Consider the following 144,179-nt stretch of genomic DNA (forward strand, 5'->3'; position numbering starts at 1 on the left):
CTATGTTGTGGATGTACCTGTTTATTTAACCGTTCACCCACTGAAGGACATCTGGATTTCTTCCAGAGTTTGTTACATATAAAGCTGATATTTGGGGGGTAGGGGGGATGGCCGCTGGGAAGACTTCCACTTAGTGCATGCGCCTGTACTTACTGCCCTTCCTAGCAATTTTGACCTGCCTATACATGTCGAATAAATTTCTGAAGACTTTTTATAAGACCAGACTTTTAGAGTATAATATGGAACATAAATCTTAGTAAAGCCAGAAAAATGTTAGAAGTAGTAAGAATGACTCCAAATATTAAATACCTTTATTTTAAAGTTTCTGGAAAATAGCTCATTTGTATTCAGGCTCATTAAAAAAAAAAAAAAAAAAAAGTCAACTGCTAGACAAGTAAATTGGTTACAAGGAGTGAATGTGTTCTGGGCTGCATGCACCTTTGCAGACCATCACATTTCCTCCCAGAAAACTTTCTCCATAGCCATCTAATGTTTATATATTCTAGTGATCTAGTACCATTGTGTCCTTTAAATCTCCCGGCTTTTTTTTGAGTACTGGGGATTGAACTCAGGGGCACTCAACCAATGAGTCACATCCCCAGCCAGTTTTTGTATTTTATTTAGAGAGAGGTTCTCACTGAGTTGCTTAGTGCCTCGCTTTTGCTGAGGTTGGCTTTGAACTCACCATCCTCCTGCCTCAGCCTCCGGAGCCTCCAGGATTATAGGTGTGTACCATCATGCCCAGCTTAAATCCCTTTTTTTACCACTGAGCCATAACTCCAGCCCCCTTTTTTTTAATATTTATTTTTTGGTTTTGGTGGACATAATATCTTTATTTTTATATGGTGCTGAGGATTGAACCCTCCCTCATGCATGCTAGGCAAACACTCTACCACTAAGCCAGTCACAGCCCCTAAATCCCTCTTTTATACCTCATCATGGTACGAAAATTAGAAACACATAACATGCTGACATGTGCTCTCTTTGTGGGAAACTAGGTTTAATGCAATTAAATACTATCAAAAATCTTATATTTTTAACAGCTCTTTTGTGGCCCTTTCCACCACAAAACTGGCACAATCTCTTTAAATGTTATTTTTTACTGTTATACTAGAATACCAAATTTCAAGGGATCTCATTAGTTACAAAGCCAGTTATAAATGTGAGGTTCTTCATTCAGAGCCACTCTTGTGACAAATTCCCACCTAACTCATTTTTTATCTGTAAAATGGGAGAATAGTACCTACACCTCAGTTGAGAAAATTAAGTGAAAGGGGTACATGAAGCACCTGCCACATTGTTCTGCTACCACCGGCACAGTCTTACTGTTCTAACTCCTGGGGCAGGGCAGAGACAGTTCTACATGTAAGAATATTTCATGTAGAGGCATGAAATTAGAGGCACTTCCCTATCCTAACTGTAGAATAATTGATGTTGTCAGTTATTGAAATAACAACATCAGAGCATCCCAGCATCTATGGCTTGTACTTCTGTTTTTGACCTCTAAAAAGAATGGAAACTTTTAAAATGATCTTTTAATCAAACAACTTTTAGTATTTTTTTTCTCAGTAAATTTCTAGGACAAGCATTATGTACATGTGTTTTACTCTTATGGATTTTTTCCCACCTTCAAAGAAAACCAAAGTAATTACCCTGAACAAGAATATCAGTGGTCAGTCTTCTTCAAACACAGGAATCACAGCTGGAGGTTAACCACTAGACCTATTAATAAGCGCCATAAAGGCCTATTTCAAATGTACAAGACCTTGAGGCTCCCCTGTAGGAATACCTCCTGCCAACTCCTTTGTCCCAGAGGTGGAAAAGGAAAGATGAAGGTGAACCCAGATGGAAGTTATAGGAAGGAAGGTGGGGTAAATCTGGAAAGATACTTTGATGCTCTACCCAGAACCATATATAATAAGCTCCTAAGATGGCTCACCAAAATGGTTTTTGGGGCTATCAGGCCCCTTCCTGCATGGCAGGAGTTCAATCTCTTCCCTTCTGTGATTGTGTGACAGCGTCTACTTTATGCTTTGAATGTAGCCCTTGATGCTTTGCCACTGCAACTTATTTTTAAAATGGACAGGTTTCTCTTCCTTTCTCCCTACTCCTCCCTAATCTCAGAGGAAACAGGATTACATTTCTTCCCCATTTTAGGCAGTTATCTGTCCTCGAGTACACACCCACCATAGGAAGAAATAATCTAAACTTAAGGGATGATACCAGAGATCTCAGAAATGACTGTCTCCTTACTTGTCTCCCAAATTAACAAGTGAATTTCAACTCCAGAAAACACAAGGAATGTAGCCTTTGAATCACCTCTTTAAAAGCCCCATGATGCCTGGCAGAATCACAGCCTCTGGAACAAGAGTGTTTCTCGTTTGCTAGCAAAGCAATAAAACTTCTTTTCCTTTTTCTCAAAACTGTTTTCGTGTTATTGGATTGGCATCCTGGACAAGAACTGAGATTTCAGCAACAAAAGTCCAAGGATTTTATTCTTAAAACTTTGGCAAAGTGGGGAATCTAGTTGAAAGGACACTCGCAAAGTCCACAGACCACATCATTCACACCAAATCTCACACAAGAGATTTATTGTCAGTCTCATAGAGCAAACCAGCAAGACTGTCCCTCCAAGGAGAGCAGCAGTGTCAGCACTCACGAGGGCTTTATAGGCTGCAAGAGGAATTTCACATGCACGTGTAGGGGTTGCAACATGGGCTGGGGTGGAGCTGACCTTTTAGCAGTTACATATTTTACAAGAAGCTGATCAACATTGTCTCAGAATCAAAACTTAGGAGTTCCTAGATAAAATGGCTCCTGAGCTAAAATGGCAGATCTGATGCCAATATTCCTCCCTTTTTATTTTTACAGATACCAGGAGTGGGGACGAAGGTCTTTCTTCCTGCTGATTAGAGACGAAGAGTGTTATTCCTGTAACAGGGGTCAGGGAGGGCTTTAAGTGGGGGCAGAGTCTCTAGAGTCTGAGGATTTGACAAAGAGTTCTAGATCTCATCTTGGGTGTCAGGGGTGGGTAGTCTTGGAGAAGTAGTTGACTGACTGGTTGGTGAATTTGTGTATCTGATCTTGCATCGGAACTTCTGTAAGCAATTTAACAGGCATGGTCCTATTAGGAGAAACATAGAGGACTAATAGGGGTCCTGCAGGGCGAGGAAGCCAAGGCCATACTAGATTGAGCATTCCCAGGGGGACTGTTGGCCTAGTTGTTCTCTCCTCTTTTCTACCTGCTCTTCTTGTCCTTCACTACCCCCGACTGGTTGACTAAAAACACTCCTCTTGTAGCTATAGGCAGAGGCCTCCTTGTTCTGCTGTTAGTATGTCCAGTCCACAGCAGTTTTATAGGACCACAGCGACAAAGGAGTCCAGTTGATTCTGAAGATCTGTCTACATTGACTGTCCTGCAAGTCCCCACCTGATGTAATCCCTGATGAGTTAAAACACATTGGAGCACAAGGTTAGATGAAATGTCAGTGGAGTCTGGGAAGATCTCATTGAATACTAATGAGTTGTTTAGGTCTAAAGGAGTTGCTATTATATGGGAGAAGCTAGTCTTTAGGCACATCCAACATCCTTGAGCCAAAGAAGGATTAGCAAGATTTAGCAGATAGTGAGTAGCATTAATTATCTAAATTAAGACAGGGTCCTTAGGTATGGTTCCCCATCTGATTGGGTGTCCTTGTGGGAAAGAAAATATTATGGAGGTAGTACTTGGGGCAGCTCAGTAAAAATGTGTTTTTTGCGGCCCTGATCTTGCACCCCACCCCCATCCGACATTCCCATGTGGGTCTGGAAAGTCCAGCAGTAAGTCTTGAGAGTGGCTTGATCTGGCCAGGGACATTGATTTAGTCTAGCTTTGAAATTTGATTGACCTGTCCAATACCTAGTCTGACCCCGTTTGCAGAGGGTTGCTCGATCATAGCATTCTTCAGGGACATGGGTATAGGCCACAAAGTAACCCTGGGAAATGCAGGCCTTAGGACACTCCGGGACATCAGCTAAATTTGGTTTAGGAGAGGTTGGGTTTGGCAAGAGGGTAAGTATGAAGGTTAGTGCCATGGAGGTAAAAAGGGAATAGACATTCAGGTTACTCATTCTTTGGAGCAGCCTCCTCTGGCAGAGAAGAGTCTTCTTTCAGGAATCGGTGGGAGTTCCGTAGAGTTGAAAGTTGAAGTTTTGGAGATGCACAAAGACAGAGATCCTGTAACGAGATGATGTGAACAGTTTGAGATGGGAATTATGAATCCAGTGTGGAATGCCCTTGAGTTTGGCAGCAGAGGGGGTAGTTAAGATTACCCTAAATGGTTTCTTTCGTTTTGAGTTTAGTTAAGGAGGGGGTTGGGGAGAGACTAGGTCTCCCAGAGTCAGAGGACGGCATGAGGCCTTAGGATAGGCAACATTGGCCTATAGTTTATTTCTGAGATAGTGTAAGAGAGGGGTCATTAGTTGAGGCAGGAGTGTGGGAGGTTGGTAAGCTAGATAGAGTTGGAGGGAATGGCTCGACCATACATCAGCTCAAAGGGGAAAATGTTTATAGGCTTTCTTGGTAGGGCCCTAACCCTAAGTAGGGCTAGAGGAAGGAGTTTAAGTCAGTCTAACTGTAACTCTAAAGATAGTCAAGGTTGATTTTTAGGGCTCAATTGGTTCATAACACCTTTCCAGAGTGACTGAGGATGGTAGGGAATGTGAAAGTGCCAGGGGATGTTTGGGGCCTTTGGAATGATTTGGGAGATTTGAGTTGTAAACTCCGGCCATTATTAGTCTGTAGTGAGCAGAGCAACCCAAAGCAGGGAAGGATTCCTTTTATTAAGGTGTCAGCCACCATTTGAGCCCTTTTATTAGTTGTAGGGAAGGCCTCTGTCCAGCTGGTGAAGGTATCTACCAGGACCAGGAGATATTTACAGTGGGCATATGGGTGAAGTCCATCTGCCAATCAGATGCAGGCAAATGGCACCAGGCTTGACAGACTGGGAAGGCAGTTGAGTGAAGATTTGAGTTGTGATTGGAACTTTGGCAGATATTGCAAGAAGCAGAAAGGGTCTTTAGAAATTGAGTCCAGGGGAAGAGAGGTAATATAGGACTTTATGTATTATTGCAGGGCAGAGGTTATTAGGATGAAAGAGGATATGTAGATAAGTTAGTATGTCTTGAGTGGCTGGGGTTTGGGTCTGAGGTAAAGAAGAATGTCATGATGGGGGCCTCTTTTGGGGGATCCAAGGCTGCCTATCTTGCTGCCTCATCAGCTTTGTTATTTCCCTTGGAAATGGTAGAAGTTTCGGTTTGATGGGATCTGCAAGGAGTTATTCCTATTGCAGTGGGGAGGTGGGACACCCTAAGCAGGAGCACAATGTAGGGAAGCATTAACCACTAAGGTACCCTTGATGATGAGGAGTCCCCTCTCCTCCCACTGGCTGAGCATGACAAGAGGATGTGGAAAGCATATTTGGAGTCTATGTAAATGTTAAAGGTGTAACCCTGAGCTAGGGTAAAGGCCCTTATGAGAGGAATAAGTTCCATCTGTTGGGTGTAGTTGTTGGGAGGTAGAGGCTTGACCTCAGTGATTTATTTAAGGGATACTATGGCTATACAGCCCTGCAGATAAAGAAAAGAGCTCCCATCAGTAAACCATGTGTAGGCAGCCTGTGGCAGGGGCTCCTCTTGAATGTGGGTAGGGTGAGGTAGAAGGTCTTCTAGGGTCTCTCTACAGGAGTGGAGGAGGATGGGAGTGTTTAAGGGAGACGACTAGCCAGATTAGTAGGTGGACAGGGTTGAAAAGTCAGTATAGAATCCTCTTTATGAGCAACTTGAAGGGAAAGAATCCTGGAAAGAAGAAGGATCCAAAGGCCTTTGTAGGTGAGGAGTTCGGAGGTGATGTGGAAAGAGGACTGTGGTAAGAGATCCAAAGGTTAGCTTCTTTGATTCCTGTACTAGGAGAGCTGCCAAAGCTAAAGTTCTCAAGCAGGAGGTTGCCCAACCTTGGATGGTTCCAAGACTCCCAGAGCATATCCATCCTTTTCAAGGATATACAAAGAGAATGGGCAAGTAAGAGCAGGAAGACAGAGGGCAGGGGCCCGCAGGAGGGCTTGTTGAAGCCTGTGGAAATTTGGTGTGATAGGATTCAGCCGGGGGTTGGAGAGAGGACCACGTGCAGCCTCATAGAGAGGGCGAGCCAAAAGGGAATAGTTGGGAACTAAAATGGGATTGATGCCAATACTAGTCTTATCTCAAAACTCCCATTTCATCTGTACTTGAAAACATTATCTTGTATTCCCAGGAGTCTGAAAAGCATGCCTGAAGATTAGTTTAAATTGAAATGTATCACTTTTTTTTCTATTAATTGTAATAAAAACATCACAAAGATATTTAGATCTGTAACAAAATTTCTTCTAGTTCATCTGTAACTCCAGACAGGTTCCAAAGAAGAGTTTTTGCAGTCTCTTCTCTGGGTTTTTATGGAGGTTTCCTTTACCCTTCTGTGTTAGCCTCTTAAAGCACTACATCAACCTTAAAAGGGCACAGGAAAGGGCGATTTGGGAGAGTTTTTGTTTAACTCTGGGTACTGCCTTGTGGGTCTCAGTTATTTTTTTTAGCAAGTCTGAAAATCCATTAGAGGCAGTTGTTGAACTGGGTGAGCACGTGAATGTAAACTTCCTTTCGGTTAAGAGAAGGCCAGTTCCGGCCTCTGCCTGAGCACCCAGTTCGCCATTGGCCGCGTGCTCGTGGCCTGGGTCTTTACATTTCACTCAAGACACGGACGTACCTGCGCTTTAGAACTGAGATCGCTCTGTCTTCGAGACGTCAGAGACAACGTCCCACGGCCCAAGGTCAGCCCAGGTCGGGGTTCCTGCAGCGGCGGTTGAGGCCCTGCCCGCCACTCACTACAAAGTAGCAGCGGATCCGCCTGCGGAAGCAAAGCGCAAACTTGTTACCGCGTCGGGTCCTCGCAGGGGAACCTCCGCCTGGCTGCGCGCGGCGCCTGTGTCTCGCGCGGCCCCGGGACGGACAAGGTTGCCCGCCCCGCGGACCGCCGAGAGCTGCTCTACCCCTACATTCTGGCCGCCGGGAGCAGCGGAGCTCCGGGCGGGCAAAGCTTGAGGGGACGCGAGGCAAGCCCAACCCCTAACCCAGCCTGCAGGCCGGCAGAACGCACTTGCAGCTGGAGCCCGAAGACACAGACACTCACCGACCAACGCCGTGGGACAAAAAGGCCGGAGTTCCGCGCCAGGCACAGAGACCCGGAGGGCGGAGAGGGCGGAAAGGAGGGCGGCGGAGCAGACAACCAATCCTCAGAAAGACTCTGGGCCGGGGCGGGCGGAGAGGAGGGCCATGAGGGGGCGGCCAATCCCCAGGAAGTCTAGGCCCGGAGCGAGTAGGGGCGGCCTGGCCATTGGCTGCTTTGGAGCTTCAGCTTGCCGGGGTCGGGGGAGGGGGAGTTCTTCCAGCTCTTGCTATGGCTGTAAAAGGAGCAGACCCTGAATAGAGAGAGTATCCTTCTTTAAGTCTCAGGCATACCAGGCGAGAATGCCATGTTCATTTTCCCCACCAGTTCTTGGTAATGGGGAGATCTGGTTCTCTGGGACCCACGTGTCTTCCCCGAATACTTGGCTAGGGAGGCCTTCCTTGTTACTTCAGGGCTGGGACAGCCCAGCGCTTCATTTTCCTAAAAACTGCACAACCCAGAGTGTGTTCAGGGCTTCAATCATGTCTTGTTCAACAAGCTCACCCCTGGCCGCTCCTAAACCTGAAAGACCTCGTGCTCTCTGTTCATTTATTTACAATGCTCACCAAGTAGACTGTAATCAGCTGGGGGTGGCATGGTGGAGGTGAGGTAAGTATTACAAGCATTCTCAAGATGACAGATACGAATTTGGCCAACAATTAACAAATTTAAAATATCTTTTATCATCCCCAAATTGTAGGGATAGCAATGGATATATTGGGCAACTTACCCAAGTTCAGAGAGCAGCTAGCAATTTGTTTTTGTGGGATTTGAACCCAAGCAGTCTGAACACAGAACTCTTCAAACACTATACTACACCCCCCCCACACACACACACACTTTTTGTGGGAGTTGGGGCCCGAAGGGAAATAAAAAACTGGCCTTCTTCTAATTGACTGATCAAAATAGGCAACTATGGTGGCGTTGTCTGTCTTTAGGCTTGCCCAGAACTCTAAGGTAGAATAGGAAAGTGCTTGATCTGCTTAAGAATCCCAAAATACTTGAGCATATAGGAGAAATGTGGCCTGAGATAAGGGTGGCTTGGGGCCAGACCTGCAGGAAGCCCAGGTAGTTTGTTAATTGTGCCAAGAATGATGGAGCAAAATCCATTTATAGTGGCTTTTGAGATAAGTTCAGGATAGTCTGTATTTGGTACTAAAAGTGCTCATAATACAGTTTAAAGGGAGCTGAATCAATTGAGTTTATTATTGGGCCTGATTATTCAAGAGAGTTTAGTCTGTCCAAATTTAACCTGTCAGATGAAATGAATGAAACAGAGACCTAGAGGAATAGGACTCCAGATAGAAAGGCATAGACCTGTTGATAGTCCTGTTGGGGATGCATTGACTTCATATTCTCCCAAACTCTTAGTTCAATAAACGTGTACATTTCCCCTTGATGACTATTAATCCCTACCCCTGGGCTCTGGGCTCCATCCCTGCCAGCCTCTTCAGATTCCCCCAATTTATTCTCTCTGTCTCTTCTCTAATTTCTCTCTGGCTGAAAGCTCCTCTGTTTATATACATTCTGTCTTGGAAGTGAATACCTCCTACCTCCATCAAATGTCCCCAGTCCCCAGGTACCACAGATGCTCTTCTTCTTCCTAACCAACCTTCAGAAAATACAATATATTTTCCCATCACCTCAGCCCTGCTCACTCCTCAACCTTGCATAGTCCAACTCTCTTTCTCACTATTTCCCTGAAATTGCTTTAGTGATCAAATCCAATGGTCCTTCACTTACTCAGCTTTTCTGATATATGATCCGACTGTCCACTGCCTCTTTGGCTTCTCTTGCCTCTGGGTTGCTAGCTAGGTCCCTGTTCCCCATGGTGTTCCTCTAACATTTATCTGCAGCCATCCTTTCTTTTTTTGTGGCTGAGTTCTTTTTCAGTTCCCTTCTCTTTTCACCCTGTATACTCTAGCTGACCAACTTCCCAGGTGTGACAGTAATAAAAGTCATATACTGAGTGCCAGACATTTTATACACATTATCTCTAATTCTTAAAGCAGTTACACAAGAGAGATAAGAATGTTAGCAATACAGAATGAGCACTTATGAGCCATTCATAGTATTTAACTCTTTACATAAAAATTCCATTATCATCATTTTAATAGGCCTTGAGTGACTCTCTTTCACCACACAAGGGCAGTTCTGGAATTCCAATCCTGTATCTCAGCCCACCTGCCTCCTACCACCACACACTAGAGTCCCATATACTTAGAAGCTTTCCAGATATTGTAATCTAGATGTCTCAAAGAACCCACAAATCAGCTTGCCTCAAATATAATTCACTGTCTTCATCCAACCCTACATGTCCCTTTTGTGTCCTCTGTCTTGATGAATAACTTATTCTTTGAGGCAAAAGGATCATTTGCATCCTGGAGTTTAAAGCTATTCTGGGCAACAGAATGAGATGCTGTCTCAAAATAAATGAACAAATAAATCCAACAAAAACAATTCTTGGTCCCCATATTTTCCTCTTTCAGGCTCTTCCACATCTCTTGGCCTCCTTCTTCAACCTGTCTAGTCAGCCAATTTTGGATCTTCCTCTCCTCTTTATCCTCTGCCTGTTTCTTAGTTCTAACTCCATGATCTTTGTTCTGGCCACTGAAGCAGGCTCCACTCAGTCTTTCTGTCTCCAGTTTTCCCTCTTCTAATAATTATTCCACATTGTCATTATCTGCATTAGAAATTCTAGATGGTTCTTCACTGTCATCAGGAACAAGACCAACTCCCCTATCTGTCTTTCTATCATCTCCCCCTTTCCACACACCTCTTTATGATGCAATCATGCTGAGCTAATCACAGCTTACTGTCCTTTGAGGCAAAAGAATCATTTGCAGCTCTCCAGCACTGTCCAGAACAACTGTCTGTATGGAAATGTTCTATCCGTGCTGCACAATATGGTAGCCACTTGAGACTTTGAGTACTTGAAATATGACTAGCATAATACACAAATTCCTAATTATCATGTGGCAAAACAGTTCTCTGTCAGATCAGGTAACATTTGGAAAGAGAACTAGATTCTGATTATGAAGCAGATAGACCACACTCTACTGAAACCAGGGACTGAAAATAAATTGGATGATATCATAAGAAAGATATTAGTATAGGGCCAGGGGTATAGCTCAGTGGTAAAGCCTAGCATATGTGAGGCCCCAGGTCAATACAAAGCACTAAAAAAAAAGAAAAAAAAATGTAACTCAGTTTAACTCCCTGGCCAAAGATTAAGCATTGAATTGTAGATGAGTATAGACATGCATGCAACATATTTTTAAGGCAGTTCAGTCAAACAAGAGTTAGAGTAGGTTCTAGGAATAACATATCTCCATAGGAAGCCTTTCACAATAGACAATTAGATATAACATATCAAAATGCTTGCTTATCTTGATGATGAGAAATCAACTGGTTGCTCAGAATATCAACTATTTGGTTAATATAATTTTATCCTCACAGAATTTCAAGTGGCTTTTGAGGAGGGAGTTTGAATAATCTTTCCCTTTTTAAAAAATGACCAAGAGGGCTGGGGTTGTGGCTCAGCAGTAGAGCGCTCGCCTAGCACGGGTGGGACCTGGGTTCGATCCTCTGCACCACATAAAAAAATAAAATGCATTGTGTTTTGTCCATCTACACCAAAAACTAAATATTAAAAAAAATGACCAAGAAACTTATAGCTCAGTGCCTTTCCTATTTTGTACATTAATTTTCCCCAGTTAATGGAGGAATTCAAAATTTTCTCCTTGAGCTTTTTTCTGCTGAAAACTCAAAAGTAAAGACCTGCTTCTAATATTTGCTCTTCAACCTCATCCTTACACTACTGGTATTCAATGGTACAACTGAAATTCTTGGAATCAAAACAAATTAAGTTGGTTAAGAAACCCTGAGTTCCTTTATTCTTAATTTTTTTATTATGAAAATTTCCAAGCATGTACAAAAATAGAGTTCAACAAGTCCTTGTGTATCTATCTACCTGTCAATGATCATCAACCACATTTATTTTTTGTATACTTGCTCCATCTATCACTCAAAATATTTTAAACTAAATCTCAAATGTCATGTTACTTCACTCCTAAATATTTCAGCATTCATTTCAAAACAAAAGATACAGTTATACCTGGCAACAATGCGTGCATGATTACTAAGAAAATAAACAATAATTCCAAGTTTACATTCAAATTCTTCCATTGTCTTAAAATGTCATTTTACAGTTTGTTTGTTTCAGTTGGGATTCAAACAAGGTCTACTCATATTTAGTTATTATGTTTCCTAAGTTTCTTTTAAGCCTGTTTTAGTCCAGTAAAATGATGTTCTATTTTTTTATCTTTTTTGTACTGGGTACTGAACCCAGGAATGCTTTACCACTCAGCTAAATCCCCAGTTCTTTTTATATTTTATTTTGAGACAAGGTCTGCTAAGTTGCTGAAGCTAGCCTTGAACTTGCAGCCTGCTGAGTCACTAGAACTATAGGCATGCAGTACCACACCTGGCCCTTTATCTTTTTCAGGAATAATTTTTGAGATATAATTCAGGTACTCATTTTTTTGTTTGTCTTATAGTTTCTTTTATAAGCTAGGTACTATAAAAGTCACCTTTTTAGGTGCCCAAATTGGTGGTTTTTATTAGTTATCGAGTTTCACATAATCATTACCGTTATCTAATTCCAAAATATTTTCACATTCAACATTTTATTCCAAAAAAGAGACCCTAATTCTTGATAGCCACACTTTCTGTCTCCATGAATTGGCCTATTCTGGGCTTTTCATGTCAATGAAATCACTCAAAATGTGGCATATTGTGTCTGACTTTTTTCACTTGAGACTCATATTTTCAAGGGTTATCCACATTATATCATGTACCTACTCCTGTCCATTTTATGATTGCATCACATTGCAGAGATATGCAGCATTTTGTTTAATCATTCATCAGTTGATGGACAAGAAAGTCTTTGAAGAAACCAGGTAAGTTGTCCTAGAGTGTACCACATAGAGGATTTTGCTGATTGCTCAAGGAGGGAGTTTGAAAAATCTTTCTCTTTTTAAAAAATTACCAGCTGGTGATGTTATTGTTTTTATCTTCCCTGTTTTTTTTTTTCATAGACTTGGGAACTATTTCAGGGTTTTTGTTTGTTTTGTTTTGTTTTGGGAGTGGGAGTGGGGGAGGACATATCAGGGATTGAACCCAGTGGTGGTTACCACTGAGTCACATTCCCAGCCTGGACCTCACTAAAATCCTGAGGCTGCCTTAATGTGTGATCCACCTGCCTCGGCCTCCCAAGATACTGGGCTTATAGGTGTGCATTACCATGCTCTGCTGAAAACTCATGTTCTTGAAGACTTGACTGTGAAACTTTATTTTATGGAATAAATCCTCTGTCATGCTCACTAAAGGTCCAGAGTTCCAGGCCACATCACCAGAGTCTGATTTCAAAGGCATGAGAGCAGGCCTAGGAATCTGCATGTTTAACACACACCAATGGATTCTGATGCAAATTCTGAACATGGTTTAGAGAGGCATACCAGAACACAATTTTAAAAGCACTACCTAGGTATCCTTAAATATTGACTTTAATGACACTTGGCATTTCACAGAAAATGCCAGAGGAGCAACTGGTAGGGTTGGGGATACTACTTTTAGAGATACTAAAAAGGACCTAAATTAGTCCCTTGGCTAATATCTTGTGGGATGAAGATGGACATTTGAAGAAATGATGGCCAAGAAAATGTTTGTGTGTAGATGAAAATCAGCCATGACCATGCTTGAGTGAAGTAGCCAGATTTAGCTTTAAAGGAAATGAAAGCCAAATAGCCCCAAGAATTAGGTTACTGCATACAGCTCAAAGATATTGACCTCAAAATTTACCTATGCACTTAGATTAATGAGAATATGTAGGAACGGTGGGAAAAGCTCTGTAAACTCAACAAGCCAAAACAACCGTTTACCCGTCCAAGATTTTATTAGCAGGACCTTAGTGGCCAGTCACAGAGGAGAATGGGGGGCCGGGGGAGAGAGCGAGTGTGCACAGAAGGGGAGAGGGGAAGAGAGAGGAGAGGAGGGCAGAGGGGGAACAGGGTGCTGATATTTATGGGCTCAATGCAGGATGAGGAGGAGCAAGGCGAGTGGGCTGTTACTTCTTCATTGGCTGAGAGTTCATGCCCCTTCAGGGATTGGAGGTGCGCCATTCAAAGTTCGAGCCATTCACAGGGATTGGAGGTGATGGTTCGCAGCCATTCAGTGCGTCACGGACCTGAGCTCCTGGAAGAGAAGCGCTCTAGGCACCATCTTTACCAACAAATACTTCTTGATAGGGAAATATGAATTCCGAACCTGAAACCATTTTCTTTAATGTAAGCAAGAATAAGGTGTAACTTGCAAATATTCAAAGACAGCTATCTTTCGCTTTAAAAATACACCAAAACAAAGTACAATCATTCATTTCAACACATTTTCATTATTTAAGTAATGCATTTTGTATCACCAAAAACTCTTGAGAATGAAGAATTGTTTTTCCCTAATTTCATGTAAAGCATGTGTGTTCACTTAATAGATGAGCAATACTTTTAAAAGCTGAAAATGGAATTCCTACTCTATGCACCTTATTAAGCTATAATAGAAGAAGGTAATGTAGCATAGGGGAAAATATTGGCTTTTTTTTTTTTTTGGACTTCAAGGGAAAAATGGATTTCAGGTAAATAAAAGTGAATTTTGATTTTCTGGAAGGGTATTTACTTAGGAATCACTGAAAGGAAATGTTTAATTGTGAGTCATAACAGCTTCCACTTGCTCAGTCCTCTTGACCTTGTTAGCATGAGGTGAAGGGGTGGATGCCCAAACAAGCTATATTTTAAAAAGTATTTTATAATGGAAAATGTCAATACTTAAATGTAAGAAGAATATATAAGAAGATTCAACAATATAGAAATATTTTGCCAATTTCATTTCATCTATTTACCTTTCTTTTTACTCAAGTGTTTGCAAAATTACTTGACTTCCCTAATTGTCTCAAAGTTGTCTTTAATAGTCAGTTTCTTCTAATCAGGATCCAGAGAAGATCCACAGAGTTGGTTATGTTCTTAGGTCTCTTGTATTTTATAACACCCTCCTTCCCTTATACAACCACTGATTTGTTGTAGAAACTGGATTAATTGTCCTGTCAGGTGACTCATAGTCTGGATTTGCCTTAGTGCTTCTTCTTAGTGTACTTATTACCTTCATTTTTCTGTTTCCTAGCTTGATGAGATTTAGATTGAATTTTGGATCAGGAACTTTGTACTTCCTGGTACATCCCATTGTGAGGCTCTTTTTTGTTGTTTTTAAATAGTACTGAGGATTGAACCTAGGAATGTTCTACCTCTGAGCTACATCCCCAGCCCTTTTTATATTATTTTTGAGACAGGGACTAGCTAAATTGCCCAAATTGGCCTCAAACTTGCAAACTTCTGCCTCAGGCTCCCAAGGAGCTGGGTGGGATTCCCCAGATGGCAAGTACCTCACCAGGGTTCATGAGACTCTTGATTTGTTTTTCTAGGCTTCAACAATGGGTTCAGGTAGTGTCAATCTAATCCGTTCAGTATGAAGTTAGCCTTATCACCTTTGACTCAATGGCTTTAGTGTCCATTTATGTTCATTGTCTACCCCCTTTATTTCATTGGTAGTTGTAAAAACAGCATTTTTTAAAATTTTTATTTATTGTTTTCATTGCTGGGTATCAAAACTGGGACCTTGTACATGCTAGGTAAGTTCTCTACCACTGACTACACCTCTGACCAGAATTTAGAAAGACAATTCATCATTGTCTCTGCATTTCTTAGCTGGGCTTCTATAGAGAAGAATTGCCTTCATATATTATTTGACTACCCTGGAAAATAATTCATACGGGGAAGTCCCCATAAATTCTTTTTTTTTCCCTTCTTATCAAATTTCAAAAGAACACACTGTCCAATAATGAGGGGAAAAGTTTTGTATTATGAATTCAGAATTTTAATATATTTGGCATTTCATTTAAAAAAACTGTTTTTAAAATTGATGCTGGAGATGGTATCATGAAATGTTGGCATCAGCCTCCTGAGATGATGTTTCTGAAAATAATGCCACAGACCATCTATATCAGAATCTCCTGGGGGCACTGATTACTATGCAAATTCCTGGTCCCCACCAGGACCAACAGGGTCAGAGTCTTTGGAAGCAGAGCCCTGGAATCTGATTTTTTGTTTTGTTTGCTTGTGTTACCAGGGATTGAACCCGGAGGCACTTAACAACTGAGCCACCTCCACAGCCCATTTTCAGTTTTGATTTTGAGACAAGGTCTCCAGTTGCTTAGGGTCTCACTAAGTTGCTGAGGCTGGCTTTGAATTCACAATCCTCCTGCCTCAGCTTCCTTGAGCTGCTGGGATTACAGATATGGGCTACCACCCCCAGCTGGGATCTGAATTTCTGATACATCCCATTGTGAGGATTTCTAAAATCACTGTGGAATGGAGAGCTTATGAGGCAACCTTATCAGAAATCAGATATAAAGGACTGGGAGGATGCACACTAAGATAATTATTCCAAAATGACCTTAAAGATCAACCACCAATGATTCAGAAAAAAACAGGGTAGATAGTCTAGTTTAGGGCCTGCAAGAAAGACCCAACATACAGGAGTAATGCAATGCAGAGCTGATAGCCCACTGGATCCTGAACTCTCAGGAGCTTTTACCTGTAAATCCTGTAAAATATGGTTCTATATGGCAGTGAACTAATTTCCCCTGTGGGTTGACAGAAAAAGTGTTGCTTATATCCACAGCCTCAGATTTTGCATAACTGCTGTCTGCCTGGCCCCTGATCTGTGTCATGTCATCAGGTAACACAGTTCCTCTTCCATCAGGACATTGAGTGCCATCAGTATTTGAAATATCAATCATCAATGTTGTCATCCACTCTGTTTTTGCATTGCTCATCTTCTCTAGGGAACATACTTTCCATATTTTATTCAGGTTCCCTAATGCTTGACATTTAAACAAAACATTTGTTTAGTTGGTTTCCCCTAAAGTGATGATCCATTTTTATAATTTCATTTGTCTTTAGTTATTGAATTTTAAATAACATTGTTGAATGCACTGACTCACAGGGGGAAAATATAGATTTTTTTAAAAAAAAGATTTAAACTTGATCTCCTTGTCAATTGAATTTCTTGCAGATTAGAGAAAGCTAAACTACATCTCTCAGCATTTTTCTGCACATGTACTTGGGAAGGGGGAATGGGAATCAGGTTCATGGTTCATAACAGAAATCCCTGATCTCTCTGGATGAATGAAGCCCTGTTGAATGCCAGTGAAGCTTTGTGTTATGCCAACATTCAGCTCACAGAAAAGGCATGACAAAGGACAGGACTGGGCAATCCAGCAAGGCCCTGCAGGGGAGACAATTGTATGGAGCTTCTTGTGAGATTCTTCAAGTTGGTGCCTGTGTCGGCATTGCTGTCTTCAGCCAGAAACCTGACTTGAGACTCTTGGATTAGAGCAGAGGTTGTAAACTCAAATGACTATGGTGGCCAGGAAGGTAGCTTAGAGGAATGAAGAGGCCTGAACAGCAGCTAGGAAGACATCCCCACTGGAGGCCATTTCCAACTCAGCTACTCCTGGCCATACCAGGAATGTGGACAATCAGTGGCTAAAGCTTTTGATGGTTAAGAGAAGTTGATAACTCTGAATTTTTATGTGAACTTTCTGGATTTCAAATGTTGGCATTATTTCAAACATATTTTAAACACAGCAACAGTTAAACTAAACATGTCTGTGGGTCACTATTTTGGAGCTTTTGATGGAGGGGATATATGAAATAGAAGAGGACTTATTCTTGCCAAATCAAGATGAGAGATGAAAGTCAGAGTCATGGCTAGTTTGCAGAAGCTGTTAGTGGAGATTCAAATCATGAACATTATAGGGACAAATCAGCCTTATTCTGCTAAGTAGTCAAAGGCCAAGCTTGTGCAGTTGTGAGCCATTTGTCACCTCGCTGCTCTGGGCGGTTGTACATGGATCAGTGCAGAGCCATAACTCAAATTCCATGCTTATTGATTGTGGGCCAGTGTGACATCTTCCTACAAGAAAATGATTACATTACTGAGTTACCCCTCCTCCTGAGTCCTCAGTGGGAAAGAGACCTGAGTATTTACATGGATCGCTCTGTAAAACTCCAAACCCTGACTTGCTGGCAAAGAAAGTAGTGAGATTTAGTCAAATGCTTTGGTCTTTCTGAAGAGCAGTTGTCAGATAGCATGTCGTGTTAGGGTTGGGTTTCAGGGTCTAGTTGCCTCCTGATTAGTCAGGGAGAAGGAGTGTGGCTATATAACTACAACATAGGACAGAAGGGTCTTTTGTATGGTTAGCTAAGTGCATTTACAAAGTTAATCTGAACTTTTCGAAGTTAAATTGAATTTAAAGAGAAATTTTAGACTTCAGAAAAGTATGTGGCATAAAATTCTGGGATGCTATAAAAGATTATGGGTATTTAGACCAGACTTCTAGTTCTAAGTCTGTCTGTAACTGGTTAGGATCTTAATTATGTGATCTCTTTTGGCCCTAAGTTGATTGAATTAGATGAATCTGACTGATATATTTAATCATTATAGTTTACATTTAATTTTTTAAAAGCTGGCTGTTTCTCTGTTATTGCTTATAGTTTCTAACTATTCCTTTGCCAATTTTTCTTTTCTTTCTTTTTTTTGCATTGCTGGGGATCCAACCCAGAGTTTACTGAATGCTAAACAAGCACTCTACCACTGAATCATATTCCCAGCCCAGAACTGTAGCTTTTCCGACTAACATAGCTGAATCTCAAAAACATGATATTGATAAATAGAACACACACACAAAAGCATATGCTGCATGATTTTATTTATATAAAACCCCAGAAAGTTAAAAAAAAAAAAGGACTATCAACTGGGCATGGTGGCACATGCCTATAATCCTAGGAACTTGGGGAACTGAGGCATGAGGATCCTAAGTTTGAGGTCAGATTTAGCAATTTAGCAAGACCCTGTCTCAAAATAAAAATAAAAAAGGGCTGGAGATGTTGCTCAGTGGTAAATTGCCCCTGGGTTAAGTTCTCAGTACCATAACCAAAACAATTTTCAAAGCAAAACCAAACCAAACCAAACCAAAGTCAGGATGGGGTTGCCCCTTGTGAAAGGGATAGTGATTGGGAGGAGTGTGTGGGGATGAGAGGGGGTGAGGGGTTCCAGTGATGCTGGTCATGTTCTATGCCTTCATCAGGATGGTGATTACACAGGTTTGTTTGCTTTATCATAAATCACTTAGGTTTTCTGTATTTTTCAGTGCTTACATTTTAATTAAAAACATTAAAACAGAAAAATTATGATTTTAATATTTAGCCATAAGAAATCTTTAAAAGTTGTAGACCAAAGAAAAATATAGGTACTGTTCTTCTGAGGGCAGAAATCTTATTGCAGATGCCCCTGTAGGCCTTGTTATCCCAGGTAGTCCTAGGTTATCCTTAAAGCTTACACAGGATAGGCTATAATCTGGTGATATATATATATATATCACCAGATTTTTTATATATATATATATATATATATATATATATATATATATATATATATATAAATTTTAAATAATGTTTGTGGACCTGGAAGGAATATATAAAATGCCCCCAAAGAAAGCCCGTTCTAACTCTGTTCATGGTTTGGAACAATTATTCCACTTATCTATGGTCTTACTCTCTTTTAATCAAACCCTCATTCAACAAACACTTCTTGAGCACCTACTGTGTGCCTGCAGTTCTGTAGAACTGTCAAATATTTGGGGAGTAATGGAGGAGATGTATTCCCACCTGCTCTACTGAGAAGATGAGGACCTCTTATGTCGATTTCCACAACCTAACAGAAGGACTTTTATCTTTTCAAAGTTTCTGAGCCCTTGATCTGCCCGACTCCTCATGTCTCCCAATAAGTGCCCCCCCCCCATCAAGCTTTACCACTACTGGTCCCTCACTTTTTAATGACAAACTCAGAGCCTCCCACACTAATAATCTTGTTGAAAGGAACAAATAAATTGACAAATGCATTGATTTCCTCACCTCCTTCAAGCTTCTGTCTGAGATCTCTTCTTATTTTATGGCCAAATCTCTCTAGGAAATTTCATTGCTAGGGAAGCTCATTTGCTCCCATTTCCACAATGGGCCTTATTTATCAAACTCCACCCTCTCACGCTCCAAGGGCACCAGTTGTATCTAATTCAGACCAGAGCCTGAAGGAGAGAGAAAACCACCAGGAAAGCAACATGGTGAGTACGATGGTTTTGATCAAATGTTTCAGGTAAAGTAATGACTTGCTGAGTATCTGGGACATTCCTAGTAGGTGCCTGGCACAGTGCCAAGTGTTCAAGGTTTCTAAAGAAATATTAAAAAAAAAAAACACAAAACACCTTTGACTAGAACTTCACTGGAGAAGATGAGGCTGGGAAGAGTTCCCTATGGAAGTGAGCTCTGAGGAATGAGTGGGCTTGAGATAGGAGGAGAGGTGGGGGTGTTGTGAGCCTGCAGGCCTGGGGGCATGAAGTGAGAGTGACGTTTGACTTCAAAGGTGGAAGAGGTGGGCAGAAAGCCCCTCACTGGAGGTTCTTTTGAGCTCTTCCATTGTCTACTCTTCAAAGTCAAGCATCTTTAGGGTCTATCTCATCTCCTTTTCACTTACCGATCTACTCCCATAGGCATTCTATCTAACCTTCCACCTAGATTGCCAATAATAGGATTTAAATTTCTCTCCAGAGATGATGCTTACATGACTCTGGGCAACATACGTAAACCCTGAGTCTCAGCTTTCTCTCCTTTCAAAAGGGGAATTTAAAATAACCTCTCTCACAGAACTGTAAAGAGGATTAAATGCATCTTAAAACTTGGTTCAAGAGCTGACCATTGTTACTATTATTATTTACCATCCTCAATTTTGTAGCTGCAAAACATTTGACCACTTACTCTATCTTCAAATATTCTTTGCCTGGTATTATGTGTGTTTTTTTTCTTTTTAATGTTTGGTATTGTTTTGGGTGTGTGTGGGGTCTTACTACTTTGGAAGTCCTTTTAATTTTTTGGTGGCTCCTCTTCTTCCTGATCCTTGCATGGGGAGCGCTCTATGACCACCTCCTCCCACTCTATTCTCACTCTGTTCCCTCTCCCTGGACAACTTCATCCACAATTGCCTGTCCTCCATTATCTTACATATGTTAATTACTCTTATGTGTTCAGTTCAGACTTTTCTTCTAAGCCCTAGATTTGTATGGCCAAGGGTTTAATTGTATACAGCCAAGGGTTTATTTGATATAACTATTTAGGTGTTTTATGGTTATCTCAAAGTCATCACCTTTAAGCCAATCTCACTTCTCCCTAATCAGGTATGCCCAAGCCTCCTCTTACTGCATTCCATATCATAAAACTAAAAAACAAACAAACAAAATACATTGTCTTCATTCCAGTCAGAAACCTTGAACTTATCCTTGTCTCTCACTCCAGTCATCCACAAATTCAGCTGACTGCTTCCAAAAGCCAGTCTTCAGTCTGTATGCTTCTCTCTTTTTCCACAGCCTCTCCTGTAAATCCAGGCTGCCAACAGCTCTGGGACTCTTAGGTTTCTCAATGGCCTCACCTAGGGCACTTCTGCTGTCCTTCAACCTTCTTTCCTATAGTGTAGCCAACTAGAGTAAACTGTTCTTTCAGCTAATCAAAATGTATTACCACATAAAAATCTCATCATGTCCCAACCTAGTTTAAAAATCCTTCAGTGGCCTTTTCAATTAGTTCTTCAAAATCAGCCAATTGTTCCAAAGGCTTAGGGAATCTCGACTATTTATAAATACAACTAGGATTCTACACCATGATTTTAGATGTTATTTCTCCATGGGAGAGATCCTAATGTGACCATCACTCCAAAGTCATCTTATCCTTATTTAATATTAATAGCATATAAAAAGTAGCAAAAATACTTATAAACAATGTGGAAGAAAACTTCATTATAAAATCCAGCAGGGCAGAGTTGGAAGTGCCTGATTTTATCCAGGGATCCCCAATGCCTTTTGCAGGTTCAGCTCAAATCATGTCTTTAATATCTGTTGGATACATGGTGATTAAGGGAAAAGACTGAATGGAACTGAGATACAATTCACAGAAATCATTTTGGTAATTAAACTCAAGTCTACAGCCAGGAAAACATTTTTTTTTCCTCCACCAGAAAGCCACCATTTACTAACCATTTGCATATCAAATGAGCTGCAATAGCCTTTTTGGCAGTAAGGAAAATGGAAAGAGCTTACTGTGCCAGGCACAGTGTTTGAGACTGCATGAGGTTTTTAAAAAAAAATCAGTAAGATCAGCTTGCGCCCCTCCAGGAGCTTCCAGACAATTGGAAAAGAGACACTTGTCCAAATATTAATATTCAGTTTATTGGCTCCTGTTGTGGACAATGCCCTGGTTCTTTAGGTGTAGTATAGGGAGCAAAACCAGATCTGTTTCTTATTTCATGTCTGATGAAGAGTCAGAAACAGACATTCATTACATTCAGACATTCAACCCCATGCACGATATTAATGGCTCTCAAATAGTAGTTGTTAGTATATGCCATACCTATTCACTGTACTTTATAGAAAACAGTGAAATGAAACTCTGAGGGGTACTCTTATTGTCTTCACTTTATAGGGAAGGAGACTGAGGCATAGAGAGGGTTAGAAACTTACCCAGTCATACAGATGATCCAGAAAGCCTGAAACCAGCATCTACTGTTTAACTACCCCTTGCCTCCATTCTGTGCTATATGGCATAAGCATATTTACAGATATGAGTTCCACTTTGGGAGGATGGATGGTGCTATAAGAATATAAACAAAAGCATCTCACGTATCTTAGGAGACACTTAAAGACTGAGTAGGTGATAGCAAAGGGAAGGAAGGCAGATGCAAAACTGTTGACAACAGGAATGTATGGCACCAATGGTCATCAGGATGGAGAACTTCATTGGTGGGGGTGGGGAAAGCATGAGGAGTTACAGGGGCCATCTGGGAACACCTAATGGAGGAGGCAAAACTTGTAAGTTTGGTTTAGAGGATAGACAAGAGAGGAAAAGGGAAATCATGAGTTCAGAATGAATATCAGGGACAGGGAGACACTGTTGTCTTAGGATTCTTTTAGTCGCGAACAGCAGGTGCCTTGTTGAAGTTGGCCAAAGAAAACAAAGACTTTACCAGTTTGAGTTACTGAAAAGTTCAGGAGTTAGATCTGGCAGCAAGTGGGTAAATGATACTAGGATGTCTTTATCATCCCACGGTTCCTTTTTCCTGAGTTGGCTTTGTTTTCAGACAATGGAAAGAAGACAGCTCTAGATTTATATCTGATCAGTTCAGTGAATTCAGGAAGGGAGCAATTCTTACCCCCAAAGTCCCAGGGCTGACTCTTACTAGCTTAGCTTGTTATTACATCCTCTTTACCAAACCAATCACTGTGAATGGATCATGAAATGCTCTCATTGGCTGGGTCTAGTCATATGCCTTCCTCTGGAGCCAGGGACCAGGTCAGACAACACCTAAACCCTAAGGTCTGAGAACCAGGGAGGGAACATTCCCCAGAGTAGAATCCCCAAGCAATTCCTAGAAGAAGGGTAATGATTGCTGGGCCTGCAGAAGCAGAATTCCACACTTTTAAGCAAAAACTGGTTTGTTATTTAGGTCTGGGATGGAGAATGGAGTCTGTATATCTAACAACATCCCAGCCCATGCCAGTGCTGCTGGTTCAAGGACCACACTTGGTGTGTGCAGAGGCATGCATACTACCTGGAGTGAATGCCTCCCTCAAATGAGGCTACTTAGTTTCAGCCCATAACCTGTTCTTCCATTTGCCTTCTTTTCCCAGCCTTATATTCTACACCTTCATATCACTGCTCACTATATGTGGGACAGTTTTCCTCAAAGTTCTCTCATTGGTTTGTTAACATTTTCCCGGTTTTACCTCTTATCCCCGCTGAATAATGTTTCCTCACTGAGTGAAGCTACGGTTACAAACCTTCAACTCAGGCCTTTTTTTAAAAAAAATTATTTTTTATATACATGACAATAGTTGAATGTATTATACTCATTATTACCCATTTACAGCACAAGTTTTTGTAACTCTGTATATAAAGTATGTTCACGCCAAATTATGCCATTATACATGTACTCTTTTTTTTTGCATTACAATTCTTAATACACATATATACCACAATTTTTCATATCTCTGTTTGTATATAGATTTGAAGTGGTGTCAACTCAGGCCTTTTCTAGTTAAGACCTATGAATATCAACCCTGTGCAAGTGTAAGATGTATTTAATCATTCATGAGTTGGACAAGCTCTGTCATGTTCAATTGATTTGTTGTATATGTAACTTACAACCCCAGTTTCAATCTTGTTGTGTATATTGAACACTTCGGTTTAGGCTATAGGCTGTGAGAGGCATGTGAAAGTTCCCTTTAACTTGCTGAGGTAGCACTCAGTAATCAGATGCTGTTCAATTTTCATTGTGTCAGTGGTCATTTTAATCCTGTGGATTTTGCAATCCATATGCCAACGTTGGGAGAAAACCGAACTCTTATCATGGTGTAAAATTTTCATTTCATTTAAAGATTTGAATTAATGCCTTTATAGAGGACCTGTGAAACTGAGGCCTGACTTTTAGCCTTGAGGTTGCTCTTAAACTTGTTATGTGACATTTTAAAACTCTTTGAATTTTTCTGGGCCTCAGTACCCTGATGGATCATATTTGGGTGTTTTGCTGACTCCTCCTCAATCAATAGTGCCCAACCTGGGTTAGTACACCGGCTTCATCTGTAACATTTGGATAACACAGAACGGGGCAGAATAGTTGATCCTTTAAACCTCTGTTAGTGGGCTGGGGTTGTGGCCCAGCGGTAGAGTGCCTGCCTAGCAAGTTCAAGGCCCTAGGTTTAATCCTCACCACCACATAAAAATAAATAAAGTTTTTAAAAAAATAAATAAACCTCTGTTAGTGATCTGCACAATAATAGTGTAATAGTGTATACCACCTGATAAAGTCATGGTGGCAACTGAAGGAGATCATAAATGTCAAGCACAGCAAGACAGACAATGGTGGGCTGGGGATGTGGCTCAAGTGGTAGCGCGCTCGCCTGGCATGCGTGCGGCCCGGGTTGGATCCGCAGCACCACATACAGACAGAGATGTTGTGTCTGCTGAAAACTGAAAAAAAAAAAAAAAAAAAAAAAAAGACTGACAATGGTTACAAATGAAAGTTGGCTATCATTATCATCAGGACCTATTCAGAAATTAGATTTAGGTTGTATGGCTTAAGCAGGAATATTAATGCTTATATCCACTGAAAAATACAATGCTGACATGGCTCCCCAGATGTTCAGTCTGCAGTGTTTGTCTTCTATTTCCACAACAGGTCCTAGGAGTATTAGCAATTAACAACTCTTAAATCTTATGTGTGTAACACCACTTCCCACCCAAAACATTACCCTTGGCTAGACAGAAGCTGTCTTCAATTATTATTAATTTCCCTTCTAATTCGGTTTGCCATTAAACATTAGGAATTTATCATGTGTTTCACTTGTACAAACTTTCTTTATGGACAGCCCTGGTACAACCTTGCATTGTTTCTCACAGTTGGAAAAGGTTTCTTTAAGTTCACATGAACTTATCTGCCAAGTGATGTACAAATTTGCACTTGGAGCCTGCAGGCATGACATTCTATGTGGGAAATGCGTATAAGGGGAAACATCACCTATCTCAAAAACTAGAGATTAGGTGCCCCTGAGAGGGATGTTTTCTTGGAGGATGAGGAAAAGTTTTGTTCTTCTTTCCACTCCATCTTTATACTTGCCCAGAAGCATGACTTTCCCTTTATACCTGCTAATGTCACAAATTGCCTGAATGCACTGCTGCATCTGGCCTCTGCCCAGACTCGGATTCCTTTCCTTTCCCGGCACCCTCTACCAGGCAGCTGCCGGCCGGCTGCTGGCCAGGGCTTTCAGGCCACTCCCATGTCCTGACCCCATTTTACTTCTTGGATTCCCGCGGGTGCCATCTGGCCGGAACCCTGGGGGAAAACTAAAAGTTGGACGTAATCACTCCTACTTCTCATGTTCTCCACGCACTAAAAAAACATAAAAGCCAGGGGGTATTGGACAAGGTGGTGGTGAGGCCTCAGAGATAAGGCAGAGAGTCCTAAAGACGGGGCTCAGACTGAAAGCGGTGGGTGTCCCTGTCAGCCCTCTCCTTGGCGCGCGTGTCCTAGACTGGAGTCCCCCTTTCCTCAGCCCGGGTCGGTCAGTGGCCAACGTCTGGAGCGGTCATTGGCTTCCCGAGGACGCCACGGGCTCCGGAGGAAAGCAGAGGGCCACCGCTGTGTTGGGGTTGAGGTCCGCCCTGCGGGGAGCGTGGTGCTGCTGCCACAGCTGTGCGACCACCGGCCAGGCCCCGCGTTCCAGCCAGAGTGGAGCCGGGCATCCAAAGGAAAAGCCAAAGGCTGCGACCCCGCAGGGAGCGAGGCGCGGGCCGGCAGGGCGCGCGGCGGAGCGCTCGGAGCGGCCGGCGGACTCCCGCGGCGCGCTCGCCGCCCCTCCTCCCCGCGCGCCGGCCGCGGCCCAGGCTCCCTCGCTCCGCCACTCCCCGCCCCTCGGCCTGCCTCCCGGCCCTCCCCGCCCTCCCCGCCCTCCCGCCGCCGCCTCCTCCTCCCTCCCGGCCTCCCTCTCCCAGCCAAACTGAAAGCCGGACCCCAGGCCGCCTCGCCGCCGCCCGGCCTCCTGCGCGCTCCACCATGGACAGTCCTGTTTTCACCTTGTAAAGATGGCGGTGCGGGATCGCTGCAACCTTTAGACTAATGACTGTCCGAAACATCGCCTCCATCTGTAATATGGTGAGTGGCCGCCGCCTCGGGGGTCGCGCCCGAGGCGCTGCGAGGCAAAGAAAGGGAAACCCGAGCCGCACACAACGCCCGGCAGCCCGGCCGGGTGGGGACGAGGGGGCGGTGGGTCCGGTCAGCGCGGTCAGAAGTTCCCGGCCCCCAGGCTGGGCGGGCCGGCGGCTACACGAGCAGCGGGGGAGGCGCCCCGAGCCCCCTGCCCCGTCACCGAGTGCCCGCCCGCCGATTCCAGGGCCCGCCGTGCCCCCGCCCTCCCGTTGCGGTGGAAGCGGCTGGCGGGGAGGTGGCCGCGCTCGAAGGTCCCCGGGGAGGGGAGTGGGGCTGAGCTGGGAGTAGGGGTCACCCATCCTGTCTTTGCAGTCAATAAGCCGGTGTTGGACTCCCTGACTGCTCTCATCTCATTTTGAGTTTAGTCCTTCGATTGTATTTACAATTCATTTTGTAACGACAGTTGGTGTATCTGGAGAAATTTGAAATGTAATAAAGCTGTAAAAAAAAAAAAAAGTGCAAGATTGTGGTTAGAGAGCTGAAATTCAACCTGGTTTAGGAAAGCATGATGATTGATTCTGGATACCTCAGTTTCCCTCCCTGTGAAAGAGGGGCAAGGTTCTTTGGCAATAACATTTATGGGCCCTAAAGGTGGGGATGGCTGTGGGTGTGGAGGAGGTCTCCATGGTTCTTGTGTCCCATTCACTGTAGATCTAAAGGAAGCTGGTGGTCATGGACACAGTGAAGGGACATCACTGGACTCTAATGGGGTCTGGATCCATGACCTAGTGGTCACTTTAATTTGGGAATCTCCCATTGCTTTCCCTTCCTTTTCAGTTTCTGCAGTTTGGGTACCTCCAGTTTGGGTACCCAGGGTATACCCTCTTGACACTCTCCCTTGTCAGAGCCTTGGGAAGTTCAGCTTGGGATAAGATATTGCTCCCCTGTGCAGGGTTTGACTATTTTATTTTATTTTATTTATTTATTTATTTATTTTGGTGCTGGGAATGAAATCCAAGGCCTCCTGAACTCTAGGCACACACTCTGCCACTGAGCCAACCCCCAACCCCAGGGTGTGTGCTTTGCTCGCACTCTCTAGAATTCTGCCCAGCCCCATTCAAGTGGGAACTAGTGGCAGTTTAGGGACACTTCCCCTGAAGCTGGTCATATTGACCTCTAAAAGCATCTGAGGAGGCTTGATTGAGTAGCCTTGGGGTAAAGTGTCCTTCCTCCATCACATAGCTTTTTAAATCTTCTATCCCAAATTCTGTTATAAGATCGGCACATGGCAAAGGATCATTGAGGAACCATGTGTTAGCTCAGGGGTGGAAAAGTGAGACCCACTGGTTCTGGCTTCAGCTTTCAGGGCCACTGGGCAAGGCCACTGCCACAGCCAGTAGAGCAAAGGCTGGGGCTTCCCAGAGTGACAGCTGCCTGGGGTTGGTGCAGGGGGAGTTAGACAATGTGGGTGGCTCTTGGAGGCTTTTTCCATTTCCTCTTTTTCCTGCCTTTCTCCACAAGGAGACAGGTTTCCTGCTTCTTCCTGTCGAGTGGCATTAATGTTGCTTGGTGCAGTGAGAAGAGATGCTTTTCTTCTCAGTGTCTCTCTGTTGTGACCAGCACCTGAGGGGACTGTGAAACCACAGCAGCTTGAATGCTGTTCTTCACGCCTGCTGGGGTGGCCTCAGGCCTACAGGGTCTCTGCTCTTGGTAGTGTTCCTGTCCTGCTCCTTTGTGGTGACACCTCTCTGTATTAAAGCAGGCTGGAAACTTTGAGAGCCAGCATGTCCCAAGAGGAAGCCAGCCTCCCGATTTTTTTTCCCTTTTCAGTGTATCTGGGGCTCCTTGGCACACCTGGGCAGAATGTCACAACCTGTTTTCCTTGGAACTCAACCAGTGAGACAAGCTGCCTGGCAGGACGTGAGAGGAGCAGGCCAGTACTGTGGTCAGAGTGTTGACACCTCCGTCCTGTGGCCACCTAAAAAGCTATCAAGTTTAGGATCACTGGGTGAAGTGAGGGCCCAGTAATTGATAAACAAGGAATTTTATCTTCCTGTTTGGACGCTGTGTCCAAAGAAGTCAGACTTCTGGGTACAAGTCCTGTAAAAGCTTTGTGTCCTTGAGCAGGTTGTTCTCTGCCTTGTCCTTGAGCAGTTTGCTCTCTGTCTTGCCTTCTTAATCTATACAAAGAAGATGACAATGGTTATTATCTCACTGGACAGTTGCTTTAAGTGAGTTACTGGGGTTCAGGAGGGAGTCCACACAGCAAGTACTCAGTGCTAGCTGTCATTGTCCATAATCTTCTTTTTCATTGTGTTACCTTCCAGTTGTTAAAGGGACCATGGAGATTATGCCTCTTCCTACTGGATGGAAGCAACCACTAATATAAACAACCCACACATTATCTTTTGCAAGCTGAGTGGCACACAGAGGCCAGGATGGGAATTATTAGTCCCGCCCCTTATAAAAGGCTGTTCAGGTCACGTCTGGCCTTCCCAGACTCATTCCCAGAGCAGAAGGGTTGGGGATGAGACTGCTGTCTTTTCACCCAAGCAGACATAAATGTTCACTGGACCTCTCTTTTGTGTCTTCACTCAGAGATGAATTGTTTCCAGGTAGGTCTTTTCTGGATCTAGCCTCATTATTGGGCTTCTCTCTGGGGGGTGCTTACTGATCCTTTCCACTCCTAATTCCACTTGGTCCCAGCCATTTTGATGAGAAGTTGTAGTAAGAGTTGGTGGGACTGCATTTTTTTTAACTTAGTTTTTTTTTTTTTTTTTTTTTTAAGAGAGAGAGAGAGAGGAGAGAGAAAGAGAGAAAAATTTTAATATTTATTTTTTTTAGTTTTTCGGCGGACACAACATCTTTGTTTGTGTGTGGTGTTGAGGATCGAACCCGGGCTGCACGCATGCCAGGCGAGCGCGCTACCGCTTGAGCCACATCCCCAGCCCTGCTTTTTTTTTTTTAAGCAGGTCATTTGGCATATTTTAAACAGGCATATGATATGTGTGTCCCCAAAAGGGTGTTGGGATACTATCCTTCTGGGTGAGACAAACAGACCACTGAAAAGTGGACTTGTTTCCTCCACCAGAGAAGAAGGGGCTCAGCTGAGCAGAAACAAAACTTGTAGCAAATCCTCCCAGAGTTGAATATCACCTCTTGTCCCCATACTTCTTGTGCCAGTTTTAGATATAGAGAACATGGAAAATGTCCTCATTCCTGCTCTTGCCTCCCACCCCACTGAAGTTTTATTGTCCTTTGGGAGTTTAGTGCTGGTTCTCTTTACCTCTTCCATATGAATTCCCACCGTAGTAATTCTTGATCAACTTGCTTAGTGCAAATCAGCGTGGTCAGACAGCAGTGTCTGGTTTGGAGACAGTAAAGCTTGTTTGGCTGGTGTGTTGTAATTTTGAAAATGCTCTAGCTGCTCCCAAGCATGAGGAAATGTCCTCTGTTGATAATCCTCTGATTTTTGTCCAGACCAATGTACTTGATTTTCTGTGTATTTTTATGGCCCTAAAATGGAAGTGGGTTTTTTTTTTTTTTTGAGTTTTCTATTTGAATTGAGGAATTTTTCAAAGAGGAAGCATTTGTTAGGAGAAACCAAATGTGACTTGTACCAATGCAAATTGGCTTAAATCATCTCATCCTTATGTCATTCATTAATAGTGCTGTAACATGTACTTTGGAGGAAATGCCATGTATCAAATAGATCACAAGTTTTGTACCTTTATAAACAGCCATCTCTTGAGGACCTGCTGTGTTAGTGTTAGCTCATACTACCTGAAAGTGCTTAATAATTGAATGAGGGGAGTCCCTGTCTCCAAGGAGCTCAGCTGATCCTTATCTCATGGGCATAATATTGGTAAAGATAAAACAGTTTCAATACAGTGATGATATTTACACAGATAAAGCTGAACAAAGTCCCTAAAGCAGAACAATGGAAAGACCAATTTAAATAATGGGGCATTTCTTTAATATTGATACACTTTCTAGTTGTAGCTTTTATTTTATTTTATTTTATTTTATAGGAAGACACTACCTAACTGAGTTAGAACTGTAATCTGACATTGTCTTTCAAGTTAAGCATGAAATCTAATATTGGCTTCAGGTAAATTGTTTTTCTGGGGAACTTTGTTTTTCTCACCTTCTAAAGGTAAATATATATATATGTGTGTGTGTATACATATGTATATATATACACATATAAGTATATATATGGTTTCAAAAATCTTAATAGTATTTTTTCCAAAAAGTCTTTATAAAAATTCACCTCATAATTGGTTAGCAACCTCATGAGTACCTACCATACTTAAAACCTGTTGAACTTGTCAGCATTTTAACATCCGTGGAACAACCCTGGGATAATATTAACACCAGTTTGTGGGTTAGGTTTGATTTTTAAAAAAAATAAATTGTTACCTTAAAATAAGGGAAAAGTAAAATTAACGAAATTTTGAGCCAGTGTAGTGGCTCATGCCTGTCATCTCAGTGACTCCTGAGGCTGAGGCAGGAGTATCACAAGTTCAGGGACAGCTTCAGCAACTTAATGAGACCCTGTCTCAAAAAGAAAAATAGAAAAATGACCTGGGACTCAGCTCAGTGGTAAAGTGCCCCTGGGTTTCAATCCCTAGTTATATAAATAGCAAAAAATTGAAACAGAACTAGAGGATTTTTATAAATATAGTTTTTATCCTAGAAAGTCAACTACTTATCTGAGTCAAGCATTTTGCGTTTTTAGAGTGGCTAGAAAAGTTTTTAATAAAATATGTGTCAATTTCGTAGTTTGGAGAAAGGATAGCTTGCCTTTTGTTATTCATTTCCATTCTCAAGGGTAGCTGGCAACCATGAGTTTAGTGTAATGTATCTACTAGGAATTGTTATAATTGTTGGATTTTTAAAAATGCACCTTGCCTGAGGTGTGTTAATGTTTAAAGAAAAAAATTCTGCTCTTGTGGCCCCACAGGCCTAATATGCTAGAGTTTATGTTAGGTCAAGACCTGACAGTTAAGTCTGCAGATTTTTCTTTGTTTTTCTTGGAATCCCAGGGAAAAAACAAAGTCGAATGCCAGTATTTAGGGAGAATTAAAGATTGTATTGCCTTTTGTGGATGTCAACTTTGTGTTTTAGTTCACCCGTACAGTAAAACCTATTTATTTATTTTTCACCAGTGTGGCATTTTGGTATGTTTGGGTTGTGTTATTCTCCCCACCCCCAACTCAGCTTAGTCTTTCTAGTTATTAACGCTGGTCGAGGCTTTATGTTTTTATTAAGTTTGGTAGTATCATCAGAAATGTACCTCTTGGTGGTTTTATCTATAGCCTACCCACAAAGCCAGCCCAAAGCAAACTGATGGAAAAGTTGTAAAAGATGGTGTCTTTTAGTCTAGTTAACTTTTCTGGTCTACATATTTTAATGCAGCTCCTATAATAAACCTTCAGTTGTGGTGTAACCAAATGCTAGTCTACGAGCTTGAGAGCCCTTATTGGTCTTTTTGAGAGACAGGGCCACCCAACAGTGAACCAGCAAAAACTTTCTTGAGATAAATAAATTCTCCATCAGCCTCTAGCACTAGCACTAAAGGCTTTCTGGAATGTCTCTGTTGTGGGATTGTGGGTTAGAGTTTTGGGGATAGTATAACTCCCTTCATGGAATTTTACCACAGCTCAGAGAATGATTATTTGCTGTGCATAGTTTTAAGATCATGGGGGTTGGGAGTACGCTGTTGGTTCCCAAAGTTTCATTTCCCACATGGATCCAATATACAAAGGAGTCCCGATGCCACTTTCAGAACCTTCAAATGCTTTAAGGTAGCTCAGATGTGAGATTCCATATCTGGGTGGAGGTGCAATTGAGGCATCCAGAAAAGTAGATTAAAAGGGTGAACACTCCTATATTTCCCACCCGGTGAAGAAATAAAATATTACAAATATAATTAAAACTGCCTGTCCTTCCCCATTTCATTGCCTTTCTTCCAGAGGGACCACTATTCTGAAGTTGGTGTTTATCATGTGTTTTTATGTTTTACTAGATATGTGTGCATTCAGAAATCAGATACAGTATTATTTCTTTGTGTTTTAAGTGTGCTTTGTAGTATTGAACTAATCTTCTCAGTTTGCTTTTGTTGTTTAAACTATGATCTTGAGATTTATCCATCAGGATACACAGGATTATAGTTTATTTTAACTGCTACATAATATTTCTTCATATAAATGTGCTACAGTATATTCATTATATCCTTGATAATCACTTAGGCATACATATTTTCATTTGTGCTGTTTTTAGTGTTGTGAATGGTTGTGAACTCATTCTCCCTGTATGAAAGTTTAAAATTTCTCTGTGTTGTATTCTGTAGAGGGAATTGCCGGGTCAAAGGAAATGGGCATCTTTCACTTTACTAGGTTACCAGATTGCTCTCCCAGGTAGTTGGATCAATTTTCACTCCAACCAGCAACAGTTTGGAGGGTTGCAGTCATTCTAGGTGCTTGCAGATAATTGATATTTTAGACATTTTGCCAACCTGATAGGTGTGAAATGCATCTTTGAGATTTAAACTAGCCCTTTCCTTTGTACTAGTGAGGTGGAATGTGTTTTCATGTGTTTATTATGCTGGGCTGTTTTTAGCCCAAGGCCTGGGGAGCAGTTTTCCAGGGTTTGGGAGTCAGGATTGCGGTGTTGGTTCTGTCCAAAAACAGGTAATGGGACAATGAGGAAGAAGAACAGGGGACCAAAGCAAGAGTCAGGAAACGTAGGGAAGAATACGGAGACAGAGTTTGAAGGAATAATGGATGACAGAAGATCACCCTGGAGGGTTGAAAACCTGTAGCAAAAAGATGGCAGATGACATCCTGTGTGTTGGGAGTGATTTTGGGATAGGTTCTTGCATTCAAGCCACGTTGCTTTCATTGAAATTGGCTTTGGTGAAAATCGTGTCAGGGGCCTCTTCCGTTGAGCACAGCATCAAGGCTGGACTTGTGGAATTTTCCTGTTTATGCAGTTGCCTTTTGAAGTTCTTTTAGAAAATCCACATATGCTCTTCTTCCTAAAACACATTTTTCTTTGTCCTTTAGGTTAAGTACACTGTACAGGAAACATCTTCAATATTTGGAAAATATTCCCTGCACTTCATTTTAATTGTCAGAGTATGGTGAATGCTACCTTATCGAATACAGAAATACTTGGTTTTAAAAGTATGGTTTATGGCAGCTTTAAAAATGCTTTATACTGGGCTGGAGTGTGGCTCAGTTCTTGCCTTGCATGCATGAAGCCCTGGGTTTGATTCCTAGCAACACACACACACACACACACACACACACACACACAAAGTTTAGTGGTTCTTGGATGTACCAAAGAATGATGCCTACATGTGCATTTTTTTTTATTAAAAATTCAGACTCTGGAGTTCTATTCCTAGAGATTTTGATTAAGTAGGTCCAGTGGGATCCTGGAATCAGCATTTTAAATAACTAGTCCTTCCTGTTTCCCACTCCTTCTTCCGTACACTCTGCTACAGGGGTTGCGAGGACCACACTTTGAGAAATTTTGTTTTCTTTGCTTGCCTTGGCCTCTTAGAAAGCATTGCTTATAGAAGCTGCCTGCCACCTGAAAGTTTTTTTTTTTTTTAAATCAATGTAAAACTGTTTAAGGTAATAATTTAACTTCAAGAGCTATAGATTGAGGCCATTCTGTAGATTTATTTCTACAAGCTCTGACTATAGATCATATCACCAGAGAAGCTTCTAAAAGAAACTTTAAAAATTAATTAAATCGTAAAAACATCAACACTCAAAAGTATGGGGGGAAAAGTATGTAATATATATTATATGGCCAAATACCCACCCTTCAGATTTAACAGGTATTAAAATCTAGCCATAGCTAGTTGATTTTTTTTTTTATATACTGAGGATTAAACTCAAGGCTGCTTAACCACCCATCCACATTTTCAACCTGTTTTTTTAATATTTTTAGAGACAGGGTCTTGCTGAATTGCTTAAGACCTCACTAAGTTGCTGAGACTGGCTTTGAACTCACCATCTTACTGCCTCAATCTCCGGAGCCACTGGGATTACAGGCATGCGCCACTGCACCCAGCCATAGCTGGTTGATTTTTTAAAACCTTGTAGATGTGATACCTTACAAATACCACTCACTGCACTGTTTCCTCATTGCTTTTCCCAGAACGGACCATTTTCATGAGGTTGGCGTGGTGTCCACCATACATGTCTTACACTTTATGAATCCATAAGCAGTCAAAGCTTGTGTGTGTGTAAAAATATGTGGCCTTTTGCAACTCTTTCTTTGCTCCACAATTATGTTTGAGATTATATTGACATGGAGATCTAGTTTAGTCATTCTAACTCCTTTATGACTATGGTTTACTTATTCCCTTGTTTAGAGATAATTTGTTAGCTACTTAAGCATTCTCTTCTGGAAAGAATAGTGCAGTGAGTGTCCTTGTTCCTGACATTTTTGCTCATGTGACTTCCTTTCTCCAGGATATAGCTCTGGAAGTAGAAGTGCTGCTCTTAGGCTATATCCATCTGCAGCTTTACTAGGCATTGTGGCCTTCCGCAGAGCCTGTGTCATGCTCTTTGGACTTTCATCATCTACCACTGTGAGCTAAATAAACCTCTTTTCTATATAAGTTTCCCAGCCCTGGGCATTTTTTTTTTAAGAGAGAGAGAGAGAGAGAGAGAGAGAGAGAGAGAGAGAATTTTTAATATTTATTTTTTAGTTCTCGGCGGACACAGCATCTTTGTTGGTATGTGGTGCTGAGGATGGAACCCGGGCCGCACGCATGCCAGGCGAGCGCTACTGCTTGAGCCACATCCCCAGCCCCGGCATTTTGTTTTACCAATGGGAGATGAACTAATACATCAGATATTTTCAAGTTACTCTGCAAAGTGGTTCTGTCAGTGGAGGCTTATTTGATATACACTACCTAAAGGGCTGCAGTCTCAGTTTCTGATTATACATAGATGTAGGTAATTGGAGTAGGTTTTAGGGAGCTGAGTGTGTGTGTGTGTGTGTGTGTGTATGTGTTTGTGTGTTTTAGTACCACAGTTGATTCAAATGAGCACATCAGGTTGAGAAACTGCTATATGTGACTGGCAACTCCATGAAGACAGGAGCTGTCTTCATCTTATTTGTTGTTGATTTTCCAGCTGTCAGCATGGTGTCTATTACATATCTGGTAGATGCTCAATAAATAATTGCTGATAAGTGAATAAAGAGATGTAGTCTGGTATAATGGATATTGCCTTATAGTCAAGCAACACTCCTCCAGCTGTGTTGTGTATAAGAATTACTTAAAGATTTCGTGAACTTGTGTTTTCTGATCCAGGAGCAGCCCTGGGATGGGGCTGAGATCTGGCATTTGATGGATATGCTGCTGTTTTTGGAAGCACATTTGAGCAGCAGGATGGTGGCCGGGGAGGGGGACAAAGACAAAATGAAACAATTATTTTCTTCTGGATAGTTGTAAAGTAGAGGAGTTTGGAATTTGGGATCCTGCTTGGTAACTCTCAGAGCTCATCTCTTCATCACTTTACAACAAAAGCAAATGAAGTACCTTCCTCATAACTGTTTTTTGAAATCAAAGGAGCTCTTGTTCATGGAAGCACTCCGTGAGCTGTGAGGCCATCAGGCTTGTTACTTCTCATAATTATTGTCACTTTTGTAGTGGATGAATATTTTCCTTCACTTTGCTAAAAGCATAAAGCTGTTGCCATTACAGGATCCAAGGAAATCTCATTTTGACCTGCTATCTCTATTGAGTGGGGCACTTTATCTGCATTTGGGGAAGCAGAAGCAAAAATCTGCCACTTTTTTGGTTCTGACTGTAGGTGCTACAGAGCTGAAGAGGGTCTCCTTCTTATTGTTTTTGGGGTATTGGAGAAATAAGGCTAGAAAGGCCCATGGTTCTCTCCTAATCAGTACTACACTGTAGCAGGATCATAGGGAGATGAAATTTATTCCCCAAGTCAGGCACATCTTAAAGAGAAAAGGGGATGCTCAAAATAACAAGATATTAGATGTAATCTGAATTATTCATGGCAAACTGGAGCTAAGAGTCCCCATAATAATCCACCATAGGACACTATCATATAAATGCAAGTTTTCTGGATGCTTTGGTAATGGGGACACTGATCATTGATCTGAGAGAGGCAATGGAGTGTGGAGAAGAGAGAGCAAATGTAAATAGCCACAGGAGGTGTTATGTGTTGTGTAGTCCAAGTTACTGGGAGACTGAGGCAGGATTGCTTGAGACCAGGAGTTCGAGGCCAGCCTGAGCAACATAGTGTGACCCTTTTTATTAAAAATAAATAAAGTGACATTCAGAACTAGTTGCATTGCATGCTGGGGATGGGGTACCTATTATTCCCAGGCTTCTTTTTCTCTAGAGAGAGAACATGGGATGGATCCAATTCCTTAGGTCAGTGGCTGTCAAATACCAATTTTGTGCTTCACGGTTTTCACTATATCTGTAGTTCACCCGAACTTATTTACTTAGTAGTTGTCTTTAAATCTGTTTATCTTGGTTTAATTTGACCTCCTTCTATGCTGAAACTGTAAAACTATGGGTTCAATGAGCTAGATTTGTGCTTTTCTGGTACAGATCAAAGACATAAGTGCTGCGGGTCACGGTGGCAAATGCCTGTAATCCCAGCGGCTCAGGAGGCTGAGGCAGGAGGATTGCAAGTTCAAAGCCAGCCTCAGCAAAAGCAAGGCTCTAAGCAACTCAATGAGACCCTGTCTCCAAAATAGGGCTGGGGATGTGGCTCAGTGGCCAAGTGCCCCTGAGTTGAATCCCTAGTATCAAAAAAAAAAAAAAAAATTGCTAAGTTAAAAATGTTTATCCCTGTGACACGTAAGATTACCTTCCTCTTACCAGGATTTAGGGCCTGTAGTTCATAAGATGTTTACTTGGATAAGAGGTTCTTGATGGTGGTTCAGGTAACTGGCTGTTGAGCTACATTGCAGACTGCAGGTCTGGCTGGAGAACTTTTTGGAAGGCAGGTCAGCCCATGGATGGAGTCTGGCTGAGGTTTCCACATGCTGGTGGCAGGGTGTGAGCAGCTGTGTGAGATGCCTCTCAAAGACTCTCTTCTCGTCCATGCCTGTGGGTGATGAGAGAACATTCCTTCCTGGGTTGTTGTGGGTGGGCTCAGTGTAATCAGTTATGTCTAGTGCTCGGTTTGCAGCCTAGACATTTTATTACCACTTGCTTTGAAAGTCCAAACAGTGCAATGGTCAGAGCTCTGAGCTAGGAACTCCCAGCTCCAGTGGCTTTCTGGTTCCATGACATTGAGCAGGTCACCTTGGCCTCTCTGGGTCTATGAAATAGAACTGTTCCAATTGTCAACAGTGGTGAAACATGAAGGCTCCAATCGAGGAGGACTGGGGAAGGGGCTGGGGGGAAGGCAAAGAAGGAAGAAGCTGTGATTTCTGGCCTAAGTATCATTGGAGGTCACAGTGCAGATGGTGCATGGCTGAGCTTTTGTATTCACTAGTCAAGATATGATGTCTTTCCTTACCCCATCTGTGAGGGCACATGGTGTGGTGAAAGGCATTGAAACATCTAAGAGCTTATGCCATTCCTCTTGGTGTTATTTAGTGAACCCAGACATTCTTAACTGAGAAATACATGGAGTACTAACCTTGGCTTCTTTTTAAATTTTTTTTAAATTGTTAGTTGTAGATGGACATAATAACTTAGTTATTTATTATGTGGTGCTGAGGACTGAACTCAGTGCCTCACACGTGCTAGGCAACAAGCGCTCTACCACCAAGGCACAACTGCAACCCGTCTTAATAAGTTTTTAAAGTTTTTGATGAATGGGTAATATACATTCACATGGCAGAAACTTCACAATGTGCAAAATGATTTGTGTTGAAAATAGACCCATCATCTAATTCATGTCTCTGGCATCTACCAGTATTTACAGTGTCATACATTTCCATTTAGAGATATCTTATGCATATACAAGCAAATATGTTTATATTTTTCTCCTAGTTTTTGAAAACACGAATAGTATTTATAGTACATACGAATCTGTCCTCATTTGACCGTTGTTTTTGTTTCTTGGAGGTGAGCCTGTAAAGAGCATCTCATTCTTTTTTAATAGCTGCAAGATATTCAGACACTTGAATGTACTGAATTTACTTAACCAGGCTCCACGGATCGGACACGTAGTTGGTTTTCTGGTCTGGTTTTTATAAACAAGGCCTCAAGGAACGATTTTGTGCATCATGATGCATATGTGGGAGTGTATCTGTCCCCCAACTTTCTAGAGATAGGTTGGTGTTTGTGACTTTGAGGGGTTGTGCCAAATTGCCAGCCAACGGCAGCATGTGCAGTGTGTTGCCCATAGCCTGGTCAGTTGGGGGAAAGATGGTGTTCTGGTGTATTTTCAGTTTGTTTCTCATATTCAAAGTGAGCTTGAGCATCCATCATAGGCTTAAGAAATAAACTCAATATTTAAATGTTTTGCTCTTGGCAGTTATTTTCAGTCTATAGGGAAGGACCTGTATTTTTATTTCCAACCTACAACCAATACTTTTATAAAATGCAATAAAAAAGGATTGGTAGCAAAGTGGAATTAAAAAATCCAATGATAAATAAAACACAAACCTCAATTTTTTGTTACTAAACTTGACACAAACAAAATTGCTCTGTCCACTCATTATATACACATAGCAGTTTCTGAACTTAGCTCCAGGCAGAGTATTAATGTTTTGCTTAGGTAGCATTCCTGCTCCTGAGAAGGTCTCTACTCGCTTCCTCCCCCGTTGTCACCCTATTTGGGTAGGGGGAGAAAGCTTACAAGTTTATATTTCTATTTCACAATCAGTACATTTCAAGATGTTTTTGTTATATTGGATTAAAATATCTCTGAGGGTGTGATACTGATCCAGACAGGCGTGGCTCCCAGGACAGGGTTGCCATCCAACACATTCAGGCACAGTGAGTCTGTTAGTTCTCCCTATGCTATGGGGGCAGGGGGGAGCTCTATGAGGGGAAGCTGTGTGAGTGGGAGCTGGAGTTGGGGTTTTTATTGATGAAGACTTCAGCTTAGATGGCGGCCTGGAGTATGGGATGAGGAGGGTGAAACACTATAGGAAAATGCACAGCACTGTTTTTTGTTTTTTTTAACCTGGGGTTTTGTCAGGATCCCATGCCCTACACATGACCTCTCTAGAAAGTAAAGGGAAGAGAACCTCTGGGTAAAGCAGGAGCTTAAGGGACAAGCTTATGGAGAAGGCTTCTTGGTAACTTTGTGAAATGTTGGGCACAGAATGAGTTCTTGCTTCTGGCACACTGAGTCTTTCCTCCTTCTCCACCCTCAGCTAGAAAACAGACATGGGAGCTGGGGGCCGTGGCACAGACCTGTAATCCCAGCAACTCTAGTCAGGCTGAGGTGGGAGAATTGCAAGTTCAGTACCAGCCTCAGCAATTTTGCCAGACCCTCAAAATAAAAAATAAAAAAGGCTGGGCATGTGGCTCAGTGTTTAAATGTCCCTGGGTTCAATCCCTGGTATTAAAAGAAAGAAAGAAAGAAACCAGACATGGGCCGAGGGGAGTGAGTCTTTGTTCTGTTTTAAGTTGAAGTTGACCTCTCTAAGGACTTCATGGTACTATCTCTAAATGCGTGGAGAGGGGTCTCCATAGACAGAGCCTGTCGCAGGTCCACACCATTTCTTGCTATAATGATGTTGCACCATTATGTCGTCCGTATCCCTGGGTCAGCCTTCTTCATTAGCAGATGTTTAGCTTCCATGTTACAGTTATCAAATCGAGTCATGTGGAGGTTTTTTTCCTGAGTCATTTTTCTCCATCCAGTGTCATAAAGGGTGGAAATGCATGTTGTCATGGTGCAGAATGAAATACCCTTTACCATCTTGTGGAACTGGTCCCCTGTTAAAGCCTGGAGAAGAATTGCCATTCAGTCAGGAATTGGGGTTGTAGAGTCGCAGTGACTAGTAATCTCTGTCTCATGCTAACACTTGACCTTGGCAAATTACTTAACTCCGTTGACCTCCTTCCCCTCACCTGGGAAGTGGGGATGGTGAGTCCACATAAGTGACCTGGCAGGCAGGATGGGTTTTATTCAGGGTTGCTCTGTAGGACACTCTGAAGTGATCTGTCTGGTAACTCAGCAAGACGGCCATCCATAACTACACTGGGGTGTGCCAGTGGTTAGGTAATAGGTGGCCACCAGCTGCCAAAGGGTAAGTGCTCAGAACCAGTCCTGGCTCTCTGCCCGGGGCTCTGCACCTGCAGCTAAGGAAGGGCTAAAATTGTGAATGAAACCATCCTCTCTCCTGACGTGTGGTGGAGAGCTCAGAGTCTGGATCTGGGCCACCTGTGTTTGAATCCCAGCCCTGCCTGAAGTGGCTGAGTGGGCGGCTCCACAGCTTCCGTCCATTTTCCGTGTGTAGAGTGGGGAGATTAAGAGTTAATCTGCCTTGGGTTAGTGGGATTAAACGAATATATAGATGTGAAGTTCTCTGAATCATGACTGCTTATCTTCCCTGTTTCCCGAGTTTTTTCAGTCAGCAACTTCACCAAGTTCTTCTGCACTCAAGGCACTTAGGAGGGCGCTGGCAACTGAGTCAGACCAAATAGCCTGTGAGGACCCTGTAAGGATCATAGCGTCTATGGTCTACTGTGGGGGTGGCCAGCTTGGTCTACAAAAGGGCTGGAGAGTGAACATTTTGTGTTTCGTGGGCCATGACACCTCTGTCACAACCATGCCACTCTCCTGTTGTATTGTGAAAGCAGTTACAATGATAAATGAAGAATCATGGCCGGGTTCCAGTGACACTTGATGTCCAAAAACAGCGGGTCACATCTGACCTGTGGGCTGTCATTTGCAGATCTGTGGTTGAGTGAGAAGACAGATGTTAAATAATCACAAACAATTATGCTGTTACCAGTTGTGATATGTGCTGTGAAGGGGCAGGCCACATTCCGTGAGAGGGAAGGGTCAGGGAAGAAGTGACATTGAAGCCTCACGGTGAGAAAGAGACAGCTGGAGAGGGAGAGTCCTCCACACAGGGGACTGCTCTGAGGGGCAGGGACCCTGGCCTAGAGAGTTTGAACCAAGAGACTCAGCATTAGTGTCTGTATTTGTATCTTTTGAAGGCATTTCAGATACTTTGCAGCTTCCTTTGGATAAAAGAAGACAGTATGTTTTTCCTCTTATAACTTATGCCAGTTCTTTCCTTCTCTGCCCTCTGACCCCCAGTGATCCCAGTGATAGAGGTAAACTATATCGAAATGATAACATATTTTGTTCTGCCTACTAACCTCTCCCTCTCTCTGTTGTCCCATTGTTTTTATTTTATTATTGTCTGTTTCTCTACAAGAATTTAGAAGTTAGGTAACCAAGGCTGCTCTGAATTCCGTTACTAGATGTAGAATGGCTTACTCCTTAGAGTTATTTTTGCTTCTTAGCAAAAGACTCTTAAAACTTAACATTACTTTCTTTTCTTGTTTGCTTGATTAAAAACTCACAGCCTTTGAAATGATTATAAAAAAAAACAACCCAACTCCTCCTGATACAATGTCTCACCTACTGCCAGCTTTAGTTCTCATAGTTTTGTAGTCGCAAGGAGACACTTGACATCTTGACAGACAGTGTTGTGTGGTGGTCGGGGACAGACAGTGTTGTGTGGTGGTCGGGGGCACACTCTGCAGCCAGACTGTATGAGTTCCAGCGTGGTTCCACTATTTATTAGCTACATAAGCCAGAATAAGGTTGCCTATTTTCCCTGTCCTTTGTGTTCTTACCTTTAAAATAGGGACAATAATGGCATGTACCTCAGAGGATTGGTGTGAGGATTAAAATGAGTAAAATATGCAGAAATTACTTAGAAAAGTGATGGGACACAGCACCTGCTGTTTACGAGTCCTCTGTTGTTATTAATTACATCTGAGGCTCCAGGGCTCTTTCCTCCTTCCCTTCCTTGAGCCCCGGCAGGTGGCTCCTTGCTCATCCCCATACCTTGGGCTGCATCGCTTCCTTTGTGCTTCACATTCTCCATGAGGCTGTAGAGAGACTTTTGCCATGACGAGTCCAGGAACACATGTCCTTTTGCACTAGTCCTTTATGTATTGTTGTACTTTGAAAATGTAGTTGATGTTTTTTGAACATAGACCTAAAAACGTGGTTTGCCTTCACCATTCATGTCATCTGTTTGATTCCTGCTGTGTAACTAATGACTTGTTCTCTGTACATAGGTGTCATTTTTACATGTTGTCTTTGGCCTTTCTTGGGTCTCCTCTCTACTTGATGTAAATGTGACCAAGAGATTTAATGCCTTAAGAAGCAGATGCAGGAGGTGCCTAAGGGAGATCTTGGGCGGGAAAGGTTAGCTGTCTGGGCCTCCATTTGGTGAACTAGCTGATCTCCAGGGATCTTAGTGCTTCTTTGTTGTATTGTAGACCCCCTTGTGCTGTGGCTGTGATCTCTCTGGTTTTTACAGACCTTGACATGCCATTGTTCCTATTATTTTCTTCTCCTGGGCAAGACTCTTTCTTCATTTTGCCCCGCAAGGAAAAAAATTCTAACTTGTTTTCCTTATAAGTTGCTTTTAAAAATTGTTTTACGAAGAAATTGCTTTGAGTCCCCACTGGGTGCATTGTGACTCATCCTTCCTGGGTCTTTGTTGTTGTTTCTTTTGTGTGTTCGTAGCACCCTTGGCACACAGAATCGCTTTCAGAGGTGCTTTGAAAAGCTAACATTATAGTCGTCTTGTTGGAACTTGTCCCAGCTCAGATTCTATTTTTAATAAAGTTGGCTGCAATTGTTTTTCAAAGGTTACCACTTTTTTTTTTTTTTTAAACTGATGGAAATACAAATTTTGCTTCTTGTAATCCCAGACCCTATGATTTACCCCCACAGGTCTGTTCTTTGTTCAACATCTGATCACAGAACAATCACTTTTCAGGGCCTCCCATTGCCCTTCGGTGCCATTGTGCTAGGAGCGGCAATAGGATGCAGCTTCTGGGTTCCTAACGCACTGTGCAGTTTGTGTAGTGGGATGATATTCCCAGTTTCGCCTGATTCCCTCTGCTGCCCTTTGGAACAGGCAGGCTGGATATCAGCAACTTGAGCCGTGAGCCAGGAAACTAACTCCAAAGAGCCGTGAGGTGAGTGAAGTCAAAGGCAAATAAATACCAGCAAGAAACCGAAGAGCAAATGCAACCCTAGACACGGGCTGTGAGCCTTAGGTAACTGGTCTACAGGACACTGGTTTACTAAATTAAAAAGATAATCGGTACAAAAATAACACATGCTCACAGTAAAAAGTATAAAACATTGAGATGATAAAAAGGAAAGCCCCTTTGTGACCTGCTCATCTCCCTGCCTCACTCTCTGACTCTGAAGGCCATTGGTAGTCCTGTCTCAGGTGTAGTCCCAGCTGTAGTCCCATCTGCTCAGGAGGCTGAGGGAGGAGGATCACTTGAGATCAGGAGTTTTAAGGCAGCCTGGGCAATAGGAAGACCCTGTCTCCAAAACACGAAAACAAAAAAATACCTCTCACACACAAAAAGAATCACAAACAAAATGAAGAGTTTCTCAAGTGTTCTTTGGGGGAATTGTCATTAGATGCAGGTGTTGAATACAGTGGTCTGGTCTGTTGTGTTCACCTGTGTTCCACTTATAGAATAGTACTGGCACAAAGTGGGCTCAGAGCACTGCTGATTGAATGAATGACATTTCCAGGATTGTCCTATGTACATTGTTACTGTATACCATGGTCATCACTGCATCTTGGACAAATTTTCACAGCAGTACATAGAGAGCCACTTAACTTTTCAAAATACCTACATGGGATTCCATCACATGAATTACTATGATTATTTAACCAGTTCAAGTTACTTCTCATTTTTTCTGTTACAGACCTTTCTACAAGGACGGTCTGACATGTTGACTGCTGATCGTCCCCTCAACATCCATTTTTCATTTCTAGTATAACAGAGATTTAAAAAAAATTTTTTTTAGACATTGGTGGGCCTTCATTTTGTTCATTTATTTATATGTGGTGCTGAGAATCCAAGCCAGGGCCTCACACATGCTAGGCAAGCACTCTACCACCGAGCACGACCCCAGCTTGGGGTAATAGACATTTTAACTGGTCATAGGTCTTAAGTACAGACCACCTTTGCCAGGTTCCCTTGCCCTAGGTGCGGCCATGCCACTAGATTAGATTCTGGCCAGCGAGGTGTGAGCAAAGGTGATGTGTGCAGTGCCCAGGAGCATCCTTGAAAGGGAAGGAGAGGTCTGCTCCCTCCTGGAAGAGGTCGTCTGGTGGTAGGAGCTGGAGCAGCCTTCTTGGTTCCAAAGCTAGAAGCTGACTCCGGAGGATGTCAGAGCAACAAGATAAGAGGAACCCAGGTCCCCGGCACCACATTCTCTTAAACATTTGCATGAAAGAGACAGATACCTGTCTCACTGAAGCCACCCGTACATTATTTGGGTCTTTGTTACAGTCTGTGTCTCTTCCCACCTCTCTGAGTGTATATGCAGAATAAATAGAAGTAGAATTGAAGAGTTGAAGGACATGGTCATTTATGTATTTATTTTTTTAACCAAAATGAATGCAGTGTTTTTAAAACACGCTCTGACAAGTTTTATTAAAGAAAAATTTTACATGTTTTACTTTTCACCAGTCTGTTCTGGCATGCTTCTAATGATATCAGAATCACCTGGATCAATGATAGACAGTGTGCACTCTCTGTAGTATTTTCCACATGCTGTGCCCAATTCAATATTATTGCCACTGTAGTGATGGACACTAGTTTTGGCCAACATGGCATAGTACTCTATTTCAGATTACCTCAAAGCTGGACGTTGTTGGTGAGGATAACCAATTTCGCTTTGCCCTGTCTGATCATCTTCAGAGTTTGCTTATACCCCAGTACATACTTTCCACTTTTCATAACAAGCTGGAGCCAAGAGTTGATGGACTCCAGAGTCTTTTTTGCGGCCACCATCTTCCTGCCCCCAACCAAGAGTAGCCGTCAAGATGGCGGGAAAGCTCAAAAGGAAGGGGCCATGGTCAGTTAAAACTAATGGATACTGACTGCCTAATTACTCCTTAAGCACTGACCACCATCATCATCTCTTGAGATATTCCCCATCCAGTCATCGTATCATGAAGACATTCACATTTAACTTCTGAATATGTTAAAAATGTAAAAAGATTTAATTTACCAAAGAAAAATACTAGCAAGTAAGGCAAGAGTTTGATTCCAAATGTCAGTATCAGTCATATTCTGTATCCTGGAAACCAATTCCTGGAAAGGGAAGGGAGAATGGAGAAGTGATAGAGGATACCACTGATGCCTCATGGAATGGTGCAGAGGGAGAGCACACACACCTATGTCCAAGTTGTCATGCTCATGGTAACTGCTTAGCCTCAACCATCCCCACTGATGTGTTCATCCAACAGCTCATCTGCTCTTATTGTGGACCTACTATGTGCTTGCCGCTGGGAATGCAGTATTGGGCAGGTTAGAGACGGTCTTTGCTTCTTTGAGGTATAGCTTAGGGGACAGGGCAGATGTTAATAATTATACAAATAACAACTGGAATGTGTAAGGTAGTCACATAGGATGCTGTGAAGAGTGAGTAGAGATTGGGGAGGAGGTGATTAATTTTCTATTAATTACATAAACTTAGTAGCTTAAAAAGACACAACTTGGTTATCTTAGACTTCTGAAGGTCAGAAGTTGTAAAATCAGACGTGGCTGGGTTATGCATCTTCCTAGGATGGCTCTAGGGAGAATCTGCTTCCTTCTCTTTGCCGTTTTTGACTGGCCGCTTGCATTCCTTGGCTCATGGCCTCTTCTTCCATCTCTGAGGCCAGCAGTGTAACATCTTCAGTCTCTGTCTGACCTCTTGTTCCACAGTTACCTCTCCTCACTGACTCCTCATCTCCTCCTGCCTCCTTCCTACGAGGGTACTTGGGTTCATGCTGGGTCCAACTGGAAAATCCAGGGTAACATTTCCATCTCAAGATCCTTAATCATATCTGTAAAGTCCCTCTTGCCACATAAGGCAGGATTGTCCTAGGGCCTGGGGATGGGATGTGGATGTCTGAGGAAAGCATCATTTCTCTGATTGCATCAGAGGGACTGACAATGTAGGGGTGGACTGGGAAGAATTCCCCGAGGAGCTGGTCTTTAAACCAGAATGGTAGGATTTTGCAGGAGGTAGGGATCAGGCAGTGGAAGGGTACTTAAGTGATATGTGGGAAGGAACTAGAGGTATCCAGGAACTGAAAGGCAGCCACTGGACTAGATAGTGGATATGGGGGGGTGTGATGGCTCATGCCTGTGATCCCTTGGAGTCAGAGGCAGGAGGATGGCAAGTTCAAGCCTAGCCCCGGTAACTTGGCGAGACACCATCTCAAAATAAGAACTAAAAATAGAGCTGGAGATATAGCTCAGTGGTAGAGCATGCCTGAGTTCAATTCCCAGTGTGGGTGCGGGGGACAAGAACAAACATACAAATCCCCCTAAGTGTACCAGAGAATGAGTGGCAAGATGAGGTTGGTGAGTGCAGTGTAAGTTGCTGGAGGACTCCAAAGCAGATGTGCATTTAAAAAGAGCACTTTTGCCACAGTTTTGATAGAGGGGTTAGAGATGAATAAGGTGGAGATTGGAGGCTTTGTAGGAGGGGTTGTAATTCAGATGAGAGAACCTGGCAGCTTGGTCCAGCTGGTGAAGATTGAACCACGGGGCACTATGAAGGGGGGGTAGAGTGCAGCAAGCTATGCCCAGTGTGATCCTGTGGTTTCTGGCACGAGCCAAGAGGAGGAAAGTGCTGTCATTTACTAGGTGGGAAAACACCAGAAGGAGGAGAAATCCAGGTTGGGTAGAAGGATGTTGAGGCCTTATGGGCACATGGGAAGGCCTGTATTTGTCCATTCTGGAGCTCAGACATGAAGTTTCCAGGATGCAGAGAGAGTTGGAAATGGTGGTGTGCAGTTGCTGTTTGAATCCATGTATGTGATTACTGCCTGGGCCCTGGAGAGAGAGGCACAAAAGGAAGGAGGGCCTCAGACTGTCCCAGGGTGGAGCCAGCCATTTAAGTGCCCTATTGGTATCTGCAACCTTTGGAGCTCATCAGGGATGAAGCGGGGGTAGAATTGAGAAGGGGGTCTTTGGAGGGAAAGCTGAAGGTGAGGACATAGAGACAAGTCTTACAGAAGATTTTAAAACTCAAACTTGCCATATTAATTCCCTATGCTACTGTAGCCAATTACTTGATCTTAGTGGTTAAACAGTACACATGTACTATCTTATAGTTCTGGAGGTCAGAAATCCAAAATGGATCTCACTGGGCTAGAGTAAGGGGGTGCAGGGCGGCACTCTCCCTGGAGGCTCTAGTGGAGACTGTTTTTCTCACCTCTTCTAGGAGCTGTCTGCCTTCCTTGTCTCTGGCCCTTCCTCCATCTCCAAAGCTCACCAAGGTAAATTGAGCCCTCACACTTTATATCACTGATCTGTTCTGCTCAGCTTCCCACCTTGAAGGACAGTTGTGATCACACTGAGCCCACCTGGATGGTCCTGGGCATTCTACCTTTTTAAGGTTGGATGATTAGCACATTAATACCATATAAATTTTCCTTTGTCATGGAAAGCAATGTATTTCTCATTTATGGGGGGCCACTATTTTACCTGTATCTGTTCAGCCATGTCCTGCTTGACTACATGTCCTGCCTGTTGTTTAGGTAACAGTGGACTACAGATATGAAAGTGGTAGTAGATTGTAGTGGATCTGGAAAATCCCTACCGCCTGGTGATGTTGTGGTTGTTACAGTGGGATGGCATGCCACACACTCATGTTTGTGGTGGTGCAGATGGAAACAAACTTATTGCCAATCATATGACTGTATAGCACGTTTAGTTATATACAAAATACTTGACAATAAACAACTACATTACTGGTTGATGTATTTACTATATTATTTTTATTGTTATTTTAAAGTGCACTCATTATATATAAAAAACAAAGTTGACTGTTAAACAGTGTGCTGTGTTGCATAGGCAGCAGCCTCAGATGTTTCATGTTTACTGTTTCCCCCCCACCCTCCATGCTGGGAATCAGACCCAGGGCCTCATGCATACTAGGCAAGCACTCCTTACATTGAGCCACATCCTTAGCCCCTTACCATGTCTCTTGAATGCACCATTTTCTCTTGTGCTTGATTGACACTCATGGTGTTTTGCTCATCATGGCCCTTGGAGCAATAGGCTATTCCATGTGTATATACCACACGGCCAGGTGTGCAGTAGGTGGTACCATCTAGACTTGGGTGAGTGCACTCTGGTGTTGCCACAAGGAACTTGTGAAATGCTGTATTACTCGGGACATGTCCCCGTGTTTAAGCAAAGCATGGCAATACTATAAAAGTGGTGAACTCCCCCAAGACCCATCACAACACAACTTTATCCCCATCCCACCCCACCATCTCCCCACTCACAAATCTTAGCAACCCTCTGGTTTATCTCCTTGTACTTCAGAAGGGACAATTGTGTAGAGGTTGGGTGCTGAAGGAGGAGTGAGAATGAGGTGGTAACTGCAAAAGGCATTGATGTGGGAGATGATGAAGGGTGTTTAAATTCTGATGAGATAGACCTGAATGAAAAGGAGAGATCCGTGGACAAGAGAGACATCGCCACTGTCAATGAGAGGATGTGGGTTGGTGAGTCTCAAGGGAGCCCCTATCTGCTGGTTAAAAAATATATTGTTTCTTTTTTTTTTTTTCTGTTGAGAGGGGTCAAGGGGACGCTGAAGTTCTGAGGACCATGGGGAAAGTTGGAAATTGTCATTGTGGAGTGGAGGGAGAGAGCAGGAGGCAGTGTGGGGCCTGGGACGCGCTGGGGACCATGGGGTCTATGCGCTCTGGTGCGGCTGATCAGTTTAGAGGGGCGGATGATTAGATTCAGACTGGGTTGGTTTTCTGCTGGGTGGTGTGCCCAAAGGGTAGGGTACGGAGGATTTAGAAGGGCAGTTGAAATCATCACCCAAAGAGGAAGAAGCTGAATAAGAAAGTAGAGGAGTGAAAGTTCCGTGAGGTATAAATGTGGCCGTGATGGGACTTAAAGTCAGCATGCAGAGCTGTGCTTAGGTGGACGGTGGCAGCTAGAGATGAGGATTTCAGGATGGTGGCCAGGTCCAAGGTGTGTCTTTGGGAGACCCATCTAGGACCTATCTCCATGAGTTGGGGGTGGTCTTCCACAGTCAAGACAAAGACAAGGAGACATGCACCTCTAAAAAGGGGGTGTTTTGACAAGAGGGGGAGCATGTGGGGGTCTGGAGTCAGTATCAAGGGTCAGACCCTCCTCCTCACCTTTCCACACCCTTGCATGTTAGGCGAGAGTCCATGAGCTTGACTTGCGGGATGGTGAGGCAGTATTGCCCTCAGGGAAGAACCAGGCTTCACCCAACTGTCATTCACTTTCTTCCTGGGCTGGGCTGTGCTGTGCTGTGGGTGGTGCTCCAGCATACTGTCCCAGAGGAGCTGTCCCCTGGGACTCTTCCCTTAGGAGGAGTCACCATCCTCGCAGATGGGAAAATACCAAGGTAGGTAGAAAAGAGCAGAAGCAACCTAAGACTTAATAGCTAGCAAAAAAATCATACATTAACTTGAATATATTGCTTTTTTTCCTAAAGATTTGATGAGATTTATCTCCTTGTGCTATATTTTTGTATCTGACGTTTCTCCCGGGCTCTAAGCCATATATTCTAATTTTTCTTGAAAAATGGCTATGGGTATATTTAATGCACATTATTTACATTGAATTATGATCAAAAGGTAACTTTACTGAAACTTTAGTGATTTTTTTTTTTTGGTCTGCACCATAAAATCCTGCCATAATTTGATGTTATTCCAAAAATTTAGCCTTGTAAGTAGAGTTACATTGGTCTCTCTCTCTCTCTCTCTCTCTCTCTCTCTCTCTCTCTCACACACACACACACACACACACACACACAAAATAAAAAATATTGTAACTACCTTACCCACAAATGAACATTGAACTCATACCTCACTCAGTCTCAGATGATCGGTGAAGGAACTTAGATTGGTGGGGCAGTATTAAGGACCTAGAAACCAAGTGGAAACAGGATATTAGAGTGGGGGGATGCAGTTTGCCATTTCTGCTGCTATTTTCTTCCTTTTGTCTTCTTCTTCTTCTTCTTCTTTTTTTTTTTTTTTTTGCATTGAATGTTTTCTTGGTGACTAGTAGCCATCTTCACTAGGTCTCAGCCTCCATTTTGGCCATTTCTTCCTGTGAGAGGTGCTAATTTTGAGTTAGGACTAAGTAGTAGCAGCATGGCTTTTTAGCTGGGCACCGTAGTGCAGGCCTGTAATCCCAACAACTCTGGAGGCTGACGCAGGCAGATCACAAGTTCAAAGCCAACCTCAGCAACTTAGCAAGGCCCTAAGCAACTTAGCGAGACCCTGTCTCAAAATAAAAAATAAAAAGGGCGGGGGATGTGGCTCAGTGGTTAAGCGCCCTGAGTTCCATCACTAGTGTCAAACAACCACCACCACAACAAAAAACATGTCTTTTAACCAATCTGTCTATATCCCAAAGTTTCTGAGGGCTAAATCTTAAGTGATAGCCTGAGAATGTGAGAAGCCTACAGAGTTAAGGAAGAACAAATGGAGTTTGATCCAAACCATTCCTCAAACTCCATCCGGCCCTTCACATCCGTGGGCTCTTCATGCATGGATTCAGTCAGCCACGGGTCAACAATACCAAAAGAAAACTTCATCTGTACTGGACATGCACAGTCCTTTTTCTTTGCTGTTATTCTCTAAACAGTACAGTGTAGCAACTGTCTACATGGTATTTACGTTGTATTAGATATCATAAGTGGAGATGGTTTAAAGTATACAGGAGGATGTGTGTGGATTGTATGCCAATACTACATCATTTTACATAAGGGACCCAAGCATCTATGTAGGGGTTCCTGGGACCAGTCCTCCGCAGATAATGAGGGGCCCCTGCACTTACCTTATTGGGGTGAACCTAGTCACTTCCTAATCCCAGCAGACTCATTCAGGCCTGGGGGAGTAATGATTATCCATTGCCAGTGACTGCCCCTTAGTGGGGCTCAGTCAGTGTTTTAACAGGCAGGATCACTCTGTGCAGCATTTGTTTAAGGTCAGGGACTTCCGAGTCTGACTCCTGGTTTTATCCTGTGGCTTTACCACTTATTGACTGTGGACTTGGGAAAGATTCTTCAGCTCTTCTGAGCTTTAAGTTCCTTGTCTGTTAAATGCGATCTGTTGGATAACTGTAAGGATGAATAGCACAGTCCCTGGCACATGCTAGGAGTAACTGGTAGCTGTTTATTCCCATGCTGGAGTGTCTCGTGGCTTCCCAATTTGATGCATCTGAGAACTGTTAGGTGTCAAAGTGTATTTCTCCATTACTCACAATATTCTTTGGATGCATTACCTTCTAGGTAAGGCCTTCCCTGACCTCTCTTCTTAGAGGTGCAGGTATCCACCCTCTGCTGCCGTATGCCTCTCCTTCACCACTGCTTCCAGTCATCCCCATCCTGTCTTCCTACTTTCTTCCCTATTTCACTTGCCAGTGTTCTCCTCCAGTGCACCGCACTCCTAGTAAACTGTCCAACACGCTTGCTTTGTGTCTCAGGCCCTCTTCATCTACTAAAGTGGGCACTCCATGAAATCAGGCAACGCGTCCCTTTTGTTCACCACTCTCTTATCAACGTCTAGACGGAGACCAGGGTCTGGCTCAGTGGGTGCAGAGTAAATCCTTGTCAAATGAAGAAATTGACTTTGAAAGTGGTAATATATTTCTCCGTGCCATGTTTTTTTTAAAGCCTCTGCAGCTGTCTAGAATGATGATGTTTTATTCAGAAGTTCCTAGTGATAGTTTGCTCATTTGCCTATCTCACACTTCCTTTCCTGAGGGAGGATGATGGAAACCACAAAGAACAGGGCTGAATGGATGAAGAAGAATAGAGCTGGCATCACTACCAAATCTACCGACTTCTTCTGTGCGAACATCCCCAGATACCTGTTGACCAGGGGAGATGCTTGTCTCTGTAGTAGGCGGCTCAAGTATCCTCTTGTTTTCTTGTCTATTTTACATGCAACAGAGCTTTTGTTATTTTTTTTTTTCTTTTAGGGCACCAATGCCTCTGCTCTGGAAAAAGACATTGGTCCAGAGCAGTTTCCAATCAATGAACACTACTTCGGATTGGTCAATGTAAGTATTTAAAATGTACTATTTTTATCAAACGTTTTAGAGTATTTGATGCAACCTCTGCTGCCATCTTCATCATTACCAATTTTTAAATAATTGTCAGTGTGCATTAGTTCATAGAAGTGGCACATGTTGGAAATGGGGGGGGCATTTTAGTCTATTTTTTGAAAGTTTTAAATGAATTGTCCCAGAAAAAAAGGATTTAATTACAACAATATTGGGTCAGATTCACATCCCCACTTCCCTGTGCTTTGAGGGATTTCCTTTGCACACATAATCTCATGGTGATTTCATTAGCCTTTGTAGCCAAATCTGCTTTTGCATGTCCTCCTTTATCATGGGGTGAGCTCTCCAGGCAGGCTTTGTTTCTGTATGTATCAGTATAGCCAGAGTTCTGACACTGTCACCGGCTCATCAGTAGTGACTGGCTCATAATATAACCTGGTAGCGTGCCAGGAACAGGGACAGCTGTGGGGAAGAACCAGCACATGTTGTTCAGAATTGCTTGGCCTCACTTTCCTTTGCACTCTGCAGTAGCCCCTTGTATCTGGCTGGACTTCCAGGCTCTGCTTCCTAAGTAGGTTGATGATAATCAAGGAGCAGGGCAGTGTCACCCACCCCTCCTGAGCTACCTACCCCTTGTGAGTTTCCTTCCTCACCCAGTCCTTTCTCTCTGTGATGGAAGTTTGAAGTGATATCAAGTGTTAATTCATAAACACATGGTTTTCTGGAACAACTACTCTGTGCATAGACTGCCAATGCCCAGGTCTGGTCAGTATTGGGGTAAGCTGAAAATATTCTCTGCAAGTAAATACAGCCTAGGATATAATGGAAAGAACAGTGGTTCCAGTGCAGACCTGTGTTGGAATCCTGCCTGTGCTGTTCCCTAGCTGTGTGATCTGAACCTGCATTTTCCCATCTGTAAAATGGGGATCATAGTTTATACCCACTTGGGAAAAGGATGGATAAGTATAAGACCCTGAGATGAGACCGAGGCACATTGTGGACACTTGGCAAATTTTTGCCCCTTTTCTTTCCCAGGAGTTGTTCACTGGATCAGGGCCAAGCATTAAAGAATGTCTGGGTAAAAGTGAAACACTGAATAGAGAGGAAAGAAGAGAAGGTGGAAGGATTAATAAAGCACTAGAATATAGGGCATTGTGTGGGTGAAATACTGACTTCTAATTTTACTACAATTTTTTTAGCCATTGTGCCCGGGCCTCTGCTTAGCTCTGTGAAGATGATTATTGAAGTCATGGGAACTCTGCCCTGGCTAAGGAAAATATAAATGCAGACTATGAAGGAAAAAAAAAAGAATTAAGGCCCATTTCTAGTTTGTGGAAGAGTTGTGTCCTCTGTACTTGTTACTTTCTTCATTTATGATCCCTCAAGTGGTAATTTATGATGGTTCCAGCGTCTCTATAAAAGGTTCATCTTCTGTTACATAATTGTGGTAAAGCAGATTAAAATATGTAAAAATAGGGAACGTTCTATCTCAGCTCCCGTGGAGATGTCATGAAGGTGTGGTGGAGCCTCCATTCCGCTCTCAGACAGAGGACCTGAGCCCAGAGCCAGTTCCGAGAAGGTGTCTGTGCCCTAGTGAGTCCTCCACTGCAGTTTGCAATCTGGGCTGTTAATCTGGTTACTTCCTTAGGGTCTTTCTTCCTGCTTATTTCACTGTGTAGGAGCAATTCTGAAGTGATGGTCTCAGCCGTGCTCTCCCACGGAGTCGGACTTAGTCACTGGGAACCGAGTGAGATAATGACTGTCTCCTCTGTACGCATAAGCTCAGTGTCCATGATTTCAAGAGGTATTAACATATTACTGTGTGGGCCCTAATCTGGTTATAGGAGACCGGGACTTGGGTGATACTGTACTGGAACAACTGCCTCCTTGGAAGAAAGGAGGGAGGGTAATTTAGAAGGTAAGAGGTGGGAAGATGGGAGTTTGGCTTAAAGAGACATTTTTTTTGCCTCCTTTGCACTGAAGTGAGGCATTGTGGTCTGAGGCAATGGGCAGGGGCACTGGACTCTTGAAAGAAGAGAAAGAGCCCCCCTTCATTTCAGGCGGATTCAGCTGGGCAGGTGGTTCCTAGTTCCTCCATTTCTTTTTGCTTTGGGTTTAGTTTCCTTGTCATGAGAGTTTTGATGTGTTGTAAATGTGGCAACTTTTATCTGGCCAGCTGCTTTTCTTGGTCTGCATATTATGTAGATTTTTTTCTTCTCTTTTTCTAAGCACCAGAAGGTTTCATTAGACTCTTTATCTAAGCATAGGCAAGAGTGCTTATTATTATTTTAGAGATTTTTATGGGTTAGAGAAGCACCAGAATTATGTGTCTCCCCTTCTCCGTGGGGATTATGTTCCAGGACCCCCAGTAGATGCTGGAAACCATGGATAGTACTGGATATGTACTATGTTTTTTCTATACATATATACTTGCGATAAAGTTCAATTTATTACACAAACTTAACAACAACAACAATAATAATATCCTAATAAAACAGAACAGTTAAAACAATATATTCTAATAAAACCATCGGTATCATTGCTTTTCTTAAAAAAAAATGGCTTTGGAGCCATTATTAGTAAAATAAGGGTAACTTGAACACAAACACTGTGGTACTGTGACAGTTGATCTGATAACTGAGATGGCTACTAAATGATGTATGGACTGGTAGCATATACAGCATGGATACACTGGGCAGAGAGATGATTCATGGTCTTGGCAGAATGGCACAGGATGGTATGAGGTTTCATCACATGCTCCGGAATGGATCACCATTGAAAACTGACATGTCCTTTATTTCGGTAATTTTCCACTTAATATTTTTTGGTCTGTGATTGATTACAAGTAACTGAAACCATGAAAAGCAAATCACAGATAAGGCCCTTTCATTCCTCTTCCTATTGATCAGGTAGTCACTGGTGTTTAACTAACCAATTTTCTCATGTGGTGAGCTGGGCTCTGATACAGGGAAATCTGGGCAGGTTCATGGATCCTGGCCTTGTCCTTCTCTCCTCCTGTTCCAGAGCTGGCTTTCCTCAGGCAATGACTTGAACCACCCCTCTTGTCCTTTGGCAGTTTGGAAACACATGCTACTGTAACTCCGTGCTTCAGGCCTTGTATTTCTGCCGGCCGTTCCGTGAGAATGTGTTGGCATACAAGGCCCAGCAAAAAAAGAAGGAAAACCTGCTGACGTGCCTGGCAGACCTCTTCCACAGCATTGCCACGCAGAAGAAGAAGGTCGGCGTCATCCCACCAAAGAAGTTCATTTCGAGGCTGAGGAAAGAGAATGGTGAGTCAAGGTGGCGCATACTGGATTTCAAGCTCTAGAATAAGGGACGCTGACAGTTCTGTGCATCTTTACAATGAAAAGCCAACTTGGTTTCTAAAGGGAAAATAAGTGTGGTCAACTATTCAAGTGTCATTTTTTTAAGAAAAGTTATTTCTTCCTCTCTATCCATTATATGTAACACAAAATTGGTTTGACAATATGCTTAAGAACTTAGATCCATCTCATGATAGAATAATTTTTTTTTTTTTACTCTATACTGAGTGGGATCTTTGTAAGCGGAAAATGGTCCATGGCAGCCTTCTGAGTGGGACAGTCATCAGATTAAATAGGCTGATGTAATAACTGAATAAAATAGTACTGTTTTCTAAACTTGTCATAAGTGGTAAAGTAAGTGCATAGTTCCTAATCAGAGTCTCTGCCGTTTTGAAGATAATACCTCATTTTTATTTGCCTAAGACAGTTAAAGGATATCAAGTCGATATCTATATGATAAAAATGTGCTGCCGTCACCTGATTTTTCTGTCTTCTCTTTTGTGGGGGATATTTTTGCGCTGATAATATTTCTGACCAGGGAATTATTTGTCGGGGCAACTTGTGTTTTTTCTAGATTTTGCTTTCCTCCAACAGACTTGCACGGTGAATCAGATGTTTATTTTACAAAGTCTTATTTAATTTGATTGCTGTCTTTTGAAGCTGTTGTGGTTTCTATGTACTAGAGTACAAGTCACTCAGGGAGAGAAGGAAGCAAGCACTCCCAGTCCAGTGGTGAACATGATTAGTAGTGGAGTTTCACAGCTGCATTCGTCTCCCAGTGAATGGTCCTGATAACAGGGAGCAGCAGGAGGCTTCTGGAGTCATTTGTAATTTGGTTTTGGAATCGTATCAGATAATGTGCTCACACATATTCCTCATCTCCCTTGTGTATTATATTTAAGCTGCTTCCTGGCTGGTCCAGGGTTTAATATGCTTTTTGGGAAAAGGCTCCAGGGCCCTGAAGAAATTGGTCATTGCGATCACATCATGTTGATAATTGGTATTTTATCAGATATATTGTCAGGCAATTTATGTTTTTCTCTAGAACAAATAAAAATTCTGTCACTTTTTTCATACATGACTATAGGGAGACAGAGGAAATTGGTTCTTGATGGCAGCAGAAAATGGAAATGAACAAAACTTTAGAAACTTACCCATTGAAGCCACGTGATAGAGATGAATAGATTTGTATTCCATACTGTCCACCCTTTCAATGTAAAAATGGAAGTGTGGCATGTGAAACTAGGCATCTCTGTTTGCCTTTTAAGAACCAAAGATGGAAATAATGACTTTCTCTTTTCCAGATCTCTTTGATAACTACATGCAGCAGGATGCTCACGAATTTTTAAATTATTTGCTAAACACTATTGCGGACATCCTGCAGGAAGAAAAGAAACAGGAAAAACAAAATGGGAAATTAAAAAATGGCAACATGAATGAACCTGCAGAGAATAATAAACCAGAACTCACCTGGGTCCATGAGATTTTTCAGGGAACGCTCACCAATGAAACCCGATGCTTAAACTGTGAAACTGTAAGTATTGGGGTGCTCTCATGAAACCTGCCTATGCACATTTAGGTGGGCAGTGCTGTGCATGAGTGCAGCATATTGCTATAGAACTAGCAGTTCCCTTCAGCATATTTGGAGGAGCTTATTCATGAATATGAAACTGAAGTGCAGACTTTGAGAAGCATGAATCCATCCAAGATGTCTCAGCTGGCTAATGCAGTGATGAGGCAGATCTTTTGAAATGCTGGATTGCTTCGCGCCATGGACACTTTTAGGGTCTAAAAATTACACGACTGAATTGGATCATAACCATTTATCTTAAAAAGATTTCGGTCATGTGTGATTTGGAACAGATCGTTGCCCCAACTTAAAGTGAGTTAGCTGTGGTTCAGTGGACTTGAAGTCAAAAGATTGACTCCTATTTTTCCAAAATAGAAAATTTCTACCACAGAGAGCTGAGTGGATAAGGCGAGTCACTCACAGAGCTGTTTCGAGGTTTGGGTGAGCTTATGTGTTTGGAAGGGTCTGGCACATGAGAGGTACTTAATGCTGATTGAATCTGAAAACATGTTCTCCAGAGCATGATACAGAATGGCATATTTGCTTATTATATTTAAGCTTTGTGAGTGGCCTCATGTATTGATATTTAAGAGTCCAGCTCTGGATTCAGGCTGCCTGGGTTTGTATACTGGCTGTGGCACAAGGTAGTGCAAATTATTCCTCTTTTCTGTCTCCTTATCTCTAAGTTGGTGATTATGTGTGTGTGAGTGTGTGTGTGTGTGTGTGTGTGTGTGTGTGTGTGAGAGAGAGAGAGAGAGAGAGAGAGAGAGAGAGAGTGAGCCTGTTTCATAGGTTGTTGGGAGAATTAAATGAGTCAGTCCTAATAAAGCACTTAGCACCGTGTTAGCACGTAATATCCATGCAATAAATGTCAGCTATTTGTTACAACTACTCACAACATAGAAAGTCTATGGTTTCATTAAGGGTCTTAGAGTTTCTTGATAGTATCTAAAAAAAAATGTGTATGATTGTGCATTTTGTGGGACGGGAGACAGGTGCTTTTCAACAGATCTGCTAATGGCCCCTTAGTCTGGTCAGGCTGCTGTGACACAATGCTATAATGGGTGACTTAAGCAAATAAAATTAGTTTTTCACAGTTCTGGAGTCTGGAAATCTGAGATCAGGGCGTGGCGTGGTCTGGTTCTACTGAGGGCTCTCTTCCTGGCTTGGACATGGCTTCCTTCTTGCCATGCCCCCACATAGTAGAGAGAGGAAGGCAGTTCTCGTGTCTTTTTTTTATAATGACACCAATCCCATCACACCCTTATGACCCAAAGACCCCACTTCCAGATACCATCCCGTTAGGGGTTAGGATTTCAATATCCATCTTGAGAGGACACAAACATGTAGTCCTTTGCCAGTTGTGACCTCCCCAAAATGGTTAAGAAATGTGGATTTAAACATCAACTTATATCTGTGTAAGTAGAGAAGCCTTTAGTTTTTGGCAGTCTTTCTAATGTTCTTTTTAATGGTGTTTGAATCAATGTTCTGATTTCATTGTGGAAACAATTAGAAACCATAGCTAAGCAAATGGAGACTAAAAAATTACTAGTAATCTTCCCATGCAGAGATGATAAATTTGTAAGAATTTTCTAAAAATTCTGACATATTAGCCCCACTTGCACATTTAAAAATATATTCTGTCCAAACATTTTCTGCACATAATTATTTTTCTTGAGATCCTCCCATCCTCTTTTTTCATTTTCTCTCCCTTCCTCTGTCCCTTTATACCTTCTATTCTGATAAAATTGAAATGAATATGAAAGTAGAATAGCTTAATAAACCCCACATATTCAGGATCAGTGATTGCTAGCACTTTGGCCCATGTTGATCTCTCCTTCCACACGCCTCCTCCCTCATTAAACTGGTTTATTTTTAACCAAAGTGCAAATAATCTTTCATTTGTAATTTCTTTATTATTTGCATGTATCTATAAAAGGAAAGAAGTGTTTTTATTTTTAAAAATGTGCAATACTTGGGGATGGGGATGTGGCTCAAGCGGTAACGCGCTTGCCTGGCATGCGCAGGGCGCTGGGTTCCATCCTCAGCACCAAATAAAATAAAGATATTGTGTCCACCGAAAAACTGAAAAATAAATATTAAAAAATTCTCTCTCTCTCTCTCTTCTCTCTCTCTCTTTAAAAAAAATGTGCAATACTGTTACCATACCTAAAAAGAATCCCTTTCCATCATTTTTATCCATTCAGCATTCAAGTTTCTTTGATGATGTTATTTTTTTTTATCAGTTGGTTAATTCAAATCACAATTCAAACATGGCCCATACATTGCATTTGGTCAATATGCATTCTAATCTACAGCTTGCCTTTACTTTCCTCTTTTTTCCCCCCTTATAGTTAATTTGTTGACGAAATCAGGTTGTTTGTCCTATATCATATTCCATACTATAGACACATCCTTGTGGTGTTATTTAACTTGTATAATAAAATGGCACCAATCCCATCATGAGGGTTTTCTACCACATTTACCCAGAAATCCATTCCCAAAAGGATTACCCAGCAAGTCTTTTAACCATGTGCATAAGAAGACTTGTATGAAAAGGTTGTAGCAGCATTTTAAAGAATAAAGAAATATCCGCATACCTGACACTTGGAGTAAGAAATGGAACATTATCAATAACCCTGAAGCCGTCCAAGTGTTTCATTGCAATTTAATTATTTTCTTAAATAATTATTCTCTTAAGCCACTATTTTCAATTTTGTGTATTAGCACTTGTTTTTCTTGATGGTTTTACCCACATGCATGTTTATTGCTAGAAATTTAATTGTGCGTGTTTATGACTTTTATGTAGATGCCGTCATATTCTTCTACAATTGCTTTCATCATTGAAAGATCCAGCCATTTTTTGTGTGCAGAATGGTTCGTTCATTTTCATCATTGTGCAGTATACTGTTCTGGAATATACCACAGTTTATTTTTCCATTCTTTTATGTTGTGTCTAGTCTTTGACTTATTGACAGAGCTGCTACAGATCTTATACAAGTGTCTCCTGGTGCACATGGGTAAGTGTTTCTGGGGTAGTCCTGTGGGGCATGGAATTGCTGAGTTATAGAGCCCATTTGCCTTCCAGTTTAACTAGGTAATGCCAAATTGTTTCTAATGTGGTGATAAGTTTCTATAATAGATTTTCTGGTGTTGGCCCTGCCTTATATTTTTTTGATAAACTAAAATTAATTTTTATCTTTTTATATACATTGTTAGTTTTGAGATCTATTTTTTTTCTTTTTTAGGATTTTTGCAATGGAGTTTTTATTAGTGAGATGGATTTGAATTTTTCCTTTCTCATAGTGCATTGTCTATTTTTAGAGTCAACATCCTTATAAAATAAGTTTTCTTTGGAAAAGTTTGTATACAGTTTGATCTATCTGTCAGATGTTTGCTAGAACTCATTATCTACCTTACATCCTTTAAATATATAGTATGGCCTGTTTTAATGTTTTTTAATGAATGGCCATGTTGCCTCCCTCCCTTTTTTTTGTGGTGTTAGTGATTGAACCCAGGGCTCATGCCTGCTATGCAGTTGCTCTACCACTGAGCTACACGCCCAGTTTCCCCTCCCCAACCCCTCCCAGACTCTGTAGCCTTTGTCTCTTGGTTTCTTTTGCTTAGTATCTATCCCTCATGAGATTCATTTATGTTTTGCATGATGCTGTAATTCATTCATTATCATTGCATATAATATTCTGTTGAATGCATATACCACAGTTTACTAATCCACTTTAGTGTTGGATGGATATTTGGTTCTCTCCAGTTTTGGTCAATTATGAACAATGCTGCTATGAACATTGTAATACTATAAACCCTGGTGCACATAAACTCAGTTTCTTTAGGATGTACACATGGAAGTAGACTTACTTGTTTATATCATATGCTTATCATTTATATCATTTGAGAGTATCAGATTCTTAAAGCAGTTATACCAGTTTACACACCCAACGTGTGAGCACTCTCATTTTCCAACATTTTAGTTTCTCCTAATATTCTCAGATGTCCTCACTGTTGCTAATCTATAACTGTTTTTAATTAAGTAAAAAAAAAAAAACAAAACAACAAAAACATTTTTTTTTTCCACATCTGCTATGTAAAGGTAGGAGATGCTGAAGATACAATGAGAGGCTTGTCTTTCTGGAAGTTCCATTATGAAGACATATTAATGACAAAATGAATAATTGGTTATGTAGTTACAATCGCAAAATGCTGCGAAGGAGAAGCGCAGTCTACTCTGTGACCATATGATATAGATATGAGAACAATGGGGTATCACATGTCTACATTTGTAACTAGGAAGTCTGCACCACAGTGGTTGAATCCTTTTTGGTTGTCTTTGAAGTTAAAACTGCAGTTAAATCCATCTTGGCAATATTCCACGTATATTTTCAAGAAGACTCTGATGATTGGCTCAGTTTCTTTTTTGTCTATGAATAAGTGAGCCAGTCCCAACAAACACAAATATTGTATCCTCAAATGTTGGTACTGCAAAGCAATTACCTGGCTTGTGATTTCCTGAAGGGTTACCATGGACAGGAAGCCTTTTGCCAGAGGATTCCTCCAATAACTTTGAACCATACCATAATATTTTTTATAATGGCAACCCCACTGTTTGTAGTTGGTTTGTGAAAGTAGATGAGGGTGGGTGGCTGTGTTTTTCTGGAGAATGGGACGATCTTTAAAAATTATCTATTTTTTCCACCTCGAAATGTGTAGATGATTTCCCCCCCCTGAAGTTACTTGTAGAATTCTCTCCATTTTCTTAGATCTTTCAACTGGATGGGATCCTAGAGTCATCTAATCCTTCTTCTGCCAGTGTCCCAGTCCCTTCTATGATGTCCTAGCCAGTTAGTCACCAGCATTGGATGGACCCCATCCAGAGGCTGGAACTCAATCTCCCAAGGATGCATTCCATTTTTAGAAAGCTCTAGTTGTTGGAAAGCCTTCTGCTTTCTAAGAAAGCACATTGCCTGCAGGCTCTTCCTGTTGTAAAATGCAGAGGACTTAGTGTTGAGGAAAAGCCAATGGGAAAGTTTTCCTTCAGAGAGGAGAGACCTGGAGCCCTCTTTGAGGGAGGTCCCTTTGAGGACAGTCCTTGCCTGTGGCAGGCAGCTGCAGACAGAGCTTTCCTCAGAATTGCCAGGACCCACACTTGTGAAATCTCTCAGTGGGATTAAATTGCCCTAGATCCTGAGCAGCAAATTAGCCCCTGGGGACACTGTGCCTTTTGTCCCGCCTCAGCCTCTTGTTCCTCCAATTGTGGAAAACCCTTGTGCTACTCTTCAGGTTTTCAGAAAGCAATGATTTTGCCCCTAGGGTCTCACCCTTTGTAAGCATTGCTCATGATTGTAGTGCAAATGTCAGCTGTGGGATTTATGGAGACAAACTGTTTCTTTCTGCAATAGATTTCTCCAAACTATTTTAAGGGGCAATTCATTGCTGACTTTTCCAGATAACCTTGATAAAAGCACTTAAGAATTGGGGCTTGGGGATTTTCTACTCTAGCTAAGAGTTCTCTTGGTCTATCCTTTGTTTGCTTCCAAAGATTTATTAGGCTAGTTGGAGTTTTATTTTGTTGTTAATTTTAATTTTTCCTCTTTTATTTCAGCTGAGGTTTTTTTTCCTCTGCATATCTGTGGGTTTTCAGTGCTTTTCCATGGCTTTAAGACCCATTTACATTTGTTTCTGAAGCCAAAATGTTGTTTAAGGAACTGCTGTTCCAAGTACCAATTTGCAGCTTCTTATATTGCTTTGTTTGCAGAGGTTTAAATTGATCCTATAGAGCATCTGAGGCCTTCACAGATGCAAGCATGGACAGGTTGATGCATGGAGGTGCTCTAGTGGAGAGTCCCAGACTCGGGATTTCAGATGGGTGGAAGTGGCCTCTTTTCTCAGCCAACCCTTTGGTACTACCTCCAGCCAGTACACTGTCAGGTCATAGTTGAGCAGTGCAAAACCTTGTCACTTTTTCTACTAACTCAGGAAAGGAATATGGAGATTTAGAAGCACATTTGAATATAACTTCAATTATTCAAGAATTGAGCAAAACTCATGATTTGTATGTATGGTCTGTCTGTACATTCACTTGTTCTATTAACTGATATATAATTTAATTACCTTAAAATGAAGAGCAAGTAGGGTCTCTTCTGTTCCTTTTAAACCGGAATATTTGGGTTGTAGGGAGGTCTCCATGCCCAGAATAAGGGGAGAAAGGAGACTAAGATATAGCTTGTCTTACTGAGAGTATTGGGTCTCCTAGTGATATATGTTTCCTTGGGGACAAGCTGTATTTTCCCTTAGACCAAATCTCTGTGTGTAGGAAGAATATGTTATTTTTTTTTTTTTTTCTGGCAGCTTTCTTAGGAGAGAGAAGGACACCCCAGGACCCCCACCCCCAATTTTTGCTTGATCGCTCATTGCTTCGATTGACACTCTGGGGCAGGGAAAGGGAAAAGTCCATAGAGGAAGGCTATTTCCGCTGGGTAGATTGATCTGAGCATTACTTTCTCACATTCTAAATCTAGAAGTACTTTGCATTTGGAATTGAAAAAGGCACAGTGACTTTCTTTTGTTAGGTATTGAGATTTTTACCTTTTCTTCCTCTTCCTGAAATCATTATTAGAGAAAAAGATTGGCATCTAGTAGGACAAATTTTTATTTTTGGGATTTTTTTTTTCATTACAAAGTAATGCTAGTTATCCAACTTCTGTATGATTCCAGTTGGCTGTCATCCTTTGGTTTTCTCCCAGAGAAGGTCCATTTAGGTAAAAGTAAATAAATGAATAAATAAACAAATAAATTACTAATAAAAATAGAATAACTTGAGGTTTGTTAAAAACAAATAAGAATATATGAAATCATTCATATTACTACCACTCAGGTGCCACTGCTCATATTTAGACGTCTTTCTGTTTGTTCAGTTACTTTTTCACTTAGTGAGTATTTATTGGGCATTTACTAAAGACTGGAAGTTATTTAGGTACTAGATATAGCAGTTGAAATAGAAAAGATGGTTCTTGTTCTTTCATTTATTAATATACCTATATAAAACTGTAAATTTCCCTTTACTGTTTTAACTGAGTGCCATAGATTTTGATATTATATTTTCTTTGTCCATCAATTCAAGTATTTTCTAATTTCTCTTGTGTATTTTTTTCATTTACCCATGCATTAATTAGAAGTATGCTTTTTAATGCCTAAACATTGTGGATTTTCCTAGATGTCCTGATGGCATTGATTTCTAATTTTGTTGTGGTTAGAGAATGAATATATTTAGTATCATTTCAGTCATTTAAATTTACTGAGATATATTTTGTGTTGTACACATGGTCTTTCCTGGTAGGTGTACCATATGCACTTGAAAATGGGGTCTTCCAACCTCAAAACTATTGACATTTTGGCTCAGATAATTCTTTGTTCTTGGGGGGTTGCCCTAAACATTATAGGATGTTTAGCAGTATGTCTGTTTTCTACCCAGTAGATGCCAGTGGCATCTGCCAAGATGTGACAATGGAAAACGTCTCCAGGCATTGCTAAGTGTTCCCTGAAGGCAAATCAGTTCCCCTTGGCACCTGTCCCTGCCCCCACTTTCATTAAGGGGGGTTGGACCCAGGGGCACTTTACCACTGAGTTACAACCTCAGTCCTTTTTATTTTTTATTTTAAGACAAGTTTTTGCTGAGTTGCTGAGGGTCCCACTAATTTGGTAAGACTGGCCATGAACTTGAGATGCTCCTGCCTTAGCCTCTCCAGTTGCTAGGATTATAGGCATGTGTAGTTGTTGGGTGTAATATTCTTTGTCAGTCAGATGTGGTAGTTGATAAAGTTATTCAGATCTTTGATGTCTTTGACTACCCCCCACCCCAGCTTTTCTATCAGCTGCTAAGAAAGGGCTGTTAAAATACCTGTGTGGGATTGTCTTATTTCTCCTAATTCTGTCAATTCTTGCTTCATGAATTTTTAAACTTTTTAAAAATGACTTTTTTGTGGGACAATTTACATACCGTGAGATTCATCTCCTCAGTGATCTTTTAGTAATTTGCTGTATTGTGCAACTGTTAGCTTCACCTAGTGTCTGAACATTTCCACCAATAAGACGGATCTCTTGTACCTGGCTGTTAATCCCATTCCCTGCACCAGCCCACTATGAATCTCCTTTCTGTCTTAGAGATTCGCCTTTTCTGGATGTTTCATGTGAATGGAATCAGTCTTTTGGATCTTGACTTCTTTTATCTACATAACTTTTTGGAGGACCATGTTTCAGTGATTCTTTCCTTTTTATTGTTGAATACAGTTGAGCTTCATGTATTTTTTAGGCTCTGTTGTGAGGAGCCTTCATATTTGATTGGTATATTCTGATAATAAATTGACCCTTTTGTCATTAGGAAATGTTTTATTCTCATAATAATTTTGTCTTAATCTATTTTACTTGATAATAATATAACCCCTCTCCATACATATTCTAATTATTTGCATAGTATTTTTTTCCTAACCATTTATTTTCAATCTGTATTTTTATATTTAAAGTTTAGCTCTTGTAGTCAGCATATAATTGGTCTAGCTTTTTTTTGTTAAATCAATTTGTTAGGGTCTGTAAACAAGTCAAGATGGCGCCTGGCATTTTGCCAGAGGGAGTGGTTTGTGAAGTAACACCAGCGAGCCATTAATGTGGAGATTCCTTATTAGTTGACTGCTGTATCTAGTTTATGTTAATTAAGATAAGCTGTGTGGAATGTATATATACCCCTCCGATCCTACAATAAACGGCTCCCACTCCTGCTGTATCAATGTACACAAGTTGTTTGTCACCCCCCGGTTATTTTGCTGCAGCCGGACTGCGGCATCAATTCATCAGTTTATTTCTTTTATTTGGAATTTTTAGTTCATTAATATTTGCTATAATTATTGACATATTTAGGTGTGGAGCTATCATTTTATTGTTTTCTGTGTGTTCTCTCAGATTTTTTTTTCTCTTTATTTCTGGATTATTGGAATGTGTGTGTGTGTGTATACACATACATATATTTTACAATTCCTTATTAATTTTTCTCTTTGCCTTTGTTCTCAGTATTACCTGTGGGTGTGCACATGTGTAAGTTTAGTGGTTGTGTTAGAGATTACATTCCACATTTTTCACAGTCTGCAGTTCATAATGCTTCTATTCCACATAAAGTATAGAAGGTTTGTAAATGTGTAGTGTAGGTCATATTCCCTCTGCCCTCACCTTCCCTTGTTCTTTATGTTATGTAGTTATACGTATTATATTTGTGTATGGTATGAACCCCACAGGACAATAATTTTTTCTTTAGAAATTTTTATTAAAAAAGTGGAATAAGAGGAAAAAAGCCCCCAGAGTCCCCCCAAACAAACAAAAACAGAAAATTCATATCTTTTGTGTTCACACATGTTTTTACCATTTTGATGCTCTTTATCACCTCTTTCCATCCCCTACCCCCTATTGCTGGGAATTGAACCCTGGGCGCTTAACCACTGAGCCATGCCCCTACCCCTTTCTATTTTTTATTTTGATTCAGGATCTCTAAGTTTCTTAGATCCTTGCTAATTTGCTGAAGCTGGCCTTGAACTTGCAATCCTCCTGCCTTAGCCTCTGGGTTTGCTGGGATCATAGGTATGCACAGCTGCCCCTTGCCTCTTTGTTTCCTTTTGAGGATCTGAGTTTCTTTGGCTGAAAAACTTCCTTTAATTTTTCTTATAGTGCAGAAATTGTCAATAACGAGTTCTTTCTTTGTGCCTTCATTCTTGAAGAATTTGTTAGTGGGATATAGAAGATGGTATTAAAGATATCCTTCAAACTTTTCTGGCCGCCATGGTTCTGAGCAGTCAGCTGCTAACTGAATCACTCTCTTCTGTGAAGTTGCCCTTTTTTTCTTGATGGTTAAGATTTGCTTTTTATCTTTTGCCGCAGTCTGGCTGGGCAGAAAATCACGAGCCACTTAAGCAGGAACAAACTTTATTTTTGAAACTGCCGCCAATGCCCCGAACGCTCCCAGGAAAATTGCCCACCGACACACGTGGTGTTCTCTCCAACCCCAACAGGAAGTCCCTCCTCCGGAATTCCCTCCTACCGCACTTCCCCAACCAATGGGAACTCTCCAAGAGTCCCTTAGCAGGCCGAGATGGACAGCAGGAGTCTAATATCCATATGAATGCAGATCTTAACATAATCATATCATCTCAATGGCTTGTTGGCGGCACCTTTCAACCAAAAATGCCATGCATCATACTACTTGGCTATTCAACCAAAAATGCCATGCATCATACTACTTGGCTATGGCTCTTAGCAATCTTTGGATTTCAACAGTGTGCCTCTGATATTTCCTGGTGGCCTTCTTTGTATGTATCTTGTATATATTTTTGTATTTTTCTTGAATATGTTGAATCTAGTAATATATGTATTTCATCAAATTTGGGAAATGTATAGCCATTATTTTTTCAAATAGTTTTCCTGTATTATTCTCTTCTCTTCTAGGACTCTGTTTGTATGTACAATATTATAAAAAAGGCCCCGAGTATTTGCTAATTTTTACTGCAATTTTTTTTCTTTCTCTTAGTAGATAATTTCTATTGATCTTTTAGTTTACTTGCTCTTTCCTCTGTCATTTCCAATTTGCTCTTAAGTTGACCCATTGTTTTTTCCAGTTCTGGAATTTCCATTTGATTCTTTTTTTTTATTGTTTCTGGTTTTTTTTCCAGGATGTTATAGTTTTTGATTCATCATGCATGTATTTTCTTTTACTTTACCAAAGGTAGCTATAATAGTTTCTTTACAATACCAATCTACTAATTTCAACATCTGGGTCATTCTAGGATTGGTCTCAGTTGATTTTCTGTTAAGAATTTCTTCTGTTTTCTTGGTTCTTTGCATATTGTAAGTTTGGATCTTGTTTAGAACATTCAGACTGTTAAATTACAGAGACTCTGGGTTCTATTATTTTTCTTCAATGAGTATTGAGTGCCTTTAGTATTAAGTCCAGAAATTATCTTGACTCAACAAATGGACAACAAAGTCTACTTATTGGATGGCTCAGATCTTGGATCAGACTGTCCCCCAGCTGAGCTGCTTTGTACTCCATGCTGAGCCGCAGATGTGTAGCTCAGTGGTCAACCAGAGGTGGGCAAAGTTGGTGATACCATCTCAGACTCTTTCCCTTCTTTTCAGTGGATGTTATTTCTCAGATTTAGGCTCTGGATCCCAGATCAGAAAGACATTTCTCCCCACAAACCCCAGGTCCCAGGTGTGAAACCACAAACTCGGGCCATCCTTCTTCCTCCGAGCATGTGTCCCCATCCATTCTCCAACCCTTTCAGGTGCCTGCCTTGAGTTTATGGTTATCTGAGTGTGTCCTATCTGGAGGAGTCTTGGTGTGCTAAGGTCTTTGTATTACTGAAGCCAGTCTTTTGAACTTTTCATTTAAGTAAGGGAGAGACAGATAGTAATCAAACAAAAAAATACATATAACGTAAAGTGATCAAATCAGTTCTCTATTGCTTTCTCATAAACCACTCCCAAAACTCTGAAGCTTAAATGAAACTATATTTATTATTATAACACATACAGCTGTGGGTTGGCTAAGGGCTGCTCTAGGCTGGACTTGGCTGAATTTGTGTGTGTGAGGGTCAGTGGGCTCACTCATGACTCTGCAGTTCCCCAGGGTCTTGCTCTAGGTTGGGCTTGTCCTGGGTGCCTTAGCTGACTTTCTTCTTCATGGGTCTCCATCTCCTTGAGAACAGCAGGCTAGCCAAGACTTCTCTGTCCATCTTGTGGCCATGGTGTAAGTGCAAAAGAGCAGTTTCACACGTGCTCATTTCAGCCTCTGCTTTATAACACGTCTTCTAAAACCCCCACTGACCACAGCAAGTCACATGGCCGCACTCGCATCAAGAATGGGGCCACATAATCACCTCTCAATGAGTGATCTGTAGTCATGTGGCAATGAAGTCAACATGGGCACTGGTGAAGATTTGGGGCCATGAATTCTGCAACTGCAGGAATAAGTGCCTAAGAAAATTAAAGGATGATAGAGAGCCATAAGGGAATAGATGTGTGTGTATAAACATACACAGGTCCTTTTTAAAAAATTATTTTTAGTTGTGGATGGACACAATACCTTTATTTTGTTTTTAGTTTTTTTTTTTTTTTTTTTAAATGTGGTTGTGGGTTTCAAACCCAGTGCCTTATGCATGTTAGGCAAGCAATCTACCACTGAGCCACAACCCCAGCCCACACATGTCACTTTAATACAAAACTTGGAACTAACATGTAATTGTATAGCTTACTTTTTCATTCAGTATTGTAACCATCATGTAAGTCATTTTCAGCCTTTTGACCATTTTAGGCGATGTAAAATTTTTTACCCTCCTCCATTTATTGGGCACTTACCTCCCCATCCCAACCCTTGCCCCTGGTACTGGGGATTGAACCCAGCGCACTCTACCAGTGAACTATATCCCCAGCCCTTTTTATTTTTTATTTTGAGACTAGTTCCCACTAAGTTGCCTAAAATGGGCTTGAATTTGCACTCCTCCTGCCTCAGCCTCTCAGGTTGCTGGGATTGCAGATATACCCCACCAAGCCTGGCTTAAGTGCTTACTTTTTAGAGTACTTTACATGTATTATCTGATTTCATCCTTACAGTGACTTTATGAGGTATATATTGCTACTGTCCCCACTTTACAGATGAGGAAGCTGAGGCACAGAGAGGCTAAATAACTGGCCCAGAATCATATACACTTCATAAGAGGCAGGGGTAGGATGTGGATCTGGGCAGTCTGTCTCAATGTCCATTTTTGTGCATATTTACAAAAGTACCAAAGGGTGTGCCTCCAAATGTCAGTATTTCCTTAGATAAATTCCAGAATTTGTGGTAATAGTGGAGTTGCCTTTGAGGAAGTGTAATTTCCATTCTGTTGCCAGTTGACTGAGCACTGAAGGTTGTTTTGCTGAGCCCACTTGTCCCTCCCACTCCAAGAAAAGGACAGTAAAACCCCGGGGTTGTTGGCAAATGAGTGGAACATAAGCACTAAAGCTTCAATAAGAACGAGATCCAGAGCTGGTGTGGTGTGACCCGTGCAGGGCCGAGAAGCAGCTGGGGCCTGTGAGCTGGTTCAGCCCATGCAGGGCTCAGCATGGCGCTCCACGTGAGCCAGGGATCCAGGCCAGCTCCAGGGCTGAGCCTCACACAGACAGCACAGGGCTCTGTAGACAATGAGGACAGCTCGATGTGTGTGTGTGTGTGTGTGTGTGTGTGTGTGTGTGTGGTTACTGTGGCTCTCCACAACCTGAACAGTGAGGCACGGGAGGCAGGGCGTGAGTTCAAGAGACTGGCAAAAGGTGAAACAACTTAAAGAAGGGGTGATTCTCTGCGAAGTAAATTTTCCAGGTTTTGTCCTTTTTCCACTTGCGTCATTCTGCTGGGCAGGCTGTTCGGATGTTTGTCTGATACTTCCTATGTTGAAACAATGGGGCAGATGTCAGGAGAGGAAGAAATCTCGTTGAGATTTAATTATTGAAGATTTTGGATCAAAATTGTGATAGAGATGAGATTGACCTGAGAATCAAGTTTTCTCTAGATTGGGTGGTTTGGGAGGTAACTGCTTCCAGTGCATGTGTATAGCCACGGGCGGACTCTTACTGCAAGAGTGGTGCTGGATTATCTGTGCATGTTCAGAGTTTTAAGCTACAGTGTCTACAATGTATTTTGTGCCTAATGCATTTTTTCTTTTTTCTTTCTTTAGGTTAGTAGCAAAGATGAAGATTTTCTTGACCTTTCTGTTGATGTGGAGCAGAACACTTCCATTACCCACTGTCTGAGGTAACCTCATGACTTCTGCCTGTGTTTTGAGGCTAGTAAATAAATGGAGAAATATGACCCTGTATTTTTAGGACATAATCTTCTGTGCTCTTAAACCAGTGTAATCCTACTATTTTCTATTTCTTCTTTCCAAAGAGAGATTCAAAATAAATATATGTGTTCTGAGAAGAGTCTTACAAGCAGTGAGAGGATCGGGTAGAAGTCATCAGTCATTAAATTTATTTATTTATTTATTTTTGTTTCAAATATTTTAATTCAAAAAATTAAGTAGTACCTAAAAGATATATCAAATATAAAAAATTAAAAATTGTTCACTTTAGAACCTTTGGTATTAAACTTGAAAGAAGTATCAAGAATTTTAAAATTCCTTTTTTTTTACAGCTAAAAATACTTTTTTTATTAGTTGTTCAAAACATTACAAAGTTCTTGACATATCATATTTCATACATTTGATTCAAGCGGATTATGAACTCCCATTTTTACCCTATATACATAATGCAGATTCACGTCGGTTACACATCCACTTTTTTTACCTACTGCCATACTAGTGTATGTTGTATTCTGCTGCCTTTCCTAACCTCTACTATCCCCCCTCCCCTCCCCTTCCCTCCCCTCCCATCCCCTCCCTTCCTGTCTTCTCTCCCTACGCCATCTACTGTAGTTCATTTAGTCATTAAATTTAAAAAATAAAATTGTGATCTTTAAAATACAGAGGAACGCTTTTGGCTTTCTGCAGTCTCTTTCTTTGTCTTACACTCACTTATGTAAATAAGTTAATAAATATTACAGATGCCTATCATTGCTCTTTCTTTTTCTGAGAAAATCTCTTCTATTATTTAAAAAATTATGCACTTTGAGAACCAGTGAGGGAATTGCCTTCTCCTCCATCTTTTTAGTATTCTATGGAGCTCATTCATGGAGAGTACTTCCTCCTCATTAGTCCTGAGAGAAGGTAAGGAGCCCAGAGTGTGGGCATGCCTGTCCAGGAGTACTGTCCATACGTGTGTTGACTCGTCTGTTGAAATGTGCTCAGAGTCGTTATGTAGACAAGATTCTCACTCCCCACAGCCCTTACACAAGAGGACGTGTGTTCTTGCAGTTTGCCCCGGCCCTGTTGTGGACATGGGGGCAGAGGAGGGTCTACCACCTCAGCCCCCTGCTCCTGCAGCACTTACATTCTAGTGGGCAGACATGGTGACACAGCCCGTCCTGGCAGTGGCTCTGATGACAGAGTGCCAGTGTAGACTGAGTGGCCAGGGTGGGCCTCCCACACAGAGTGCCACAGCTTTTTATAGTGTCGTCACAGGGCACTGTCGATCTGTGTCAGTAACGCTCAGGTGACAGGACTGTTCTTTCAGATACTTGGGTTCCCTGGAACCTTTAGAATAGATTCCAGGGACTTGCTGTGCTGGTTGCCTGGTAGAAAACCATCTTTCAGAGCAGAGTTGCCACCCCCAGCTGAGAAGAGCTGTGGGAATGGGAGCGGTGTCTGATCACTTCCTGTTACCCAGGGCTCAGAGGCTCCTCACCCCCAGTGGACAGTTCCCTGTCAGTTTGGTGTTTGGCTCTTGTCTCCGTAGGTACAGGTGAGAAGGAGGAATTTGTTGTCTCTTTTGCGTGGTGTGCTGTGGGCTAGGACAGCCTCTTTTTCTTCTGCCTGGTTCTGTTCATGGCACATGTTCCCAGCATTCCTGTGGGAGAAAAGGCACTTTTGATATCCCCAAGGTTTCGTGATCACAGGATGTGGGAAATGTTAAGGTTGAATGGACGTTAGCAGATGAGGGGATGGAGGAAAGGCATTATCTGCCCATTCCTCTTCTTGGAGGAAGTTTGGGGTTGGGCAAGTCGACTCTTTCCCTTCCCTTTTGGGAAATCCTAAGGGAAGGAAGCAGTGGCTGTAACTCTGAGATCAGCCAGGTAAAGAACTAGGTGGCTTTGACCTTTGGGGAGCTGTGTTATGAAGAAATTAGTCCAGACTTGTTTCCATGCTTTCTTTTTCTGGAGAAAAGTATGTATTGGTCCTGTGTGCAGGACCAATGGAGAAGGCAGGGTAGAGGCATTTGGAAAGGTTAAAGTTGGGATGGGTGAGTGTGTAATAGCCACCGAATGCCTTTAAACATCATTAGATCCACATCTGAATGGGCCCTTTAGGCCAATATTCCTGACAGCACATTTAACCTTGACCTTCTCACTTTATCTACCCACATGTGGACATCTTAAGAGAAGCTCTCTGCTGTTGCCATTCACCATTGAGTTCTGTGGCAGCTTTCAGCCTGTCCCACCAGAAGGAATTCCCACTGGTGAATGAGCAATTCAAGCTGGCCCAGTAACTTTTTCTATCCCTGAGACCAATGAGAAGGAGTGATGTTGGTCTTTCTTGGCCTCTTTAATGATTTTATTTGGATTTTATTCTTTTTTTTCCCATTTGTTTTTAAAATCAGCCTATGAATTTTCTTGAACATTATCTCCACACATCTCTTTATTATTTTGGTCTTTCAAGTTATTTTAATTATTTTTTTAATAAATCAAACTAAAATTGTGGGATTTGCTGGGTGTGGGGTACACATCTGTAATCCCAGCAACTTGGGAGACTGAGGCATAAGAATGTCAAGTCCAAGGCCAGCCTCAGCAACATGGACCCTGTCTCAAAGGGGGGAAAAAAAAACAGAAAAAGAAAAGGGCTGGGGATGTAGTTTAGTCATGAAGTGTTCCTGGGTTCAATCTCCAGTGCCAAAAAGATAAATAAGTAAAAGTTTGGGAACCAAATGAAAGATTCCTGCCACCTCCCCCCAGAAGGGGTGTAGGTGAAGATTACAGTGTATTTTCACTGAACTTTAGTCCCAGAGAAATGGTGTAACAGTGGTTAAATTCAGGATACAGATCTAAAGAAACTTTAAATCCATACTGTGGCAGAGCTAGAATTCTGATGTTTCAAATCCCAGTTCTGTGTTTTAGACATGATAGGAAGATACTGAAAGAAGTTTCTTTTTTTTTTTTTTTTCCTTTTTGAAAAAGTTCAGGGATGTCCTCAGGCAAAAACTTAAAATATGTGCAGTTCATCTTAATTGTCCTTGCCATGCCTTTTTGGTAGCTTTTCTCTTCCCCTTGAGTGCCTTCTCCTTTCCCTGTGGCTCCTTCACAGAAATTCACTTTTCTCTTCAAAATGTTCAGTGCCCCCAAATCACCTTCCACTTCCTCTTGTGTTCCCCTTACTTAAAATCCCCAGCGTCAGGACATGGGCCATGTGTTAGAGGAAAGCAGCCTTTTAATTGTCCCAAAGCCCTTTCTATTTGAAAAATTAATATTCATTAAAAGAAATTCCTTTTCTACTGTTTTGAGAAACTTCTTTCACATACTAAGTTCGTGTGCACATGCATTCCTATTGCTTATCTATTGGTTTCTCCCTTCTGTTTCTCTGACCTGTGTCCATTCTGGTTATTATTGATACATAGTATCTGACACATAAGCCCTATTTATGGATTTCTTTCTTTAAAATTGCTATAATACTTGAATTAATACTTCTCAATGGTTAGTGTGTATCAGAATCAGCTGGGAAGTTAGTAAAACTAGAGACCCAGACCTTGTTCAAGAACTTCAGAGAGTCTGGGCCTGTCTTTAAAAATATTCTGGTGATTCTGATACTACCAAGTCAGCACCTCTGCTCTAGCTCCTTGCTACTAAGTGCTGGCACCTTGGATATCACCTGGCATCTCATTAGAAATGCAGAATCTCAGGTCCCCACTAAGACTCAATCAGAATCTGCATCTTGACAAGATTACCCAGGGGCTTCAGATGCCTGCTAACATTTGGGCCGCCTGGGGACCGCCATTCTGAACCCTGGCAGCACACTGAAACTGTGGGGGAGTTTGAACAGCAATGCCTAGGTTTTACCTGGAGAAATTCTTGTATATTTGGGGGTGTGCGTGGAAAGAGGCAGGGCGTAATGAGATTTGTAAACAATCCCCACGTGATCTAAAATTTAGAGCAAAGCTTCCTAGTGGCAGGGAACAGGGTAACCGGGGCATGTTGGTCCCCTCAACTCCTGGGTGAATGCGCAGAGGTTGGCACCAACAGAGCCCCATGGTGGGAGCAGCTGCATCAGTTTACCCAGTGTGCTTCTCAAACTGTGTCCATTTCCACGTGGATTCTGATGTGAAAATTATCAGAAAGCATTGATGGAGAATTTCTTTTATACAAAAAAGTTTTTGAACTATTATGTTGAATTAGTTTAGATTCTAATTGAAAATGTATTAAATATAGACATTAAAACTTGGACAGGGTAGCTGTCTGTACGATATATAATTGCCTTTCTGTGTGGGAACGTGGTCTTTGTCTATTTAATCCATCTTGTGTATGAGTTTCCATAAGATCAATAGTTTCCTGTATTAAGGTGGGCATTTCTTATTAGATTTGTTCCTAGAGTGTATCTTTAAATAATGTTTGCTACTATAACTCTTTTGAAAGAAATGCAAAGGCTTTGTGCCCCACCCCGCTCTCTGTACTCCTGTAATGTATCACAGAGCTCTGCCATCTCCCTCCCCTTTGACTCTCTCCTTGAAAATACCTTCCATCTCTGTTGCTCACTTTGCTTCTGGCAACCATCAGCCTATACCAATAGACATGTTCTGCCTTAGTTTGCTGCTGTTCAGCCCCTTTTCCTGACCGACCCTCATTTTGCATTTCTTAACTCAAATACCGAGAGAGCGTCACCATGTCTTTTGTGGCAGTGGGTTTCCAGCCAGCTGGAACTGGGCATGATGGTGATTGCTTGTAAACTGGGTCTTTAAATCAGTACAGGTTGAGCATCCCTTATCAGAAATGCTTGGGCCCAGAAGTGTTAAGGATATGGGGATTAGGGACGCTTTTCCTGTACTAACCTCTACTTATCTGGGCCTACAGAGAACATTTTTGGAGACATGAGGATAGAAAGTGTTTAATTCCTTATCTTTGCTGTGCTTTCCTTGGCTGTGCTGATATGGAGGCTTGTCTGTGGGAGGTGTTCCATGGACATGAATCTTCACTGAGGCCTGTCCTCACCTCCTGCTGTGCAGCTCTGCCATCCCACTCCAGCCAATCCTGTGCAACTAAAACACAGTTTCACAGTGCTGACTCAATTAAAGTTCTTCATTCAGCTAATTTTGAGTCTGTTTATGCACTAAGCACTTGAAATCTGAAAGTTGAGTATAATTGCCTTCTAAATGGTTTCCTTGGCTTACGAACCCCTCTGTCCTTCTCTTCAGTGCTGCCCAAAGTGGCATTTTTGCAAAGCATTGTCTGATGATGGCTTTTCCTTGATGAGAGCTGTTGGTGGGCTGCAGAGCCACAGGGTCCATGCCAGCCTCGAGGTAGCATCCTGGGGACTGTGCTACTCACTGCAGAGGCCATTCCTGCCACACCCTCACCCCATATTCTCACCTTAACCTCTGTGCCTTGTGTCCCTGCCTCTGCGCTGTGGCGTTCCTTTGCTGTTGTCCCCTGGGACACACTCCCTCTGTGAGAACCTAACTTGGATTTTGCCCATTGAGGAAACAGCCTGAATTTCTCCAGATCAAGTTCATCTCTCTTTTTTTCTGAACTATTTCCCTTTCTGTCTTTGGTTGTTCATTCATCTGGCCGCTAACTGTTGTCAAGCGCCATTATGGGTCAGGCTGGGCATATGGCAGTGAGTGAGACAAAGCCACTGCCTGCTTACAGGAGAGGAAGTGACCAGATGAACAGAAGGAAGGTTTCAGAGGGGCAAACAGGTGCTGAAGAAAGCCAGACAGCCACATGGTAGGGGCTGGGTGGTCAGGGAGGTCCTCTCCAAAGAGCATAGTTAGGCTGAGCTCTGGCTAGCCAGCCCAGCAGCCATGCAGGCCTCGGAGAAGAGCTCTGGGTGCTGAGGAAGTAGCAGGGCTAGAAGAGTATATATAGCCCGAGGCTCCAGCAGCTGAGGCAAAGAGGTCAGAGGAGTAATGGGCCCTCATGACCACAGCCTGTAGCTATGGCAGGGAGTTTGACTTACTCCTCAGTGCTGCGGGCAGAGGAACTATGTGTATAGCTTGTTGTGATTTTTTTTATGGTGAGTGGTTATTAGGAATTGAACACAGGGGCACTTTACCACTGAGCCATATCCCCAGCCTTTTTTATTTTTTTATTTTGAGAAAGGGTCTCACTCGGTTGCTTAGGGCCTCATTAAGTTACTGAGGCTGACCTTGAACTTGAGATACCCCTACCTCAACCTCCCACGTCACTGGAATCACATGCATGTGCCACCATGCCCGGCCCATGTCCATTGCTTTATGTCTTGGCCACACCAAGCATTTCATATGATCAGTGGCTCATTTGCTCATGGCTCTGTTAGTCTATGAGTTATATGAGGGCAGTTATTCTCTGTGAATCCCCAGGACCTAGTCCAGAAGACTGTTTGGGGATATAAGGAATGAGCAATTTGTGTTTTCTTTGATTTTTTTTTTTTCTGTGTAGAGCCATTAACACCCATTTAAATGCCATTTTCTATGTAATAAAATCTGATCATTCTGGTAATAGGACACTCTGAATAAGGAAATGTCACAAGTATTTTCAAAACCATAGAGTATTATTATATTCTCAATGTTCTTTTTCAGTCTTTTGAAACAGACCACAAAAATGTTAAGTAGAATCTTGACCAGAAAAGAAAGGCCGTGACATTTAAAAAATGAAAACCTTAAGTAGCAGAGTAAAACCTTGTGATAAGATGAATACACAGAGAACAGATACAATGCCTTTTGTTCTCTTAAGTAGGCAGGCTGAAGTTTTTCTCCTCTTGGGGGTGTGGGAGCCGTGGGGGATGGGGTGGGTAGAAGGCAGTCACCTCCTGGTAACTGGGGGTTTTCTTAGTTCAAAGTAAGGGAAGTTACATGTGGTTAATTAATTAATTTATTTATTTTGTACCAAGACTTGAACTCAGAGGTGCTTAACAGCTGAGCCACATCCTCAGCCCTTTTTTGTATTTTATTTTAAGACAGGGTCTCACTGAGTTGCTCAGAGCCTTGTTAAATTGCTGAGGCTGGTGATCTTCCTGCCTCAGCCTCCCTAGCCACTGGGGTTATAGGTGTGAGCTACTGCCCCCAGCTATATGTGGTTTAAATTCCACTGTCTTTACTATTGTGGTCTTTGAAAATGTTGACCCTCTGCAAGTCTTTAGTAACTGCACCTTCTATTTTATGTGGTTGCCTTTTTCAGACCTGATGAATATTAAGGAGGGCTTTTACTGCAGTAGTTTTCTGTTACAATTTTCAATTTCCAGCTTACAGGTATTCTCTGTTAAGTCCTGATGGTTTTTTTGTTTTTTGTTTTTCCCCCTGAATCTGTTGGCAAGCCTAGTTTATATCTGTGTTCCATTAAATAAAGTTGTATTTTAAAGTCTCTTGGTGAAGTGGTGAACTTGTTAACACAACCCAGTAGACATGCTCTAATGGCATAATGGCCCTGCTGTTACGAGGGATCTTCTCTGATTACTGTTTTCCCTACTTCCACTTGAAAGTCACTCTGCAGGTAATAGCGGGGTGTAAACCGTAGAATGCCAAGTACATTGGACTCCCCCCCCGTGCCGGGGCATGGAACCCAGGCCTTGCACATGCTAGGCCAGCACTCTACCACTGAGCTGCATCCCCAGCCCATTTGGACTTTTTAAAACATGAAAATATTTTTCTCTGCAGAGACTTCAGCAACACAGAAACGCTGTGCAGCGAGCAAAAATATTATTGTGAAACATGTTGCAGCAAACAGGAGGCCCAGAAAAGGTACGTAAAGGATTTGGCTCCAAAGTAGCTTTGTGACACGGGTGGCATAGGTGGGCACACAGCTCTGGCTGTGGATCTCAGCTTCACAGAGCTGTTCAGGTCCTTCCTCACTAGGGAAACGTGGACAGGAGTGCTGGCTTGGAGAGCTGTCTGTCCGATTGTTTGCTCACTTATTTAGTCACTCACTCAACCAGTACTGAGCGCCACGGTGTGCCAGATATTATGCTGGGTACACAAGTGGGGATCAAATATAATCCCTGTCCTCTTAATACATTAAAGATAAATGCATTTAGCACAGTACATAATGTAGTAGACACCCAATATTATTGTTGTTAGTATTATTTAGACATTGGGACTTCTTATTTACAGGGATTTAAAAAAAACCCATCATCTAATAAGAAGTTGTGAGGGAGTCAAGGACACATCAGTTACAGAGCTAGGCGGTAAGAAAGTTATTGTGTTCTTAATTGATATAGAACCCAGAGCTCCCCATCTTTTTGCTAGCACCTGACAGTTACAGTTTCTGGACACTCTGTGATAACCGTTTGTTCCTCCTTATCTGCCCCCAGAAGCCAAGATGCTCAGTGTTTTAGTCATCCCATGAAGCCTTACTGCAAGTTAAATTTTATTATTATTATTATTATTATTATTATTATTATTATTATTATTATTTCTTCCTGCTGGTTCTGGAGTTTCCAAGGTAGCTCACACATGCTCAATACTTCTGTTTAAAACCCTTGAGGGTCTGGATCAAGATTGAAATAATTTTTCTACCAGCCTCCTTAGCCCTCCACCCCAGATATGAACATCTTTCCACATTTCAACAAAACTTACAAAAGGCCCATCAGTGTCTCAGGCAGCAGTGGAGGTAGCAGGCAGATCTCTGTTAGTGGACAGGGAGCTTGTCTCTGCTTCCCATCTTCTTGGTCTTCTAAGGCAGACGGCATGAAGAAGATTGCTGTTCAGCCCTGCAGGGTTTTTTAAATTTGTTTTTTAATACTTATTTATTTTTTTTAGCTGTAGGTTGACCTTTATTTTATTTTTATGTGGTGCTGAGGATCGAACCCAGTGCCTCACGCCAGCTAGGCAAGCACTCTTCCTCTGAGCCACAACCCCAGCCCATCTTTATTTGTTTTACTAGTAATTGAACCCAGGGACTCTACCACTGAGCTACATCCCTAACCCTTTTTACTTAATTTTTTTTAATTTTGAGACTGGGCCTCATTAAGTTGCGTAGGACTTCACTAAGTTGCCGAGGCTGGCCTGGAACTTGCAATATTGCCTCTGCCTCCTGAGTTCCTGGGATTACATGCTTGTGCCACCATGCTCAGGAGCCCTGAAGGTTTGATGCATTAAAATGTCACATGTTCCTATAAAAGAGGGGGCTCCCCATAATTCTTTGACTGATGTTTTTATTTTGCTTCTTTTTATGAACAAGTTTTAACTTAACTGATTCCTCAGTTAGACTCAATCTCTTCTTTTCAAACAATATGCATTGAAAATGTGCAACGCTGAGCAGCACAGACACTGACTCAGCACACTCACGACATGGGGGACCTGGGAGGTAACCAAGCTCCTCCCTTCCAGCAGTGCTGTCTGTTAAGCTATTACTGCCGTGACCATTGAGGAATGATCATCCCATGAGAAAAGGCTTTCTGTGTTTATGTGAGTGTGGGACATGCTGCTTCAACAAACCAGAATAGTTCCTTTACTGCAATAAAAAAGTCAAAACTTCAGTGTGCTAATGCACATGGAGGACTTTGAAATAGGAAGCATCCCTGTCCAAACATAGCCTTCGGAAACTCTAGTGTTCTCTGGAGCCCAGTTTGGGAAATGTACCCCTGAGGCAACGCCTGCATTATAGGTGAGGAAACAGAGAACCACAAAAGGGGTCTGATTTGCCAGATGACAGGAGAAGGGGGTAGGTATAAGCCCAGCCCCCCTCGTGTCTGACACCAGGAGTGTGTGCCCGAGCATCTTCTGCAGGTTCTCTGGAGTTTGGTCTGCATCCTCCCACCTTGTCCTCTTCCCAACTTCCTTTTCTCAAAAGCTCTCAGCCCTCCTGTCCATATCTCAGGGATGGATTGTCCAAACATATTCTATTCTGGGAGGCAGAGGACAGTGACAGAGCAGTTGCACGTGTGTTTTTATTAGTACACAAATTCAGAAGCATCTACTTTGACCAAATAGAGACACACGTTTCGATGTTGCTCCAGTTAGCTGAGGATCAGCATTAGTCAGTCTCTATAAGCCGGAATCCTTTTCTTCCTGTGAGCTGTTTGGTTATTGGCCAGTTTGAAATGTGCTACTCAAGTTTGTTAGGCGACAGCGTGTTCTCGTTCCCTAAACAGTTATTGGGTGCAACTGATTTTTTGTTTCTTAGGATGAGGGTAAAAAAACTGCCCATGATTCTGGCCCTGCACCTGAAGCGATTCAAGTACATGGAGCAGCTCCATAGGTACACCAAGCTGTCTTACCGGGTGGTCTTCCCTCTGGAACTCCGGCTCTTTAACACCTCCAGCGATGCCGTGAACCTGGACCGCATGTATGACCTGGTGGCCGTGGTCGTTCACTGCGGCAGGTAAAGGTGGGCTAGGAAGCGGGTGCACATGATAACACAGGGGTTTGTCACCAAAACAGGCCCAGGCACCTCTGACTGGGCTGTAATACTCAGCATTTTTGGGAATGTCGTCCATACTCTCATTGATCACCTCATTAAAAAAAAAAAGAATACAGGTTTGTGTCATTTCACAGTGGGAATGTGTACTAAGAAATGGCTCATCATTGTGTGAACATCCTAGAGTGTATTCCTACAACTAAGCCTGTGACATTGCTTTACATTGTTACAGGCAATGTAATCTTCATTCTTCCCTATCCCCCCCCCACCCCGTCCCACTATGGATCAGAGAAAACATTTGGCTTTTGGTGTTTTGGGATTGGCTTATTTCACTTAGCTTGATATTCTCTAGTTCCATTCATTTACCTGCAAATGCCATAATTTCATTCTTCTTTAAGGCCAATTAATATTCCATTGTGTATGTATATACAATGTTTTCTTTATCCATTCCCCTGTTGAAGGGCATCTAGCTTGGTTCCATAGTTTAGCTATTGTGAATTGAGCTGCTATAATCATTGATATGGCTGTGTCAGTGTAATATGCCGATTTTAAGTCCTTTTGGTATAAACTTAGGAGTGGGATAGCTGGTCAAATGGAGGTTTCATTCCAAGTTTTCTGATGAATCTCCATACTGCTTTCCATGGTGATTGCACCAATTTGCAGTCCCACCAGCAATGTATGAATGTGCTTTTTCCCCCACATCCTCACCAACACTTATTATTGCTTGTATTCTTCATAATTCAGGCAATGTAATCTTAAGGGACTATTGTTGTATGTGTGGTGTGTCACTAGCTGACATATCACATGGTACCTGACTCTATAAACATCCTACAGGTATACATAAATAGGATCACAAAAATGATAATTCAGTTGTTCTATAATAAAGGACATAATAAATCTTCATTGGTAACAATGATACTTAAGATAAATTTAAAATAAAATGGAAAAATAAAATTTATGCTATGATTTTAAGATTTAAGAAGCTAGATTACATCTACTGCATGATCTCAAAAGTTCTTTAAGATGTAGAAATAAAGACTGGAAGCAAGAGGTCCGATTTAATAATTTTGTGGTATTTGGAGTGATTAAAATTCTATTCTTAAAAATGTTCTTTAGGCAATGTTAAGACTTTCCCCACATTCTGTAGTAAGGGTACAATCAGAGAATGGGGAGAGAAGGCTTCTAGAAATGGAGAAGTAAAGTGTTTAGATGAAGGTTTTTTAGGCAAATATTTTTTATCTTATAATTTGGCATAAGCACAGAAAAGTATATTGAAAGCCCCCCCCCACCCCGTTTGCCATCTCTTTATTTTGGGGAGTGTCCTAGAGCCAGTCTTCTCTCCATCCGCCTAGGTAGTAAGTCGTGAGCAAACCATTTCCAAGAGGAGACTGTTGCAGTGTGGGGAATGGGCTGGTCCATTTTTCACTCTGCTAGGGTGAGTGGGCTCAGAGAGTGTAGCTTTGCATATGATGTGTCCTGTTTTTTTTTTTTTTCTGAGTATATTAACTTCAAGTCACTGTCTATTTTTTCTTACGTCTTATGTGTCTTATGTAAGTTATATTTATTGACGGTTATGAACCAGCTTTGTGTTCTCCTGAAGAATAGCTCTAGCATCTGTTCTTCTAAAGAACAAAGACTCTATATTGTGGAGAGCTGAGGGAGGTCTTGGAGCAGGTGGAGCACGATGGGGGTGGACATTGTGGTGTCGACAGTTGGACCTTCAAGTTGTGCCAGGGAGGCTGGAGAAACGGGCATTCGGATGGCAGGGCACACGAGCACGTTCAGTTTGGATCTCTGTGGGTACCCAGTGCTGATCCCTGGGAGCATTGGTGAGAGCAAGTCAGAGGCCCATGGAGGGCTTGGGGGACCTGTGGGAAGTTGGGTTCTGGAATCATCCCTGTCTGTCATGGAGATACGAAGGTCATAGCAGCCCTGGCAGCAAGGGGAGTTGGTGCCAAGTTACACGTGCTACCCACTAGGATGCTTTAACCTCCTTCCCCGAGGCCAGCTCCTTCCCGCACACAGAGCAGGGCTGGCCTCACATGGGAAGTGGGTGACTTCCTGGGGTTTGAGCTGCTGCTGTGTGGGTTCCATGCCAGGATCTGAAGACTGCACAGGAGCCTGCCTTCGTGAAGCATGGGGTCCGGGGGAAAGACAGATAACACAGAAGTAAGCCCACGCCACCAAAATAAAACTTCTGCCAGATAAAGTACGGTTTTGATTGGTGCTCTGAGGAGTAAGTAGGGAGATGAGGGTGGGTATTGCAAGGCGCTCTTTAGGTAAGGTGGTGGGTGACATTGATCTAGGAAGGTAACATTCAAGCACAGCCAAGGAGGGAATGGGCCAGGAATGCAATTGCGAAGGCCCAGATGGGAGAATAGGAGCCCAATGCCTGCAGCTCAGAGGCAGAGGGAAGGAGTGTCCTGAGGAGGCTGAGAGAGACAGGAAGAATTGTTTGCAGAATTTTTGTGTTTCGAGAAGTGGAGGGATTCAGCTTTTCAACTTCAGTGGTGCATTAAAAAACAACTCTAGATTTAGAATGAAAATCCCCTTAGAATGCAAATCTCATGTAACAACCCAGTAGCAGTTGTTCTTTCTACTCCTTCCACAGTGCAAAACTCCAGCCTTTCTATCTTAGCACTCATTATCATGTATTATGGTTCCTCAGCATCTTTCTAAGACTTAAATCAGATCATCCTGCTCCTCAGAATTGCTGGGTGTCTTCCTGACTCCCACAGCCCGGAATCTGCACTCTTAGCCACGAGGCCCTGTGCTTTCTGCACCACTGCCCTTCTGCCCCTCTCTGGTTGTCTCCCTCTGTCCTCCTGGGCCTCACTTGGCTCCAGCTGCTAGGTCTCCAGGCTCTTCCTGAACATGCCATGGCTAACTCTGCCCCAGGGCTTTGCACTTGGTATTTCCCAGTCTTGAAACTTCCATCACTAGTTGCATGACTGCTCTCCCCCCATGTCCCCGTGTCCTTCAAGGAAATTTGCTTCTGCTCAAATCTCACATTATCAGAGAGACCTCCTTTCACTGCTCTTTATCAAGTTAACGCCTGCCCCTCGGTCCTCACTGTCCTGTTACCCCACTGACTCTTCCTCGTGGCACTTGTCACCACTTGACGTGTATTAACTGTTGGTTGGTTTATTGCCTACCCAGCCCACACCCAGTGCCTCAGTCCCTTTAGTGCTGCTCTAACAGCATCACAGCCTGGGGAGTTTATGTGAGTAGAGGTTTATTTGGCTCATGGCTCTGGAGGCTGGGGAGTCCAAGGCCCAGCGGCTTCATTCTGTGAGGGCCTTCTTGCCATCCTACATGGCAGAAGGCATCACCTAGAGAGGAGGGCAGGAGGGAGAGAAGGGGCTGATCTCGTTTTCATAGCAAACTGCTCTTGCGATAGCAGCACCAGTTACCTTTAAAGATCCCACCTCTCAACTCTTGATGCATTGGAGGTTAAGTGTCTATTAGGACCTTTAGGAGACACATTCAAACCCTAGCACCAAGTCCCAAGACAGTGGGACTTTGTGTCGATCACTGTTTTTCTCCCTGACAGCCAGCACAGGGCCTGGTACACAACAGGTAGACAGGAACTCTTTGTTAATATTGCAGATCTGAAAGCCTGTTTCCCACTGGAATCTAAGTCCTTAGAGCATATTCCCTTTGTGCATTTTGGTATTTCCCGACCAGGTGCTCCTCTATGAATTGTGGGTATAGACAAAGCTATACTTTGTTCTTTTTGTTACTATTATTATTTAAGGTGGGGTCTGGCTATATTACCCAGGCCAGCCTCAACTTCCTGGCCCCAAGCAGCCCTCCTATCTCAGCCTCCTGCATAGCTGGGGCTGTAGGTGCCTGCCGCTGAGCCTGGCTGTACCAAGTTCTTTATCCTGATGACCTTAGTTGTTTGTTTGTTTGTTTGTTTTTTCCCCTAAGACACTGCTCAAAAAGAGCAAAGTAGAGTTTTATAAAGAAATAAATGTTTACCTCGTGACTTTCTTTCATTTGTTCTTTTCCAGTGGACCTAATCGTGGGCATTATATTACTATTGTGAAAAGTCATGGCTTCTGGCTTTTGTTCGATGACGACATTGTAGAGGTTAGTATGCGGATTGTTCTCCAGTAGGCAAAGGGTACAGATGGGACTTTGGGGGGGATGTGCATGCGTGGGTGTTTTCTAAAATAGGCCCGTTTTCCCACAATCTGACCTGAAAACTTAAATTTCTTTTAAAACTAACTTTTGCTGATCCCCATGCTCCATGGAAAGGGAGGGGAATATGGACAGTGCACTTGTTACTATTGTGATCTTATTACCTGATGCCACAGACATGGCATCTCTCCCTGTGTGTGTCACCATTAGTCACAAGGATGTGTGCTTTTGTTTCCTACCATGTCTAAATTCCTTTCAGCTATAGAGCAAATAATAGACTACAGAGTTCTATTAAAATTCTTTTTTTTTAATAAAAAATTTTTCTTATTTTGATTATTGTTTAAAATATGTGTGATATTTTTCAGTCTGTTGGATCTGGAAATCACTATTACAGCAAAACATTTCATATATTGATTTTTGTTGATTTTTAACTCTACATTTAAGGACATGGTCTGTTTTAACCCACTAGGGTAACTTTTGAGTAAGTTACAGTGAAAGAAATTAACTCTGGTGGTCTGAATGAAATAAAGTTACTCTCAGATCCTTCAATTTACCAGCTGAAAGACAGAACCCCCTGGTTTCTCCAAAGGGTGTTTGTGTATATTTGCTGAAGAATGAATAGGTGACTTTCTTCTTTAGTCATTTGTAATTTGTGAATATGTCCTTCTCTCTGTGGAATTATCCATTGGTTATCAAAAGTTCCACACTGGATCACAAGTTTAAAGCCAGCCTTAGCAACTTAGCAAGGCCCTAAGCATCTTGGCGAGAACCTGTCTCAAAACTATGAAAAGAAACTGGGGATGTGGCTCAGTGGAACCTAAAGCACCTTTAGGTTCAATCCCTGGTACCAAAAAAAGTATCAAATTATGATCTTATAACAACTAGTGTCTCTTGCATTTTTCTGTATGTTCCATTAGTGTTTCTTTGCCCAGAAACCAGGGTAAATAATTGTATTGTTTTATTTTTCCTTTGTTGCAGAAAATAGATGCTCAAGCTATTGAAGAATTCTATGGCCTGACGTCAGATATATCAAAAAATTCAGAATCTGGATATATTTTATTCTATCAGTCAAGAGAATAAACTTAAAGAACTGTGGGACTAATTCAAGCAGGGGGAACTGTTCAAAGCACTATTACCCATTTCCCCTGCAGACCTCCTCCTTCCCCAGCAGCCCACTAATATCACCACTCAGTGATCTGGCTGTGTCAAACTTTCTCCTTTTTTTTTTTTTTTTTTTTTTACATGCAGCACTACTCTTGGTTTTTTTATTTTGGTCTGAGGTAGAGTTAACTGCAATCAGATTGAAGTAAGATTTATATGAATAACAGTCACTAATTTTAGGTTTGGGTGAGTGCTAAGCCACTCGGCTATGTCTGCTGAGTTACAGTGGCATTTCCTATGAATGCCATGGTCTATTTTCAGTGTTTGCTAAACTTCCTAAATGGCTTCTGGGGTTTCCTTCCAATGCATTCCTTTAACTTGTCCCTGGAAGCATTGCTACTACCCCTTTCTAGCTTATCTGCCTCTTTTCTGACAGAAGGACAGAAGAATTGGGTAGATGTTCACCTTTTAGGGCTGCAACTATAGCTTTAAGTTCGTACAAGTGGAATTGTTTAAATGTTTAAAAGTGAGTAACCTCGATACTAAAAATCATCCTCCCCGTGGCACAGGAGCTGTTCTTGGTGGCTAGTGTCTGCACCGGGCTGTGCTGACCTAGCTGTCAGAATTCCAGGGGCTAAGCAGTTCTGGAGCTCAGGGCAGGCAAAGCCAAGAGGAAGGAGTTTTTGTGGACAGTGAAAAGTTGCTTTTCTTAATCTTTCTACCAAAACCAAGTTTCAGGAAAATAACTCAATGCTGTTAATTTTTAGTGACACATTTCTTTTCTAAGGTCCTGTGAGTCGTATTTATCCTGTACCTGGCACTGCTAAGGTTTTCAAGCTCTCTTTCCAACCCTGCTGGTGTTTCGCAGTCTGTGATCGCAAGGCTGAGACACCCCGTTGACTGCCTCTGGCACATCTCTCTGTAGCCAGCCAGCTGATCAGCACCAACGTCCTTCCGTATCTGGAGTAACAACAGCGCTACACCTTCACAACCATCAGCCACACTGTACAGCTTAATTTTTTAAAAAACGTATTCTGTCTGTTTACTGAGGCACTGGCAGTCCCAGGGCAGAAACAGAGAACCCTCCCTGGAGGGAATGCTGGAGTTAGCTGAGGTATGAGGTGGATCCACGGACGTGTAAGTGGGCAGGTGGAGGAATGGACAAGATGGCGGCGGTTTCTTTGGCTCAGACTCCTAGAATGCTTGACAAGACAGAGATTTTTGGAAGAACCTCATCTCACTATAGTTACTTTTACTTTTCACTTGTTATGTATTTATTAGAGCATTTGAGTATTGGTACCTTTTATTAAAAGGGTCAATTTGGTGTTTTTGCTGTTGGACTGGTTTTTGGTTTCCTACAAATACCATGAGTCAGAAATCACGACTTCCTTTGGGAAGTCAGTTGACTTCCATACATTTTAATATACTGTGAACATGTTATTTTGTTACCTAATCCGTCTGAGAACAAACATGCAAACTCTTGGCATAATGTGAACTAAATCTGAAATTGAAAATGTTAGTGGCCATTTTGCAACAATGAAGAGGATAGCACTTTATCTAGATGAAAACTGGATTTCTTATTTTTGAAATATCTTGAACTGTTTATTGCTCAGAACTTAAGCATGCCAACACTTCATTTGTTCATGCTTGAAGTGAAATGTTTTACTCTTCACTGGAGAAGACAAAACAGGGTGATCTTCATGTTATTGTTTTATACAAGTGATGAAAATGTACCTTGCCTTGATTAGAGGCAAATTCATGTTTATAAATATTTTGTCTTTTCTTTTCCTCCATGAAACATTTGCGGTAATCACTTACCTGGGAGGTGAGGTGAGTCTTTATCTTTAAGAAGAGGCTCTTTCCAATTGAAGGTGATTGATATAGGGAAAAGTTTGTACTATAGATAGTCCATACACTTGATTGCAAGTTACAAAGTTTAAGAAAATGATGGTTGATCTCTAATATTTGGAAGTGATTTCGTAAGAAAAAAACTATTAAAATTACCTTTGAAACAACTCTCGAATCCACTTTATTAGACAAAAATGTTTCAATTGGAATTCTACAGGAGTAATAAATAGTATGACTATAGGCTCAGTTCATTTATCACTTTTTTAATCTGTAAAGAATTTTTCCCAGTGATTTAATTGGAATGATTGCTTTGAATAGACAAAGTCAGTTATAATTCAGTGTTCATGAGTACATTTTGGGAATTAAAGTATGGAAACTATTGCACAGACATTTGGATGGTTGTGTGATACTGAAAAGAGGATCGGAAGGAGACAAAACACACTTCTCTATCAACACTCCATCAGTTTCTCAAAATTTAGAGTTCTCTGGTAATTCCTCACCTTTTCCTCTTCAATAAACAAAACAAAAACTAGGCAGCTACATTCCCCCCCACACACCCCAATCATTTTTCTTTGTGTAAAGACAATAGCATGCAAACACTTTGTTATTTTTTATCCCCTCATTCCAGGCATAATGGAGAGAATGGTGTGGGATTCGTGAGACCGTTCCAAGGTCACAGTGATAGCACAAAGGCTCAGCAATATTCCCTCCATGGCCAGGGTTTTTGTGTGTCCCCTTTCAGCAGGAGTGAGTAGGCCTGCTGCATTTCTCTAGCTGCTGGGTGTCTAAACGAAAGTTACAGTGTTTTACACTTAAAAAAAAAAAAAAAAAAGAACTATTTGTTTTATTGGTTACTTACTAGTTTAGTGCGTAGATTTTGGTACAGTATGCTAAAGTCTTTTTTTTAAAAAACAAATTTTGGTAAAATGCTGACATCTAGTCCTGTTCTGTTGCTGCGTCTTCTGTTCCAAGACAATGAAAAGTGGACTGACGTGGAGTGCAAGGAACATGATCAGGGCGTTAGTTGAATAGGAAGCCAGTCATTTGGTTTTGTGGCCTGGTATATTTTGCTTTTAAGCTGAAATGGAAAAAATGATGGAAACGGTCCTATGCATTTATTTTCATGAATACCCTTCGTTTCATGGACAGCCTAACAGAGAACTGTGTTCTAACTGGCACTTAGGACTTATTTTAGATATTGGAGTGTAGCTTTATTACAGATGGATTTTATCTTTAAACATTGCATTTTGATCAACTTTGTATATTCATGTGTATTAAAATACTGTGCACAAAATGTTTTGCCCTCGTTTGCTATTATATGGTCAAGGCATTTTTCAGCACTATTGTGATTAACTCATGTAAATGGCATGGGTCAGAGAAAACTATTTCCTATTTTTCTGCCTAATTAAATTTCTGTTTTCTAGTATTACAATTAATTTATTTTTGGCTCCCATTTCTGTATAACCAAAATAGTTATTGTATTTGTGTGGCATTCACTTGATTTTGTTGCTTAAAAAGAAAAGAAAGTCTTGTCGTGTTTGTTTAAAATAATCTGTACCTTTGTTTTTTTTTTTTTTAATGTAACCAATTTAAGCACTTTAAGCAATAATGTCAATCTCGTGAGATTTCAATCAGTTTAACACCCTGCCTCTAAAACTGTTTGCAAAAGAATAAATAAATAAATAAAATAGGAATTCTCTTCCTAGAGAATGACATCTGGGTACTGTTACACACGTGGACCTGAAGTCCCTTTTACCAGGTGAGAATCAGTGACAGATCTTGGGTCCAGGGATTCATTCCAAACTTGATTTTTCAAACAGTGGAAATGTAAAGAAGAGTCTGGTCACTGTGGTAGATAAAGGCAGTGCTACTGTCAAGGCTGAGAAAAATCAATGTTCTGGAAATAATGCACCGTGTTTTGAGTGAGAAAGATCGGCAGAATTAATCTAGAAACTGACATCTGGGGGATGGCACATGGAGAAAAATCAGTGTATAGAATTCAGGCGTAGCTAATTAGACATCACAGTGGATTTTTGGAGATTTTATGTTATGAAATGAAAGAGCCATTCCTGAGATAAGAAAGTAGCTTCGGCCCTGGGGTTCTGTCAACCTCTGGTTTCTAGGCAGGAGTAGGGTGTGGTCCTGGGCCTGGGCTGCTTGGCCTGGGAGCTGGGAGAACCCTGAGCTGCATGAATACCACTGCCCACCCAGAAGGCCGAATGTTCAGGTCCCTGCCTGGTGGTCTCAGAGTGCAGCCTCGGGTGGGTTTCTATTCCCAGGGGTGCATGCATGGACTGGAGGTTGTTATCTGGATACCTGCTTGGACCCAATTATGGAGGTACAACCCCACAGGCCAAGAGCAGGGACTATGCCGTTAAGTGGTAGGTTCCCTGGTTCCTGCCTGTTCTCTTTACAGGTGACACAGTTGAACTTGACTGAGCAGCACCAGACACTTTGGGGAAAGTCTGCCAGAAAGGCCAAAGGAGAAGACCTTGGGACTGTACTTTTTTAGGCTTCATTTTCTCCACCGGTCAAATGGCATTTATAGAATAGGCCTGTCACCCCCAAGGCACCAAGGTAAAAGTGGTGTTCTTACACAGAACCTCTACCTTTCTTCCTTAGGGCCCCACTTTGTTCCCTGCCTGCTTTTTGTCTGTGCTAGCCTGCCTTCTAGCCCCTTCTATGGATGATGCAATTTTTAAATCAAGGGATAAATCCATTAGGTTGAAGCACTAGACAGAGCTTTGCTTAATTCATATGATAAAGGAACCAATATGTTGGCGACCTTAACCATAGATTTTATGAATCAAATATGTCATTTCTAACAAATTGTTTACTACCAAGTAATTAGAACATATTCAGACTTCTAAAATAAATCAGGGCCTGAGAGTCTTGAAGCTATGTGTCTGGTGATTTTACTGGCTTAACCACCTGTGTTTGCATTTTTAAGTGCCCATTTGATTTAAGGTGCTTTGAACCAAACATGAGGACCTTACAAGGAAATAAAAGATAACTTCTTTGTGGTTATAAGAGACCGGAGTCAGAAATGAGAAATGACATTGGATTTTGTAAAAAAAAAAAAAAAAAAAAGAAAAGAAAAAAAATGATTTCTAATTTTGTGTCCATTTCCCATGTGATTATAATAAAGTATTTAGTCACAACTTTGGGATGTCATATTCAAGTTATAAATTACACAGATACATCTTGCACTTTTTCCTCTCTCCACAGTGAGCATATAGGCTATATGGAAGGTGGCATGGAATTCCACAGAAGCTCTTCATTAGAAAGGAGGTTGGCAAATGTAGGTTGCAGTCCTGTTTTGTCCCCACCTCTTCATGACGGGGCTTGTGGATGAAAACTAAAACTTGGATCTGACTTGGCTGGAAGCAAAATAATTTGATGGTTGAAGTTTTGTAACCAAGTCCTGTGAGCCAACTCAACTGTAATCATATTTCAGAGTCTTTCTTAATGGAACTGGCCAGAGAGAACTTTGTGTGCTGAGACAACTAAAAATAAACAAGAAAAATTTCAGGGTGAGCCTTGATACCTCACAGCACACGAGGTCTCTGCACTTCAGAGTTCATCTCCAGGTTGAGAGTTGCTGTCTTTCCAATCTGAGGAGATTAGATTTTGTTTGTTTTTTCATGAGTTAGGAAACCTGAGGGAAAAAGAGACTATTGGCTTTGCCCTCTTTCATAGAATAAATTGTTTTGAAATGCCTTAAAAAGAAATTGCTTCTGCATATTTTTCTGTCTGGTAAGTCCAGAGAACAGTACAGCTATACCAGCAGCCTGTATTGTTGTCTGTGTCAACTGGGGCATAGGAGGCTATGTGGAAGGAAGGGTGAAGGCTATAAGTTCCAAGATGTTCATTAGTTGACCTGGATTTTAAGCCACATATCATCTGAAGAATCTAATTGGTTTATGAAATCTGAATTTGCTATAAAACCTGCTGTTAGATGGGAACTTGGACAGAATGTAGAAGAAAAAGGGGGCATGAATCTCAGAGGGACAAGTGGAAGACAATGACTTTAAGACTTCCCACTTAGCTTCTAGCCTTGGGTATCATTGCAACAGCTGGTCCTGTCTGTACCTTTGACCTTCAGGGCAAGATGGGACTTAGGCCAACCCCATAAGTATACCCTCAGCTGATAAAAAAAAACTACAGATTCTTTTAAAACTTTTTAAATTGGTGCATTATAATTATCTATACCAGTGGGATTTATTGTTATATATGCCTACGTGCGTGCAATATAATTTGGTCAGTTTTCATTTCCGGTCTCCATTGTCTTTCCTTGCCTTCTCCTTCCCTGATTTCCTTCCTCTATTCTACTGGTCTCCCTTCTATTTTGCAACCTGCAGATTCTGTGCCCTTTCTGTTGTTGCCCTGACCTTGATCTCTGATAGAATTTTAGACACCTTCAGTACAGGTGGACATAATGCTGGGGTAGGATGCTAACAGGTGGCATTTGGTGAAGGGGCCCTTCTTCCCAGGACCTCAAGGGAGATTCAGACACAACTGCAAAACAAAGATAAGCTTGCAATCGCTAGTTATTGGAATCATCCAGAACTCCTGGGGTACCACACTACACTGCTTTATCTGTTCCCATAACATCTCCCAGGCATGAAAGACAAGGCTGAAGAGAGGTGAGAAAAGGAAAAACTGCCTACAGCCTGAGCCAGCCGCTGTGACCTTGTTTTTGCCTATGTGTCAGGAACTTAGATGCTGTCAGGAACCGCCTGGCACTCAGAGCTGGGCCATGGGTTTTCTTGCTCGACATAATCTTACAAAACACCAGCCTCAGACAAGGTCATGCTGTGACCATGATGAAATGAGACAAAAAAACATGTCCACTCCATAATCTTATCGACACATAGGCAAAAACACGGTCACAGTATGAACCACAAGATCCAAACATGCCCCCACCCCGCCCCGCCCAGTTTGCAGTCTGAGTGACTGTTGCTGTTTGACCAATTGCCACTTTAGCTTCACCCTCATCTGGCAGGTGAATTCAGGAAGATCCCCAAGCAGAATTATCCCTGCTGCCTGACAGCTAGTCTTGGGCAGGGCCCTGCACCTGGACCGCTCCCTCCTCCAACCAAAATTCCAGTCCTCTAAGTTCTAAAACCCTGTCACTGAGATGCTCACTGTTGGTCATGTGTGGCCTCTGGTTGCAATGAATACATTAAACAGTCTGTTCACAGGAGGTGTGTTCCTGGTGGTTCCTGGGTAGAAGGGAAAAGGCCTTACACATAAAAACACTTTTTGTAATGAGTGTCTTGATGCCTAAAACTGATCGACAGCAACTCCTACCCAAGGTGTTGGTAGTGTTGGTCTGGAAGCCAAGAGAGGCTTCCAACTTTGGGGAAGTTGGACTTCTGTTTCCACTAACCTATTAAATAAGGTCTGTAATGTATGGAAGTTGTCAGGAAGCACAATGGGCAGGTCACGTGGTAACCATGGACGCAGCATGATGAGAATGATAGGTTTTGTTTGCTGCTGCAGACTCCTGGCACCTCCACACCTACCTGTAGAAACCTGTGACTCAAGTGTGTCTGTCTGCAGAGCCCTTGAATCCATCAAGGTGTTAGGACCCCCATTCAAGGCAGGTCGGAGCTCTATCCATGTGGAGAGTTCAGTCTATTTCAGAATTCTGAAGAAGTCCAAGTTCTTCTGGATCTTGCTATGTGTGCTGAAAAACTTCAGAATCCTCGGTCTAGGGGTGGAAAGAGGGACAGTGAGAGGTGGAGAAGACAGGTGGCTGCAGAGGTGACTGAGGACACAAGTTCAGGGTCTAGTGCCCTCTAGTGGAAATGACCTAAAAACACACCCTGATTTTTCTCTACAAATCTGCCACCTGCAACACCAAAAAGACCTCAAATAACTCAGTCAATAAATGAGCAAAGGAACTGAACAGACACTTCACAGAAGAAGAAATATGAATGGTCAATAAATATGTAACAAAATGTTTAACATCTCTAGCAATCAGAAATGAAAACTAAAACTGTACTGAGATTTCATCTCACTCCAGTCAGAATGGCAATTATCAAGAACACAAGGAACAACAAATGCTGGTGAGGATTCATTCATACGTTGCTGGTGGGACTGCAAAACTTGGAATGGAAGCACCATTTGACCTAGTTATCTCACTCCTTGATATATACTCAAAGGACTTAAAATCAATATACTACAGTGATGCAACCACAACAATTTTGGGGGTGGAGAGGGTGGTGTTGAGGGCCCCAGCCGAGTCGGGATGACGCATGGCATTTTTGCCAGAAGTAGTGGTTGAGAGGTGATGCCAGCGAGTTCTCGCGGAGTTCCCGTTGAGTTCCAGTTGAGCTCTCGCGGGGATTCCTGGAGAGTTCCCATTGGTTGGGGAAGTGCCGGAGGAGGAGGGATATTTCCGGCTACTGGTTGCTGGAGGAGCCGTGTGGCGTTCAGGAGAATTCCTGGGGAGCGTGTGTGGAGTGTGCTGGTGGAGTTCAGAAATAAAGTTTGTTCCTGCTTTAGTGGCTCGTGATTTGTGCCCAGCCAGACTGCGGCAGGGTGGGGTGGGGGAGTCCCAGGCATTGAACTCGGGGGGCACTCAGCCACTGAGCCACATCCCCAGCCCTATTTTGTATTTTATTTAGAGACAGGATCTCACTGAGTTGCTTAGTGCCTTGCTTTTGCTGAGTCTGGCTTTGAACTCATGATTCTCCTGTCTCAGCCTCCCTAGCCACTGGGATTACAGACGTGCACCACCACCCCCAGCCACATCAATGTTTTAATAGGTCAACTCACAATAGCTAAGCTATGGAACCAACCTAGGTATCCTTCAACAGATGAATGGATAAGGAAACTGTGGTATAGACTATCACTCAGCCATAAAAAGAATGACTTGATGACTTTTGCTAGATCCACTGATAGATCTGAGACTATTGTGCTAAGTGAAATAAGCCAACACCCCAAAACCAAAAGTCAAATGTACTCTCTGATATGTGGATGCTAACACACAAAAAGGTGTGTGTGTGTGGGGGGGGGGTGAAGAATAGAAGTTCATTGGATTAGACAAAGGGCAATGAAGGGAAGACGGGAATAGGAAAGACAGCAGAATGAATTGGACAGAACTTTCCTATGTACGTAGATGAATACACAACCAGTGAAACTCCACATCATGTACAACCACAAAAATGGGATCCTAAATAGAATGAGTTATACTCCATGTATATATATTATGTCAAAATCTACCCTATTGACATATATTTCTAAAAATAACAAAGTTTTAAAAATGGAAAAAACGGTTGTGCATATCTTGCTTTTATTTTATTTATATACAATTATTTACTCATGGTTTTTTCTAAGGGGACCTGGGGGGTCAGAGGAAAGTAGAACTGTATTTTTAAACTATTTTTCTTTTTTTTTTTATTAGAGCATTATAGTTATACATAGTTGGGTTCACCTCAACAAATTTGTACACCCATGGAATTCAGTTTCACTTCCTGTTCCCCCCTCCCTCCCCACCTCTCCCTCCTCCACTGACCTTCCTTTCCCTCTTCTATTGGTTCTTTCCACTTATACATAAAGGTGAAATTCCCTGTGGTATATTTTATGTGCACATAGCATGGTTTTTAAAAAATTCAATCTGCATTTCTTCCCCTTTACTATCTCTCCTCTCTCCCTCTCAACATCTTTCTACTCTACTGATCTTTCCGATGTCTTTATGATATCCAGTCCTCCCCCTCCTTCTTTCCTTTATTTGGCTTTAGTTCTACATATGAGAGAAAACATTTGACCCTTGAGTTTCTGAGACTGGTTTATTTCACTTAGCATGACATTCTCCATTTCCATTCATTTACCAGCAAATGCCATAATCTCATTTTTTCTTTACGGCTGAATAAAACTCCCTTGTGTATGTATACCACAATTTCTTAATCCATTCATCTGTTAACGGACATCTGTTGATTCCATGGGTTTTTGTAAAAATAAAACAAAAACCCAAAACTTGCCAATGATTATCTTGAATCCAAGCCAAGGCTGAAGTCAAATGGTCCTTCATCTTTTTGTAAAATGGGTCAGTGGAACAATGGATCTTCAAAGGGGGTGAAGGAAATCATCCCCATGAAGAGTGTCTTTTCACCTCTGAAGCTTTGTGCCCAGAAAGTGTTGTTGAGTGAATCAAATGCACGATACAGGCATAGGCTACAGTGCAGGAACTTACAACAGAAGACAGCTGACTCCAGCTTCTATTTAGCTTCTTAAGGTTGCAAAGTAGGATGGGGAAGAAAGAAAAAGAAGGAAGGAAAGAAAATGACATCTTTGAGAAATTGATGGGAGGGTCTAAATCAAAGATTTGAAAACCCTACTTTCTTATTCTGGGAGGCATAGAGAGAGAGAGAGTCCACAGCAAGTCAGCTAAGGTGACAAAGCATAATTTTAGTTCTCATACTCCTACCCAAGAGCAAATATCTGGTTTTGTTTCTGTTACTCAAGTCTTGGTTACAATTCTTTGCAAGCTGTTAATTTTTGTCAACAAAAACTCTAAGACATTTCCCAAAGTAGTACAGAATAGGGGCTTATTTACTGTTCTAAATTTTCTGGAAAATTAGTTTGCATTTTGGAGCAGTCCCACATTATCTTGGCTAAAGACATTTATTTCAAGTTGTTTCTGCTAACTCCATACTAGAGGCCATATAATAGAACTTTATATTAAGCTCAGAATTTTTCTCTTCTCCATTTGCATAGGTGGGGGAGCTAAGTATTGGACCAAAAATCTACAGAGACATTCTGAGAACAGGAGCTGTGAAGAAGTGAATGATGGAAGTGTGAGAATATTCAATAAAGAAAATTTGCAAAGCAGAGCTGGAGGGAACAGGGAGAAATGACGTGTTATTCTTCCCCGGCATGACTTGTTAGTGAGCGACTTCTGTCACACCAAGATTTAGATGAGGCTGCCTGATGGGATTTATTTTAAAAATAGATTTCAGGAAAGGCAGATATATTTTGTTTTTTTAAAAAATCTTTTTTATTACAGGGAATTTTAAAACATGTACAAGCGTGGAGAGAATATTGAGGAGTGACTCAGCTTCAGCATTAACTACGGCCCATCTTCTTTCAGGCTGATAGCATTTTCAGATGGAATTGGAAAGTTACACAAATAACAAGTCTTCTTTCAACTATTCAGGATCCCTAAACCTTGAAGGATAAAGTATGAGGTGCTAATACAGCCCAGACTGACAAGTAGCTTTGGGGGATTATCCACTTATTTTGTCCTTCCTCTTACTTGAAATAATACGCCATCCATGTAAATGCCGAAGTGTTTTGTGATTCAGAGATTTTATTTTTGAAATGGCCTTAACTTGTGTAATGGCCAAGTAGTATGAAATATAATGATAGTGAGTCTGCAGTGCATGGGAGTGACCACAGGCATTTTGAAAATTCTAATAAAGATAATGGCTCCTCATAACTAAGATAAATCATAGAATGTGATCTTGTATACATTTAAGCAAAAGTGAAAACTTGTACAGCTGTTTGTCTTTCTCTTCTAAGTTTTCACCTATCCATCTACCCCTTCCTTTTCTGGAATTGTCTCAAAGGGGCAGGGCCAGCTCAATGTTCTGTCTGTCTGCACCCCTACCCATGATATTTTCCCTCATGGCTCCTCATCAGCAGGTTTCACTGATCCATGGATTACAATAAAGAATCCCAGAGTGCAAAGGGGATAATGGGCTGAACTTTCCAAGCTAAGATAAGGGGAAGACGCCCTGACATCTTAGCAAGACTTGCTTGTGCCGCTTTCTAAGTGAGTACTGCCTAGAGGACAGGTGACAGTTGTGCTGGCACTGAAGCAGGGTCACTGTGTGGTGACCCTGGCAGAGGGAAGGAGATGAGGGCTCTGTTTTAGCTCTCTGAATCGTCACCTCTCCTGGGAGTCTGCAGACGGCATCTCAGAAAAGCACATGGGGCTGGGCTGCGGGGGTCTGGGCAGGAAAGAGAAAGGTGGTCTTAGCAGGCAAGGGAGGGACAGAATGAATTTCACCTTCCACACCCCATTGTTCAAATGATCAGGGAAACCTTAAGTAGGACTTACGGTACATATGTACGGTATTTATTTTAGTGGATGGTATTTTAATGGCATTTTATTACTGTACATTCCTTTTATATGGGATTTTATAAAGTTTCTTAATGAGAACATTGAGACTGTTCAATGAACCAGAAACTTTGAAATCGAGGCTTATATCATAGTAACAGTCTCAGCATTCAGTTTACGTTTGGAAATTTGTTTTCTTAATATGGGATTTAGAAAGTTTAAGCTTACACGAGAGCATGGTTTCAAATGGTTTTCTGCTTTCTCTTGGGTTTCTTTTTTTTTCTTTTTTTGTTTTGTTGTTGTTGTTAAACAGCTGCTTTGCCATATCCAGAGACCTTTTCAAAAAGCAAAAATAGTAGGGGAACTTTCATTTTTGAGATCTTCATAAAAATAGATTAATCTTCCAGTCTACCTCAGTTGAGGTTATCAATGAGTTAGAATTTGATTTATAACACACTTGAGTATGTTTCTTGATGATTAAGCCCAGTATATTTAAATGGTGAAATTATTAAATTTTTTTAAAAATTTATTTGTTCTAATCAGTTATACGTGATAGCAGAATGCTTTTTGATTCATATACAAAAATAGAGCACAATTTTTTGCTTCTCTGGTTGTACACGAAGTAGGGTCATACCATTTGTGCAATCATACATGTACCTAGGGTAATGATGTCTGTCTCATTCCACCATCTTTCCTATCCCCATGCCCCCTCTCCTTCCTCTCCTTTGCTCAATCCAAAGTTCCTCCATTCATCCCAGCCCTCTCTCCCCCTTATAGATCAGCATCCACGAATCAGAGAAAATATTCCATCTTTGTTTTTTTGGGATTGACTTACATTGCTTAGCATGATACTCTCCAACTCCATTCACTTACCTGCAAATGCCATAATTTCATTCTTTTTTATTGCTGAGTAATATTCCATTGTTTATATATACCACAGTTTCTTTATCCATTCATCTTTTTTAAGGGCATCTAAGTTGGTTCCACAGTTTGGCTATTGTGAATTGTATTAGACCAGAGACCCTATGCCTAATAGAAGAAAAAGTAGGCCCAAATCTTCTTCATGTTGAATTAGGCCCCGATTTCCTTAACAAGGCTCTTAAAACACAAGAAATAAAATAAAGAATCATTAATGGGATGGATTCAAACGAAAAAACTTCTTCTCAGCAAAAGAAACAATGAATAAGGTAAAGCGAGAGCCTACAGTATGGGAGCAAATTTTTGCCATGCACACCCCAGATAAAGCACTAATCTCCAGGATATATAAAGAACTCCAAAAACTTAGCACCAAAAAAAAATGAACAACCCAATCAATAACTGGGCTAAGGAACTGAAGAGACATTTCTCAGAAGAAGATATACAATCGATCAACAAATATATAAAAAAATGTTCAACATCTCTAGCAATTAGAGAAATGCAAATCAAAACTACTCCAAGATTTCATCTCACTCCAGTCAGAATGGAAATTCAAGAATACAAATAACAACAAATAAAAAAAAAGAATACAAGCAACAATAAGCGTTGGCGAGGATGTGGGGAGATTGCTGGCGGGACTGCAAATTGGTGCAGCCAATCTGTAAAGCTGTATGGAGATTCCCTGGAAAACTTGGAATGGAACCACCATTCAACCCAGCTATCCCACTCCTTGGTCTATACCCAAAGGACTTAAAATCAGCACACTATAGCAACACAGCCACATCAATGTTGATAAACAGTGAAATCCTAATGAAAAGATTTGTGGAACTCCTGAGGCAGGGTTCCGTGGAACAGAGTTTGACAACTGCCGAGTGGCATTTCAGGTCCCCGTGCTGCCCTTGAGTGGCTTATTTTTCCTCTTGAGAGATGGTGTCGAGCTCATTTTAACCTCATTTCACTAGGATAGCTCTGGAGGTTGGAGAAAAGGAGGGCAAAGTGGCCCTTCTGTCCCCTTCATTCCCTGGCATAGTGAGGATGGGTTCTGAGCTAATACCAAGAAAAATTGCCAAGTAGGAGAACTTTGTTCTCGTGGCTTCTCCAGTCCTAGAACTGGAATGTCTCTGCCATCTCTTCCTTTAGGAACTCGTGGCAGTGAGCTCCCGAGGGGCCATGATCCAGATGTTTTCTTCCGTCCTCTCTTTCATCAAGACTTCCCCATTCAGAGTCCTTACTGGCTGTGTTCAGTCTATACTGGTGTTATGGTTTAGATATGAGGGTCCCCCAAAAGCTCATGTGTGGATAAGGCAAATACATTCGGAGGCAAAGTGATTAGATTATAAGAGTTGTAACCTAACCAGTGGATTAATCCACTAGTAGGGATTCACTGAGTGGTAACAATAGGCAGGTAAGGTGTGGCTGGAGGAGGGTGCGCTTAGGGTTTACATTTTGTCCCTGTGAATGTGACTCTCTCTCTGCTTCTTTGTTGCCCTGTCCTGAGCTCCTTTCCTCTGCTGCACCCTTCTGCCATGATGTTCTGCCTCACCTTGGGCCCAGAGCAGTGGAGTTGGCTCCCTATGGACAAGACCTCTGAAACTGTGAGCACCAAGTAAAATTCTTGCCAGGTCTTTTGGTCAGAGTGGCAAAAAGGCTGAGAAAACAGCTGGTAAACTAATCTAGCAGATAGGTTGACTGGACTGCTTTGCAGATATTAGTTATTCTTATTTCACATATGCTAAGCAATTATTAGATGCCGGATGGTGAGCTAAGCACTTTGCATGAGTTATCTTGTTGGGTTCCTGCAACAATTCTGTGAGATAGGTTCTTTCATGACTTCCCCCATCTAGGACTGGAAAACAAGAACGATGGGTGCTAGGAGCCACAGCAAAAGTATTATGATACATGGCATCTTTGGTTTAGGTGACTGCCAGCTAGCCATTGAGATGATATGATTATGTTAAGCTTTACATTCATATGGAAATTGGACTCCTGCTGTTCACCTCGGCCTGTTATGGGACTCATGTTAAGGTACTCCCAGAGAGTTCCCATTGGTTGGGGAAGGATAGTAGGAGGGAATTTCCGGGGGAGGTTGGGAGGGGGGGGGCGGTTCCGGTGGAGATACACGTGTGTCGACCGGCTTGTTAGCAGGGCACACACGGGGACTGGCGGCCTTTTTAAAAATAAAGCTTTGTTTCCTGCTTGAGCGGCTTGTGTTTCTGTGCCCAGCCGGGTTGCAGCAGATGGGCCTTTCTGAGAATCCTTCTGGGGAGCTTTGTCGTGTGGCCACCCTGGCTACCTGGTGCAAAATCTAAACACAAACGATGAGCTGGTGTGGAACCAAGCTTTGTTCACCAGAAAGAATAGATCTCCCCCTGCCCCCCCCCCCCCCCCAAATAACACACAAGTTAAGAGCACAGGGTTTGGAATAAAAATGACATGAATTTAAATGTTGCCTCTGTCGCTGACCAGCTGTGTGTACCTGGTCAGTCTCAGCTTCCTCTTCTGCAGAATGGGGATAGTAACAGCACCTATGTCTAAGTGTTATGAGGATGAAACGAGGTAAGTGTGTCAAGTATATAAGATGACGCCTGTCACTCTGAACATTCAGTGCTGGAATGTAAGTGGTCAGAAAGTATTAGCTGTTATTTTTGTTAGTATTGACTTATTATTAGGGCTGGGCTAGCCGATCACAACACTGACAGCCCAATCTTCCACTTACTCACAATTAAAAACAGGAAAAAGTGAAGCTCCTGGATTAATGGAAGGAGAGAGAGAGAGAGAGAGAGAGAGAGAGAGAGAGAAATAGAGACTGTGCTAAGAGGAGATCAAATGGCCCAGAGAAGGGACCACCAAATTATTACATTTTTTGCATGAGTTTTCTTGTCGGGTTCCTGCAACAATTTGGTGAGATAGGTTCTATATATATATATATATATATATATATATATATACTATTATAATACAAAAACTCATGCAAAACTCATTGAGCTTAATTCTTTTACTCTTGGATGGTAAGCTTGCCTCTTTGCATCCTGTGAAGTCTGCTCTACAGCTCGATCTTAAAGGTAGCTATTCAGTATCTATTTTCTTTTAGAGCAATAAAATCTACCGGGTGGGTGGTGGGCATGGCTGGATGCTGCTGTGGCCAACTAAGGAAAGAGAACGGGAAGAGCTCATGTCTTCAGGCCCTCCTTCCTGCACTTTAGGCCTTGAGAGAAGTGTTGCCCCAGGAGATGATTAGGCTGCTGGCGTGTAATTAAGTCAGCATTTTCTCCACAAATGCTGCTTCTGCGCTCTGCGTAGACAGAGGGTCTCTCGTGACACAAGTCTTGCTCCCAAGCAAGTGTGGGGCTCAGCCAGGGGCATCGCTGCTTACAGAGGCCCACACTCACGGGCAATGGCATCTCTTTAGGGCCTGGCAGACACTGTAAGGGCCCACAGTGATGGCAGTCTTCTGTCCATCCACTGAAGGTGCCCCAGCAGCACAGGCTGCTCCAAGTTTGTAGTAATTTGGTGGTCCCTTCTCTGGGCCATTTGATCTTCTCCTCTTGGCCTTTTTTTATATGGAAAAACCCTGGTTTCCCCAGTTCCAGTCAACAAACATGTTGTGTAAAACACTTTTGTAATATTTTAATTTTTTTTTCTTGAGATGACGTCTTGCCATGTTGCCCAAGCTGACTTGAGCCTCGGCTCAAGCACACTCCTGCCTCAGCCTCCAGAGTAGCTGGGACTATAGGAGCATGCCGCTGCACCCAGATAAAACACTTTGGTATTATTGTTATTTTGGTACCAGGGATTGAACCCAGGGGTGCTTAACCATGGAGCTACATCCCTAGCCCTTTGTTATTTTTTATTTTGGGACAGGGTCTTGCTAAGTTGCTGAGGTTGACTTTGAACTTGCAATCTTCCTGCCTTAACCTTGCCGCTGGGACTACAGGCATGTGCCAACATGCCTGGTAATTTGTTTTTTGTTTTTTTTTTAAGTAATAAAATGCTCATTTGTCCATAGTTTACAAGACAATACAAAAAGAATCATTTTTTTTTGCCATTTTTCATATATTTGGTTTTCATACACATTAAAAAAGTTCACAGAACTGATACACAAATCATGATTATAGTTAAAATTTCAAAAGAAGGTAGAGTGAGCCACAGGCACTGACCCACACCTGTAATCCCAGCAGCTCGGGAGCCTGAGGCGGGAGGATCTCGAGTTTAAAGCCAGCCTCAGCAATTTAGCAAGGCCCTAAGCAACTCAGTGAGACCCTACATCTAAATACAATACAAAATAGGGCTGGGGATGTGGCTTAGTGGTCTAGTGCCCCTGAATTCAAACCCCATCACATCCCTTACCCCCCAAACTAGGTAGAATGAAAAACCAAAAATTCCCCTTTACTTCAATTACATTTTTCCCCAATCTTCCTGCCTTAGCCAAACATCAGGGACCAAACATCAGGGCCAGAGTACAGATCTAAATGCACGCTATGCCCGAAGCAGTGGTTCCCAGCCTGACTATGCTTCAGAACCAGGAGGAACCCCCACCCACCCCACACCCCAAAGTAACTACTCATGAAAGTTTGTAGAACTCCTTACAAAATTTTCTTGCATTGATACATGTATTTAAACTCAAAGATATATAAATATGTAGATATATATTTAGTTTTGATTTTGTAATAGACATCATTTTTATTCTGCAACTTGGCTCTTTATTTCAAAATTTTGAAAACTTTTCCATACTAGGGTTTACCCCATTTAAATAGTCACTGTGTGGACCAGGAGTGTGGCTTGGTGTTTGCTTAGCAAGCACAGGAGAGGCTCTGAGTTCAGTCTCTAGTACTTAAAACAAACAAACAAACAAACAAACAAAAAACCAAAAAAAAAAAAACCAAGTCTCTAGTACTTAAAACAAACAAACAAACAAAAAAAAAAACCCAAGCAAAACAAAGGTCTGTATATTACATAGGCATTATTCATTTCAGAGACATAAGAACATTTAGATTTGTTTTACTATTATAAAAAAAATCTTACAGTGAGTATCTTGGTACACATACCTTTGTGCACCCACATTTTTAAACTTAAAACTCTCCCCATAGCACAGGAAGGATCTAGACTGGTAGGCTCAGAAGGTTTAGCTGTATGCAGGTATGGAGTTAGTTCAGGGAAAGCATTTGGGAAATTGGAGGGACCCCTTAAATCTTTGGACCAAGAACTAACAATAAAACCCAGCACGACTTGGTTTTAGGAATGCCAAAAGAGATTTCTCTTTTTAAAGTTTCACACTTATTTAATGTGCACAGCTGGAACCACCATCTAAGAATAATAATCTGAGACACAATTTTAAGATCGCCAGAAGACAGCATAATGGGTTTAATATTTGTCATTAGCTGGCACGTGGGTCTTTCCTCTCAGGCATCCGGGACCCAAGAGAGGCTTGAAAGTTGATAATGTGTGTTTTTCCACTGTTGCTCTTTCAGCGGGCTCTAGAATTTCCAGTTGGTCCGTGTTGTGAAACTTGTCTTTCTTCTCACATGTTTTCCTTGGTGTGCAGTTGTTTTGCAATGGTTGCCAAAGTCACATGATATCAATTGTTAAGTGTCATGGCAGTTGTTTACTCATTCTTGAGATAAAAGATGGAAATCTGAAAGTGGAAGGGTAAGACTTGGAAAGGGGACTTAAGAAGCCACTGTTTCAAAGCCCTGGATGAAAGAGCTGTCGTCACCCCTTGCTTTGAGTTTAGGGTCCCTTGAATGATCTTGTTTGTCTGCAGGCGGTTCCTACATCAGTGATTTACAGGCTCTGTCCTGAGGGTGGGTTTGCACTGGAACACGGAGGGAAGGACCAAACATCAGGGCCAGAGTCCAGAACTAAATGCAGGCTATGCCCGAAGCAGTGGTTCCCAGCCTGACTATGCTTCAGAACCAGGAGGAACCCCCCGCCACCCCCCACACACCCTGAATAGCCACACAGCCTCTCCAGTCTTGCTCCACATTCCCTGATCTCAGACCCTGGCATCTGACTGTAGTTAATCTGTAACATTTATGACGTCAATGGAAACAAGTTAATAGTTCAGAGTTTGTATTAATCACATTAATCGTGGGACTTATGACATTCATGTTGACCCTTACCTTCATGGTTATGATACTATAATGGTAGAAAGGCAACATCATGTTAATGACCCGGTGGAAAGAAACTGACCCTGTAGGTGTGTGACAATGACTGGTCTTTCCCTCATTTCCTGGGATCCTTCCACCCCAAGATGTTAAGTCAGCCATGGAGCCACTCTCCACGTCCTTTTTCAGCCCTGAGCCCAGGCCAGCTTTCTGTCCTGCCGGGCCTCACCTTCTTTATGTTGCTCCCTTTAGTCTGTTCCTGGCTCAGCAGCCTGAGCGATTTCTTGTAGCCTTCTAATTTGAAAAATTGTAAACCTACAGGAAAGTTGCAAGAGTAGAATAATAAGAACCTGTCCACCTTCACCCAGACTTACTGATTTAATAATTTGTGAGACCTTGTTTATCTCTACATACGTAGACATTATTATGGGTGGCCCATTTGACAATACGTTGGCGACATCGTGACCTTTTACACCTAGACATTTCTGTCTGACCTCTAAGAATGAGGACATTTTCTCACAAAACCGCAGTGCAGTGATCAAATTCAGGAACGTGAACATGGATTCACTGCTATTATCTAATGTACAGTCCACATACAAATTTTACCCTTGGTCTCCCAAATGTCCCATATAACAATTCTTTTTTTTTCCTTCCAGAATCCAGATCCTGGGCAGGCAGTTAGTTATCATGTATCTTCAACCTGTTTAACTCTCAGGCTTTGTCTCTTGCGACATTAGGAGTTTTGAAGAATGGTATACCGAAGTCTTCTGCGTTCGGGTTCATCTGGGGTCTCCTCAGGAGCACATCCAGGTGATGGCTTTTTGATAGGGTCCTTCTTAGGACATGACGGCAGGCAGAGGGACCCTTGAGCCCTGGGGAGCAGGTTGTTCTTCTGTGACATGGGATAACTGCAAGGCTAATAGCTATACCTATTATGCAGGTACGCTTTTAACTACCTCAATTTTGAATAAAAGGAAGAATGCTTGAATTTGGCACACTCAAAAGAATGATCTTTCTCCCATGTGATAGGCTTATTTGGGGCGTGTGTGTGTGTGTGTGTGTGTGTGTGTGTGTGTGTTTAAAACTTTTGCAATAAGAGAATCTAAAAAGTAACAAAAAAACTTTTGAGAAAGATATTTTAGGCTTTTGTCTGAAGTATTTTTGGCACCTTAGGTATAAATAGTAAGCCTGCTAGTGTTTATAAAACTAGAATTTCTGGCTAAATCATTCCATTTAGAATTCTTGGTGAAATCATAAGCAAATATTCCTAATATGTGCTTTAAATTCTACTCCAAACAATCAGTCAGTTTGACAGAAGAGACATGTGTTATGTTGCTTTAAGCAATCTAGGGGTGTCACTGGGTGAAGGTGTTTATAACCATGTGCTTCTGGAGGCTGGGATGTCCATGTTCAAGGTGCGAGCACATTGGTGTCCTCAAAAGTGGCACCTTTGTGTGTCCTCACATAGTAGGAAGGGAATGATAAAATTTTAATTTTAGAATAATTTAGATTTTCAGAAAATTTGCAGTGATGCACAGAGCGTTCTTATACTTTCTTCGCCCAGTGTTTCCTAATGTCAACATCTTCCATTATGTTGGTATATTTGTCAAAAGTGAGAAACCATTACTATAATGTTATTAACTGAACTCCTGAATTTATTCAGACTGTACCAGTTTTTCAACCAATGATCTCTTTCTGTCTAAAGACCCAACCCAGGAGTGACAGTGCATTTAATTATCATGTCTCTACAGTTTTTTTCTGGTCTGGGCAGTTTTGTATTCTGGTATCTCATGACCTGACAGCTTTGTGGAGTATTAATCAGGCTCTTTGTAGACTGTCATTTAATTCGAGTTTGTCTGTTTTTCTCATGGTGAGACTGGGGATCATGAAGTTTAGGAAAGAATTCCACAGAGGTGAGGGGTCCTTCCTGCTGCATCAAGTGAGGGGTCTGAGAAGTTAGCGTGGCTGATATTGGGTGAGAGTGACCTTGGTCTCTTGGCTAAAGTGGTATGCAGGTTTTTGTAGTTATAGTTTTCTTATCCCATATTTTATTCTTTGGAAGCAAGTCACTAAGTTCAACCCATTCTCAGGATGTTAAAAAATAGCCTTAAAAGTTTTAGTGTACATGTTACTACTGTGATTGAGTTTATTACTATTTTTTCATTTTGATTACTCCTGGGAGGAGGGAGTATGTTCTTTTGAAATGTCTCAACACACCACTGAATCTCTTCCTAGGACTAATTGCGAACACCTTAGGATGGTGGTAGGTATTTCCTAAACTGGTTCATAGGTAGAACTAGCAAGAATTTGCCAAGGAGTTGTTTTTGTTTTTAATTAGTTATCAATGAACCTTTATTTATTTATTTGTTTATATGTGGTGCTGAGAATCGAACCCAGTGTCTCACACAGGCTAGGCGAGCGCTCTACCACTGAGCAGCAACACCAGCCCTAGGGAGATTTTTTTATGTTGAAAAAAAATTTAATTTGCTGAAGGCTTCCCTTTATTCATTTACTGATTTAATAAATAAATATTTACTGAGTGCATACTATATTCTAGGTAGTGCTGGGGACCCATGGACATATTTCTCCATCTCATGATTTGGTGTGGAAGAATAAATAAAATCACAAAGGCTTACTGAAAACTTACTGCAAGCTGGACACAAGGCTGGGTGCTCTATATTCATCATTAAATCCTGTTGACAGTCCTTGCAAGTAAGCTTTTACTAGCCCTAGTTTATTTAATTTTTAAAAATCAATTAATTTTTTAAATCAACATAGTATTTATATGTCATTGAAAACTCAAATAGCACCAAAAGATTTTACAAATGAAATACAGGAGTTCAGTATTCCTAATCAGTGCAATAACCCAGAAATAACCAACCCTGCCTGATCCAGCTCTCTCTTCTGGTGTTTACCTCTGAATTTGTAAATGATACAAATTATCTAATTTGTTCTAAATTACTTGAAAATTAAATTACTATTCAAAAAAATTTAAGGCAAAATAAAACACACATAATAGAACACCACTTAAGATCAGTGAATGATTTTGTGAGTTGAACACTTGTAACCACCACCCAAGGCAAGAATCAGCAGGACAGACCCCGGGAAGCCCCTCTGCACTCCTGCCCTAAGCAGGGGTCTCCACTCTGCTGACCTCTACAGCTTCACTTTCTTGTTTTTAAAAGTAGTTTTATTGTCCATTGTCCATTGTTGAACACTAGAGTTCATTTAGTTTCTTCTAATCTGTAGGTTTCTCTTCCATCCTTTCTTTTCCTTATCTTAATCTTTCTTTCTTATATATTTTTTTCTTTTACAAAATCCATAGTCTGGACTTCTGTAGCTCTAGTCTTGGAGGACATTCTTTTTTAAAAAGTATTTTTAGTTGTAGATGGACACAGTGCTTTTATTTTACTCATTTATTTTTATGTGGTGCTGAGGATCAAACCCCGTGCCTCACATGTGCTAGACAAGCACTCTGCCACTGAGCCACAGCCTCAGCCCTCGGAGGACATTCTTTTTGCATACCTGTCCCTTTCTGTCCAGGCTCGACAGACAAGTAGAAACTGCCTGCTCTAAGAAACATGTTTTCTCCTCCTCCTCCTCCTCCTCCTCCTCCTCCTCCTCTTCTTCTTTTAATATTTCGATTTTCTATTGTTCCTCTGAGAAAAGACATTAGAGCCAGATCATTCTGGAAGGTAGGAAGATGAAGGCTGAACAGAAGTGCATGGGTACTTGGTAGCATCTGATAGGATTTTACCCAATGTTTTTGTCTTTAGTGGAAACAAAGCCTACCATTCTACATGTAGTTTTTAAATAATTTTTTTTTTAAAGACTAAAAATGGCACACTGATTCAGAGTTGGTGCTCTGGGGCTCATTGGTAGAACACTTGTGTACCATTTGAGAGGTTCAATTCCCAGCACCACTACTTAAAAAAAAAAAAAAAAAAGTTGGTGCTCTGGTGTCTGCCTGAATGCAAATCCTGCTTCTCTACTTCCCAGTGGCTTTGTTACTTTGGGCAAGTTACTTAACCTCTTGTTGCCTCAGTATTCTCTTCTGTAATATGGGATGATAACTGCCATAGGGGCGATGTGAGGAGAAGTGAAATCATAAAGGTAACCTGCTTTGAACAGTAGTTGGCTAGCACCAAGCAAATGCTCAATACTTTAAGCCACTATTACTATTATTCTTTGCAACTCGAAATGGAGTAGATCAGCTTAAGCCTCGTGTACTTGCCTAGGATTTTCAGCTCCTTCACTTGCTTTCACTGCTGGTACATTTCCAGCTCTTGTTCATGAGATGGGGATAAAATTAATTCATCCGCAGCTGTTCTTTAATCTCTGGCTATTTTCTGACTCTTTGGCAAATAAATTATCAGTCTTTAAACTAAACAATTAGTTCTAGCTTGAAAGAATTTGTATACATCTCTGAGGCCATGCACTGTGGAACAAATCCTTTGTTTCCTCTGTTTATACGTAAACTTCAGGATGTAACTACTGAAATCTCTGCTCTCTTCTCAGGCATTTTGGGAAGGGGAACAAAAAAAGACTCTAGTAATTAATGTTTGGTAACAAAGGAAGCTGATGTATTTCTATGTGTGTCCTTTAAACTCAGAAACCGCTGTTTCCTGCAATTTTATTTTCTAATATGTAGTGGTTATACTCTTGTAGTGGGTTGAATTTTGTTCCCCAAAGCAATATGCTCAAATCCAAACCCCTGATGTCTGTGAAGGTGAACTTCTTTGGAAAGAGGGTCATAGCAGATGTAGTTAAGGATCTGAAATAAGATTATTGAGTTTAGGGCAGGCCCCAAGTCCAGTGGAGTCTCCTTGTAAGAGACAGGAAAGGAGAAATGGACAAAGGTGCAGGGGAAAGTCAGTGAGGATGCGCTTCAAGTGATATTGGCTCTAAGTCAGGACTTGGGACCAGGATGGCTGGTGACCACCAGGGCACACAGGGATACATGGAACAGTTCTCTCGGGATCTCCAAAAGGAACCCACCCTTCCAATGCCTTGATTTCTCACTTATGACTTCCAGAGCTGTGAGAGAGTAGATTTCTATTGTTTTAAGCTGCTGGATTTGTGGTAATTTGTTATGGAAGCTCTAGGATACCAGTATAACTCTCATGATAATAAAAGGCATTCTGAACATTTTTTAAAATTCAAAACTGAAGAAACTAGATCTAGACATTCTACTTTTGCCAATAAAAATAACACTTTCTCCTCCCTCATCTATCATTTATCTACCCCAAACTAAACTAGCTGATAAAAGGACAAGTTCTAGTTAACCACCCTCTCACACACTGGTGTCCTTGTTTTTAAGGAATGCAAATGTATAAACTCTGTTGCTCATAATTTAATCATTCTTAGATAAGTCAGAAGGTACTTCATATCATCAGAGACCTGGAACTTACCTGTTGTCTTATTCTGCTTGTTACTGTCCTAAAAATATACAGGGATGGCTAATTTATAAAGTAGAAGAATTTATTTTCTCATAGTTCTGGAGGCTTATGGTCTCATCACCTCTGAAGGCCCCAGCTCTTAATTCTCATGCTGGTAGCACCTGAAATTTGGAGGGGACACCTTCAAAACACAGTTCCTCTGATACCTCATCACCCCACCTGACATCCAACCAGTCACCACGTTCCATTAATACTGTCTTCTAAATATCTCTTGATATCCATTTCCTCTGTCCCCACTGTTATCTGTAATCCAAACCACCATCCCCTCTAACCCGGATAACTGCAGCAGCATCCCTCAACCCCATGGTCTCCCTACACCTCACAACACAGCAGGCAGCACAGTCTTTTAACAATGCAAGTCTTTTGTGTTATCTCCTTCAGTGAGTCTCCCTGGGATCTTTGAACAAAGGTTAAACTCCGAGACTTTGTTTTCTTTACTCTTTTAAGTAAGGTCTAAAACAACATGGAATACAGCAGGTGCTCAATAAGAACTGGAATGAATGACTTACATGTACAATGCAGAGTCCACCTCAGGATCTGGTGCAGTCCCTAGAGTCCTGGCTGGGTGACTTGGGAGTAGAATTTACATTCTCGGGTTTCTTCCAGGGTCTATCTTCTTCTAGTTCACATGGGGCTTCTCAGGTCCTTCTAATGTTCAGTTCCTTCTTTCTTCAAGAGTTTTTACTAGATGGTTCCCTCTTTCTTCTCCTATGTCTTGTCTACAACCCAAATGCCCCTTTCTCAGTGGTAGGATCTGAATGTTTGTGTCTTCTGGAAATTCATAGGCTGGAAACAGATCCTGAATGTGACGGTATTAGGAAGTGGGGCCCTTGGGAGGTGAATGGGTCTTAAGGGTGAAGTCACCATCGATCAGGTTAGAATCCTATAAAAGAGGCTCCCTGAATGTTGGCTTGCCTGTCCACCACGTGAGAACAGCAAGTAGACAGTCTATCAACCTTCCTGTGGACCCTCCCAGACATTGAATCTGCTGCCATCTTGATTTTGGACTTCTCAGCCTCCAGGACCATTGTTTCTCAGTCACCAGATCCAAGGTCTTTCCTTCCAACAGCCTTGAAAGACGAAGGTGACACTCAGTGAAACTTCTCCTTTGAGTTGATATCTCTCTGTTATAGGCTTTCATAGAGCTGTGTTCATTTCCTTCACCTCACATACAACTTTGTATATTTATCTGGTGAGTATTAGTTTATATGCCACCTTGCCCATTTGGCTTTGAGTTTCATGAAAGGAACTGCCTTATTCAGCACCATATTTCTAGAACTTGATATATAGTGGTTGTTTAATAAAATTTTGTGGAATGAATAAATTTCCCTGTGGTTTCTCAAGTTGCCATATGACTTGTGTGTGTGTGTGTGTGTGTGTATGTATGTATGTGTTGGGAATGTAACCCAGGGCCTCATGCATGTGAAGCATGTGCTGTGTCACTAAACCAAACACCTTAGTCCCACTATGCCTATTTATGTACAAAGCATATTTTGTAAAAAAAATAAAAAATAATAGACTCTTAGACATAGGCTTCATGGTTTGGGGGCTTAGGCATTCACAGTCACATTCACTGAGACCCAAGATGGGCAGAAGATTCTATGTGATGCACATTCTCCCAGGAGCACACTGCTTGCTAAGCAGAGGCGGCGCGTGGCAGGCAAGAGGCTGGGGGGGGGGGAGCTTTTGGTCTGGCCCTGCACTTTGCACTCAGCAGCCAGCAGGTAAGCTGCCAGTCACAGTGGGAGAAGAAACAGCAGGATGGGGGTGGGGGTGGGTCCGAATATGCATCACAGGCTGCAAGCTGGAGACACAATGCCTCTTTTGGGGGACACACTTTTCTAACTCTGCACTTCTTGGCATTTCCCTGGGAAATGAAGCAATACTTAGCAGTTCTTGAAGTTCCCATTTCCCCCCTGATTCAGCTATTATGACTCTGTAAAGTTTTATCACCAGGCCTAGAAAACACAAGGCAGGATGAGAACATCAGTTTCTTGAGAGCATTCCCTGGAGCTGAACTGTGCTAGGCAGGCTCACATTGCCATGACCTTGTCGTCTGTCCCGTCCTTCTCTCTGTCCCTCCCTACCTCTCTGTTTTCTACTCATTCTTCATGTTCCCAATCACTGTGATAAAAGACCTTTTGTGGTATCTATGGTCCCTAATCTGTAAGTGGGGAAAGAGGCTCTAGTTGGTTCAGGTGATTGACCCAGGGAAAGGGTGGAGTTGGATTTAATATGTAATCTCCATCCCCCTCGTTAGGTATTTCAAATTCTTTCCACTCAGGAAACCAGTGTGGCCCATGGGAAGGTCACAACCTCTGCTAATGGCCTCACCGTAGAGGAACTGCGAGAATAGGGCGAGGGAGGGAGGGAGGGGCGCTGGAAGGAGAGCCCTTTGGTCCAACCCAGGACCTGGAGGATGCTGTTGGTGCTCCAGCCATATCCCCTCATTCTCGTCATTTGGACACATGGCAGAAGAGTCCTCTTGTGAGCTCCAGGGACTCTTTACCCAGGGCTTGCTCTCAGCCTGGATCAAGTAGGCCAAATGGACCAGAGAGTTGGTGCTCCTGGTGTTACCGCTGTTGACCGGTGACGAGTCCTTGCTTCCCTGATGTTGAAGTATAACACCAGAGAGGCACACAGAGGCAAGGTCAGAGTGGAAATTAGAAGTTTATTAAAGGACAGCAGAAAAGCCTTCTCCCGGAGGAAGAAGGGGACCCAAGAGATGGAATCCATTGAAGGGCGAATGTGTTCCCCCTTTTATAGTTCTTTCAGTGATGGAATGTAGGTGGGAAGGCCCGAAGGGTGGGACACAGGTGGGCCAAAGAAGTAATCTGGGCAGGAAGAACTTTGGGGTCAGCATCTTCAAGTTTGCTGGGAGCTGTTTCATTAACATTTCTTTGGGATGGGCTCTGGGCCTTGGGGATATTAACATTCCATGAGTTGTCCTGCTTTTCCCGGGAATTCATTCTCAACATGGCCTCCATTTTGGATCTTACTCGATATTAGACCCGATTTACCTATCGACACTGACTACCTATCTTTAAATCTGGCTTCACTGGGAACAGCTGCCAGGTTGACCTTGGGGGCTGGAGGAGGATTACACTATCTCCCAGAGTCCCTGGCAGATGAGCTTCAGTTACCCAGGGACAAACTATCCAACAGGGTCTGCTTTTACTGACTCCCTTCCCTGTCTCCTCTCATTTCCTCAATTCCTGGAAGCGCCTCTAAAACTAGAACTGTCTCTTGTCTCTGTCTCAGGGTCTGTTTCTGGGAGACTCCAGCCTAAGAAAAGCAGTCACACTCTATACTCTAGCTTGTTCTAGTACTGACCTCACCATTTCAGAGCTGTGCAACCTTGGAAAAAGATTGTGTCCTTGAAGACTCTGTCTCCAGAGCTTTAGAAATAGGAAAGAATAATATCTTTCATGCCTCCTTTATGGGGTGAAAGTAGGCATAAGTATCAAATGAGAAAATGTCTTCAGACATTGTGGAGTTTGCAGAAATTTGGTGGGGTGTTGGGATAAGTAGAAATCCCCCAGGATGGGTCCCTGGGAAGGGGCCTTCTGCTCAAGATGCCCTGGGTTTTGTTGTCAACTGGTGGCAGAGCTTGGATTGCAGCCAATGCAGTCTGTGGTAGAGCTGGGTCCTTTAACCACCTCACCCACTGACTCTCTGGGGCGTACAGCAGTTGGAGTCCCAAGACATGGGTTCAAAACCCAGCTCTGCCCTCCACTGACTCTTGCCTTAGTTTGCTTATCTTTAAAGTGGGGATTAATGATTCTTGTCTCTCTGAGTGCTTGGGAGGATTAATTAAAATAATGGACACACACACACAAGGGTTTTATGAACCATAATTTTTTTTTCTTTTTTTTTATTGTTGGTTGTTCAAAACATTACATAGTTCTTGATATATCATATTTCACACTTTGATTCAAGTGGGTTATGAACTCCCATTTTTACCCTGTATACAGATTGCAGAATCACATCAGTTACACTTCCATTGATTTACATACTGCCATACTCATGTCTGTTGTATTCTGCTGCCTTTCCTATCTGAACCATAAAATTTTATGCAAATGCTGTAATTTTGATAAGGGATAGAAGGGAGAGAAGCCTATGTACTGACTTAAAATGATGGTCACAGCTGAGGTGATAGGGGACAGCAGGAGGCTCACCAAACCCTGTCCTCTTCTTTCTGGGAACAGAGTGGATGGCATTTCCTAGCCTCCTTTGCAGTTAGTAGGGACTCCAGGCTGGGTTCTGGAGTGATGTCCACTGCTTGTCGCCTGCCCCTGTGTCCTGCTCCTGTTCACTCTCCCTCCTTCCCTGTCTGCTGGCAGGTCTGCAGAGGTCCCAGTACCACCAGAACCAAGACCCAGCTAGAGGACAGTGGGCCCGCCTCCCAACAACCAGCTGAGCTTCCCAGGGACAAAAAAACAAAACTGATGGTCTTAGGTTAAGCTTTAACTAAGATTAGGTTTATTTGCTACAATCGTGCTTCCTAGTAGAACGGATAACAGTATTTACCTAGTTTTGTTCTCAATTATTTGACTTTTTCATTTAGACCAGATAGGGATCAGCCCTGGATCAGTTGGGTAGAAAACGCTTTTTAAAAAAAAAAAACAAAGCTGACCAAAGATGGAATTCTTGCTCCATATTGTTTTAATGAACAAACAAGCCAACAATTTGCTGTCCCTTTAATTTCATTTTCTAACAAAATGAAATACAGGATTTAAAGAATAATAATTCTTTGAAACTTTGGAGATACCTACTCTGGTATTAATCCCATTCCCCAAATCTCATTACCCCATGGAGAATCCCTGATAAAATTTACAGGGGCTTGAGCTCTGTTTGAAAAACAAAAAGTGCTATCATCTGTTTAGGATGGAGGTTTTCCTGGGGGTGCGTGATTTGTGGAATGTGGTTTAAGTTAAGCTTTCGCAGCAGGGGTCTTTCATATGAATGAGGATTACTCTCTGGGCTAAACCCTTTAGAAGGTCACTGTGCTCAGCCGCAAAGGGCAGCATCTCCATTTTAGAAACTGGGCTCAAACTTGGAATTGAAGACAAACACAAAATGAGACCTCCGTCTTCCATGAGAACAGGACACATGGGTTTTGGAGTCAGGCCAACACTTAGGGGTCAGAAATCTCAGCTTTCAAAATTGCCACAGCAGCCCCAGAAGACCAGAAGGGGTTTGTAAGAGCATGAAATTCAAATAGCTGCAATATGTCAGGAGTCTTCTGAATCTCTGTAGCTTCGTGTCATTTACTTAATATTTCAGTTGAAAAAGAGTTTCTGGAGGTCAGAATGCAGAACTGGGTTCTTTCCTTTGACTCAGTATTCTTTGGATGAATCCAAGTGGTTGAACCCATGTGGATCCAATTCCTCAAAACAGGAATCTGAGAGACCTGGGGGAATCTACCCTACCAGGAAGTCTGTCATTCTTCTAGAAACTGCAATCACTCACATCCTGTGTCCTCTCCAACTTTATAAACCAAGGCCACAGTATTCACTGACACAAACAGTGGCTCAGGGGTCCGACCAGGAGGAGAAACACCCACTCTCCCATCAAGCCTGCTGGTCCTTGGCCTGTTTCCTTTCAAGTCACATCAGAGAGGGGTCCTTTCCTCTTACTCTGTGATGAGGCCTCATTCGCCTAACAATAGGCTTCTTTACAAGAGACACTAAATTTCATGCAAATAGTCTTAAATAAACATAGGAAGTTATTCATTCACTCGGTTGAAAAGTCTAGCACTCCATCTCCAAATTCAAGCACAAATTTGATCCAGGACTCAATGTTATCAGGATCCAATCTCTTTCCCCTCTTGGCTTCGGTATCTTGGCTTTCTTTGTCTCTCTCTGTCTCTACTCTCTCAAGGCCTGCTGCAAAGACTCAGTCTGCACCCCGAGTCTTCCAGTGTGTAAGGTCAGGTGCATCAGGAAGGAGCACCTGCTTCTATCCTAGCGTCTCCACAAAAAGTCCCACTTCATTTCACTGGTTCTGTGTTACCATGTTAGAATGAGTAGGTCGGCTTTTCCTAAGACTGATCTTGCTATTTTAATTTTGAAGCTCCATTTAATTCCACTGGAACATAAGCTCCATGAGGACAAGGATTTTTCCCATTTTCTCCCCTTGTACTCACCGTGTGCCCAACAGAAAATGGGCAGAATGGACAGCATCCCCCAATCCTGAAGTATTTCCAGTCTTCTTGGTTTGAGTCTGCTTGGGCTCACCTGGAGGACTGTCACTCCCTGAGGTCACTGCAGGACTTTTCTAGAGAGAATGGATAATTATAGGAAAGGAGACTAGGCCCCCACCAGCTGGGTCCTAGCATGAGGTTGACTTGTTCAGAGATCTCAGATGGAAAGTCCTATTCCAGGGGTTCCAACAAACCAGGTCTGGCCACTTTTCCCAAAACCAAACAGAAAAGATAAAGATAAAAAGCAGGAAAGGAACTTTAGTCAATATGGCCGTATGGGGAAGGCAAAGAAAGATCCAGCATCTCAGCTCTGTTTGGGGATACTGACGGGAACTTTAGGTTTAAAGAGGAGTAGCAGCAGGACAGGGGTGAGAGGGCTGCTAAGCAAGCCGTCTTGGTCAAGCTGTGGTCTGGCTGATCATTCTCTCAGTGCTGGTTCCGTGAGGTGCTCTGGAGGAGTCCTTATCCCTTGAGTGTGCAATCTCCACCTGCTGCTCATGATATTTATCTAGCAGTCCTGCTTGTGATCCTGGGAGATGGGCCATCAGGGGATGATCACTCCTGTTTAGGTGGGAATTCTCACTGGGGAGCGGGGAGGATGTTCCTGCAAAGTTCTGCTGTTCCTGGAAGGTATAGGGCAATATCTGGCAACTGAGTGCCTCAGGAGGGTCTGGAACAGGGCTCTGTAAATGTCCCTGCAAATCTTGCCTCAATCTTGAAGGGGGATGGGATAAAAGTTAGGTAAATTTGGGGCTAATAAACCTTGTAATACCAATTTTTAGATGAACACTCCTTAAATGATTAACATATCCTCATGCAGAGCTGAGCAGTTCACAAAATTTAAGGTAATAAAGGAGGCAGATAGAAAAATAAAGGCAGAGAAGCCAGGATTTATCCTGCTTTTAGTTCCCTGCTGGGCATTCACAGACCTGAGAGTCACCGCTTTTAGCAAAGGCAGCCACTCCTGGTCCCTGTTACAGAATCTGGAATAGCTCACTAGAGGAAGTGGACCAGTACAGTTGCAGGGTGTGCCCACATATTAGGCGTATAATCTCAGACAAGCCACACATTCTCAAACTGTGGTCCCAAAGATTGTGGAATCCCTACTGAATGGGAATAGTTTGGAGCTTAAATGGCAGGACACACAGTAGGGCCCTTTTCTGGAATTCTTAGTGATGAATCTTCTAAATCCTGTAGGAAAATCTAAGGTTAAGATGGCCCCAAGGAACTGTAGGTAGCCTGAAGAACAGCCTTCTTGTCAACAGAGGAAGTTCGGCTGAGTGCTCAGATGTCATGTGGCCACTGGACATTCTTGCTCCTGCGATCACTTATTGGGGGCCACCCCTCTCTGACATCACAGGGAGGACCAGTAGTGAATGGTGGTGGGTAGAAAATTCAGGCTTTTCTCAGTCCAGTACCCCATCCCCACCACTGGTAGACAGTAAAGGGTCGACAGAAGGCGAGATCACCGGAGGACATCGACTGGAAATCAATACTCTCTTTCCTAGTTGCTTTTCCTCACTAGGTTCTGAAAGTGTGTGGAGAGGAGGAAAGATGCTTGATAGCTCTATCACAGGCAGGAAATTGGAGGATTCCTCTCTGGCAGAACCTATCAGCCCAAGAGAAAAGAATTAGTGTGTATCTAGCCCCCTCAGGCAAAAAAAAAATAATGATCTCTGGCTTGAGATCTCAGTTTTCATGATTTCTCAAGCTAATTCATGGGGACTTATAAAGATAACGTAGTGATGTGAGATGGTGTCATCCAAGAAGATGTGCAAAGTGTGAACTCACACTTGCTAAGGTGGGCCACCAATTTGGCTCAGTCTCTCAAGAGGGAAACAGGCCCAGTTGGATGCCTTGCAATGTTCACTGGATAAAAGCCAATCCGTTGCTCCCAGCTCTCTTCTCTCTTATTCGACCGTCTCCCCTGGTGAGGGTTGCCATGGAATTTTCCTCAGGACTCCACTTCTGTAGATTTAGTGTCTCTACTTGGGGGCATCTCAACAAAATTCCTGGCAGCTCTGACTCGACTCTAGCTGAAGTTGCCCGGATATGTCTGTTTCTACTGGCCTGGACATTTCCCTGCCCATAGCAGCTGATGAAGACACCTCTTGGGGAAATTGTCATGGTTTTTGACTTCTAACCCAGCAATCCATTAGATCCCTAAAGAAGATTAAAGAGATGATGGAGATTAATTTGGAAAAAAAAAAAAGAGAAAAATTTCATTGTCTGGGCTGACTTCTGAAGCGTTCACACCCCAGGGGAATACCGGCTTAGATGTCTGTTTTGCCACGGTGGTTGCTGTGAAGGAGCAGGGGTTATTTACACTCTGTGGGCATCTGGTTTTGAGACTTCAGAGTGCCCTCAAAGAAGCAATCATGCGATTACCCTAAACTCAGGTCACGCCCTGTGCTCTACCGATTTATTATGTGGAAGCATAAAGTCTGAGAAGATGATACCCTGCTGATATCTCCAAAATATCTAAGCAGTACAATATGGCAAAGTCATCTTTTCTTACTCCCATGTGACCTGGCAAAGGAGAATTTTATCCCTTTATTAAAAAATGGATAGGACAAGGAATTGTACCTAGAGATGAAGTATATTATTTTAGATTTTCTACTGGACTCATAACACCTGTTGAATCCTATGATGTGCCAGGTCCTGTCCTTGGTGCGGGTGATGTCATAGCAAATGAGACCCTATCCTCCTCCAGGGGCTCACTGTCCAGAAAGGCTGTGCAGAAAAACTTCAGTATAAAACACGTGGGTCAATACTTTTCAACAGGTTTGTACAAGAGTGCTGTGGAAATACCCCTAATATGAAAACCTGAAATCTAAAATGCTCCAAAAGTCTGTGACTTTTTGAGCATCAACGTGATACCACAAGTGGAAAATTTCACACCTGACCTTGTGTGACTGGTCACAGTCAAACCGCAGGTGCAGGTGCACTAAAAATATTGTAAAAAGTTTCCTCAGGCTGTATGTTTAAAGTATATAGAAAACATAGATGAATTTATTATATAGACTTGGATCTCCTCCCTTAGATAGCTTATTGTGTATAGCGAGTGATCCAAAATCTGCGGAAAATAATTAGAAATCGGAAACTCTGCTGGGTCTAAGCGTTTTGGATGAAGGAAGCACAACCTGTACAGGAAGGGTTCTTTCCCACAGGCCTGGGGTGGGGTTGAGGAAGGGTGAGGTTAGGGGAGGCTTTGTGGAGGCGTGCTTATCTTTCATGTTTATGCAATCAGAGGGGAAGAATAGCCAGAGAGATTTAATCTGGACATCCATTGAGGGCTGGGAAGTGGACATAAAGAGATACAACAAAGTTCTTGGCTTTGAGTAACGTCTTTTGCGTCTGAAATTTATTTGGTTTCCTATAAACACTACTCACTAGGGAAATATATACTTGGAATGTGTGGATAAGTACCCAGATGCTTCATCTAAAGACCAAAGAAAGGACGATTTGCCAGGTCTGGGAGGAAGAACGAGACTCCAAATGCTCACAGAGTAATTCACGGACAGGGATGGGGCCTGTTCTGAGTAGCTCATGAAGGCAGAAACAGGGCCAATGGGTGGAAATTACAAGGAGGCAGATGTGAGCTTGCTTTAAAGGCTTATTTTACTGGTATCCCCGACTCTAAACCTGGAACAAACCGTCTTGTGAAGTGGTGAGTGCCTTGTTTATACCAAGAAAAGCAAAGATGGTAGGAACAGATCCCGGTATTAAAAAAGGCCGGGCCACATTCATTCAGCAACTTTCTACCAGGTCCTCAGCATTTTGCTTGGCTTTAGGTATTTAAGTGAGTCCTAGATCCCATCCTCAAGGAAATTGGAAGGTACATTGGCAAGCCCATAGAATATGATACGTGGCAGTAGAGTTCCATGCTGGAGAGGGTATGGAAGGCTCCACACTGGAGGTAACTTCTCTTTCTTTACATTTAAAAAATCTGTTCTTGTTAGTTATATATGACAGCAGAGTGAATTTTGACATATCATACACACATGGAGTATAACTTTTCATTCTTGTGGTTTTTCATGATGTGGAGTTACTTCACTGTTTGTGTATTCACACATGAACATAGAAAAGTTATGTCCGATTCATTCTACTGTCTTTCCCACTCCCATTCCCCCTCCCTTCCCCCACCCCACCCTGTCCCAATGCAGTGGGGTGGACCTCCACTCCCCCTTCCCACCTCCCCCCATTGTGAGTCAGCATGCACATATCAGAGAGACCAGAGGTAACTTCTAAGCTGCCATCCAACAGATAAGGACAGAGTCAGTTAAGGCAGTGATGGGGGAAGGGGAGGTTGCACAGGGATCCCCTCTAAGTCTAATAGTCCATACAAAAGTGTTGGTCAGTATACTTCAAAAAATCTTCATTCCATCTTTTACCCAGAGAAGAACATAATTAAGATCATGTTTATTAGGCATCCTTTTAAAATGTGATTAGTTTAATCATGTGGCCTAGTAACCAGAATGCCATGAAAAACAGGATTTTGTTTGGAATGTGGTCCAGATGTGCTCTCTTTCTCTCCCTGCCAACAAGTTACATGGTTACTTACCTGCCAGCACGCCCTGCAACTGCAAACCTTCCTTCTTCTTCTTAATCACGAGATGGGAGTCACAGGCTGGTGGCATGGTGCTATAGTTTGGATATGAGGTGTCCCCCCAAAACTCATGTGTGAAACAATGTAAGAAATTTCAGAGGTGAAATGATTGGGTTATGAGAGCCTTAACCTAATGAGTGCATCAGTTCACTTGAGTGAATTAACTGGGTGGTACCTGCAGGCAGATAGGGTGTGACTAAATGGCGTAGGTCACTGGGAGTGTGCCTCTGGAGTACATATCACCTCCCTGGTGAGCAGAGCTCGCTCTACCTCTCTCTCTCCCTCTTCTCCCTCTCCCTCTCTCCCTGCTTCCTGATTGCCAAGTCCTGAGCTGTTTCCTTCCTTCCTATCTTCCCATCATGTTCTTCCTCACCTTAGGCCTTGAGCAATGGAGTTGGCTGTCTGTGGACTGAGACCTCTGAAACTGTGAGCCCCAAATAAACTTTTCCTCCTCTAAAATTGTTTTTGTCCAGTCTTTTGTTCACAGTGCCGACGAATCTGACTGAAACACAGATAACTAGAGGAGCTGTGACTCGTGCCCAGTGCTGCCTCCCACCTTCTCTGCAGTGTTCCAGGGGCATCAAATGAAGTTTTAGGTGGTGACCTTCGTCTTCTATTCCAGATGGTTGACTGTGATGATTTGCCTTCATCCTGCTTTTATTAAGAGTCTAGTTATACTCAAAAGGCTAAGCGATCAACAGGGCCTGGCCATTACGGACCCATCAAACAACCACCAGAGTATGGACTGTGTACCTTGGGAATAGAACATTCAGCGTCCACGTCAAAGGCTATTCGTGTGTGGTCCAGTGGCAATTTGAAAGGCAGAAAAGGAAACTGCTATAAGGGATTCAGAGAAGGAGAGAGGAAAGTGTCCTCTATTAGAAAAGACTTCAGCAAGAGAGGGTTAAGGAGAATGTGGAGAGTCCAGAGAAGGACATTCCGAGTGAGAAGATGACACAGGGCAGTGCTTGGTGGTGAGACTTAGTGACCATAGGGATTGTCGCGGTGAGAAGCATGGGCTTATGAGTCTGCAGGAGCTAGCTTTACATCCTGGTGTGCCGTTTGCAGCAGTGTGACTTCAGTTAAGCTATTTAACCGTTCTGGGTTGCAGTTTCAAAATCTAAAATGTAGTGATAAAAATCAACTAACTCATAGGTTGTTTTGAAGAAAGAAATGACACAAAAACTGACATATTTTAGCCCAGGTCTTGGTGCATAGTAAATAATCAATGTTGGCTCTTCCTGGGTACAGTTCACAATATCTGGTGTCTTTGAATCAAAAATGATTTTCTTACACATATTTGGCTACTCCTCCTCTTCAAGTTTCAAGGTGAGCTCATGTTAGGTGTTCTAAAGTGCATTCAGAACACCGAACATTGATTATAATATATATAGTTTTTTTAAAAAACACTGATTACTACAGTTTCCATGGGTTAGGAATCCAGGTGCTTCTGGTTCAAGGTTTTCAGGGGTTGGGTAACCGCTGGGGTCTTATCTGAAGGTTCAACATGGGTCAAGGTGGGAAAGAGGTTTTCTTCCAGACTGACTTCCAGGATCAGAATTCTGACTGCTGGCTTTGGTCAGAGCCTTCTCTCAATTCCCTGTCACATGGACCTCTTTGAAGAGCAGTTTAAAATGAATCAGTTGGTCTCCCTCAGAGTAAGATAGTAAAAAAAAAGATGGGCAAGGCAGGAGCCACAGTCCTTATATAATTTAATATCAGAATGACATCCCCACACTCAGTGTTTGTTAGAAGCCAACTTGCTGGGTTCAGCCTGCACTCAAGTGGAGGGAACTATATGAGGGTATAAACGCCAGTGGCAAAGAAACTGGGGACATCCAAGATCTGCCCTCCACACCACTGCATTACGTGGTCTCATCATTCACCTGTGACTATAGGCAGCACAAGGGGAAGTGCTAGGCCAGACACCTTAAGGCTCCTCTCTCCAGAACCCATCCAGTGGAGACATTAGTATTTTAAAATCTAAAATTAGAGTACTGCTATTGTATAATGTACATAAAACGTTGTGATATTAATTTAAGTGTTAATGTATCTTCTTCAGAGTCTTTAATTTTGTTTATTTATTTTTACGTGGCACTAAGGATCAAACCCAGTGCCTCACACTTGCTAGGCAAGTGCTCTACCACTGATTCACACACCCAGACCCTTCAGATTCTCTAAGAGAAGGGTAAACTGTCCTCTGCCTTTGGAGCAAATCTGCTCCAGGATATGGGTTACAAACTCAGTTCTTGCTTTCCCATCTCTATGTTATGAATAAATCTCTGAAACCAGCTCACACTCCAAAGGGTTGGGAATGACCCCAGAGGGTGAATAGAAAAGGCAGAATATTGGGGTCCTTCTGAGTTGGCTACGTCCATCGTGAAGGACAGGCATCCATTTCTCTCATCCTCCCCTACCTGAGGCATTCACTTAAAATCCTCTGACACTTGTGGATACAGTCTGTATCACACTCTGCTCATGGTTCATGCTTTGGTCATCCCGGGATTCCTGTCCCCCAGATGCTGACTCCCTTCTGGCTTGAAGAGATCCCTAATAAAGCCTTGCCTGTGCTTAAATTCTTTCTGGATCCTGTATTCATTTCTACAATTCTGGATCCAAGAACCCACATTTGGTGACAATAGGACAGACATCTGCCAGCCATCTCTTCTCTAGAATACCTTAGGCTGTAATCACTGCTATCCTAGAATATGATCTCTAGCAGTGCTGAGGGTACCCCTCTTGTCCCACACGGTCATTGTCAGAGAGGATAGATGAGGTGCCCACGAAGAGTGGTCTCATACATGCAAGGAATGTCTTGCCCAGCATGTTTAAGATTGACCCAGGAGAGCAAGGCTAATGGCAAGAGAGGGGATGGATCAGAGAGTCTGTTGTTGTAGTGAAGGTCTCAAAAGCCTTCAGAAATACATGGGTTGCTATCCACAAGGACCATGGGGCACAGCATGGAGCTTGTGGAGAGGGTGAGGTGACTGTCTTGGGGGCACACAGGGTTAAAGATGTTGCCACCCCTATGACCTTCACACACTGTAAGCCTAAGAGTTGGTGGTGGATCATTGGTAGCCCAGAGCCTGGACTTCTTCCTGTATCTGATGTGAAAGTTGGTCTTAATCAGGGTGTTAATACCGTCTATCTGCCCAGCCTTTTGCCAACCTGAGAAAGAAATGTGTTGGTTAGGAGGAAGGATCTGTTTGCCAGGCACCCTTTTGGAACTAGTGCCAGCCCACAGGGACCGTGACAACCAGATCTCACACGAGAGGCTCTGGAGCCTCTTACATGAGATCTGGTTGATGCTGTGTGTCCAAGCATCACCTGCAGGGAAGAAGCAGGGCCCAGGGCACAGGTGGGTCTTGGTCCATGTAAGCACATGGCCCACAAATGACTGAGGCCAGAGGCGGGAAGCAACCTCAGATCATCAAGCTTTCCTTTTTTCTGCAGCAAAGTCAATCCACCAGACAGGGCAGGGCTCATTTTCTGGGTATGGAGATGGCCTCTGGGTTACAGAAGGAGTCTGGGTTTTATAGTTTACAAAGTGGGTGAAATAATCTTTGCAGGAGACTGTGGATGTGCGGTTTGGACAGTCAGGAACCTGGCTGTGCAGGTTAAAATTTTAACTCACGAAAAAAGTTGTAAAAAGTTTGGAACTCCTTGTCACGGGGAAAAGCTCACAGCTCTGTGTTCACTGCTTATCTCCTTCCTCTGGGACCCATTGTCACCTAGAGCTGCATTATTTGCTTTTCTCCTTCCAAGACTCATCTGCAATGGGAAAGGGTAAAAATCCAGGGCCCGTCATTTCAGTATTTGCCTCCTCCCTTCAGGACCTATTGTGGTTGGGAAGGGGTGAATGTTTGCTTTGGGTGGAGATGCTGGGGATGAACCCAGGAAGGGATGAAAGTTTCCTTTTTCTCTCAGGGCCCATTGTTACTGGGAAAGGATGTCCTGGGAGAGGTTTAATGTTTGGCTGATTTCTCTCCCTCCTCCAGAGCAACACTGTCCCTCTGTTTTCCTTGGGGAGCTGTCTTATAGGAATAGTATTTTCCATAACCCTTCAGTCCAGGCTTGGATGTCCCATCTGGGTGGCACTGATGTCTTTGATGGGTTCCAGGCACCAGAAAATGCTAGAAAATGCTGAGAAAGGCTCTCCAAAAAGCAAGGCACAGGTTTAAAGATGGTTGTGCCCACAACCATCTCTAGGATGTCATCCATATAAGGGCATTCCATCAATTCAGCTAACCCTGGGCACTGGATGAGTTCCTGGAAAATCCCCTTGTCTAGGATACTGCTAATGGTGATCCTGCTGATGGTGGTGGGCTGTGCACATAGCACAAGGGTCCTGGAACTGAGGTCTGCATGTAGGAGATAAGGTGGGGAGTGCCCTCAACATCTGCAAATATGGGTGGAGGGATGATGGGGAGGGAAGCAGATTTGGGCAAAGAGACAAGTTGGAACAAGATGCAGTTTACAACAAAGGCCTCAACTGACCCTGGGGAAGCTCTGGAGCGGATAAGTTTATCACAAATGGAAGCAAGGTGGACAGAATCTTAATCCCCCATTTAGTCAACTTTTTTTTTTTAATCACTTGTGACAAAAACAAGATAAAGAAGGAAAAATTTATTTTGGCTCCCAGTTTCAGAGGTATCAGTGCATAGACAGCCAACTCCATAACTATGGGCTTGAGATGAAGCCGAGCATCATGGCGGAAGAGCATGGCAGAGGAAAGCAGCTCCGGACATGGGAACAAAGAAGAAGGGAGGGTGGGTGGGTGTGGGGGCAGGGGTGTGGAGGGAGGGAGAGGGAGAGAGAGAAAGCCCTGCTCACCAGGGACAAAGTATAAATCCCAAAGGCATACTCCCAGTGACCTGCTTTCTGCAGCTAAACCCTGCTTGCTTACAGTTACCACCCAGTTAATCCATATCAGTAGAAGATTAGTTTATACCTCTTATAATCTAATCATTCACTTCTGAATTTTCTTGCCTGGCCTCATATATAAACTTTGGGGGTCATCACATATCCAAACCATAATACCCTCCACTCCAAGTCATCAGACTGGCATTGGACAGGAGCTGCCTCTGGGAGGGGACATGACTTTGTCGTGCAGATGGTTCTCTTCAGCTGTTGACCCTTTCTGATGGCAAGGAGACTACTGAGTCAATAGTCAACTCCCCCAGGCACGAAGGGGAAGAGTGTCTGAGTTCCGGGGCTGGGATGGAGGGAGTTGTTTAGTCATCCCAAGGACACAGTGAAATAAGGACTCTTTGTCATGAGCCATTAAGATAGTTCACAAATAGTCACACTTGTGAATGGTAAATCTAAGGATCTGAGTTCATCTTGTTGAATTAAGTAGAATTTGCAGCGTTGGAGAAGCATATGTGGGCACCTACGTGCATATGTGTGTGGGTGTGTGTGAGTCAGGGTTCTCCAGAGAGAGAACCAACAGGAGGTGTATATAGGGGGAAAGAGAGAGAGAGGTCATAAGGATTGGCTCATGCAATGGTGAGAGTTGGTCATTCCAAAGTCTGAAGGGTAGGCTGGCAGGCTGGAGACTCAGGGAAGAGTAGGAGTCCAAAGGCAATGTGCTGGCAGACCTCTTGCTTGAGCGGGAGAAGGTCAGTCTTTTTCTCTGAATGCCTTCAACTTATTGGAAAAGCCCCACATTATGAGGGTAATCTGCTTTCTCAAAATATCTGATTAAAGTATCACTGTCATTTAAAAATAGTTTCACAGAAACATCTAGAACTATGACCAAACATCTGGGTACCATGGCCTAGCTAAGTTAACACATAAAGTTGATCATCGGGGTGTACATAAGGGGGAAGCGGGAGGGCTAAGCTCTGGGAAAGCAGGAGGAAGCAATCTCACTATCCCTCGTCCCTCTCCTTTTCTCTCATTGGCAAACAATGGTCAGCCTCACCTGTATCATGTTCCTGCCAAGCCTGGACCTGGCTTGAGCCCAGGGAGGCTGTGGAGTTTGAAGGAATAGAACCTGACACCCTCAGGCCTCCCCGGGCACCAGGCAACTGAAGGAGTTGGATAAATGCTGTTGGCTGGCCTTCTGGGCTCACTCTTGGTGCACCTGCAGGCCTTCTCACTCCTTCCAGGGTCACATGTGGCCCGGGTGACTCAGTGATGAAGAGAAGCCCAAAGGTAGATTTTGCCATCTTAGAAACCACCCTCCACTTCCCCGACCCCAGCAAAGGAGCCACAGCCAACCTTTCCAAATCCATAACATTGCATATTTTTCTTTCCTGTATTTGCTTCAAAACCCCCTGATTGAACACTGGCAAGACCCAGTAGTAAATCCACGCACCACCCCTAACACACACACTAAAAGGTAACTTTTCCAGTATAATCATCCAGTTTACTTTTCTGTTTAGCCCGTCCTTCCAGTTTAATTACACTCTCAATGCTCCTTTTGAGTATTCACACCCAGAAGCCTTGGGTAATCATGTATATTTCTTATCCAGAGAAAAATGCTTGGAGTTCTTTGTTAGCTACAGCAATTTTGTATATAGCTCAGCTGTTACTTTAGAATATCTTAGAGCCATTTTTTTTTTTGTTTGAACGTTACTTATCTGTTCAGCCCAGAAATGGACTGGAGAAGAGAAAATGTGGATTGACAGTTTGGTGAAAAATCAGTAGAATTTCCCCACTCCAGGGGACTAATGTTCTGTTGGTATAGGGTGGTGGCAGATAGGGTAATTCTCTCCTATATAGTCATCCATCTTTGTGCTATTAAGTTCTTGTTCAATGCACTGGAAAGTTCTTTGAATCTAAAGAAATGTACTTCTGACTCTGTTCCTATATCCCATTTTTTTTCCTGGTCAAATAAAACATTTAAATTTGAAGGAATTCTGGAAAGGGTTATTATTCTCTTTCTACATATAATATTGCTATGGCCTGAATGTTTGTGTTGCTTCAAAATTCCTACACTGATACCTAATCACTACTGAGACAGTGTGAGGAGGTGGTGCCTTTGGAAGGTGATAGGATCATGGGGGCAGAGCCCTGGTGACTGGGATTGGTGGCTTTATAAAATAGGTCAAGAGACCTGGTTTGCCCCTTCCACCATGTGAGAATACAAAAAGAAAGTGCCATCTGTGAACCAGAATGCAGGTCCTTCTCAGACACTGAAATCTGCCAGATCTGTAATCAGGGACTTCCCAGACTCCAGAACTGTAGGAAATAAATTTCAGTTGTTCATGAGCCACTCAGTTTCTGTTATTTTGTTATAGCAGCCTGAATGGACTGAGACGTATTTAAAATGAGATAGGCTCTTTGAAGTTGGTTTCAGCTTGAAACAAAGGTTGAGTTTTGGAAAAGTCTAGTCTTCCTGCCTCTGACCCAGTCCCCTCCAATGTGTCTCTGACATGGCAGCCGAATTTTCTAATATGTCCTATTGTTCTTATTGAATTATATGGCAGTTGTGTGATAATAGTGGTGGGGCATTGTGTGGGTGTGTTGAGGGATAACTGGGGAACACTGCTCACTCCCATTCCCTCCCTGCATCCTCTCTGACTCACAGTGTGTGAATCACAGAGGTATCACCTGCAATCTTCTCTGTCTCTGCGACGGTGCTTGGCATCACCTGGGATGGCCTACCTGGGCATCCTGAAGGCCGGGCCATGTCCCCACTGCCTTGCTGAGCCCAGCTGGGGCAGGTGCCCCAACTTTTTCTAATTCTCCTTTCCCTTGTCTGTCTCTCACTACAGAAACTGATTGCCAGGTGCTCATGTTCTGAGTACCCTCTCTGCCTCCACCACCTTTACCTGGGATGACCCTGAGACTCATTCTGGGCAATTCCATATACCGGGAAGTTGATTGGCAGGGCCTCTGGGGGAATGTTTTCCTCTCTGATAAAAGTTGAGAGCACACAAGAGGAGACCCCTGATGCTCTTCTCCTCCCTGCCTTTGGATATAGCATTGCCACCAGAGGAAGGTCTGAGCTGTCCCCAGACAGGAGACCTCAACTCAGGACAAGTGGGATTTTTGACAAATGTCACAGAAAGAAACCTAAGGACACATTAGATAGAGGTACAAACAGAGATTTATTTAAGAAGTAAAGGATTGAGCATTTGATGAGAGAGAGGAGGTGGGGAGAGGGCTTTTCTTGAGCGTGAGAAGCAACTCCTTGGTCTATAAAGGGACAGTAGCCGTGGCTGGACTATAGGTGGAGTTGGGATGGAATTGCACAATTCTGTGCCAGTTTTCTAAGCACCTGCACACTGCTGTCATGTGTCCATCCTGCTACTTTCTGCAGGCAAGGACACTGGACAAGGACACAGTGGGGTGACTCAGGAGTTACTTGTTTTGCATTCCAGGGCTTCATGGGTGTTTCCTGCATTCCAGTGGCAGTGGTGCATAGGTGCTTCCCTTTGGAGACTCAGTAGATCTTTCTCTCTGTATCCCCAAATTCCTATCTCAGTGCAAGGGGGTCGGGGGTGGGGGTGGGGGAATGATTCCTGCAGTGGTAACAGCCCTCTGCAGCCATCCAGATGAAAAGCCAACACTCTGAGGTTTGTCAAGGAGAAGGATGGCAAGGGACAGGCTGGAAACAGCAAAGCATTCCTGGGACTGCCCACCTCTGATTTTCTCATTAGGTCAACAGAACGTCCTTAGTGTAGAAGTCGGTTTTCTTCCCATGGGAGGCTCTGCAGCCAAAACCAATCCTAACTGATGCACGAGCCGAGTACCTGGAGATACATAAACAAGAGAGTGAATGAATGAAACTCCCACCTCCCTACCCTACCACACCTACTTATACTCTGATCATACCTGACCATGGACAAGGCTTCACCTGCGAGAACCGGAGGCTGGGCTGGGATTGTCGGATGGCTCATTCACTCACCAGGCTGATGGTTGATGCTGGGAGAGACCCAACATGGAGCAACTGGCTCTCCTTGGGCCTCTCCCTCTCTCTCTCTCTCTCTCTCTCTCTTTCTCTCTCTCTCTCTCTCTCTCTCTCTCGTTCCCCTCATAGTTTTAGGATTGCAACTTCAAAGTAGGTAGACTTTTAACAAGGTGTCTGAGGGCTCCAGAGATGAGCATTTCAAGAGACAGAGTGGGAGAGCAAGCCACGAGGAGGAATGCGTATCCTTTACATGACCTAGCCTCAGATGTCCTGTAGCATCTCTTCTGCCACTTGTATTGGTCAGAGCAGTCATGAGCTCTCGTGAATTGAAGGGGATGGGAAACAGATGCCCTTCTTTTGGGAGAAAGTGGGAAGTTCTGGAAAACATGTATATTATGGTTTGCATAATTGTGTCCCCTGCCCCAAGGCCATGTATTAAAATTTTGCTCCCCTGGGGTGAGCTATTGGGAGGTGATAGAGTCTTTAAGGAGGTGGTGCTTAGTGGGAGATCTTTAGGTCTTTGGAGGTGTGCCCTTGAAGGTGATTGTAGGCCCTTGGTATCCTCTTCCTCTTTGCTCCCTGGCTATGTGGTAAGTAGTTTGGCTTTTGCCATTTTGGCTCCAGCCATTGTGTGCTGCCAATGGCTCAAATCAATGGGACCTGCAACCGCCAAAACTGTGGGCCCCAAATATCTGTTCTCTAAATAAGTTTATTATCCTGGTATTTTATTACAGTAACAGAAAACTGACTAATACAACATGGAACTGAAAATATTGCCGAGGTCATTTTTGGAAAATCCAATATGCTCCTGTGCGTTGTATATACCTCTTTATAAGATTGACATCTGGATGTAATTACTTTCTTTCATGTCTATCTTTTTGACAAAGAATAAGAGTACCTGGAGGTTTCGGGATGTGTTTTATTCACTTTCATATTATAAATATATGTTTTATAAATGCCTTAAACTAAATTCTCTGGGCATCATTTGTGTGTGTGTGTGGGGAGGGGGAGGAATATCAGGATGGTAAGAATTTTGAACTTGGTTGCCAAGGTTATATCCAGTTCTAGCATTGGGAGTCTGCCCCTTTTTACTGGGATAAGAGAATAAAAGGTCAAGCTGGTATAGACACTAGCCAGGATTTGCTTTTCTGCCCGTCAAACTTATAGTAGTCTTGGTCTTCTAGAACTTTCTGTCCTGAATGTTCTATACCTGTGCTGTTGTGGCTATTGAGTGCTTGCAATGTGGCTGATACAACTGAGGAACTGAATTTCACAATTTGTTTTATTTTAATTAATTTAATTAATTTCAAATGGCCTATATGGCTAATGGTGCTTTATAGGACAGTTCAGTTCTTGAGGATCAGGTTTGGCAAGGACATCCCTATTTTGCAAGACCAATTACTACTGGGTTTTCTTTCTTTGGCAAAAGAAACAAAAGTCATAAAGGCTTTTCTTGTGTCCCTCCACTCCAACCCTCCCACCAAAATACTCCTTTGAATTCCTGAGACAGCTCTCCATTGTTGGGTTCAATAACTTTCCCCTCTCCTCACATTCTGTCTTCATTTTTTCTTTCTCTTTCTCTCTCTTTTTTTCCCCCTCATTTGATCTTGACATAATGCTTTTTTGTTCCCATTTTGTTTTCTGTCTAGAAAAATAGTTCCTCTGTTTCATCTCTATCACATACACTAATGTAATTATCTCTGTTGAAAGGTTGTGGATATTATTTAAGTCAGTTACCATTTTCATGCACTTTAATTAAACCCTTCTTTAAACATTCTTGTTGTTGATGGTGTTCATTAAGCATCTTTAATCTGTTCTCAGCAGCTCCCTTGTTTAATTCTAGTTGTCATTCTCTGTATGCTTCCTGTTTGTGATTTCTGTTTTTATTCAACTGTCAGTGGAATGTTCTGGCTTTTTTGTGGCTTTTGGAGAGGAATGAGATTTGTCTTTTTCAGAGCGGAGAAGTGGGGTGGGGGTGGTCATCTTAACCTTATTGACAAAAGTGTAGTTTTGTAACCCTGTTTGACCAAAGTGAGAGTGAAAACAAATATGTTTTCTTCCCGAAGCCCAGAGGTTCTGCCAAACTGAGTTCAGGAAGCACGCCTCGGGGCTCTGGGGCATTTACATTTCAAAGGAAAACTTTATTTTCATAAAAGCAAGTGTGAAATTGGGACCCAGAGGCCCTTGATGATCTAGGTTGTGCAGTAAGCACACTAAGGCAGTTCAGGAAAGAAGACACAGACTGCCTAGGGCATTTGTAGGGCATGACTGGGTGATTAGGACAGTGTAATAACATCACAGCTGGATTGAACCTGTATGCACAGATAGAGAGAGAGAGCGAGAGAGCACAGAAGACAGACAATTTGTTCTATTTTCTTCGCTCTTACACACCTAACATTCGTTCAATTCATACAACTATTCAGCACCTTTATGAGCCAGGCACTGTATCAGTGAGTAAAAGAGATTAACATTCCTGCCATCATGGAGCTGAAATTCTGGCATGGAGTAGGGCTGGGGGAGAAAGACAACAAATAAAAGACCGTAAGACAATAATTGTTGTATCTTAGTAAGTAACATATGAAACAGAACAATGAGCACAGTAAAGTACAAAGAAAGGCTGCATTTCGATTTGAATTTTAAATATGAGGGTTAGCAGAGCCATCATTGAAATGTTATTTGAGCAAAGCCCTGAGATGTTAGGGTGAATTAGCATCTAGAACAAGGCCTGGCCTACAGGAAGTGCTCAGAATACATGTGCTAAATGCACAAACAAGTAAACTCTGCCCTTCCTCCCACACAACATGTATGTTCTTCAGGTGCGCTTGCAGATCTGCTGCCCCTCAGTGAGAGCCAGAAACTTTATAATTTCCCCACAATTAATCTTTCCAGTGTTAAGGATTTTCATACATCTCAATTGATAATAATAAGCTAATAATTTCATCAGATATTCATTGAATTTACTGAAACATGCATTTATATACCATTGTTATTTCCAACGGGTACTTTCTCAAGGTATGTAAAAACAAATCCTGCAAAATAGGTATCTTTGAAAATGTGGTATATATACACAATGGAATATTACTCAGCCATAAAGAAGAATAAAATTATGGCATTTGCTGCTAAATGGAAAATACCGTGCTAAGTGAAATAAGCCAATCCCCCAAACCAAAGGGCAAATTGTTCTCTCTGATTGAGGATGCTAATCCAAAACAAGAGAGGTTGGGGAGAGGAATAATAGAAACCCATTGGACTAGACAAAGGAAATGAAGGAAAGGAAGCGGGGAGGGAATAGGAAAGACAGTAGAATTAATTGGACAGAACTTTCCTAACCTTGTATTCGAATATACCACCAGGGTAACTCCACGTCATGTACAACCACAAGAGTGGGGACCTAAATAGAATAAGTTATACTCTATATATGTATATTCTGCCAAAATGCATTCTATTGTCATGTATAACTAAAAATAAAAGATAAAAATATTTTTTAAAAAAGAAAAAAAATGTGTCTTTGTCTATTGAACAGAGTATTGCATTTATAGAACTAGGGGAGGGGCTGTGGACACTTAGAAAGATAGGTTTATTTCCCTAGTTTCATAATTTTTCTTGGGAGTAACTCTGGGGGAGAGTTTTAATAAGGAACATTCTCTATGGCTCTAAAATTGCTTCATTTCATGATGATTTTACAATTTCCATTTTAAGATTTGAGGCACAATAAAACTAAAGCAGTTGTTTTCCTCCAGAGAGCAAACACTGGAGTGTCAAAAGTCTCTGCTGCCAGCAGCCTGAGTTCTCATGTTAGATCCACATGGGCTGCGTTTGGAGCACTTAGAGTTGATCAAGTAATTCATTTGTTTATTCAAAAAACAAGTTTGAGCTCCATACCCTCCAAGATGTCCCCAAAGAGCCCCAGTTCCTGGTACACAGACTCTTGTGGAATTCTTGTCTGTCATCAGCGGGGCTGTCTTGGGTAGCCCACAGGATACTGTGGACATGGAAGGCTGGGACACATGAGGCCAGGCCATGAAACGGCTTCCCTCTTGCTTTCTGAGGCACTTGCTGTGGGGGAAGGAGCTATCACGCCTTAAGCTGTCCCACAGATGGTCCAGGAGGTGACCCGAGGCCTCCTGCCACAGCCCAGTACCACCTTGGCAGCCACGTGGTGAGCCGTTGTGGAAGTGACTCTTCTGGGTCCAGGCAAGCTTTCAGGTGACTGCAGCTCAGGCCAACATCTTCATTACAGCTTCTAAAAGGACTGCAGTCCGGAACCATCCAGAGAAGTCGGCCTCCAAATTCCTTACAGGAGCTGAGATTATAAATGTTTGTCGTTGAGCTGTTTTTATTCACCACCCTCCTGACACCAAATGTGTGTGGGTTTTCCATGCCAACAGCAGTGGTGGGCCATTCCATTCCATTCAATTCTAACACTGCCTGGAGATTGTGCAGACCCCAGAAATTAAGGGTTTAGTCCACAAGATGGCCCTCTACTCTGGACGCCAGTCATAAGACCTGGTGCACTGTGATCCCGACTAACTGGCTATAAACTGGTGACTGTTAAGGTCTGTAAACAAGTCAAGATGGTGCCTGGCAAAATGCCAGAGGGAGTGGTTTGTGAAGTAACGCCAGCGAGCCATTAAGTGTGGAGATTCCTTATTGGTTGACTGCTGTATCTAGTTTATGTTAATTAAGATAAGCTGTGTGGAATGTATATATACCCCTCCTGTCCTACAATAAACGGCTCCCACTCCTGCTGTATCAAGGTACACGAGTTGTTCGTCACCCCCCGGTTATTTTGCTGCAGCTGGACTGCGGCAGGTGACCACCTCAGATTTGATCATCTCGCTTCCCTTGACTTTCTTCCTTTTCTTCCATTCTCCCCTCCCTCCCTCCCTCCCTCCCTCCCTCTCTCCCTCCCTTCCTTCCTTCCTATCAAATAATTGTCTAGAATGGTTCACTGACCACACTTGACTGCATTTATTGGCTTATTATAACAGCCAAATGGAAGAGATTGACAGGGCAAAGCCTGGTGCCGGGAAGTGGACTTTCATTCTGTCTGTACCCATGCCCCCTCCAGGACCTTGATGTGTTCACCAACCTGGAGCCTTTCTGATCCTGTTGTACATGGATGTTTGTGTAAGTTTCAACAATCACCAGGCCCCATTGCTTGACTCACTGCCCATTGGCCCCAGGAGGTGGAGAGGTGGGGTGAGAGTTTTAACCCTCTATTCACGCTGTGATCTTTTTGGTGCCCAGCACTAATCCTGAAGCTATCTATGTGTATTATTAGCATACAGAAGAATATTTTTGACTTTAGAAATTCCAAGAGTTTTGAAACTGTGTGCCAAGAATCAGGGACAAAAACCACACACACACACACACATACATACATATACACATTTGTGTATGAGCATATATGGTTTTTTCCCTCTATTATACCAAAATGGCTTTTAGGCACTAAACTCAGGTAATATTTTACTCAGTAGTTGATCACTGATCCAGATATTGTTACCTGAAAATATGATCATGATTTGGGACAGAATGACTTTTTAATCAAAAGCTAAACAATATCAGAGACACCTAAAATCAGCCTTCACGGATACTAGGTTGTAACTTTACCTTTTAAAAGAAAAAATCTTACGGAACCCTAGATGGCTCTCTTTTCTCAGTGACCCTTGTAGGATAGCTCTCCACCTGGCCTTGAATAGATACCTTTCTCCCCTCTTTTAGGCTCATAATTCCTGGGAACACAGCATCCTGCGATGGCACAGGACTGGCTATGACAGCCTGGCTCTGTTCTAGTCCCCCCACTCTACCACCCCTGCAAATAGGATGTCCTTCAATACTTTAGCCCAATAAACCCCATGCCCAGGGGTACAAAGCTGGAGTGGGCTTGCTTTCCAGGGCCCCTCAGCGAGTGCAATGAAGTTGAAACAGATTGAATTTGGGGGCCCCTCTGAATTAATTCAGCTTCCTCATGCTGAGAATGGACCTGAAGGGCTACAGCCCCTTCACCCTGACAGCACCAAGGAAGTGGAGACCCCTGCCCTGCCTGTCTCGCCCAGGCCAACTAAGTCGGCATGTGTATATCACTTGGCTTTTAGTTCTATAAACGGTAACCATTTCCGTGGGACTTACTGGAGAAGCCATCTAACTGCTTCTCCCCAATTTGATCCAACTGCACAAGGTTTATCCAGCCAGCGGGGATCCAGGCTGGGCTAGGCTGCCACTGTGGGTGGATGGGCAGTTACCAGGGGCAGATCACCAAAATGATTTTACAAGCCTATTGTGGTAAGCCCCACAGTGGTTCTAAAGGTTCCCACCTTTTTTATAACTTCATACACACACACACACACACACACACACACATTTTTTTAAAATACACATCTCTTTCTCTATTTTTTTTAGTGTGTCTTAACTTTTTTGAAGTCTAATCAATTGTACATATTATGGGGTACAGTGCAATGATTTGATACATGTATATGAAATATACTGCTCACATCGGGGTAATTAACATTTTCATCTCCTTAAACATTTATCATTTCTTTGTGTTGGTAAACCTCAAACTCCTCTCTTCTAGTTCTTTATATAATATATAAAAAAATTGTCATGATCTGTAGCCACCCTGTGATGCTGTAGAACATCAGAAATTATTCCTCCTATCTAAGTGGATTTTTATTTTATTTTATACCTTCTCTTCACACTGGGGTGCCTATCATTGATACGGCACCCATATTTAACTTGATGGCAAGTTAAAAGGATTCCGTAGAGCCAAATAGATGTTGAACAATTTAGCTGGATGGGGTATGCTAGCTGGATCAGGTATGCTGTGTGCGAAGAAATGGTGGCTCTGGTGTGGGTCATTTAGATTAAAAACACAAAAGAGGGCTTTATTGCATACCAGGCATGCCCTGCACAGCAAGTTTAATTCCTGCTGGGTGACGGCTGCTTCCTGGGATTAGTCCATGCATGCCTGGATGGAGGATTGCTTTTATCTGCTTGGAACATTTTATGTCAATGTAAGTGTCCTACCTCCTGCCCTCTGACCACTCACTGTTGACGTTCTTCATGATATATGGATAAGTAAACAGACTTGCAGAACATATGTATAGCAAGTTACCTTGTGCATAAAATGAGAGAGGATATTTATAGATAGCGATTCCTTCATTATTAAGATTGCTAGGTGCCAGGATGCAGAAGTAAACAAGACAGATGCAATCACTACGGCTCAGGGAGCTTTTACACTAAGGCTGTGAATAAAATTGATTTATTTTTAGGCATAGTGCTATTTGGAGTATGGTGCGCAGTTTGTAAGAAGTAAATAAAGGAAATGTCATTAAATTGGGCAGACAGTGGAGCTTTCTGAGAATCCATGAAATAAAAGGTAGTGATATTACTTTAATGAGTACAGAACTCAAAATAAGTGTATTGAGAAAACAGCTTAAGCTCTCTTAACCAATGACTAGCAACAGGGCGCCGGGGTGGGGGGTTAGAAGAGTCAATGGATTTCCAGCCCCCCAAATTCAAGGGGGAGTTGGACAGCTAATCTAAAGAAGGTAGGTGTGGACCCCAGCTGTGACATTAATGAGACTTAGTTCAACTATGTTTTGGTATTTTTTTCCTTTTTTAAAAAATTATTTATTTATTCTAATTTATTTTACATGACAGCAGAATGCATCTCAGTTCATAGTACACATGTAGAGCACAATTTTTCATGTCTCTGGTTGTATACAAAGTAGAGTCACACCATTCGTGCCTTTATACATGTTCTTATGGTAATGATGTCCATCTCATTCCACCATCTTTCTTACCCCCATACTCCCTCCCTTCTCTTCCCTCCCCTTGGCCCTAACTAAAGTTCCTCCACTCCTCCCATGCTTCCCCAATCCCCATTGTGGATCAGCATCTTCATATCAGAGAAATAATATAATATTCTCCAACTCCATCCATTTACCTGCAAAAGCCGTGATTTTATTCTCTTTTATTGCTGAGTAATATTCCATTGTGTATATATGCCACATTTTTTTTATCCATTTATCTACTGAAGGGCATCTGGATTGGTTCCATGATTTAACTATTGTGAATTGTGCTGCTATAATCATTGAAGTGGCTGTGTCCCTATAGTATGCTGTTTTTAAGTCCTTTGGGTATAAACTGAGGAGTGGGATAGCTGGGTCAAATGGTGGTTCCATTCTGAGGAATGTCTTTACGCTGCTTTCTATATTGGTTGTACCAATTTGCAGTCCCACCAGCTATATAGAGTGTGCTTTTCCCCCCACATCCTCGCCGACACTTATTGTTGTTTGTATTCTTAGTAGCTGCTATTCTGACAGGAGTGAGATGAAATCTTAGTTTTGATTTGCATTTCTCTAATTGCTAGAGATGTTGAACATTTTTTTTCATATATTTGTTGATTGGTTGTATATCCTCTTCTGAGAAGTGTCTTTTTCGGTTCCTTGGCCCATTTATTGACTGGGTTATTTGTTTTGTTGGTGTTAAGATTTTTGAGTTCTTTATATATCCTAGAGATTAGTGCTCTCTCTGATGTGCATGTGGTAAGAATTTGCTCCCATTTGGTAGGCTCTCTATTCACCTCATTGATTATTTCATTTGCTGAGAAGAAATTTTTCGTTTGAATCCATCCCATTTATTGATTCTTGATTTTATTTTTTTTTGTGCTATAGGAGTCTTATTAAGGAAGTCAGGGCCTGATCTGACATGATGAAGATTTGGGCTTACTTTTTCTTCTATTAGCTGAAGGGTCTCTCTCTGGTTTAATTCCTAGGTCCTTGATTCACTTTGAGTTGAGTTTTTAGCATGGTGAGGGATACACTTCAGACACACACACAGAGAACATATGAGGGTGAAGGCAGAGAAGGAAGAATGCATCTACGAGCCAAGGAAAAGCAAACCACCAGAAGCTCACCAAGAGGTATGGAGTGGACTTTCCTTCACAGCTCTCAGAAGGAACCAACCCTGACACCTTGATCTTGGACTTCTAGTCTCCAGAACTTGAGAAAATAAATACTATTGTTTAAACCACTCAGTTTTGGGTACTTTGTTATGGCCGCTCTAGCTAACTAATACAGCACATAAAAGGAAAGTTGGAGTCACCGTTAATATGCAGAGGATTAAATAACTACTATGGGGAATCAGTGGGGACTATAGTAGGTGGTCAATGAATGTCAATCACCATTTTTAGAACAAAAGATTCAGAGTCCCAGAATGACAAATATGCTTATCAGATTTTCCCACAGAAGGGGAATCCATAACCAAAGGGAAAACTTGGCCTCCTTTTAGGGTGGTTGTTGATTTTACTCGAATGCATGAGACTTGGTCCAGGTGTGTTTACAACACAGCCCACTCTTTAGTAAGAAGCCCGAAGGCTCAGGGATGCCTGCCAAGATTATGGGGCTGCAGGAAGACAGAGAAGCAGCAGTGTGGTTATGTGAGCAAGACTGGACCCTGCAGCTGTATACCTGGGGCAGGGGTGGGCATCATAACAAATCCCAAAGGATGCTGAGGAGAGCAGAGTGGGAAAAACCCATTACCCAAAAGGACATTGGTACGAGCCTCCATTTGTGCTGTGGAGAGAGTGGCTTGGGGCAGGTGGGTGCCCTCTTCACCTGCTTCTTGCTGGTGACCTGATGGCCTTAACTGTGTCCTTCATTGTGACACATTGTAAACTTCTGTTCTTTCCTGAACACATAAAAGAGACCTAATATCCTAAATGTTTTTTTTTTTTTTCTCTTCTGGCTGTTGGTGTCAAGAAAAACCAATCTGCTTGACACACTCTATTTTGTCCTCAGTTAACACACTGTGATTACAGCCCACCGCTCTCACCAGCTTATGAAAAAGAAGGGTGGGTATATGAAAATTGCCTCTGGCGTTTTAAACACTGAGGGAAAAATTGCTCATTTGTTCTCAGCAGGCTTCTTGATATCCGATACAATCCTCCTGGGTCACAGACTTGAGGACCCTCCAGGAGGGAGCAGGACGGCCTCTTCATCCACCTCCCCTGGTACTGGCCTGACTATGTCCCTTTAGTTCACTGTTGAAGAATAATGGTGACATGATGATCCTTCTGGAGGTGATCTAAGGAGGGGAGCTAGACCTAAAATTACATCATTTTGAAACAGGAAGCTCTTTATACTCAAAATGCCTTAGCCTAGGATAGCCTATTGTATAAAACACTGCTCCAAAATACTCTGAGTGAACCCAGATGGTTGTGCCGCATGTCCTGAAGCTTCTACAAGGTTCCGTTCAAACCCATCCTTGAATTCTGCACTGCCCCTTATAGTAGCCGCTAACTGTATGAGGCTACTAAGCACTTGAAACGTGGGTAGTCCAAATTGAGATGTGCCGTAAGTGCAAAATATACACCAGATTTCAAAGACTTAGTATAGAAAAAGAATGCAAATGATCTCATTAAATTTTTTTTATTGATTAATTGGTGAAATGATATTTTTTTGATATATGGGTTAAATATTATTAAAATATTATTTAATCTATGCTTTAAAAAGTTTACCTATTTCTTGTGGCCTTTTAAGATTTTTAGTTGTCACTTTAAAATTCCATGTAGGACTTGTATTTGTGGCTCACACAGGCTGTCCACTTCATTTGTACAAGCGTTTCTTCTTAAAGAATTTTAAGATAAACAACTTATTTTGGATAAGTTGTTTCCCTGCTTTCCAGAAATTGATAACCAATACCTCATTCAGACATTTGATTGCTTTTATGCCTGGTTCAGATAATTTCGTGACTTGCTACTGAATGTTAAAAAAAAAAAAAACGTAGTTGAATCTCTTGGCTCCAAGGGTCTACTCAACTTCAAACCACAGAGCTGGTTCTAAGAGGAGTCCAGAGGCTTCTTCTGGCTTTAGGATTTTATTTTAAAATGTGAAGCTTGAAAAGAGGAGAGACATCTAGGTTATTTTGGGAGATTCTTGTCATTTGAGGTGTGATAACGTTTTCTGAAGGTACAACCATTTTAACCAATCCTTTTCCTGCTGAGCTGGAAACCTGGAATCACAGACTCAAGTGGAGCAGGCAGGAGGGACAGTGCTGCCTCCTACTGGGCTAACAGGGAATAGCAAGTGTACAGGGGAAGTGTCCCTGCACAGGTGCCTTGTGCTGCTCACACCCCAGAGAGGACAATAACAGCTCCAGAGGGAGACACAAAGTGTGGGTGTGTGGGGGACCCCGATATATCTAGCAGGCCTTTCCACATGCCCCTTGCTAAAGATCTAAACCTTGATTCAAATTGGTGCTGACCATACCTTTCTGGTTACAGTGGTTATGCTAAGGGTCTCTGTATTCAGGACCAGTGAGGCTGCAAGAATGTGAGCACTGGAACTGTGCCTCTCCAGGTTCAACTTCAAGGAGACAGCAGGCCTGCCTGAGGGTGCTGACAAGCGGGGAGAGAGTGCTGGCTTAGGCTAGCTCCTCCACATTGGCTTTCTTCCCCTTTTAACTAAGGGTCCTGACAAATAAGTCTATAAAGCATTCTTCTCTCATCTCCCCTTCCCAACCCACTGGACAAACACCCACACCCACACCATGCAAACACACACCCCACCACCATCATCACGACCCCCTCCACACCTTGGTGATCAGGGATATACTGACTTGTGCTACTTGGAGTAAAGGAGAGATCCCTGGTATATACATGGGACCAAGGAAAACAGGACTCTCACACCTGTTACCAGGACTCTTGGGAATGGAGGGAAATCCACATAACCTCCAGAGAAGCCAGAGACCCCCTGCCCAGCAGATCATCACAGAACCCAGAATGGATTATGGCACCTGAAAGGTCATTTAGTAGCCATATTCTCCTAGACACTAGTTTTCCTGTTGCCTGCCCTCTCTCTGCCTTTCTTCAACCTAGAAGCCGGAGTTTGTTGATCTTCAGCACATTTTGGCTTCTACCTCCAGACAGTTCCTCCACTATAGTTCCACAATCTCTGCCTTCTCAGGAACTTTTCATCGTCTTTCTAATCTTGCCTGTATATTCTCTGTGTGTTTTCTCTTGCTACCAAAGACAGAATCTTTCTCTATATCTCCACTTCATATTTTTGGAGACTGTCCCCATATCTCCATTTCATATTCTTGAGAAATAGAATTTGTTGCTTAGTCACCAGTATTTCTGTTGGACAGAGAGTTCTCACCAGGCATTTCATAGGCCATGGGCCATCTTTGGATTGAGTGTATCTCTGTCTCACTCAGCTGTGGTCCAGGGAGGGGTCACATGGCACAGAATGTGGCCGTTCATGCTCAAGGAACAGAAGAAGCTCAGGGAGGTGCTCTGGATAGAACCTTTATGACGGGTCCGTGGGGTGGCAGATCCAAGGCTTTTCTCTTCCCTGGTTTATCTGCAGACACCTGCATCTTCCTAGGTTGCCACCTGCCTTAGTCGCTGGGCTTGCTTTTCTCATCAGGGGAGAGTGACAGATGAGGAGGGAAAGAACTTAAATGATTTTGCTTCTTTCATCAGAAAAGACCTTGAGAAATAAGGAAATGTTTTATGATGACATGGAACAACACACATGTCCCAAGCACCCACAGTGGCAAATGCCACACACTGTGATTCCTTCCTAAGGAACTTTTTGGGGAAGAAGATATTTGGAAGCTCACCCACCCATTCTGAACTCTCCCTTTCTAGTTACTGCTACTGGTCATCCCAGTAGGCTTCAGCCCCAGGAAAGCACCAACCTAAGATCTTTTCCCACCCTATCTATCTTCTGTTCTCCTTGAGAAGCTGTGGGATGGTGCTATTCAGAATCTTCTCACTCCTGCATGCCCCAGTGCCCTGGTCTCCATGGTGTCCAATGCAATAACTTCAGGTAATTCTGGCTCTCGATGGTCTGATTGATGAAATCTGAGGAGAACTGAAATTGGGGTGGGGGACAGCACCTTACATTTCCCTCCCCTAGTAACATTCTCATGTCTCAGAAATATGGACAGCTAATCTCTTCTGAGAAGTTCCAGGTCTGTCTTGCGCATGTTGATGGTGAGCCTTCCTGTTCTAAGCCTAGGCTCTTTTCTAGTAAACTTCAGGGTTTCCATAAGTTACTAGTAGGCTCCAGGCAATGCTGTAGAACAGTAGGCTCACCAATAATCAGATGTGTTTGTTAAGGTAATTTTAGAATTTTAACCAACTCAAGAATGTGTAATGGCTCAATAACAATAGAAATTTATTTCCCCCCTCACATAAAGCTCGCAGTGGGCACTGCTTTTGAGTGGATGCTTCATCTAAGCAGATATTTGAAGACCCCAATTTTTTCTCCTTGTAGCTCTGATGTCTTGTGGCTTCAGATCTCTGTGGAGCATGGA

At 42.4% G+C, this 144,179-nt stretch overlaps 1 protein-coding gene, 1 long non-coding RNA gene, 1 other non-coding gene and 1 pseudogene across 5 annotated transcripts; 1 reads left to right on the plus strand and 3 right to left on the minus strand.

The window, feature by feature from the left end:
* Positions 1-2,477: 2,477 nt before the first annotated feature.
* On the minus strand, positions 2,478-7,277 carry LOC144257255 (uncharacterized). 2 transcript variants are annotated; one of them, XR_013344403.1, is made up of 3 exons: positions 7,199-7,277; positions 6,776-6,916; positions 2,478-4,216 (listed from the first exon to the last, which is right to left on the minus strand). It is a non-coding gene; the product is annotated as an uncharacterized LOC144257255 (long non-coding RNA). The 2 variants fall into 2 exon arrangements; XR_013344402.1 differs by having other exon boundaries at positions 7,166-7,236.
* Positions 6,409-6,532, minus strand: LOC113181996 (small nucleolar RNA SNORA26). The gene has a single exon (XR_003300659.1). It is a non-coding gene; the product is annotated as a small nucleolar RNA SNORA26 (small nucleolar RNA).
* An 18,711-nt stretch (positions 7,278-25,988) lies between the features above and the next one.
* Usp46 (ubiquitin specific peptidase 46) lies at positions 25,989-89,397 on the plus strand. 2 transcript variants are annotated; one of them, XM_026387423.2, is made up of 9 exons: positions 25,989-26,152; positions 52,338-52,418; positions 55,498-55,711; positions 57,049-57,278; positions 71,075-71,151; positions 78,831-78,914; positions 81,298-81,495; positions 85,548-85,626; positions 86,656-89,397. In XM_026387423.2, exons 1-9 carry the CDS (start codon positions 26,117-26,119, stop codon positions 86,755-86,757), a joined length of 1,101 nt encoding a protein of 366 aa, XP_026243208.1. In that variant the 5' UTR covers positions 25,989-26,116; the 3' UTR covers positions 86,758-89,397. The 2 variants fall into 2 exon arrangements, with proteins under 2 accessions (XP_026243208.1, XP_026243217.1); XM_026387432.2 differs by lacking the exon at positions 52,338-52,418.
* On the minus strand, positions 44,815-45,152 carry LOC113181783 (large ribosomal subunit protein eL30 pseudogene; annotated as a pseudogene).
* Positions 89,398-144,179: the final 54,782 nt, after the last annotated feature.

The sequence above is a fragment of the Urocitellus parryii genome, chromosome 10 (genome assembly GCF_045843805.1).
Source record: "Urocitellus parryii isolate mUroPar1 chromosome 10, mUroPar1.hap1, whole genome shotgun sequence".
NCBI lineage: Eukaryota > Metazoa > Chordata > Mammalia > Rodentia > Sciuridae > Urocitellus > Urocitellus parryii.

What these genes read in the sequence shown, in the direction of transcription:
- Usp46 (XM_026387423.2), top strand. Translation starts at nt 26,117, where the DNA reads ATGACTGTCCGAAACATCGCCTCCATCTGTAATATG. An exon ending in ACTACTTCGGATTGGTCAAT is followed by an intron (nt 52,419 to 55,497) that starts GTAAGTATTTAA and finishes GTCCTTTGGCAG; the next exon opens with TTTGGAAACACATGCTACTG. An exon ending in GTGGTCGTTCACTGCGGCAG is followed by an intron (nt 81,496 to 85,547) that starts GTAAAGGTGGGC and finishes GTTCTTTTCCAG; the next exon opens with TGGACCTAATCGTGGGCATT.